This window comes from Danio rerio, chromosome 16 (genome assembly GCF_052040795.2).
Source record: "Danio rerio strain M-AB ecotype USA chromosome 16, GRCz13ab, whole genome shotgun sequence".
Taxonomy (NCBI): domain Eukaryota; kingdom Metazoa; phylum Chordata; class Actinopteri; order Cypriniformes; family Danionidae; genus Danio; species Danio rerio.
In genome coordinates, this window is record NC_141036.1 from 28,395,367 (window position 1) to 28,539,545 (window position 144,179).

The 144,179-nt window shown below is 37.4% G+C and overlaps 7 protein-coding genes across 33 annotated transcripts in view; 3 read left to right on the forward strand and 4 right to left on the reverse strand.

Annotated features, from left to right (window-relative positions):
- Positions 1-818, forward strand: part of nsmce2 (NSE2 SUMO ligase component of SMC5/6 complex) — an 8,564-nt gene extending 7,746 nt beyond the window's left edge. For 2 of the 3 annotated variants that reach the window (XM_087286034.1, XM_087286035.1), the window contains exon 7: positions 510-818. In XM_087286034.1, the coding sequence (XP_087142160.1) occupies positions 510-621 (112 nt within the window). In that variant the 3' untranslated portion in view covers positions 622-818. The remainder of the gene's footprint in view (positions 1-509) is intronic. The other variant, NM_001128718.1, reaches the window with a different exon arrangement.
- Positions 819-1,290: 472 nt separating this feature from the next.
- Positions 1,291-8,889, reverse strand: tomm40 (translocase of outer mitochondrial membrane 40 homolog (yeast)). 3 transcript variants are annotated; one of them, XM_087285198.1, is made up of 10 exons: positions 8,591-8,889; positions 8,108-8,331; positions 7,961-8,028; positions 5,922-6,014; positions 5,667-5,768; positions 5,303-5,408; positions 4,868-4,990; positions 4,687-4,763; positions 4,490-4,592; positions 1,291-2,438 (listed from the first exon to the last, which is right to left on the reverse strand). In XM_087285198.1, the coding sequence occupies exons 1-10, from the start codon at positions 8,635-8,637 to the stop codon at positions 2,299-2,301; spliced, it is 1,083 nt and encodes a 360-aa protein (XP_087141324.1). In that variant the 5' UTR covers positions 8,638-8,889; the 3' UTR covers positions 1,291-2,298.
- Positions 8,890-10,746: 1,857 nt separating this feature from the next.
- Positions 10,747-31,182, reverse strand: ddx61 (DEAD (Asp-Glu-Ala-Asp) box helicase 61). Its single transcript, XM_087287042.1, has 14 exons — positions 31,078-31,182; positions 29,430-30,351; positions 29,247-29,310; positions 29,050-29,154; positions 19,438-19,567; positions 18,884-19,030; positions 18,236-18,330; positions 18,008-18,130; positions 17,751-17,879; positions 17,488-17,604; positions 16,987-17,050; positions 16,797-16,898; positions 16,398-16,606; positions 10,747-12,129 (listed from the first exon to the last, which is right to left on the reverse strand). Exons 2-13 carry the CDS (start codon positions 29,603-29,605, stop codon positions 16,407-16,409), a joined length of 1,452 nt encoding a protein of 483 aa, XP_087143168.1. The 5' UTR covers positions 29,606-30,351; positions 31,078-31,182; the 3' UTR covers positions 10,747-12,129; positions 16,398-16,406.
- A 1,832-nt stretch (positions 31,183-33,014) lies between these two features.
- On the reverse strand, positions 33,015-90,354 carry bcl3 (BCL3 transcription coactivator). Of its 6 annotated transcripts, XM_087287033.1 has the most exons (13): positions 90,283-90,354; positions 90,130-90,184; positions 87,268-87,354; positions 76,113-76,340; positions 75,749-76,031; positions 74,406-74,562; positions 55,547-55,655; positions 41,677-41,884; positions 40,500-40,588; positions 40,328-40,405; positions 38,094-38,261; positions 34,754-34,820; positions 33,015-34,669 (listed from the first exon to the last, which is right to left on the reverse strand). In XM_087287033.1, the coding sequence occupies exons 4-13, from the start codon at positions 76,233-76,235 to the stop codon at positions 34,173-34,175; spliced, it is 1,779 nt and encodes a 592-aa protein (XP_087143159.1). In that variant the 5' UTR covers positions 76,236-76,340; positions 87,268-87,354; positions 90,130-90,184; positions 90,283-90,354; the 3' UTR covers positions 33,015-34,172. The 6 variants fall into 6 exon arrangements, with proteins under 6 accessions (XP_087143159.1, XP_087143157.1, XP_087143156.1 ...); XM_087287031.1 differs by lacking the exon at positions 87,268-87,354; XM_087287030.1 differs by having other exon boundaries at positions 75,749-76,340.
- LOC137487904 (uncharacterized) lies at positions 76,675-85,463 on the forward strand. 5 transcript variants are annotated; one of them, XM_087287027.1, is made up of 6 exons: positions 76,675-76,960; positions 83,586-84,056; positions 84,520-84,689; positions 84,768-85,022; positions 85,103-85,257; positions 85,337-85,463. In XM_087287027.1, the coding sequence occupies exons 2-6, from the start codon at positions 83,696-83,698 to the stop codon at positions 85,437-85,439; spliced, it is 1,044 nt and encodes a 347-aa protein (XP_087143153.1). In that variant the 5' UTR covers positions 76,675-76,960; positions 83,586-83,695; the 3' UTR covers positions 85,440-85,463. The 5 variants fall into 5 exon arrangements, with proteins under 5 accessions (XP_087143153.1, XP_087143152.1, XP_087143151.1 ...); XM_087287026.1 differs by lacking the exon at positions 76,675-76,960 and adding an exon at positions 81,627-83,515; XM_087287025.1 differs by lacking the exon at positions 76,675-76,960 and adding an exon at positions 81,627-83,504.
- Positions 90,355-91,805: 1,451 nt separating the features above from the next.
- LOC147840296 (uncharacterized) lies at positions 91,806-95,494 on the reverse strand. Of its 7 annotated transcripts, none has more exons than XM_087287069.1 (6): positions 95,261-95,494; positions 95,058-95,138; positions 93,829-93,936; positions 93,358-93,497; positions 92,956-93,048; positions 91,806-92,781 (listed from the first exon to the last, which is right to left on the reverse strand). In XM_087287069.1, the coding sequence occupies exons 1-4, from the start codon at positions 95,345-95,347 to the stop codon at positions 93,441-93,443; spliced, it is 333 nt and encodes a 110-aa protein (XP_087143195.1). In that variant the 5' UTR covers positions 95,348-95,494; the 3' UTR covers positions 91,806-92,781; positions 92,956-93,048; positions 93,358-93,440. The 7 variants fall into 7 exon arrangements, with proteins under 7 accessions (XP_087143195.1, XP_087143194.1, XP_087143200.1 ...); XM_087287068.1 differs by having other exon boundaries at positions 93,829-93,981; XM_087287074.1 differs by lacking the exon at positions 95,058-95,138.
- Positions 95,495-101,247: 5,753 nt separating this feature from the next.
- cblc (Cbl proto-oncogene C) lies at positions 101,248-127,977 on the forward strand. 8 transcript variants are annotated; one of them, XM_087286067.1, is made up of 13 exons: positions 101,248-101,426; positions 101,647-102,505; positions 110,857-111,003; positions 113,664-113,820; positions 115,461-115,582; positions 118,513-118,650; positions 118,742-118,829; positions 119,254-119,385; positions 119,911-120,108; positions 122,725-122,856; positions 123,095-123,150; positions 125,650-125,705; positions 127,555-127,977. In XM_087286067.1, the coding sequence occupies exons 2-13, from the start codon at positions 102,117-102,119 to the stop codon at positions 127,713-127,715; spliced, it is 1,776 nt and encodes a 591-aa protein (XP_087142193.1). In that variant the 5' UTR covers positions 101,248-101,426; positions 101,647-102,116; the 3' UTR covers positions 127,716-127,977.
- The last annotated feature ends 16,202 nt before the right edge of the window (positions 127,978-144,179 follow it).

A 144,179-nucleotide genomic window follows, 5' to 3' on the forward strand; every position in this document is an offset into this window, starting at 1 on the left:
TTGTCATATGAAGGTTCAATATAAAATAGCAAAAAATGATTGCCAGCAACACCTTTTTTTGATCTGCCATGTTTAATGCAATCGTAATAATGCAGAGAGGGTCCCCTGAAAGCAGGGCTACTGTAATGCTCACCTGTCTATGGCAAACAAACCTAAAAAAATGTATAGTCAGCATACAGGCAACTGTGACATTTGCAGTGAAGTCGTCTATACAGTGACTATTTTTTAGAGTAAATGGCATAGGGGATAAACAATTGAGACCGTGTTATATGGTTGCCTTTAGAGTGAATAAAGCATGGTTTCATGTTAACGTCACACTGTGTCTATTTTGATTGGCCAAAAAGACTATATTAAGTCAAAAAACTAACTCTCTCCATAATAACTTTTTTTTGTTGAGCTAATATATAAATTAATATTAGGAATTTGGTAAAAATGATGTGTACCACAAACTTTTGAACAGTAACTTGCAGAATAATGTAAAAATGCCACTTTCCCATATTTCTTCACAGTTGTCCAAAGGTTGGCTGTGGAAATGCAGATGTACAGGAGTCAGATCTTGAGCTGGACCTGATTATGAAGAGAATGATCCAGAACCAGAAGAGACAGAGCGGAAAAACCTAAAACTATCATGCAGATGTTATGGCTGTTCTCACTGAATTGGGAGCATGGTTTGTTCTAGAAAAATCCCTGAAAGCTAGAACTGAATGCAAATTTGGTTCATGTTATTGTTTATATACATTTAAAGTTTACATTTGTAATACAAATATTATTGCACTGTCAGTTATGACGTTTTCCAAAAATGTTTTTAATCATTCTCATATCGTCTCATCTTTTATTCTACAACCCATCATCAAACATAGGATGGCAACGATGACAAATATATAGCTTTAAAAATGTTAAATCGTTACTTAAGTTTTCAAACAATTTTTTTCCCAGCTGATGATACATTTTTGACAGAGTAAGAATGGTTTCAGGAGCTTCAGCACTAGGCATCAGACCTCAAACTGCAGCAAGCAATTATAACCAGGGCTGCACAAACTCAGTCCTGGAGGTCCAGCGTCCTGCAAAGTGTAGCTCCGACTTGCTTCAAAACACCTACCAGGATGTTTCTAGTATGCTTTTTAAAGGATGATTAGCTGGCTTAGGTGTGTCAAATTGGTCTTGGAGCTCAACTGCAGTGGACACCGGCCATCCAGGACTGATTCAATATGATGATCAATATGATCTACAATATGATTCTTTATGTGAATGAGCTTTAAGAGCGATGACAATGATTTCCTTCCAAACTCATTTCACAATCGAATGTTTATTCAACATAATTGCACTGTAAAATAATCCATTAGAATCAGGCCAAAAGCCTGTTTTATAGTACTCCACCATGTCACAACGACATGAAATCAGCATGAGACATGAAAATACTCCTCTGGGCATTTAAACCAGTTTAAATTGTACAGGTTTATTACAGTATATCTGCATCCACCCTTTTCGACTGCCCCCTAAGAACCTTTGAACTGTGTAGAACTAATTAAAATACAAACTTTGGAAATTCTTTTATGTGGAAAATTCAGAGTGACGCATTTCATGTCGAGACACATAAAAAGGACAGCCTGATAGGTTAGGCCCGGTCATTATGAAACCAGCACCCAAATCTGCGCCTAAGACCCGAAAAGACAAATACAGGAAAACGAGCCCATAGTCTGAAGTCTCAGACACTTCTGTGTGACAAGTTATAATCATGAGACAAAGGGACTTAAACAACCCAGCACTCAAACCCAGAGCTTCCCATGCATTGGATTTTCAGTTGACGAGCGAATTACTGAAAATTAAATCATTTAAATCCTCAAATGAAAAACATAAAAAAAAACACACGCACAAACTACCCGACCACATTTATATAGACCAAAATAAATGGTTTGTTTACAGATCCAAAAAAATTATTTGCCCTTAAAAAACAAAAGGCATCACCACATTTGCTAACTGTTTTCAAACAAATCAGTGTGATTACAGATACTACTTTCTTCCAAAACACCTTTAATGTTGCACATATCAGACATACGTCTTTCGCATGCTATTTAAAATCAAACCTTATATGACTGTCTGAACGTTTAGATTGAAGAGAGCTCTGTTGGACAGTCCTGTGAGCTCTTTGTCCTGGTCCACCTTTGTGAAGGTTTAACGCGCTAATACTGGGAGTCTCTGAGTCTGTTTCGGTGTTGGTCCATGTCCCCGTGTCTCTGCACCAATTCAAGCATGGCGGAGGGTTGTATCTGTTGAGAATCTGTAATGGCCATGGCCATTTTATCCGATGGTGACGCCGAAGCCACACTGAAACTTGTTCTTGCGGTGATTAAGGAAGGCGCCGAGAGCTAACGATAGAGGAAGGGGTAACAGCTTCTTTTCCAGCGTCGCTCCCACCACCCAGTTGCTGTCCAAAGAACCTGAGAGAACAAGAGGAGAGAGGCTCAACACTAGAACAAGCCTGAACGTACAGCTGCACCATTAAACCATTATGTGATAACCAAATTGCAAACGTCAGACCAGTTCATTCTCAGAATTTACATTAAGATCAAGGATGTTGTAGTGCAGAATCAGATTTAAATTGTTCCTCCATTTACTGTTTGAGGCTGCGTTTGCCCTCTCCATTCATGATTGTTAGTGGTTTCCTTTGTTGGGATCAGGTAAAACTTCATTTTGACTGTTGATCATCGGTTGGAACCATTAGGATAGGCCTTTGCACAAAAGCTTAGTTTCTGGCTTTTATATGGAGTACAACAGCAAATTATAATGTGCGTGCATAAATACACTTACTGGTTTTTTTACTCCATATTTTTTTCAGAGAATTAAAGGCTGATATATACTTTCACCTGACGCTGTCCCGAACCTCCGCGGACTGCACACACACCTCATGAAACATACGAGGCTTTTGTAATTGATGCGTTCGTCGTTAAAACATTCATTAAAACAACGGGGCGCTCAAAAGAAACTGACCGTAATATCAGACGGAGAAACACAGATGCAGGAAGTCTTCAGAACTACGTCATATTAATATTATTGAAGATTTTTAACTAATTATTTTTATAAATTATTTTATTAAAGAACTTTAACCATTTAAGATTTTTTTAATCAGACAGGGATGCATCACTTGCTTTTGTTCTTATCTCAGACCTGTTTTACCAAAGACAGTTTTCTAAAATAATAATGACGAGAACGTGTTGCTCTACAAATATATTTTTATTATGGCAAGAACAAAAGCAAAAAAAGTACACTTACTAAAAAGATTAGTAAGGTTTAGCCCGCTCCACAGTTCACACATTACTATCTGTCCTCTTCTTATGCTAAAAAGGCAATAATGGTCAGACTTTCCTGACCATTATCAACAATAAAGCTCAGAAAAGCGGCATCAATTTATTGTAAACTGATAGGTTCAAATAATCCTTTCCTGTTATCAAAGAAATAATTTGTTGCTTCATTTTAGTTTTGTAACTAATAAATTGTTTTAAATTCAAAATGGTAATATATAGTTACATCAGTGTAAAAACACATTTTTATAATTGTGTACCTGAGTCTCCACTTTTGCCATGGCCTCTTTTGGCTTTAACAAAGTTATCCCTCAGCTTTTTCCAAACTTAACAAAAACTTTCCCCCTTTCCCACTGTTGCAATTCCTAGTCAAGAATTATTGGTCATCTGTTTACCCATATGATCACACATGGACAGATCATAAAGAAGTCTGTACAGTTGTACGTGTTTCAGACAAAATCTCTTCAAAGTAATTCATATTCAAATCAAATCAAATGTGGTGCCGCGTGAACTGTTCGCTCGAGTCTCAAAAAATTGTGCACTCTGACACCCCAAATCATGTAGCGGGCACCCAAATCGAATCTCCGCTAACACAGCAACATCATATTTGCTGCACGCACTGAAGCGAACACATAGAGAATAAACCAGGCTTGTTTTGCTTTTCAAAGTGTGCAAAAAGCCTCTCTCACACACTAAATATAAAAGCCAGAAAATAAACTTTTTTTTGCACTGGAACTGATCAACAACAGTGAAAAAAAACCAACGTTCCAACATTTAAAACCAGCACGATCAAGAATGCATAATTAAATAAAATTCAATTGGGCAAAAACAACAACAAACATAATAAAATTGTAGTAAATTTGCCCAGTTTGTCTAGTTTATTAAATTTTTTAAAGATTTTCCCAAAATATATGTCACAATGAGATTTGTCACCAAAAATCGATCTATTTGCTGAAACAAAAAGTTATGGCCAAATTAAGACTCAAAGGCACTTCATAGTGGAAGACAACATCCCCAACATAACATAAGGGTTAGATTTTCTAGAAATAAAATATTAATAATAGTCAGAAAAGAACTTGTCACACTGTGCAGTACTATATGCAAGCACAACAAACCTGCAATAGCTTTTATAACAAATATTGCTATTCAATTTTTATCCCAAATCGATCAGATCAAAAGGCTTTTATTACCTTTAAAAAGCAGATTGGCTTTGGGTACATCCAACTGATAACCAAACGACACGCTTGTTTCCTGCATCCGTGTGCTGGCCTCAAACTCCACCCCGACCTGGAGCTGTGGAGATGTTCACATTCAAAAAGTGAGTATAACAGATCATGGGCCTTAGAAGTAGTAACAGATCTATCATTGTATTTATTTATAGAAACACCTGGTCATTGGCTTTGTGGTAGTATGATGCATGTGCTCCAGCTCCTCCAACCGTCAATGTGGCGACATAGTTACTACCTGAGAATAATATATAAAAAACAAAAAGCTCAAATCAGTACTTCAAGATTTTTTGACAGACCTTGAATAAAATGCTATTTAAAAAAAGCACTGCAAATGATGACCTGTGTATCTGCCCACTAATGATGTGACGGTGCCCTCCTCTCCTGGCCTTTTGTGGTAAACCAGCTCACCACCCAATACCAAGGAGGGAGACAACGACTGGAGGTAGTGCGCCACTAGGATACCTATTAAAGTGAATTAAAGGCCCTAGGTAAATAATAAGCATCAGTTGCTCAAATGAAAATAAGTAAATCAGTTGACTTCACTACTAATAATTTTTTTTATTATTTTTTTAGATTTGGTTTTATTTTAACTTTACTTTTTATAAAGAAATAATGAAAAACTAATAATAATATTCAAAAATTACTTGAACACAAAATCAGCATATTACAGTTGAAAGACTTCAGTAATGCTATTTTGAAAACGATATAAAAATCAGAATTAATTTTTGGAGTTTGTCAGTCATCATGGTCAATGAGAAATGTAAAGCATGTTACCAGATCCCACGAGAACATCTGGGTTGCCGAGGGTAACAGCAGCTGTGAAGTCATCGCCACGATACTCTCCATCACACTGCCAGTTTACAAACTTGTGTTGCTGTGTCTGTAACACATCATTCACACAGGCCCTTATTAACAGTGCACTAATACCGAAGTGTGCATCATTCATCACTATTCACAGCTGTCTCTAGAAGAATAATCAAACTATCAAAATTGAAGTTCAAAAAAGGATGCAATTCTCACCAAATTTTAGAAATCTAATAAAAATAGGATTGTCGTGCAAAATTGTAACTTCTACTGAATTGTAATTGATTAAATGTGATACTTGAAATAGTAAACATTACTGTAAAGCTGTTCTTACCTGTATGGCAATTTTAGAGCGAACTCGGTTGGTGAGCTGATGTATGACCTGCGCGTTTAGACTGCCTGTGTTGTCCATGTCACCTACCATGACTGGAAAAGACTGAGAGGGACAGAAAATAAATAATTATATACATAAAAAGGAGATTAAATTGGAGAAAATGGCAACACTCAACTCATATTTACATTTCAAAACACTAATAATAGACACAAAGTTGACAAAATTTCAGTCAGTGTGTCAATAAAAACACCTCACCTCGGCAGGTCCTGTTTGCTTGCTTCCCACATATGTGGATCCAAATCTGTAACCCGAGTCCCCCAATGTGCTCAGAGTAATTGTGTGACTAACCTGAGGAAGCAGATCAAGACTTCAGACACTACCAGTCTAATGTGTAGGAGCAATTACACTTTCTTAACCAGACATAATGACACTGCTATGTGATTGAAGAGATCTTTTCATCATGTTAATGAAAGGTTTTTTTATGTTTCTATTTTAGGAACAGTTTCTATTTCTAAAACAAAGTTGAAGAACAACAGCATCCAAAGTGAGACACTTCTTAAAGGTGCAATTGGCGATCGTCTTCAGAAGCTATTTTTGTAATTCTGGTTAAAAGTCTCTTCATTTCCAGATAGCAAATATTCAATGAAGTGGTTCAAATGTACTTATATGAGATTTTATATTCAGTGAAAAATGTAGGACCAAAAAAAATTCATCCTATCAAAACGATCAGTCCAGACATTACAATAGGCTTTCCTACCTGCCTGTCAAAATATATAATTGTGTACCGATGTGCACCCTGTTCTCACAGAAAAACATTATGGCATGTTCACGAATGTGTTCAGAGAAAACCAGGTAAACATTTGTTTTGTAATGACTAACTGTACTATTGAGTTTTCTCAGGTAAACCTTACATGATGTATTGTAGTGATATTGTCTAGAAGGCGTGCCTTTGGATGGTGATTTGAAGGGTTGAACATAGACTTTTAGTGCTATCAGGTTAATGTTAGCATTTTCCAAATTCTCCTATTGCACCTTTAATGTCACGAAATTCTCACTTAAGTCAGAATATATGTTCGCATTAATTTCATAGCAAAATTGAAAGCAACAATGCATAATTCACCTCAGATCTTAGAAAATGAAAAAACATGAACTCAATAATTATAAACTATGTAAACAATGATGAAGCTTGCATCAGTCACTCACTATGTTTTAATTTTATTTTGAAAGTTTAATATTTATGATTTCTATTATAAATATTTTAAAGTTGTTCAAACTAAGGCTGCACATGTGTGCATACACAATAGTCAAATGCAATGTGCAATGTTGACTTGGGATCATTTTTCAAGAGCCACAGTTCAAAACAGAGTTTAACCATAATGGCCAGTTTAACAATGTGTTTAACGGCTGTGACTGTTTAAGCGTTTTAAGAGAGTTTAAAGTATTCAGGCACAAGAAATTGTACCATTTGAGAAAAAATGTGTTTTTACTTAATAAATGAAACACTTTGCAGTGCTATTTTACATTTGATTATTCAATTTATGCACATGAATATGGTTTGAGTCCCCATAAAACCCTAAAGCTCCCTTTATTTTTGGTCTACAGTATTTATCTTTGCTTGTAATTTGCTTAATTTATTTTATGCATGGTTCACTCCGCTTTAAAATTATTCCAATCAATCTAAATCAGGGGTGTCCAAACTTACTTATAAAAGGCTTAAAGACTTTTGATTGACATATATACATATACACACACACATATATGTGTGTGTGTGTGTGTGTGTGTGTGTGTGTGTGTGTGTATATATATATATATATATATATATATATCATTAAATGAATATCATCTAAATGAATAAAATCTTTCGGGAACACTTTACATAAAGGTTGTATTAGTTAATGCATTTACGAACATAAACAATACATTTACTACAGTATTTGTCCCTCTTAGTTAACGTTGGTTAATGAAAATACAGTTGTTCATTGTTAGTTCAGTTTAACTGACGGTGCATTTGCTATTATTAACAACCATGCTTTGTGATGTTAATAATGCATTAGTAAATGCTGAATGATTAATAAATTATGTACATTTTGTTGTTTATACATAGTTCATGTTAGTAATTGCATTAACTAATGAACCTTCATGTAAAGTGTGACCGATCTTTTAAAATAGAGATATTCAAGTCATCTGGTGAAATTGTATTACTGTTGTAATATTTATCATAAAAAAAAACAAAAAAACAAAATCGCAATTCCCGATTTTTCCAATATCCCATTTAAACTTTGATCACAACTAACCTGGAAGTGATTACTCAAGCCCTTGTTGACAACCAAGCGAACCCCCTCCATCTGCACAGGGAAGACCTCTGAGAAGAAGACAGTTAGACTTTAGGTAAACCAAGAATACACAATCAAACCATGTCATGTAAGGTGCATCAGACAAACCTTTGCATTTGCGATGGCATTCTTCAAATGTGCCAGGGTTGGGAAGGGAGGATTCTGAGTCTGTTCCAGGCTGCCCCTGAGTGCCCGAGGAGGGTGGCACACCAGACACCGGGGGCATAGTAAAACCTGGAGGTACTGTCACCAAACCTGCACCAGCCGGGGCAGTGCCACCCCCTGAGGCTGGTGGTGGGTTGGGGGAGCTGGCAGCCAACACACTGCCCATGCTGATGGAAAGAAAAATAAAACAGAACAACAATTGGTTAAATAATCCTTATCTCCAAAATGATGCACTGACATCACTTACAGGGCTAAAGGTCAAGTTCCTACAGTTCCCACAGACACATTTCTGCTACAACTGGCAACTACCAAACCCCAAATGATAAGCTCTTTCCTCCAGGTGTAGAGATCTGACAAGTAGTTAACCTGCGGCTCCCTAGTCACGAACGTTGGTTATGTGTGGACAACTACTAGAATCTTACTCACGTGAGAAAACTAGTGTACCAGCATGAGGAGCTTGATTCACGCCTCATTGGCTAAATAGCAGGTACGCTAAGGTTAATGCAAGCTAACTGGCTAACATACTGTGCTGTGGGAAAAAAAAACAGCACATATCTGAATGAGAAGCGAGATAAATGCCGTTTTATATACTATCTGAACATCCGCTTGTATTAATATATGATGTAGTGGTTAATAGTATGTGTGTGAAATCAATTTATGTAACTATTAGCAGGCCTCGTGCTATACTCACGTTTAGCAATGCAGTCCAGTTATACGGCTGAGGCACCGGTAGGATGCGAGGGGCAACTACGTAACTGACGTCTCGGCCCGCCCATTCCGGGGGTTTTTGTAGATGATTGGGTGAAAGACATCACTACTGTGTTGTGATTGGATGCTGAGTTTGGCGTCCGCGTGAGGTCATCAAGGAAGGAAATACGACGGTTCGTGACGCGTTTTCTCTCCACTCCTTCAAAGTTACTCCTCAAGGGTAAGAGCTCAGATGTGCTTTTGTGCTCTTTATTCATGCGTGTTTTCGACAGGACGATACCTTACAATTACAAAAACCCGACCAGATATTATTGATCAAAAAGTTGTCTTTAATAACCGTCTTTCAGAGTAGGAAAGAAAGCCTTAAAACGTACAAATAAATGTTAAAACATTTTAAGAGGCAATTAAGTTTTTTATTATTTTCTCATATTTTAATTTAATCATCGCCATTTGTTAAATATCTTTGATAAAATTGTCTTAAAAAGCGACTAAAATTGCTTAAACAATAAAAAAAGGTAAATAATTAAATAAATGCAAAAATTCACCATGAATATATCTGTATTTTTGTTATTTTAATTTAAAAAAAAAACGTGGGATTCAAACGATAAATGTAAACCTTTTGATTCAAAAATTTGTTTCTGCATTAAAATATTTTAATCAAGAACTTCATTGACCTTAAGCTTTCCATTCACTGAATATAGTAATAACAATAGTAATTCTTTAGCCAATCCTCATCCCAACCTTAAATACATAGTTAATTAACAATAATCAGTACTTAAGATTATATTAAAAATACAGTGATCAGCATGAGTACACTCCTCACAAATATTTTTAACAAAAGATTTAAAAGTATTAAATATTTAATATTTACTATAAGATGTTTGACAAAAATATATTATTGCATATACAGTAATTAATCGGTACCAGCCAAAACGGTCTCTAAAAAAAAAAAAAAAAAACTTGATCAGTCCAAAAAATGAGTACATTTAAATTAATGTTGAAGTAAAATATGAAACAAATAATACACAGGAAGAATCAGCAGACTTTTTAATAACTCATTTGAATTGAAAAACAACTGAAATAATTATAACATTTCTTGCTGTGTCTGGATTTTAGATTCAAAATTATTTTCTGAAAAGTTCCACATTTTTCATGACCTCAGACAGGGGTTAATGTTGACCTTTCTCAGAAGTGGCTTTCTTTTAGCCTCCTAAAGAGGCTGAAGTGCTTAAAAAATTGATGTCTGCAGTTACATTGCTCTATTTAGCCAATGAGCCCCAGTGAACTGATTTTGTTGCATCTGGAAACTTCAATTCTCTAAAACACTTGCACATCTTTGTCCAGTGGTATTTTGGCTCTCATTTCCATTTCACGCAGTGTTTAAAACCTTGTAAAACGTCCCTAATTTCTACCTTGATTGAAAGTTGTGTAACTATACTTAACAGGAAAACTCTTGTCTGGAAAACTGGCTCAAATCTGGTTTATTTTTCTGTATATAGTATAATCTGCTGGTAAATATTTGAGAAATATTAAAATAAGTGAAAAACTATAGAAATCTATATTATGGCAATGTAAAATGATAGTGTTCCAAACTACTTCAGATTAAGCTTCCAGGGCTGCACTATTGCAAGCAAAATATCCAAATGCAAATGATTTTCTGAAATGCATAATCTCACACAGCTCATTGATAAGGAGGTGAACTTTCCTTCTGCTCTGTGCAATTTTAGGATTAAATGGACAATTTCCTCTTTTATTTCCTTAATAAAAAAAAATAAAATAAGAGAACAAAAGCCTCACTGCTTGAATTGACTCTGTATTGTTTCGCAAATGTCACTCTAGTGCAATAACTACATACACAAAGAACACAGACAGAATTGGAGAATATGCTGGACTTTAATTTGTTTAAAAGAGAAGGGACAGTATAGGCTGGCATTAACATTTGGAGCAAAAAAAGCTTTGGCCATTCTCTCATGAATCCTCGCAGTAAAACATACAGCGTCTATTCAATACAACACATGGCAAAGAGAGCACAATTCAACACATACAACAGGGGACACAGAACTTTACACTTTGAGAGCTACCAACTTTATTACAGCTGCCATTTCATCACAGCATTTGTGCTGATATGTTGTAAAAGACTGTCTTTTTCTGTGCATTAGACACCACCAGGGAAAGACCGAAACTGATCAATAATTTAATTTGTGTTTTTATAAAATAAAAACTGTTTCTTCAACATGGTGGAAAAGTAGTACAATGAACCTGAACGGTCAACCAGTTTTCAAAACTTCCAGGCTAAATTTCAGAAAGAAAAACCTCATCAAATAAAAAGATAAGGTACCGGGTTTGCATAAACAGCACATCTATTGCTCACCCAGCCAATGGGAAGGAAGGTAGAGTTCACTTCCAACAGATGTGTGGGTCGAATAAAGAATCAGTGGCCAATCTAAATTTCTTTTACTGACAATCCAGACCAAAACAGAGTGTTTTTTGCACAACGCACCTACAGTGCTCCCAGAGGAAGTAGTTAATAGATTAAGGCACTTATTGAAACAAAGACAGCCGAAATGAGAATGTAAATGCATGGACTGTTTAAGAATGGGTTGTAGGATTTGGGAAAGATGACATTGTGTCGAGTCAGAAGTTAGTCAAAGAAAAAGCTGAAGTTGAAAGAGGACAGACACACACGGCTGTAAACAACCACAAGAAGACCATTACGAGTGTTGAACCAACTCCCTGGTTTTCCCTGATCAACTGTAAAGCTCTGAGTAAAAATTATATAACGTGCAAAAACCTTTTCACATTAGGTGATGGATGGGGAGCACTAAAAGGTACTCCTAATAAAGCTTGGGCATCTGTGTTTTTTTGGCACCCTCTCCTGCCAGTATTTTCTATTTTCATTGTTCTGGTATATAAAAGAGGGAAAAGAATCTTTGTGAACAGCAGTTATGGACGGTGAATGGTCTTTGCCAGTGCTCTGGGTCCAAAGAACAGTGGCTTATTGTGCTCCAAATGGAAAAAGGGGTAAAGCTGCCTTGGTGAGTCCATAGAGAACAACAAGCCTAATGATTTATACTGGCCCTGAAAAACCTGCGGCAGCTGATCACATTTAACAAATGGCAGTTCCAAACTCCTGAAGCAATGGGTGAAAAATAAAACTACAGCAAAACAAACAAAAAAGAAAAAAAAGGGGGGAAAAAAGATGCATCTGTCTTCAGTAGAAATTGTGCAGAATACCAAGCATTGGTCCCTTTATTCTCCTGAAAGAAAGGGAGATCTGATTTTAGGATGTGCTCACACAATAATTTCAGTTTTCGAGTGCTTGTCTATCAAAAATAAAAATTATGCATTTTGTTTTGGTTCCTTATGTGTTCACACCATTACTTTTAAGTCAAAACCTAAAGAAACACACACACACACACACACACACACACACACACACACACACACACATATATATATATATATATATATATATATATATATATATATATATATATATATATATATATATATATATATATATATATATATATATATATATATACTGGCTAATAAATGCTTCAAGTTGTCATGATCTGACCGATAAAGACAAGGCAAACAATTAGGGATAATTTCTGCCCTTATTTTCAGCAAAAATGATCATTATTGGTTTGCATTTAGTTTTTTGTAAGTAGGTATAAACAAAGAAACATCTCAACGCTGATTTATACTTTCGCCTGGTGCCACATTGCACACCTCATGATATGGACGAGGCTTTTATACTTCCCGTGTTCGCTATTGAGATATTCTTTTGAATGACAGGGGGCGGTCAAAAGAAACAGTAAAATCAGATGAATAAAGAGAGAATTATTAATATCATTGAAGATGTTTTTGGGGGCCTCTTATTTTGTTTTAACAAACTTATCTCAGGTTTTTTCAAACTTTTACAAAAACTTTCCTCCTATCCCATTGCTGTTGCAATTTCTAGCCAAGAATTATTGGTCATCTGGTTCTCCCTTTGATCACGCATCATAAAGATGTCTGTGCAGACGTACCTTTTTCAGACAAAATCACTTCGAAGTGTTTCATATTCAACTCAAATCAAATGCGGTGCCGTGCAAACTGTTCACCTCAAAAAATGTAATTAGCTCCACTATGGCGTTATTTTACTGACAAATGTTGTGAGCACAGTATTACAAGTCAAGAGTGCATTCAAGTAAAACAAGAGAGCGAATCTCTTTGCTTGTGCACCGATTTCCTCTGTTTGACAAAACTGCTAATTTTCCTCACTCACATGCACTGCTCCGCACAAATTTTCATTTATTAAACATCCTAAAAGTGCACCATACTAATAATATTTAAAAAATGTTTTAATATAACTAACGCAAGCAGAAATTTAATTGTGATAGAAAATAGGAAAAACTTGATAAGGTATTATAGACTACTGTACAATTCATTCTTCAAATAAATCTCACCATCAATCCCATTTTATCATGGCAACTAAAATAAAGTGAACTAGTCTCTGCTGTACAGTGTTTTGTAAAGTACAGTAAAGTTCTTCAATTAATCCTTTGTGGTAATACTGTAGTTGCTAAGGTAACAGTGTAATATAAACAAATAACCCAGTGCTGTAGTATTTTTTTTTTTTTTTACAATATTGGGTATATTATTTTACAATTCACCACACTTTACTGTAGTAAAACTACACCATTTAATTTTATCAGTTTGCTAATCTTAATACTACAGGATGCTGAAGCATCTCTGGAGAGCAAAAGCAAGAAAAGAGGAGGAACCACAAGACACAAAAATTGTGAGTTTGCATCGACAGAGCTAGAGCAGACCATTTACATTTGAGCTGCCAGCACGCAAGTTTTGTCCTCGAACAGAGGAAACTGGCATGTGAGCAAAGAGATTCGCTCTCTAGTACTACATGAATGCGTTCCCGATTTGTAATACTGCGCTTACGACATTGTCAGTGAAATATTGCCATACTCTGCCAGCCGAAATCATGTGGCGCACACCCACAGCAAACCTCCGCAAACACATCGATCACGTCACATTCGCCGCGTGCACTGAGATTGGCTATTGCAAGTTGACCTTTTTTGTAGTTGTAATACCGCAAATTACAATTGGACTAGTGAAATAAAGAACAAACGTCATAAACGTTTGTTAAAAAAATAATGTGCTCTCTTTTTTCTGGCTTTTTTTTTTCGCGCACTTCACTCTCGCATTCGTCAGTGTCTGACAGGATTGTGTTTCAAAAGCATGTCAATAATCAAGCGCACATTATTATCATCAGCTCAAGAAGTTTGTTTTTTCAGTTATAGATGCGCGACCAGCACAAGCAAGAAAGCGAAACCGCTCGCGCTTTATACTGGCGGGTAAAAAACTACGAGGCACGGTAGATTCTGCTCTACTCCATGGCTTTATGGCTGTTCATCAATACGACGACAAGTTTTGTTTGAGCCCAGATCGACTATGGCTTGTTATCATATATGTATATATAATTCCGCTGTAATCTTTCAGCTTTGTGTGTGTATTTTAAACATGGCGGGTTTTTTTGTTTTCATTCTGGCTTGTTTGCTTAAGCGAATCACGCATCTCTGTAAACCAATAGATTTCAGCTGCACATCTAGCTCCACCTTTTGGTACCCTTTCTCATGTTTGGTACCCTTTCGAAAGGGTGCCGAAAAAGTGGCACGGTACGCCTTCATACACAAATGAAGATCTGCAGTATTAAACGGTAATAAAACAACGTGGATTATAAAATCCAGTTATGTTTGAACCTTTTGTCCGAGTGGCATGTTGTGTTTGGTTCTGTTAGATGTATTTGGCCTGTGTTGTGTTTAAGTTTTAAAGGAAAAACAAAAACAACAACAGTTAGTTTAGAAGTGGAATGAGACATAATATTAGTCCACACCAAAATTTAGATTGCAGCATTTACTAGGGATGTAACGGTATTGTAAATACCGTCATTCCGCAATATTAATTTTTTTCGATATTACCGTAGTCGCATGACTCGGTAAAACTATAGGTCTTCTGAGAAAATTTGCTCAGGCGAATTAAGCGAACGGGAGGTAGTGAAAACTACAATTCCCATCAGTCCATGCTTGACCATCATCCCTTGCGGTCTGTTGTCACTACAGATCCAGTAATGCGGAAATGGAGTGTGCTGCTAGAAGCGGGGATAAAAAAAAGAGCTGGAAAACTCTAAAGCGGGTGTTGTCGCCGCGCGCGTACTGAATAGCGGTGTTGTCGCGCGAGTTCTTATCAGCTGTGTTGTCGCGAGCGTACTGAATAGCGGTGATGTCAGCACACTGTTCAGATTGATGCAGACATGAGACCTCTATCTCACTCATGGCTTGTCCTCTCAAGTGGGGGAAAGACAATGCACAACGTTACCCACTGCTGTCAACCTGGGCCAAGTCATATCTCTCTTGTCCCAGAAACCTCAGTCCCAAATGAGAGGGTTTTTTCTGTCGCAGGGGACATTGTAAATACCCAGAGATACCAGCTTTTACCAGATTATATTTATATGATAATTTTCATTTAAACCCATCTTTATCTAAGTGAGTGAGTGAGTGATTAAATGTGATGAGTTTTCAACAATACTAAATTGAAACTTAATTTTTTTACATGGTTTAATATTTTTTTGTTATTAAAATTGAAGTTCCTGTTTCAAAGCTAACAGATAGATGGCTAATTTGTATGTCATTGACACTTTTGGCACTTTTTTGGAGTATTTTCATAAGTTTTGTTTTTTCCTGTAAATGATTCAATAAATACCGTACCGTGACATTCATACCGAGGTATTACCGTACCGTGAAATTCTGATACCGTTACATCCCTAGCATTTACACTTATTTAAATAACAACATTCGTCTCAGAGTTCATTTAAGTCAAAGCAAACCTGCTTAGTGTGAACATACCTTACAGTCAATATGACAATATGGTATATGTTGAAATATAAAGAAGGACTTTTAATTTGTCAGTAACCTGGGTTAAGCGCTTCGGGTAAACTTTATGCCATTTCAAATTTGGTGCGTTTAAGGTCAGTTTTCTTTAAAATTGAGCTATCTCCACTGGCTGAGTGATATCTGATATAAAGCGAGTCTCAGATTGTACAAGCACTGCATTAAATTACATCCCTGCCCTGTCTTTAAAATATAAACACACACACACACACACACACACACACACACACACACACACACACACACACACACACACACACACACACATATATATATATATACACACACACACACACCAGTATATTCAATGGAGCTTTTGTGCTAGCCTGCTAATCCTGATGGGCTTGTGCTTGTAAACAGATTTTCATCTCTTTTTACGCTTGAACAACTAAATGAACACTAACGTTCATCGATGCTGTAAATGAATCATATAAAATGGGGAAAGAAAAAAAGTCACATTAACCATTTACCAGAAGTTTATCAGTATGGGAAGAAACGCTAGCTCTGCATATACCCTATGAAAACAAGTTAAAGTGCTTTAGATCAAGTGATTTAGGACATGGCCTTCTTACCGGTAAGGGTTAATTAAGCTCGACTGTTTTGTGCGCAGCCTCCTCCTCATCAGGGTTCATAGAGTGAAACTCTGCCACATACAGGCTCTTGTCAATGCTGCTGGGTATGGGCTTTATGTCAGTCATCAGCTGGTCCTCAATGCCTTTTAGATTGAAACGATCTTCTGAGGTGATCAGGTTAATGGCCAGACCCAGGTGACCATACCTTCCTGAGAACAGAGAGAAAATGCTGACATAAACTTCATGTAGACCCAATCACAATTCAATTAATGAACCCAAAATTGTGTGATTTATATATATATATATATATATATATATATATATATATATATATATATATATATATATAAAGTCTGAAAGTCTGTAAAAGAAAGTCTGCAAGTTTGAGCTGATGGTTACCTGATCGACCAATGCGATGCAAGTACGTCTCTGCATTTTTGGGGAAGTCAAAGTTGATGACAACATTGACAGCCTGGATATCAATTCCTCTTGTAAAAAGGTCTAAGACAGATTCAATACAATGTTTCAGAAACATTTAGAAAAATGCAAGAAAAGAGGAAAAGTTACAAATGTTACAAGTTATTCATACCTGTGCAGACCAGGTTCCTGCACAGTCCATTTCTGAAGTCATGGAACACACGGTTTCTGTATTCCTGTAATATAAAAGTATATTAGAAAAAGTTGCCACAGCTCAAAACAATGCATCTATAAAGATCACAAAAATAAATAAACACTGTGAAATGTCATTTGTTTCTATTTGAAAACTGATCAGTTACTGTAAACTGGAATAAAGGCTGCTATAAATGTGTCACAAGACCCTTTAGAAATCACTCTTGTAAGGCATTTTGGTGCCCAGCATTGATTTCTTAATCTCAATGTAGAAAACATCTGCATAATATTTTTGTGGAAACAGTGACAACATTATAGGATTCCTTGATAAACCTAAATAACATTTATTTTGAAGTTCAAACTTTCTATAACAAAACATTTAATGGGGATTTTTGGTCAATTTAGTGTTTTTTTTTTGTGAATTTATGTATTCATTTAGTTGAAAGAGAAAAACAAAAGTAGAGTAATTCCAGCATCTGACCTGCATCATCTTTGCATGGATGTAAAAGCAGGAATAGCCAAGTTGTGTGATCTTCTTGGCGAGGAGTTCAACCCTTTGGGTGGAGTTACAGAAGATGATTGACTGATTGATTTGGAGCTAGGAATGGAAAAAAGAAAATGAATTTAGCTGATTCTTTTCCTAGAAGGTAAAGTAAATCCCAAAAGAGTTTAAGATTATGGTTAGTCCATCTGTATTATACCAAAGCTTCTTTGGCATCATCTGTAGAAGAACAAATTGCTTACCCTGGAGAACAGTGTATTGAGACAGTGCACTTTCTGTCTTTCCGTCACATAGGCATAGTACTGGGTGATGCCTTTCAGTGTCAGCTCATCCATCAGATTGATTTCATATGGCTTCTGAAGATGTTTGGTCTACACAATTGGAGAGAGCCATTCATATGGTCAAAGGAAGCATTGATACGAGAAATAATCCTGAATGTAAAAAAAAAATTACATATACATAGTGTTCAAAAACCAGAGTGGTTTTGGAGACATTTTACCATAAACTTCTGCACACTGATGGGGAAAGTGGCAGAATAGAGAAGAATCTGGCGTTTTTTGGGAAGGAAGCTGATGATGTCTTCAATGAGCACCACAAAGTCTTGAGAAAGCAACTTGTCAGCCTGTGAGGTATTGGTTAGATTTTAAAACCATAACTTCAATATTAGCAATCCAATAGGAGAAGATTCAGAGTTGGATATCAGCTCTTTTTACTCTATTTTTCTCACCTCATCCATTACAGCCATCTGAACTTTGTCAACCTTGGCCACACCTTTCTTTATCAAGTCCAGGATCCTACCAGGGGTAGCTATTATAACATGAACTAAAGAGAGAGAAAAAGTTTTTGTTGCTGCTTGTGAAGGATGTTTGAGATTTAATCTAAAATATATTCAATTGTATTCTGAAGATGAACCAAGGTCTCAGTATGCAACATAGCACGAGTAATTAATAACAGAACTTTCATTTTTGTGCAAACTATCCTTTAACTTCATTTTCCATAACCTGCTTCATATGTTAAAGCCAATATAATGAAATGCAAATAGAGAAACTTTATCTAAGATCATTGCTCTTTCATGCACAAGGAAGCACAATTTCAGAATTTCTCAAATGACTGTGGTCTGGCAATAGGTCAAGACTTCAAATACAGTCGTTAAATCCAATCAAAAAACATGTTTTACGTGGAACATTGCCTTTGGGCTGAAGAACTTGCAAAACACCTTGATAATATGGTTTCCTTCTGCAAGGTTGTCATTGCAAGTGTTAATGCGAATGCTTCTTTAATGTTACAAAAAAAAACTTTAATTTTAAAGACATTTTCATGCATGAAAAACTATCATGATGGTAGATCACGGATGGTAGAAAAACAAAAGAATTACCTATCTCATCAAGGCGCATGATGTCATCCCTTAGGTTGGTGCCACCTGTTGTAGCCATAACTTTGATGCCACCAAGGTGTTTGCTCATGTTGATGCTTATTTGGCTCACCTGAAGAGCCAACTCACGTGTTGGTACCAACACTATGGCTGAAATAAAGTAGAAAAAGACAGAACACATATTTATAAACTCTAACCTTGAAGTTCCTGCAGGATTCAGCTTCAGCTAAAACAGTTTAGACTAATCAAAAGTGAAAGTGACAGAACTTTGACAAAAAGCTGTGATCCACTTCAAATGTTGACAACTGTATGATGTTCATGTATATAAACAATGTCTACCTACATATTTACCATATTTTATAGAAGACACCCACTAAAAGAAAGTTTTCAATCATTTGAAATACGTTTAAAGTGCAGGTCAGAATACTTTATTTTACATTCACAAGTTTAAATATGGGTGAAACGTTTGTGAAATTTATACATTAGAAAAACACAACACTTAATTGCATTTCACATACTTCTAAGATAATTCAGTTTATTTCTTAAATAATTCAAACCTTGAATATAGTCCTTCTTCAGATCAATCCTTTCCAAGAGGGGGATGAGGTAGGCTCCACTTTTACCTGTGCCATTTTTAGCTCTGGCGAGAATGTCCCTCCCTGACAATGCAATAGGAATACTTTCCTCCTACAGAGAAAGAAAATAAATTGTGGAACATAAATATAAAGACGTGTCCATTTGACACAAATATAAAGTAATATGATCGTAAATGCCCTGTTTCAATACAATCAGACGATGCTAAACAAGTACAAATGGTGTAAAACACTTGGTAGTACACTTTTGATATCTACAAAAGGTAATTGAAAAAGCATTGCTTCATACTTTAAAGGGCCATGAAACCCCCTCGTTTCAGCAGGGTGTTTTCACACCTCTGCTTTGGAAAAAGTCAGAAAAGTGGGCGTGTCCAGCTCTGTTTAGGGGGGAGTGTCAGAGGAACTAAAGTGGGATGGTGTGGGAGTGTCTATTTGTGCACGCGCGAGTTTCAGAGTCAAAATACACACCCACAGCGGACAATGTGACTGTGTTTACATGGACATCTGTAGTCGAATTATTTGCCAAATTATTAAAAGTTGGACTTTAACTGCAGTTTGGCTCTTTCTACAGGGAATTCATTCATGCCTCTCGCGACAAACGAGATATTTGATTCAAGGAACTGCTGCAAGCGTGTATTTTTCATGCAATGTTTGATACCGCACGGCGAATGAGAGAGAAAAAAACTCAGCATTTCCCAGAAACTTAGATGCACACGGCAGGTAGCATCAGAAAGCCGCGTGTGTTATTCCGGTCACAAAATGCGGTGCTAACATTTCTGCACTCAGTGCTATAGTAACTTAATTCGATACGAACAAACTGAATAAACAAAGAGCACGCTCACTTACCAAATCTGTAGAGACAGGACAATCACCAGCAACTAGAGCCGCGTCTTTATGGAGAGAATACTACAAGCGAATTCAGATTTCAGCGTTTGCAGATGAGAACAGCTCTCAGGTAAACAATAATCCTCAGACACGTAAGTTATTGTTGTCGCGCGTCGCATGCACTGTTAATCCACACGTGAGACTGAGCTCTCACAGAGAGAAAATGAAAACGAAACTTAACGGCAGCAAACTATAAAAGCAACACTTCACGCTTGTTTTGCCAACACAACGTGGCGTCTTTGTGGCGTAAACACGGTGACACTAATGAATATTAATGAAGTTCCACAATAGAGCGCGCTGATTGGTTTGAACCAAGCCTTACTCATGCATTAATGTATCACACTGTAAGACGTAATAAGACTCACTCAGGCACAGACGCCCAGTCTGCACGCTGGAATACAACGCTATTATGTCATGACCGTGACGCAGCTTCAAAAATTTGTTTCAAACAGGAAGTACAAATTTGCTTGAAATAACGCAAAAACAACCAATTTACACTTTTTAGTGAAATATAGGTGTCCTAATAGTGTTTTTAGCAGTGTGGGACACATATACGACTGTCAACAGCTCAAAAAATGTGTTTTGGTGTTTCGTGACCCTTTAAACATTAATGATGGAAAAGTGCAGCTACATTCTGATCCTTTGCTTGCTTCTTAGGCCTTATTAAGGTGGGCTCATTCACTAAACACTATTTGTTGCAGTAAGCCCTCCCGTGAAAGGACAATAGAGTCCTGACAAAATCCAGATAAGTGATCATTAGGGCCATGACACAAAAAAATCTGGAAAAAAAAAAAATCAGAGCACGAGTGTTGTGACCTTATGAAGCGGCATAACAAGTAAATAATTTAAGCCAAGAAAAAACAAAGAATATGGCTGAAATTTTACTTTTATTTTAATTTCAATTTTTGACAATATAAATTGTCAAACACATTTGCAGGAGCAAATCCCTCTATGGTGAGTGACAATTACGGCGATAATGGTACTAAATGTTGCTTTGTTTATGCTTAGCACTATAGGGTTGCGCGATATTGGAAAAATCTGACATTGCGATTTTTTTTTTACTGCAATATATTGTGATATAATTACCATTTCAGAGGATAGTTTGAATAGCTCTATTTGAACGTTATCTGGAGAGTCTAACTGTATTCAGATAGAGAAATTAAATAATCACAATGCAAAAAAAAAAAAATGCTTTTTTTACTTTGTCTTATTTCTAGGCCGAATATCATAAAACATTCTCAGACCAAATAAAAATATTGTTTAGTTTTCACTGTCAGAAGAAATTTGAGAAAATTAGTTTTTTTTTCCTTCTTTTAAGGAAGTTATCTGCCTGTGGGGTAAGTGAAAATCTTGTTGAAATGTATTTAGACAAGAATCAAGACAACATTTCTAAGAATTTTTTTTTTGCATAAATCATTTAAATACAGTGATTGAATACAATTCTGTGGCTCATGGTCAGTAATTCAGACTGGACATTGCAAATCTTTGTGATGGGTCCATTGCGAATGCGCACACTGTGATACTGATGCTGAAACGATAGATTGTGCAGCCCTACTTGGCATGTATTAAGTTCTGGTTTTGCCACTGTGAATGAGAAAACACATCAATGAGAAAAACGTGATGCAGCATTAAAAAATGGTTTTAATAAAAGTGCAGCATGGAGCACTAGGGTATCTGAACACAGCTATTGAGTGCCTTTAAATAGAAACACTACCTCCACCTCAGAGTTCTTCTGATTGGTTTACTGTTTTGGACCTGATAGAGCAGTGGAGTTGCATTTAAAAGTTTTTTTTTAACTTAGCATCTAAACGCAGAAGAAATCGTTATACAAAAGACAAGAGGTTAGCAATCATGCACATCCATCTAGCATGTGTTTACACTGAAAAACAATGGAAAAGTATTGAATTTGGATGAAAAAAAAAACAAGTACTGTGTGAATGAGCCCTAACACAAAAAAAAAACAAATACACTGTGTAATGATGTCAAAAATACAGAAATTTCTAGAAGTATTGATACTGAAATATTTAAAACGATACCAGCCAAAAGCAAGATCGCATTGATAACAGCTTTGCTCTCACCAGCAGCAGACAACACGTGCTGCATGTGAGGGCACTACAGTAAACAGCCCCAACTTCTCAGTATCCAGTGGCTAGATGGCTTAATCCCAATTCAATAAATTTAGCAAAGCACTTGAAAGACTGTCATACAGAGTAAATAATTTCAAGATGTTAGTAACTGCTCCATTTCAATATCAATAAACTCATTAAATAAGTGTTAGTTGTTAGCTGATACGTTTTATGAAAACCTCTCAAAGTAATAGGCTAACATGATCTCAGTGTTATTAGAGTTCAACATGTGTGAAAAGCTACAGCCAACAATTACCCCTGCAAAATAAAGTTTAAACTCTGCATAATTCTGGTGTGTTATGGATTGCATATTTTAAATGACAGTGAGAAATGCTACATTTAGTTTTATTGTAATACATAGGAGTTTGCATGTTCTCCCTGCGTTCGCGTGGGTTTCCTCCGTGTGCTCCGGTTTCCAACACAGTCCAAAGACATGCGGTAAAGGTGAATTGGGTAGGCTAAAATGTCTGTAGTGTATAAGTGTATGTGCGTTTGAATGTTTACCAGAGATGGGTTGCGGCTGGGTAAAAACTTGCTGAATAAATTAGCAGTTCATTCCGCTGTAACGACCCCGGATTAATAAAGGGACTAAGCCGACAAGAAAATTAATGAATACACACACACACACACACACACACGACTAGGGCTGGGTATCGTTCCAAAATTTTCGATACCGATAACCTGAATTCAATACCGGTTCTGAACGATACGATGAACTCGTAATCTCTAAGAAACTTTGGTTTTATTTTTTTAGGATGTTTGGGACACTTTTCACAGCAGGCTTATCTCCAAGACCAATAAACAAAGGAACAAAAGCACAAAATGAACAGTGTAGTTAACACAATATATTAGTACAAACAGTTTTAATAAAGTTCAAGCAGTTTTAAGTCAATCAATTTTAAGTATCTGTGAGGCTTACTGCTGCTTGAAGGTTTAGTTCACCCAAAAATTTAAATTCTGTCATTAATTATCTTCAAATGAAGATATTTTGGATTTAATCGAAGAGCTTTCTGATCCTCTCATAGATAAATCAATGAATAAAGTTAATTTTGTTTACTTTGCACACAGGAGTATACTCGCAGCTTCATACAATTATGATTGAACCACTTATATCACATGGACTTATTTTGACTGTTTTTTGGTTCCTTTCTGGGCATTGAAAAATGCACATCCAGTAAATCTAATCTTTCTTTATTGTAGAAAAAGGCAGCAAACCTTTAACAATAAAATTTGTAAAGGCCCTGTGGCATTCACCTTTCAGCAGGAGCAGAGACTATAACATTAAATGTGAAGAAAACATGAAAGCTAAACTGTTAATGCTGCCAAGGATAAGGACATTTAAATAAGATAAGTTTAATGTGATGTAAACTTCATTTATTGTTAACCTTAAGGAATTTTAGTATCAACTCAGCTAGGTATTTTAAGCTATCGAAACAGTACATAACGTTACACAGCCTACATTAGATCCAAAAAAAGAATTAATAAAAATTTACAAAAACCCTGTTTACACTGTCAGGTATTGATGCCCAATTCTGATTTGTTGTAAAGTGTAAACGGACAAGCAAAAAAATCTGATATAGGCAAATCGGAATTGTGCAAAACGCGCCTAACACTGAAACTAAAAAGCGAGACGTGACTTTTAAGGGGCTGTTTCATATGGGTTTATTAATCATTCTTACTGTAAAGTTAACGCAAACTGTCATAGTTTATTAAAGACGCAAATCCCTTACTGCACGACAGCTGCACACCTTCAGCAACCTCATAATTCCTCCAGCACGAGGACTTTCATTGTTTATGAGCGTCAAAAGTGGCGGATCTGTTCGGCGAGTTCTGCCACCTGTGCCGCAGCCACACTAGCCACTGCGAAATATGCGAAGTGTTGTTTAAGCAGAGAATGGTTCAGTCCTGATTTACCCCCATGCAGTTTATGTAATGGTACGGCCCTGAATCCTGATGTGTGTGCGCACTGGTGTTAGAGAGAATAAAGTTGCTCTGTGTAGCCTGCAGTGCGTGTATTATTAGCGACAAAAAACAAAAGTTACAACACGAGGTTCGCCTAACTTTAAGGTGATTTTGAAGCGGAGGAGGTGGTAAAGGGCCGTCAGCTTGCGCTTGTGTCTGTTTACCTTTCGGAGCCCCAGCCATCTCGCTTTAATCTTCATCAGTCACAGAGGACGACGCTTGTGGTGGGCACGTTGTTATGATGACTGCGCCGGCGTGATCTTGCAGTCAAACAATGCAAAAATGCATTAAAGTGTAGTGTACGCATTACAGCCTCACATTTGACAAGCTCTGAGCGAGTGGGCATAACCGCCGTAAACTTTTGATTTTCAAGACTAATGATTTGTTTATAAGTATCATTACGCTGTGTTGCTGTCACTGCAGCTACATGCCAGTAATGTCAGTGACACATGCCAGTAATGTCAGTGACACATGCCAGTAGGTGTCAGTATAAGCACGTTATAAGCACATTAATCTTATAAGTCTCTTTGCTTTAATATTTAAAAATCATTAGGCAAATGACACCTGTTATCTTACATGCATATATATGTTATGAGTTTTCAACATGCATCTTATTATAACTTTTTAAAGGATATTATTTAAAATACCTTAAAATGAAAATAAGTTAAATAATAAAATAAATGAATGAATTAAAAACATAGAGAAGTCCATATTGTAGGGAACAAAGGAACTGCCAGGATGCAATAATATACAGTACAACAGATAAGTGTAACCCCTCCCATACATAAGCATGCCACAATAAATTTGACTGACATGTACTGTCAAATGACTATATTATGTACGGAAGTATGACTACGAATACATAAAATAAATGCGTTTAAATTAAAACATCGTGGAGTAGCTCAGCAAATAAACTAACTTGCGACGCGATAAATTAGGTTAAAAGTCGCGTAATGATTAAATATGGTTTTAATTCGTGTTAATTAATGTCATAAGCTTCGCCGGGTGTCGATGTCACTGCAGTGACATGCAGGGCGACACTCTGAGTGACACAGGTCAATTCACATGCCACTAGCGAGTGACACATGACAGTGGAAAACCGGACGTGCCACCGGAAGTGTCACTACTAGCCGCATTTCCACTATCAGGCCAGTGAGAGCCAGGGCTTATATCGGGCCAGGCCGGGCCAATCGCCTGGGAGGTTGAGCAGTGAGGCCGAAATCATGTCGCGTTTCCACTGTGGGGCTAGTAGCTAGCAGCGCGTCAGCAAACCCCGCCCCCAGAACATCCCCCGAATCGAACGTCACTCAAACCACCCACTTCAGCGAGAATCATGCAGATAAAGCACATCATCACGAAACTATTAAAATAGGACAACCAAAACAAACAAATGACACGTTACTGTACAGTAGTACAACGCATGTCTATACGCACATGCCTGTGTGTTTTCATTCATCATATTCATTTACTCGCCGACCCACTGGCATCGAAATCCAGTGGTCTTGCCACCAACGGAGGGGCCTAGCACAGGGAGCGCACACATTCATAATATAACACCACATATATAAAATTCTCCGTTAATAACTCGATATAAAAAGTATTTTATAACATCCTCTAGACAGACGCTGTCCAACATTCATCTCAAATGCTCCGGAGAGAACTGAAACATAATTATTTTTCCCTATAGGCTTTACGACACGACACTTAATAGGTGATTCCCTTTATTTAAAGATATTGCTTATTATATCTTAAGTAAAGGAAAGTGTTCAGTGTTTCAGCACATAAGAGCAGCACGTAATAAAATATTGCCTATATTTCGTTGCGCTCAGCAGCAATGCACTAATAAAGCTCTTTATGTATTTTAAATTTCCTTTTTTAATTTTACCACGTTATATAAAAACATACACACTTGTTTGAGGACACAGAACACAGTTTGAACTTGCAGTTTTCCCCGTCAAAAAAGTGCTGCGCAGCTGAAGACAGAAAAAAAAGGTCGCCTATTTTCACTCACCCCGAAAATGCTCTGTTAGCATGATTTGATTAATATCATCGTATCCAAATACTTTATAAATAATATTTAAAACATTTTCCGGTGTTTATTTATTTATTTATTTTTTTAGAAAATCCTTTTTTTAAAGAGGCTTTTGAAAAATGAAAGTTTAATATAAATTTGAAACAGTTTGATATAGTAACTAATTGTTATAGCTATAGCTTTTGTTAGTTTTACATTGGTTTATTTATTTAATGTGATTTTATTATAGGCCTATCTGATATTTGTAATTCTATAAATTATTTAAATATAGCTTAGGCTATTTTATCTAGATATGACACTATTGTTTTGAGCCTACAAAAGCAGACATGAAAATTGTAAAGTTTAATGTCTTTCTGTAGTATTCATATAGTGTATTATCTCCAAAATAAATTAAAACAATAAAAAGAAAAGAAAAAAGCCGCTCGCGGCATCAACAGAGCTATGAATGGAGCGCTCTTTTCCTCGGTCTCACACACGCACAGGCATCTAAACGCGCAAAAACACCTATTAAACTTGACAAAACCTCTTGAAATCCTTTACTGTCAGCTGTGTCTTTAATATGGTGTAAAGATTAGTTATTGAAACATCAAAGAGATGCAGCAAAGAAAAGTGACTTATTAAAACTATCATTTTATGCAACAACCTTACATTTAAAAGAGAAACATAAGGGCGATCATGCAAAAAAGACCCCAGCCTATAATTTGTTCCAGATGTTTTCTTTCTCTTATTTATTTGTTTGTTTATGTGTTTGGCGCATGTACTCGTGTGCGATCGGAAAACTGTGCCCGCCTCTCCTTTCACTCCGCCCCGGTTGGCCCTCTTTGGCCCAAGGTATTCGGCGGGCCGAAAAAAGCCGGCCGCTGGCCCCAAGAAAGCCCCGCTTTGGCCCGATTAGGCCCCGGAAGTGACAGTGGAAACGCCACTGGCCTTGGCTCGCTCGCTTTAGGCGCGATAGGGTTATCTGTACGTACGATAGTGTCATCTGTACATGTTAAAGTAGTGTCTCTCCATGTTAAAACTGCTACTGTGAATCCGCGTTTAAGCGCACACAATAAGCTAAAACTCGCCCCAAGCACCGGCAAAAACAAATAACAATGAATGTGTCGAGGAAAGAGTAAGGACATATCTTAATTATTTATTAATAAACTTATTCTGAGTCAGTGTCGCAAAGATCCTGACTGGCAATCTCCTCTTGGACTCGCCTTTAGAAATTCATCTTTACGGATTACATGAAGGAGTTTTTTTGTTTTCGATTTGTTTTATTTCGTTAAGTAATAATTTAAAGCTTTCTATAAATATATTTATTATGTCTGTGAGGCATATACATTTTGCTTCATTTTGTTAAGCGCTCCTGTTCAAAAACCAGACGACAGAAAGCGCATAATTTTGGTTTTCTTCATTTTATAAAAACGCTGTAACGTTTTTTGATGTATTACTCTGTGAGCAAAAATGACGGATAACTTTAAATTGCTCCCACTGAAAAATGCAAGTGATTGCTCTGGCGCCTCGATGTCCTGCAAGCTTTTTATAAGCAAACTATGTGCCTAATAGCACACATTCTTTAACGTTTAAGCTACCATTGTTTTATACTTGAACTGTTTTATATCTTTTATTTTAGGCAAGTCGTGATGATCTGAGAAGGCAAACTGATCAAACAGACAATGATGGTCTTCCGCTGGGCGCTGTTCGTTAAAAAAAAAAAAAAAAACTTATTTTTAACGAATAAAAAATGCTCCAAACGTTTTTTCTAAATAAGCTGAATAAAAAACTAAACTAAATATAAACACTTTGCCATTAGGCTACATACAAAACTGAACTATTTTATAGCTGAAACATTAAGTTGTTTAAGGAGAAGGGGGAAATTTATTTTTGTCCCGTCTATTGCTTCACCGTTATTTCGAGAATAAACCCAGCGTAAATATGCAGATGTCATTCCCAAAACATATCAGCGTATATGTGCCGAAAACGAAAGTTTCATACAAATTCTGAATGGATTATAGCCTAGAAAGTGCAAAGCACGCTCCTCTTATTATCACTAAAAAGCGTTACTAATCTTAGTTCATAGAGATCCCACAAAGATCCGTTATAATTTATAAAGCTCTCTAAATTACACAATTAATCTTTTATTTACATGGCGTCTACACTCAAAAGATGATTCACGAGCACACAAAATGGCACTTAATAAAAACCAATCCGGCACTTTCAGCAGTGAGTGAATTCTGTGAATCTAGAGAAATGACAGATCAATATCCGTGAACCTGATTTTTTTTTCCCCCCGCAGCCACAGTACGCCGGAAATCCGGCGTGGTGCCGGAACGCTATCACCCCTGTAATTGTATTATTAGTGTTTATTTTTTATTATTAAGTACTTTATTCATGTTTTTATAAAACAGAATTTGTGCTGTTAAATACAGCTCTAGGGATGTATGTCTCCATCAATGTCATGAGCAAATATACACCCTTGAAAAATGGTATCTAATATTGATATTTTTCAAGGTATAGCAACAAAGTTAGAAGTTCCAGTACCACTACTACTGTGGTCAATTTCTAACAGCGGACACAATAGATTACCTGTATAGGGGAAGGCTTTTCCCAGCCCATCTCGAATATGCCCATCAGCAGTTCCCTCTTAAGGCAGTAATCTTCAAACTCGTTCCCCTTGGTTGCGGTCACATCCTGTCAAAAAGTGAAAGGTCAAAAACTGCAAAAAACAAACACACACACAAACAAATGAAAATGATTCTAACAAGAAAATCTTCAGAACTTACTGTAGTTCTCACTCTTGTGTCTTTTGGTGGAAGCTGCAGGCACTTCTTCCAGTCATCTCCAAACCTACAAAATGTAGATCATGGAAGTAATTTTATACATTATGTGTTACAAACAGCTCAACCAAGATGATCAATCAATGTTAAAAGAAACAAAGTTCAGTCCATATTTTACATGAAGATTACCTGATACCGCCACTGCTTTGGGGTATGCTGCTTCCTTTCTGGGGCATCACAGGTGTCTTTCCTGATGGTGTTGAGGAAGAAAAAGATCCCGTCTGAAGGCTCATGGGCTTGGCCTGTCCATTTTGTTTGGTCACTGGCATGACTGAAGCAGGGATCTCAGTTCTCGCTGTAGCCATTGTCAGATGTTTTCTTCAACAATTTCAATCAAATTATTTTTTGCTACTTTTTCAGCTCTTTGCTTAACTGTTTACGATTACGCTCAATGCGCTTTTGTGTAAACAGTTATATACGTACAGACCTCTTAAAAAGAAGAGCGCCTGGCGTATAACAATTGTTTATAATAAGCTCTCCCAAAAAAGGAGAAAATTATATTTATATGAATAAATATATCACAAGTCTAGAGTCGGCGTAGAAAATAACTAGGAAACAAGTACTTGTAAAATTCAAGTCTTGCACAAGGATTTCAAATATGCAATCTATTAATGCTTCTCAAAAAGTCACTTTTATGTTATCCCTGAAAAATTCCAAAGTGTTCATTTTTTTCTCTCTCTTTTTTTTTTAAACAGCTGGATTGCAAAAATCCTTTCGTACCCTCTGTAGTCCTTTTGGTATCCAAAAAAAAATTGTAAGTATTTACATTCAAAAGCACAAGGCTCAGCAAAAGGTTCTTAATGTGCTCTTAAAAATTCTTGTATTCTCTTCGTTGTGAGGAATTTGCTCGGTGTCAATTGCTCCTATTTAACCTGCTGAAAAACTCTGCTGACACCGAGGGATTTCAAGCAGAAAGTCAATGCAGGATTATGAGTCCAAAATTAAGTTAACAGTCCATAAATGTATCCACTCTTTACTTGGCGAGGTCTCGTTTTTCCTCACTTTACTGTCACAGTTCCTAAACACTTCAGTGGAGAAATTTCTGGAACACCTGCCAAATGTGAAAGTTATACAAAGAGAAATCAGTACCATATCAAGGACGAACAATTTTTGTGGCCAAACAAAGGTTTTATTTCAGTTTATCATTAAAAACATCAGAGAACATTAAAATAAACTAAGAATACACAGTACAGTTCTGCGTTAATAATAACTTAGTTCATAGTATCAATGTTGAGACTAATTTAAAAAGACACCCACGTTTAGCTAACAGTTTCAAACTCGTCAAAAGTGAGGAAACACCTGGGATTTAACTAATAAATCTGATTAATATCACGTCTGCCTTAATTCAAATTTGATTTAAAGCCCTTCGCTAATTTTCGAAAGGTTTAACGAACAGATCGGGATCTAAAAGTGTCCGCGAGTTGTTTGAGGAGCTAAGCGAGTTAGCCGACAAGAGCCACAATGGTGGTTTATCGACAAACTTTTCTAGTTTTAGATTTAAATAAACAGTTCGCCTTAACAGTTACAAACATTATGGAAGTGAAACTATAATGAAAGTAATTTTCACGGAGAGTGAGGAAACTTAGTTAACGGAGTTGAAAGATCGACGAACAAAATTAAAACACGCTATTTAACACATGCTAGTTCAACCTGCTAGCGGTACATTGTTAGGACAGGTTAGCTTAGCGTTATGCTAATAAGCGAGCAAGACAGACTCGCTGTGCACATTGGGAATGATGAATGCTAATTCAACTAAATTTACGTCAGACAACGTTACCTCCTAATTTTGAAGGATTTGAGTCTTCGTGGATTTGATAATTCTTCGAACGTTTCTTGAGATATTCTTTGTTGCTGTGGCTTTGTCTCTTCCGTCTAGAGATTTAACATGGCCGTGCGCTGAATCGATCTCGCAGGACGTAAACGCACGAAACGAAACCGACCAATCAGATGGCAGAGTTTGAATTCGGTGGGCGGTACTGTTATAAAAGCCACCATCGTAGTTCTGCATGGGCACTTTGGCCCTAAGGCTTTTTAAAAACACATTTTAAATATAACTTATAGTGTGACTGAAAGTCCACATTTGGTCAAATATTAAACAATTACATATAAAAAAAACTTTCGAAACGTTTTGTAAATTATAACATGTGTGAAAGTTGCTAAAGATTTTTAAAATGTGATCCGATAGGGGAGAGCGGGGACAAAAGTATCATTTTCCATAAGTACCTATTTTTAAAAGATAATGTTCTAAACAGAATTAATAATTCAAAATAATTTCACATAATTTGCACATTGTTACTTTTGACCCTGTCAGTATAGAGACAAAAGTAACATATGGGTAAAAAAGTCAAAAGTAGCAAAATATTTGCTAAGTTTACTAGCTTAATCCTTTTTTTAAATATATCTGACTATGACCTTGTTAATGCTAACTGCAAACAAATTTTGTCCTTTATTTTTGAAAAAAATATTAAACTGCATTTTCATTTTAGATTTCAGCTCCATCAAATGTTTTTTGTGTTTTAAAAGCCATCCAGCAATGCATAATGTTACAATTATCTACAATTTATGAATATTTTATTATTATTATTAGTAATATGCATTAACTTTATAAAACATATGAATCAAAACACTGCAAATTCTAATGTAGATGTGAAAAATAAGCTATGGCTTTTTGCAGTGGGACATTAAGAACTTTTTTCCTCACAGAACTCCACAGAACTTGCCATTTGAACCTGATTTACTTTTAAACCAAAAAACGCAGAGATTGCAAACTTAAGGATCTGTTACTGCACTAAGCTGTAGATTGATCATTAGTGTGATGCTTGAAAAGAGAATCACAACTTGCAATAGGAAAAAAAAAAACATTTGCTACAATAATTTACTTTCTGCACATAAAAACTGAAATTCAGACCTATCCGCAGGACACGGTCCCAAAATCACATGATAATTGATGCCAAGGTATCTATAATCCTGGACCAGGCCATATCCTGAGCTGATGCTGTGGCAGTAATGAATGAGTGGAGAGCATGAGACTAATTCCTGAAAGACCACAGTGACAGACAAGTCTTTGCATTGATTCCGTGGGCCAGCCTGAACACCCACCGGTGAGCTACTCACACCTGCAGTTTTCCACGATGGATGTCCAGTGTTCTCCAGCCTCCTAAGCCTAGACTGCAGTTCTGCACAAGAAGTTTAGCCAGAGGAGAAATGGTCGTGCCCAACTGAGCCTAGTTTCCTTCATGATTTTTATTCCTTTCACTTTCGTCAATTGGTGAAGTTTGTTCTTCGCTTGTTTGCCTGGTTTGAGACTTGTGGAGCTGCACATCGATAGATTTGCTCTTCTGTATTTGGACTTTCACCAGTGAAATTAAAACCACACTGAGCTAAACTAAACATCAACTCTGAAAGCTAGACTGACACAGTTTCAGTTCACTACAACTTAAGTTAAGCTGCTTTGACACAATCTAAATTATAAAAGTGCTATAGAAATAAACATGAACTGAATTGAAGATTTGGCAGCTCTATCCAGGGTTGCATGCTGAATGTGCTGTTATAGCCTGGAAAGCAAATGTTGTCAGGGATTCTGGAAAATTCCTTCGTTACTTTCGTCCAACGTTACTTGCGTCCTGCTTTCTCCTAGGCATAACATCCAACAATGACAATTTGGTTTCAAAAGTGCTTATACACAGAAGAAATAATCACACAAATAATGTCACGTATGTATAAAAATATGTATTTTTATTCCTATAGGCAACTGTACACCTTTGCAATTATAATCACATAATTATTTGAAAATCAAAATTCATACATTCGCATAACTGTCAGAAACACCACCAGTGAGTACCTCAAATTCATATGAAAGCCCTTTTTTGGATTTGATCAGTTTCTCAAGATTCTGGTAATGGCTTTATATTCTGCATTACTCCTTTTCCACACTACTCCTTTTCTACATCCATTTTAAACCATGCATTGGTCTGTCACCAAACTTCATCAGACAAGGATTCCAAGCTGCCATTCAAAGGCTTGCATTAAAACAAAAGTGCCACGTAGTCTCAATGTTGGGATTTTGTGTACATTATCACAAGTGATTAAACAACAGAACTAAAAACAAGCATTGCATGTTTGACTGTAATTCACAACGACACCCCGTTTGTTGAAGATAAACCCATACATGCTGATATTTATTACTTTGTACATGTTTGATACCGGCTGTTTTGTCTACCCTAAATAATACAATGCAGAACACAATATTTGAGAATAAAGTATTTACAAAACATGAATGCAATAGGAAAATCTCTGTTGTATCAATTTGAGTAACTATAATCTGGAAAATATGAATAAAACGATGTCAATACACACAAATATAACAAGGAAAACAAGAAAACCTCAACTGAAACAATGCAGAATTAAATGCTAAGTTTGCTTTTTGCTGTGGAAGTATAAATATAGGTCTTTACATTCAGTATAACATTACATCAATCTTTTTAATTATTAGCAAAACACTCAGTAACACAAATATATAGCAACATGGTATAGATTTGGCATGACTTAAAAAGAACTCAAAAAAGAAAAATGTTGAGATCCACAAAAAATGCTATAAATCAGTCAATATATCCTCCAACCACAAATAAAATTCTATCAACATTAATTCAAATGGCAATTCACCCTAAATCAATCATTATTTACACACTCTCATGTTGTGCGTTTTTATTTGTAATTTTTATAACAAACAATTTTGGTGGCTGCTTTTAATTTTAGCTGTGTGTTCCACTTCAGTCAAGTTTAAAGAGACACAATGCTGAACGAATGTGTTGACAGGTCATTCCTATTTTTGGATGAATATACAATACATCTCTTCTAAGATGCCCGCAGCTATCAACTCACACCTCTTTCTTCACTGTTGACACTCACAGTAGATATGTCTGATTGGTCACTGCTGTGACTTGAGGGCCGTGATTGGTTGATGGTCCCCTGTGGAGAGATAAATGCGGCCTGCAAAGGCAAACTGGGGACTAAAATGAATGGTGCGTCTGAATAATACGGAGGTCTTGGAAATCCAGGACCATAGTAATAAGGGGAAGCGATAAGTGTCCTTCTATGGACAGCTGGCTTGATGTGGTCATACCTGGATGGGGAAAGATATGCAAGGTTATGGAATCCGTAGCCTGCCCTGTTGTCCACTGGTGAACTGTGGAGTGTCTGCATTTGGAAAAGTGCTTTATCATTGCTGTTCAATGGCGAGTGGCGTTCTGAAATGCTCTCCACTGACTGACTGCGGGGTAAAACTGGAGTCACAGGAGAGTGTGAAGCGCTGCCCTGAAACGTGGGAGTCATCCGGGGAGAGTGGCTGGAGCTGCTAGGGGACAGAGAGCCTAAACAAGAGAGCCAAGAATGAATAAAAATGTAAACCTTGTTTAGAAATAAATGTACTCTTGCACTTTCAGAGAAGAACTCACCATTGCTGCTAGATATTGTTTTCCCAGTAAAGCTGCGAGTGCCTTTTCCACGCAGCACATCAGACACCTTCAGACAAAACCGAACACTAGCTTAGCAGGGTTCAAAATTAATGATCTCTTTCTCTGTATTTCAAACAAAATTTTTGCACCCTTGAAGGGCTCTATGGTAATGGTATGGCATTTGGACATTTCAAATTAGAGCAAATATTATGAAGGGCACTTCTAGAAGTCAGTTAAAGTGCCTGAAATGTAAAATTATGTCATAATTTACTCACCCTTTACTTGTTCTAAACCTGTTTGAGTTTCTTTCTGTTGGTGATCACAAAAGAGGATATTTTGAATAAAGCTGGAAACCTGTAACCATTGACTTCCATATTTGTTTTTCCCATTGTGGATGTCAATGGTGGCAGGTTTTCAGCTTTCTTCAAAGTTTCTTCTTTGCTATTCAACAGAATAAAGGAACACATAAAGGTTTGAAACCAGTTGAGGGTTAATAAATAGTGAATGAGTTTCATACAATGGGGTATACGCACACAGACTTTTAATTATCAGCCAGCCAGCCCGATGGCTTCCGGTAAACTGTCTTTCCATTACAAAATCACCACGCTTAAGATCTGTTTTCTTTAAAAATCAGTGATCTTCACTGCCTGATAGATATACAAAATAAAGTGCACTGCTTTAACTCCTACGCCACACCCCCCACCCCACTGATGGTTCTAGAGTTCACACGTTCATCTCGTTTTATGCTTGAAGAACTAAATGAATGCTTAAGTTTATTTAACTGAATTTTTTTTTCCTTTTTACCTTGTCAATTGAATTATTTTCTCGCCACCATCACCACCGGCTTGCTTGGATTGGGACTTGTGGAGCTGAGCTTCGGTGGAATTGCCCACATGTTTGACTTTCAGCAGTGAAACTTAAACCACACTGAAATAACCCTAACTGAACTTCAACTCTGAAGTCTGGACTTTACTAGAACTGTGTTAAGTTGCTTTGACACAATCTACATTGTGAAAAGTGCTATATAAATAAACATGAATTGAATTGATTGTATTTTAGTCACATAATGATGTCGATGCTGTAAAAGGAACCTTATTAACTTTAAAATAGTCACATTAACCTTTTACCGGAAGTTTACTGTGCATATAGCCCATTGCATGTATAATGATGTGAAGTCATGTATGATATCTGATATTAAATAAAAGACTCTAAGGTCAGCAAAGTGCAAAAATACTAATTCATTCATTCATTTTCTTGGGCTTAGTCCCTTTATTAATCCGGGGTCGCCACAGCGGAATGAACTGCCAACTTATCCAGCAAGTTTTTACACAGCGGATGCCCTTCAAGCTGCAACCCATCTCTGGGAAACATCCACACACACATTCACACACACACTCATACACGACGGACAATTTAGCCTACCCAATTCACCTGTACCACATGTCTTTGGACTGTGGGGGAAACCAGAGCACCCAGAGGAAACCCACGCGAAGGCAGGGAGAACATGCCTCAGTTAGCGTTTCTGTGTGGAGTTTGCGAGGTTCGAACCAGCGACCCAGCGACTTTCTTGCTGTGAGGCGACAGCACTACCTACTGCGCCACTGCCTCGTCCAAATACTAATTAGATGTCATTTAAAATCTTTATACTTTGCCACTATTGTTAAAACCACTAGGTTTTACTCATTTGTTAAACTCATTTGTTTACTCAATTATTTTTACTTTACTTAAAAAAGGAGTGAACCTTTTGTAATCTGGAATGGTTAAGTTGACTTCATTTTTATAATTATGTGCATAGACAATTTAGTTAATAATATTGAAAGCAATTGGTTTACTCACATTTTTTAAAGTATGGTCAACTTATTGCTTTAAAAGCAGCAGGTTTACAAAAAAGGAAACATCACTTTTTACAGTGTAATAGTAGTTATAGTTTTTTACAAATTAACATTTTGTAGATCACATTTTCTTTCAGATATTTTAATGAGTAAAAGTTAAAATAAATGTGTTTCATTCTTACACAAATATATTTGTATGCCAATGACTTATTTTCACCAATATTTTAATTATTCAAAACAACAAAGTATTCTTGCATATCATCTTATTTCTAAATAAATAAAATCAATTCAGACACTCAATGGCACATCTCATCCTGGATCTACAGTTGAAGTCAGAATTATAAGCGCCCCTTTGAATTTTTTTTCTTTTTAAATATTGCCCAAACGATGTTTAACAGAGCAGGGAAATTTGGACAATATTTTTTTCTTCTAGAGAAAGTCTTATTTGCTTTACTTCGGCTAGAATAAAAGCAGTTATTAATTTTGAAAAAGATTTAAGGTCAAAATTATTAGCCCCTTTAAGCTATATTTTTCCATAGTCTACAGAACAATTGTTATACAACTTGTTATGCCATTGTTGTACAATAACTTGCCTAATTACCATAACCTGCCTAGTTAACCTAATTAAGCCTTTAAATGTCACTTTAAGCTGTATAGAAATGTAAAATATTGTATTATAGTAAAATATTATTTACAGTCATCATGGCAAAGATAAAATAAATCAGTTATTAGAAATAAGTTATTAAAACTATTATGTTTAGAAATGTATCGAAAAAATCTGCTCTCCGTTAAACAGAAATTTGGCTAATAAATGGGCTAATAATTCAGGGGGCTAATAATTCTGACTTCAACTGTATACACAGAGTTATATTGTGAGATTGTGGGTAATGTGAGGTTGCAGTATATAATTTTATAGTAACACAGGTTAGTTTACTAACATGAACAAACAATGAAGAGCACATTCATTACAGTAATCCTTCATCTTTGTTAATGTTAGCTAACGAAAATAAAGTTGGTAAATATTAGATCATGTTAACTCACAGTGCATTAACTAACGCTAACAAACATGAATTTGGATCATAATAATGTGTTAATAAATGTTGAACTGTGATTAATAAATGCTGTACAAGTATTGCTCATTATTAGTTCATTTTAGTAAATACATTAATGAAAACTTTTTGTAAAGAGTGATTTATTTATTTATCACTTTATTAAACTTCTTTTTCTCTCATTGGAGCATCAAACCACAATTATTGTAAGAGTTTAAGCTTGTTTTTGATATGAAGCAACACTGAGGACTGAAAGTTTTGTGAATCACCACTTGCTGACAGTGTTTGCATAATGCATTTACACTACTGAAGGCAACTTTCCTTAATTTGTTTCAAACTGCAATGCAGATAAAACACTTTACAGTATACATTATTTTAAAGCATCCATAGGTAAGACTAGTAATAATAAATACACAGCACATTTCCAAAAGCCACTGATGCCATGTTTTTAGATAGTACCTTTTTGTTTTTTGCTACCATGATGGCAGTGTCGTTGTGGTTATTTTTCAGACTGCTGTCAGCTCCGTTCTTCAGCAGGACCCTAACCATCTCGATGTGACCCCTGCCACAGGCGCTGTGTAACGCTGTGTTCCCACTGTAGGACTGCGCGTTCACATCACACCCACGCTGAAACACACACAACGACATATTGTGAACATCCATAACTGCTTCTGTTGTAAACATGAATGAGTAACAGTTCAACATTAAAGGGTCACGAAACCCCCAAACACACTTTTTGAGATGTTAGGTTACACATTGCTGATAACAGTAATATGAATGATACATTTATTGAGAATAGTTTAGCCTTTCTATGAGAAAAGCAGTGACATCACAAGATATGAGATAAATGTTTTAATTTGGAAAGGTGATTGGTTACTAGGATTGGAAAGACTATGCAGGGTCAGAGTGTTTATTCACATTTATTCATGAAAAAAATCTGGTTCAATCTAATCACAAGACAATATTTTGAATGATATATAAATATATTTCTATATTTCTATACATGAGATACAAATATTCACCTATGAATATTCCATCCACCTATTTTTATGCACATAATGGAATATCACTTTAAAATGCTTAATGGAAATGCCAAGATCTGCATACATTTGTTTACATAAACTACAATGGAAACACATTTACTGAATAAATTCCAGCTTGTGCATAAAAAAAAAAGTTTTATAGATCATGTGATGATAAAAATGGCCATTATTTGATGTATTAATGGACAAACAAGCAAAATCACCACATTTTAAAATACCTCAAATGTTGTTTTGACTATTCTAAAGTCTCTTAACCAAAGTCTATCACCAAAATGTCTCAGTATTATTACCTGCCAGAACTGTCTTGAGCAGCTGCACTCACACACGGCAAAATGTGTTTCTTACTTCATGTTTTTGTCTACTTTCAAGTCTAAATGTCTAAAAATTCATAAATCAAGAAGCAAGTATAAATGTTGATTTCTTTTAAGAAATAATAAGTCAAAATTAAGAACTTTTTCCTTTAAAAGGCACCTATTTTACTCCTTTTTAAAGGTTTGAGATAAGACATTGGTGTCTCAAGAAAGTGTCTGTAAAGTTTCAGCTTAAAACACCCATCAGATTACTTATTATACCTTTCAGAATACTGAATTTCTGCTCTGGACACACTGTAGCTGTTATTGTTGCCTGTGCCTTTAATGCTAGTTCTCCCCACCCACCGTTCCCATGTGCCTGTCAAAGTGTACTTTAATCTCCGCCTCGGCTGCGTCCGATAAACACCACAGTGACAGACATGAAGGAACCAGATCTCATGTAATGTTTGTGAAAAATACTACAGTAAGAACTTTTTCAATGATCATTCTATGTATTTGTTGTGGAGCAGCTACGATGAGTCACTCACAATGTCGTTATGAAGTTCACGTACGCGTACCTACACAGTTCTGTCCAAACAGCTTACAAAAAGATGATTTTCATCATAGGTTCCCTTTGATAGAAATTAAATGATCTGCCATTGGGATATGTAAAATATTCTTATTTTACTCTGAGAGCAAGATTATTTTACTTTAAACCTACTGGTAGATTATTTAGATTGTTTCAAGAATCAAATCACTCAATGTTGACTTGTTATTTCTCAAAACAAGAAAAGATATCTTTCACATGTATAGGAATGGCTTCTTAATAAAGGAATGTTTAGATATTTGGACTAGAAACAAGGCTAAAGCATAAGAAAAGCATTTTTTGTCTCAGGCCTCCAAAAGCCGCCACGCATTCTTCGGAGATGCAATATTTGATCATAAAAGCCCCACAGCCATTTCTCCTAATGCAGGAAGTTCCATTTTTCTTTTTAGTATTTGGCACTATATTGTTCTCTTTGACTCATTGGAATAAAACAGTGCTTTTATGCAATTTAAATATTTTATTTGACATTCCAGTTTTCAACAGAAGTCTAATTCATATTTGGATATGTGAACATCCAGAGAAGGGAGTCATATGTGTTAGTTTGGCACCTCTTAAGATTGTACCATCTCCACAAATGTAACAAGTGTGTTCTTTTTAAAATTGGAGGTGTAAAAAACAACAGGGGGTGTCTTCACAACAGAAATGAACAAAACAAAACTGAAACAGATTATGACAAAAGTGATGATCAACTGAACAGCTGACTCATCTGCTTTGATGTGTGAAGTTTAAAAAAACAAATATGTGCACACGTACCTCGATCAGTAATAGGACCATGTCTAAAGACTTGTTTTCCACAGCATGAACCAGTGGACTGCGACCACTTTTATTATCCTGTGATGAAAGAATAAAAGAGAGACAGTGAACAAATAAAGCTTGCAGTAAACGCATTCAGCATATCTGATGATATGGTGATGAATTGACTGACCCCAGCATTGATTTCAGCTCCGCTGTCCAGTAAGATTCCTGTCAGCGTCTGATCTCCATTCTGCACAGCCAGGTGGAGGGGCGTCAGACCTGCAATTGGTCAAGCAAATCTTCAGATTGTAATTTGAATGACTGACTGAGACATGTTTTGACATGTCACAAATACACAAAACACTATTACACCTCCTCCCTTTGTTTTAGGGACTTTTTGAATCATAAAAGCAGCAGGAAGTGTCTCATGTTACATTTCATACACATGAATAATGTATAGGCCAACTGTTTACTTAACTAAATTAGACTAAATTAAACCTTTTTAGAGGTTATCTGATTACTATTACAAAAGAGAATTATTTTGCCACAAGATATAAACATTGTGCTGGGCAAAGACTAATCGCATCTAATAAAAGTTTCCTTTTACTGTAATATAGGTGTGTGTATTATATATTTACATAGATATGTACATTTATATATAATTGGCATCACACACACAGAGCTTAGCATATATAAGTACACCCCTCACAAATCTATCTTTTAGTGACTTAAATATTTTAATAAATATATCTGTTTAATACATTTGTTTTGTTTAAACACAGCAAAGTATATTGTCTTTATTCACTGAGAAATGGATAAAAATATAAATTTTCAAAATGGGGTGTTATGCTGAGCACTGTATATAGATATAGTGTGTATTATATATAATAAATATACACAGCACACACAAATATATTATGTATATACAAACTGTTATTTTGTGAGCTTAATAGTAATTAATCTTTGCCCAGCACTAAACACAAATAAATCATAAAATAAATAAATTCTTAATTAATAATAATTCAAATATTACAGACTAGAAGCCATTATACCTTTTACTTCTTGATAAGAAACAAAAAATCCTAAACATATTCACACATTGATGCTTGAACATGCCTAAAGTGTCTTTACTGCCCCCCAGTGGAACACAGAATTTAGAAAACCAGTTCAAAAAGCCACAGAATTAGATTTTTTTTCTATTATGGAAGTCAATGGTTACTAGTTTGTTTTACTTCTTTTATGTTCAACAGAAAAAAGAAACTCATAAAGACTTGGAACCACTTAATGGTGAATAAACAGTGTAAATTTTCATTTTTGGGTGAACTATCCCTTTCATTATCAGTGTGCAACACATGACCTGCACTTACCCTCATAATTCCTGATCTCCACGTGGGACGGGTTGTTGTGTGAGTAGTGTCTGAGGATAATGGAGAGACATTCAGCCTCTCCGTGCTCACAGCACAAATGCTGTGCAGTCTGTCCGTTACGATCCAGAGCTCCAGGGTCTGATCCTGCATCCAGGAGAGCCTTCACCACAGCAGGCTGATGCGTGATTACAGCCAAATGTAAAGGAGTCTGAAAGAGAGAAATAAAGTTTAATGAATAAACATATCAATATATTAACCTCTAAAGACCCAAGGTGTTTTTTACATGCATATTAATTTCTTCGCTATTTGGGCTTTTTGGAACCTAATTAGAATAAATACCAAAGTATCATCTTTTTATATGATGTACTTTTAGGGAAAAATTATCTCCATATATGTGGACTCGTGGTCCGAATTTACATAAACTCTTTTTCCTGACTGTTTTTAATGCATATATAACATATTAATATTTTTTTAACATGTTTTGACTATCAGAGGGTAAAAACAAAAAAATTCCCCATTTTGGACAGTTAAAATAGTGTTTGGGACATTTCATATGTTGCAAAACAGTTGTAGGATGACACTGTATGTCTGTAACAAAATATAAAATATTCAAAGTTTTTAAGTAGCCACTTAAGAGATGTCCTTAAAGTGCTGTCCACGTATGTGGCCACTAAGCCCTAACAGGATAAACAGACCCTTTTTTCAGGTATAACGATAAAAATGTGACAGGGCTTTTACTGCAGGTCAATATTTAAGCGATGTACCACAGGAATCTACCACTCTGATGTCTGATAAGGTGTTCAGGTTTATTTGGGCAGATAGGTTGAGTCACATCCTGGTGTGGATTCCTGTAACCATAGCTGTTAACCTAGAACCCGTTTAGCAGGTTAAAGGTCAGTTTCACAGATATGATCATAGTGAGATAAAGCTGGGCTAACGCCCCATAGTAAACAGCCCCCGGGTGATTTATTCAACACACACAAACAAACATGTACAACCAAAGCCAAATATGCTCAAAACAGATTTCTTGTCTTGTCACATTCAATCACGGAATATCTTTGATCAATAATGCTACTAATGGTTATTACTATTAATATATTATAACTATTGGTTGATATTGGTTAAACTATAAAAAATCTGTAAAATAAAAAATTCATGTACTGGTAGCTTATTACCTGGTTTTGTACCACAATTTACATGTCAAACCTAAACAATATATATGATTTTAAAATGGCAATATTCTGTAAATAAAAGTAACTTTTTAAACTGCACTGAACAAAATGATTCATTGGATTTACAATTGGTTAAGGTAAATGTTTAAAAACAATTTATATGTGCAGAGATTGCAATGCAATGCAGAGATTATATCTCATTAGGAGTTTACAACAATTTGGCGTGAGTCAAACATACTGGAGATGGTATTCAAGAACTTGGTTGAAAGTGTTGTGAGTTTTAACATGATTGCATGGTATGGGAAATGGTATGCCAATTAAGAAAAAGCAAAAACTCAATTGAGTAATAAAAATTGTCAGTGCAATTGAAGGTAAAGTAAGTAAACTCAACGCGAAGAGGAGGATCTCCTATTGCTTGTGTAGTACACATTAATAAGTCACAAGTCGACAGAAAGTGAGCGTGTGCAAGAAAGAGAATGTGTGTGCATGTAAATGACACAGGGATATCTAATAGCTCATTGTAACACGTGTGAAGCTTGGTTTGTGCTTCTGTGTCAAGTGATCGGCGTGACTCACGGCGCATGCAACGCGTGTAGCTGTGCATTCATACTTCTGCACGCTTTTTCTGTTGCTCTGCAATAACCCTTCCACACGCTAGTTGGCAGTTTATTTGCTGGTGTTTTGTTTTTTCTGAACACTTCCTTAAATGTAAAAGTGGTTCAAACTTGCTCATTTGGAGGCAGAAACCGGCGGAAATGCAACAACTTTCACTGAGATGCTATGGTTACTACTAATGTTTAAGTGAAACACATTTATTGCAAACAGTGATCAAAACTTGGAACTTACTGTGCATTAAACGAACGCATTGAAAACTTTCCAGCCAATCAGAGTCAAGAATTTAAAGAGCATGTTATAACTATCAATTGTTGTTGTGATGAGTCGGAAGGCATTGAATCCATTTGCAAGCTTTATTAAGAGCACACATACAAACAAACACAAAGGGGCAATCCAGGAGACAGAACGTGGGACAGGCAAAAGTTCAAAGGCAGGCAGATATCTTACTGGTCAGAATAACAGGCTGGAGATCAGGGGCAGGCAGATGTCTTTCGTAATCGTAGAACAAGCACGGGGTCAGAAACACAGATCAGTCCGAAGCAGGGAGTATGGAACGCTCAGAAATGACAGCCAGGCAAATCAAGACTTCGCAAAGAACCGGAGCGTGAGTGTGGTATATATACACGAGAGCTGATGAGTTGCACCTGGACCGTAATCAGTGCCAGGTAGCAGGGCTTATGGGATTTTGAGTCCGTGAGTCGAATCAGAATTCTGGCGATGGTTCCCTCTGGTGGTGCACAAGAGGGTTGGCATCGCCCTCATTTACAACAGAACCCCCCTCCTGCGAGCGGCTCCTGAAGCGAGAAGGCACCTGACGCCGGGGTCTACCGCGCTGTCGGGGGGCTGGTTTCTCTGGGAACCTTTGATGAAACTCTTCCGTGAGAGTTGGGTCTAGAATATCTCTAGCATTCACCCAGGACCGTTCCTCTGGACCGTACCCTTCCCAGTCCACCAGATATTGGAGGGCGCCACCCCGACGTCGAGAGTCCAGCACTTCTCGAACGAGGTAAGCTTCCTCGCCCTCGATCATGACAGGTGGAGGGGTCCTGGTTTCCGATTCCTCCTCAACCGCCTCCTCTCGTGGACCACCAGCGGGTTTGAGTAATGACATGTGGAAAGTAGGAGAAATACGATAATGATTAGGCAAGGCTAAGCGAAAAGACACTGGAGTAATCTGGCGTACAATTTTGAATGGCCCTACATACCTGGGACTGAGTTTGCGGCAGGGCAATCTCAGACGAAGGTCTCGTGTCGACAACCACACCCACTGCCCCGGTTGATACGTGGGTCCCTGGCGTCGGTGACGGTTCGCCTGAATCTCTCTCCTCCTGACTGCCCTCATGAGATGTCTGTGAGCCTGGTTCCAGACATCCTCACTCCGCTGCAGCCAATCCGTGACAGCAGGTAACTCAGTGGGTTCTCCGGACCATGGAAACAGGGGTGGTTGGTAGCCAAGAATACATTTGAATGGCGTAATACCCGTGGCTGGCTTTATTAATGAGTTTTGTGCATATTCTGCCCACATCAGATAGCGACTCCAGTCGTGCTGTTGCTGATGACAGTAGGAACGTAGAAATCGAATGACTTCTTGATTCATACGTTCAGTTTGGCCGTTGGATTGAGGATGGTACCCTGATGTGAGACTAACATTAATATTTAGATTTTTACAGAGAGCGGACCATACCCGGGAAGTGAATTGGGATCCCCTGTCTGAGACGATATCATCAGGTAAGCCAAACATTCGAAATACATGATTGCACAGGGCTTCTGCGGTTTCAAAGGCAGAGGGCAATTTGGGCAACGGTATTAGGCGACAAGCCTTGGAGAAACGATCAACCACCGTGAGAATGACTGTGTTGTTCTGGGAAACAGGGAGATCCGTAATGAAGTCCACCGCTATATGGGACCAGGGCCGTTGCGGAACCGGTAGCGGTTGTAACAGGCCAGCAGGGGTTTGGTGAGATGCCTTCGTGCTTTGGCAAATTTTACATTTCTGAACATAATTAATTACATCCTTCGTGAGGGACGGCCACCAGAAACGGGCTTTGACTAACTCCAAAGTTGCCGTGATGCCTGGATGCCCCGAACTGGGAGTGTCATGAATATGGGTCAGTAATCTGGTACGTATGTTATTGGGTACAAAAATCAGGTGATTCGGACAGTCTACTGGAGGGTTGTTTTCTCGGTTGGCCTCTTGGATTTCGGTAAGTATGTCCCACTGTACTGGAGCCACTAGTAAGTTCGTAGGAATAATGGTTTCATCACTAATTGGGGTTTTATCCTCTGATAGCCTGGAAAGTGCATCTGCCTTACTATTTTTACTCCCGGGTCTATAGGTGACAATGAAGTCGAATCTGGTGAAGAACAAAGCCCAACGAGCTTGTCTGGGATTTAGACGTTTGGCTGAGCGAAGATATTCCAGATTCTTGTGGTCAGTTAATATGGTAAATTGCTGGCTAGCCCCCTCCAGCCAGTGTCTCCATTCTTCCAGGGCTAATTTCATTGCCAGTAATTCGCGATTTCCCACATCATAGTTTCGTTCTGCGCTGGTCAATTTACGGGAGAAGAAGGCACATGGATACATTTTGGATGGTTGACCCTGACGTTGAGATAACACAGCACCGACTCCTGTGTTGGATGCATCCACTTCCACAATGAAAGGTAGGTCTGGGTTGGGATGACGGAGAATAGGAGCTGTGGTGAATTGAGTCTTCAGATCGCTAAATGCTTGGCGTGCTTCAGAGGACCAGGATAGTTTGTGGGAATTTCGTTTGGTCATGGCTGTTAATGGTGCGGCTATTGAACTAAAGCCTCTGATAAACCGTCTATAGAAGTTGGCAAAACCTAGAAATCGCTGCAACTCCTTGAGATTCTGGGGTAACGGCCATCGTTGAACTGCCTGTACCTTCGTATCATCCATGGTAATCCCTTCTGCACTGATGACGTATCCCAAAAAGGCGACCTGTGTCTGGTGGAATTCACACTTCTCTAATTTGGCGTACAGACGATGTTGAATCATGCGTTGCGACACCATACGTACATGTTCAACATGTTCCTTCATCGTGTTTGAATATATGAGGATGTCGTCGATGTAAATGATGACCCAGCGATCCAGCATATCCCGAAAGACATCGTTCATAAAAGATTGGAACACGGATGGACAGTTTGACAGGCCGAAGGGCATTACCGTGTACTCATAGTGCCCCCTAGTGGTGGAAAACGCGGTCTTCCACTCGTCACCAGCACGGATTCTGACAAGGTTATATGCACTGCGAAGATCAAGCTTGGTATAATATCTAGCCTTTCTTAATTGTTCCAGGGCAGGAGGTACGAGGGGTAATGGATAGCGGAATTTTACGGTGATTTCATTGAGCCCTCGGTAATCAATACAGGGACGTAAACTGCCATCTTTCTTCTTTACAAAGAAGAATCCAGCTGAAGCAGGAGATGTAGAAGGGCGGATGAAACCCTTGGCCAATTCCTCGTCGATATATTCAGAAATTGCCTTGTGCTCAGGTTGTGACAGAGGGAATATTCGACCCGTGGGAGGACTTGAACCTGGAATTAACTCAATAGCACAATCACTTGGTCGATGTGGGGGAAGTTGAGTAGCTTTTTGTTTGCTAAAAGCTTCATGTAAGTCATGGTACTCAATGGGGATTAGTTCATCGACGAGTTCAGGTAACACATTGGTGGTTCGTAATGGAATTTTGTGAATGGGCTGGATGCACTGTTTCATGCATGACTCACTCCACTGCAATATCTGTCCATCCCTCCAGGAGATATGAGGATCATGTCGCCTTAACCAGGGCAGTCCCAACACCAGTGGAGGATTAACTGAATCAATAATGTAGAATTGCATTTCTTCAATGTGTAGAACACCAACTTGTAACTGTAGCTTATTCGTAATCATACGGATGCGTCCTTCACCCACAGGACGACCGTCTAGTGCTTCCACTGCAAGACAGGAATCATATGAGCTGAGAGATAGTTCGTGACATAAAGCAAATTTCTTAGATATAAAGTTTCCGGCAGATCCAGAGTCGACAAGAGCCGTAGTATTAATCATTCTTTTATCAAATTTAATAATTACAGGAATCAGTACACTGAAAAGTGCAGGAACATGGGAAGGACTCACCGATTGAACTGGTGTCTGAGGTCGTACGCTGCAGGTGAATTTCCTGTGCCCTGATTGACCGCAGTACAGGCATAGATGATTTTGCAATCGATGCATTCTTTCTTCATGGGTGAGACGGGTGAAACCCAGTTGCATGGGTTCATCAGGGGGCGTGTCACTTGAAACATGGAGCTGTGTGCGAGGATTTCTACGGCTGCGAATCAGATGATCAAGACGGATGGTAAGTTCAATGAGTTCGTTCAATTTCTTTCCTTCGTCACGGCAAGCCAATTCAGATTGTAGATTGGTATTCAGACCCCGTCTGAATAGTGTCTTCAGTGTATCCTCAACCCAGTTAGTTTGAGCGGCGAGAGTGCGAAATGACAGGGCGTATTCTGCAGCTGTGTTACGCCCCTGTGTAAGAGAAAGTAACTGCTCACCGGGGCTTCTCCCATCTGCTGGGTGTTCGAACACTTCCCGAAATTGCTTGAGAAAAGTTTCAAATGTGGGATAGTTACATTCCTCCTCCTTCCATATCGCTGTAGCCCATTCCAGCGCTTTCCCCGTTAACAGATTGCATACAAAAGCCACCCGACTAGAATCAGTGGGATATAATGCAGGTTGTTGGTTAACAAATAGTTTGCATTGCAATAAGAAGCCTTTGCAGCGAGAAGGTGACCCATCAAACTTTTCAGGAAAAGCTAATCGGGGACTTACGGTAGCCGGAGCATTGGAGACATGCGTTGGTTGAGAAGCTGTCATGGTAGCAGGCGGGGTAACTGCAGGATTCGGATGACGGAGTTGCTGCATAGCTCTCACCAGTTCCTCCGTGAGAGAAGTTAGATGGGTGAGTTGTTGATGATGGATGGCTAACTGAGTGGCTTGAGCGGAAAGTTCAGTCGAGACTTGTGCTAAAGCTGCTGGATTCTGTAGTGGCGAAGTCTTCTGTTGTGATGAGTCGGAAGGCATTGAATCCATTTGCAAGCTTTATTAAGAGCACACATACAAACAAACACAAAGGGGCAATCCAGGAGACAGAACGTGGGACAGGCAAAAGTTCAAAGGCAGGCAGATATCTTACTGGTCAGAATAACAGGCTGGAGATCAGGGGCAGGCAGATGTCTTTCGTAATCGTAGAACAAGCACGGGGTCAGAAACACAGATCAGTCCGAAGCAGGGAGTATGGAACGCTCAGAAATGACAGCCAGGCAAATCAAGACTTCGCAAAGAACCGGAGCGTGAGTGTGGTATATATACACGAGAGCTGATGAGTTGCACCTGGACCGTAATCAGTGCCAGGTAGCAGGGCTTATGGGATTTTGAGTCCGTGAGTCGAATCAGAATTCTGGCGATGGTTCCCTCTGGTGGTGCACAAGAGGGTTGGCATCGCCCTCATTTACAACAATTGTACAGGATCACTGATTTTTGTTTATGTTTATTTCTTTGTGTTATTTCATAGTGTGATTAATGAATTACACTAATCGCAGTATGTCCATGCATGTGTGAATTGTTGCCTAATCTTGGTCTAACTAGACTTTTTTTTCATTCACCCGAGGTAGATTTTTACGCTGAAAAACTTACATTGTTGACAGGAAACCACCAAGCCTCACAGACAAAAACTGAGAGTCAAAATGACAAAACACACTAGTTTCTTTAATAAAAGCATTCACCTCAGTCAAAGAAAACAAGTACGCAAGTCACTTGACTGTTCCTAAAAGCAAAATGCTCCACAGTGCATTCAGACAAAAAATATACATTACATACACGCTGGAAGTGAGCTGTTTTTGCTAATATAACCATCTAAATCCTACATGTGAGCCCAGTAATCTACTGCCTGTGTTTTTTATTGAAGAAATGAAATTTGAGAGATAAGAATAGATTTGTGGTTTTTAATGATGCCTGCTAAAGATTAGCATCAGTTAAGGCCTGGTAGCAGGTGAAGCTGAAGGTAGGCTAAACAAACAGAGGAGGTTAGTTTGACACAGGAGGGAGGATGTTCCAGTAAGGCACAGTAAAGCGAAAAAAAAAAAGTACAGCGAGATGAAGACAGGAATTCCTCTGGTGTCACAATGCCTTTGGCCCTCCCTTCCTATGAAAACAACGCTCAAATTTCCCTGAATCCTGTCTGAGTCACCAAACCATCACTCATCTGATTTTTGTGTGTATGTGCTGAAAGACATGTTACCACACATTTAACATTTGATGGGTTTTTCTTTGTGCTTTAATCAGTCTAATTTTGTGCGCAGTTACAAATTTAACTTAGGTATGGTGATGGATAAAACACACTCACATCCTCTTTAGGCAAGCCCTGAAAGAGGAAATTATATAAGAAAAACGTCACATAATAGAGAGAAAATGTAGTGTTGTTGTTCTTTTCCAGTGAATTGGCTAATAAACAACTATTAAAAGTTTCAAGAGTAATTGTTTGGAAGAGGATGAGGGAGAGAAATAGAGAAAGGAAAAGAGGAGTCGGAAATGAATGAGCAGAGGGAGCGATGAAGGGAAGAGATGGATCAGAGAGGGAAAATCCCTTTCCTCTCCCTTGCAGTGGGTCCTTATATTTCACATTGCTATGTGTAAACAGAAAAAAAAGAGGGGAATGTTGGATGAATGAGGAAAGTGATTGAGGGGAAAGATCATGACACACGCATGAGCCAAAAACACTCTCAAGTGAACTGAAACTATGTGCTGCATGATTTAGCACTGATGACTGAGCTGAAACAAAAACTTAAGGGCAAGAAAATAAAATAAAATAAACTGTGCACTCAATGCATGCAGCAGAGAGTTAGAACTAATAGTTATTTTTTGCAGTTTAGTTTTACTTCTGTAATTCAATTATCTTGAATTATCAAAATCCTCAAGAGAAATTCTACAGTTATTATCTGGTTTAGGTTGGTCATCCAGTCTTAAAAAGTAACTGACTAGGCTGGAAAATACTAGTGGTTGATGTCTGATAACATCAACTAACAGCAATTTTTAAAACATGAGTGAATACCTTAAAGGGCACCTATGATAAAAATCTTTTATAAGCTGCTTGTACAGAACTGTGTGTAGGTATAGTGTGTCCACAGTCATATTATATATTATATAAATATTTATATAATTATATATATATATATATATATATATATATATATATATATATATATATATATATATATATATATATATATATATATATATATATATATATATATATATATATATATATAATAGAAATTTCCTGACATTAAAATAGGATGCAAATCCCTCCCATTTTGAGGTCCACCACAACGTGACGTAGAAGTGCAGTTTCGCCACAGACCAAATTGATTGACAGCCACGCATTAACATGTCTCCGTAGTAACGCGTATAATCATATCAACAAGGCAGGACGTGCACAAAGCAACTGGGACTAACAGATCTGTTGAGCTCTCTGTGATCATCAATCTTCATCAAATGTGATCAAGAATGAGTTTTACAAGTTTAAAACTTTTTAAAAAAAAGTACATGTTTGTAATCAATTATAGCAATTTTAACGTCTTTAATTTATCAGCCCAGCCGTATGTCAGTACAATTATAAAAGGAGACACTTTAATTCCGATTTGTGGACGTTAAATCAGTTATTTAATTATTTTGTACATTAACATAACAGATATCATACAGAAGTGTATATTAATGTCTCATGTCACATTTGCATGCTAAAAGAGTGCAAAGTTAAACATGTGCACTGTGTGTGTGTGTCCGCATTATGTGATCTTGTGAACTTTGTAATGACATTGTGTGTGACTCATTGTTCTCATCGCCTCATTAACTCCACAACAAATACATCAAATAATCATTGGGAAAGTTCTTACTGTAGTATTTCTCACAAATGTTACGTGTCAGACGTTACATGTCCATCACTGTGCTGTTTATCTGATGCAGCGAGGGTGGAGATTGAGGCACACTCTGACAGGCACGTGAGAACGGTGGCGTGTAGAACTAGTATTAAAGGCACAGGCAACACAAACAGCTACATTGTGATGAGAGCAGAAAATCCAATGTTCTGAAAGATATAATAAATAATCTGATGGGTGTTTTGAGCTGAAACTCTAAAGACACATTCTGGAGACACAGAAGACTTATCTTAAATCTTGAAAAAGGGGTAAAATAGTTGCCCTGAAAACATTTTTTTCCAGCATCCATTCTAGTGGTCTAGCAGTTGCGTAATGATCATATAAGAGTCCAGAAGACTCGTCAGAGAGTGATTGTGGATAGCTACACTTCTTTTTGCGTCTACACTAAACACCAGCATTTCCAAACTTACATTTTTAAAAATGCTCTGATTTTGTGGCTCAAAGACGCCATAGTAGTTTGGATGCCATGTTTAACCTTAACAAAACTTATAATATGGACTAGTTTAACTAAGCTTAAAGAAACTCCAGACCATATTAGGCTGGTTTTGATTTATCACCCCAGCAAGATAGATATTTGGCTATTTGTTAACATTAGCCAGACTTAAAGTGAGTGTGAGTAAAACTAAAGTATTGCAAAAACCTTTAAAAAAACAACAACATTTTAAACCAGGGGTCACCAATCTCGGTCCTGGAGGGCCGGTGTCCCTGCAGGGTTTATCTCCAACTTGCCTCAACACACCTGCCTGGATGTTTCAAGTATACCTAGTAAGACCTTGATTAGCTTGTTCGAGTGTGTTTGATTAAGGTTGGAGCCAAAATCTGCAGGACACCGGCCCTCCAGGAACAAGTTTGGTGACCACTGTCTAAAACAATCTGGTCTTATCTGGTTTAAGATGGTCTCCCAGACTGGTTTAGGCTGGTTGGCCATCTTGTCTGCTAGCCCAGACCACCTTAAAAGTGTCTACATCTCAATTTAACACGGATCAATGGACCAGTCTGTCCACACTAACAAACCAGAAGACTACTTTAGGCAGGTTTATTTTATTGGTCAGGTAGCTCTCTGCAACTCTCACATGATCGCCCACTGAAGCTACCAGGTCAGTACCTGGATGGGAGACCACATGGGAAAGCTAGATTGTTGCCGGAAGTGATGTTAGTGAGGCCAGCAGGGGGCGGTCAACCTGCGGTCTGTGTGGGTCCTAACGCCCCAGTATATTGATGGTGACTCTTTACTGCTCAGCGAGCACCGTCTTTCAGATGAGACGTTAAACCGAGGTCCTGACTCTCTGTGGTCATTAAAAATCCCAGGATGTCCTTCGAGAAAGAGTAGGGGTTAACCCCAGCATCCTGGCTAAAATTTACCCTAAGGCCTCTGTCCATCATGGCCTCATAACCATCCCCATATCATAATTGGCTTCATCACTCTATGTCTCCTCTCCATTAATCAGCTGGTGTGTGGTGTGCGGTTTGCCGCAATATGGCCGCTGTTGCGTCATCTAGGTGGATAATGCACACTGGTGGTGGATGAGGAGATTCTCCCCAAAAAATGTGTAAAAATGTGTAAAGTGTTTTGAATGTCTAAAAAAGCACTATATAAATGTAAGGATTTATTTATTTATTTATCAGCAAGGGAGCTGCTTGCTTAATATTAACAAAAAAACACAAATTTTAAAATATACTTAAGATTATAAATCACTGTTTATTTTGTCAAGATTAACATGCACAGCTGTTCACAATAAGACCAGGAACATGCATTAAGGAAGTAAAAAGTCACTATTTGAATTGTTCGTTTACTTGAAATGAGTCTTAAAATAGCTATGCTATGTTACAATTTGTGTTCTAAGTCATACAATGAGTATATCTACATGTCTGTGACACACAGTAAGAGCATTTTCATCATTTAGAATAAAATGATAAGCATGTTAACAAAGTGCAGAAGAGAGAAAGAGAGAGAGAGAGAGAGAGAGAGAGAGAGAGAGAGAGAGAGAGAGAGAGAGAGAAAGAGCGAAAGGGAAAGTCCCTTTTAATACCCTGCAAACTTCAACACAAGGTATGTTGAGAAACAACCCATGGTGTGAGGAGGTCATGTGACTTCTCGGAATGTGGATATTTGAGTTCAAACACATGCACCAGCTGCTTTTACAGTGTTTGCACATACGCTTATTCAAGTACATAAAAAAAATACACACGCCTATACACTATATATTCACAGAGAAGCCATGCAAACAAGCCATCGGCTGCAGTCTTGCTTGGCTGACAATACGCAACGCCTATCATGAAAACACAGTAGATATGCACACACACACACTCAAACGTCATTGTCAGTGTGTCATGAAAAGATGTGGGAGGACAAGACTAACAAAAGATAGTCGCCGAGACAGAGAAGTCATTCTGGCACATACAATGTTCTAGTTGTAGTAATAGTGACAGCTGTAGTAACACTTTGCTTGGTACCGCACCAGTCAGTCGTGCCTGTCTATTTTATTTCACATCAATCACTAGATTTAATCTCAGATTTGGAATTGGCAAAACAATAATTTTCAACCATGGCTGCGACAAAAAGTTACTCAGAACTCCAAGTAAAGCCTTTGAAGGCATGTTTATGTGCAGTTTACATTTCTGGGGAAATAAGAATTGAGTACAGGATATAACACAAGAGTTAACCTCAACAATCTGACAGAAACAAGTTTCAGCCGGCGGAGAAGACATGCGCGCAGCTTCTGGTAACTGCCGGCTGCCTGTGAATCTACGAGCGTTCGTGTTTGTGTGTGTGAAAAAAGTGCGTCTGCACGTCAAGTGAAACCTTAACACGAATTTGAGGTGATTTCTGAGGTCTGCCTAGACATGCAATGGCGGTAATTGATAATGCGGCTGGTGGCAGTATGGGTTATTGCTACCAGAAGAGGAAGTGAAAGCCTGGGAACAGTCCGACAGGTTTGCTGACACATGGGAGTGAGATGAAGCAGAGGATATAGGTTTAAGTGTGTTGTGGTGGCCAGGAGAACAACTTTATAACAACCATGAGCATTACCATGGCTCCTACTTATAAAACAGAGCACTAGGAGTAATTTCCTGCTGCTTTTCAAAAGTATCATGTGACAGGTAATAAGACATTTGTGGAAAGTACAGTAAACTAACATGTGCCCCACAGGGACAAGAATTCTTTGGTGTTCTTTGTGCAGTACATTCTTTAATCCAGCAATCACCAGCATTACTTCATTTAATTTCTACTAGATAAATACCAATGTAGGATGCATTGAGTAACACAAACTTAATATTTATGATTAATATATAATAATAACAATAAAATTATAAATTTTATTATATATGATGACATTATGACAATGTATTTAGTATCTAAAATCATTGTATAATACCATATATATTTTAGAATTTTAGATTCAATTTTAGAAGTAATATAATATTATATTAATTAATATTAATATTATATTAAGTAATATTCGTCATTATACATAATATATTGTATAATTATATACATTATATCCTGATATATTACATTTATTATTTAGAAATATTATTAATAATAAAAGTAATAATTGTATTAGTATTGTTATTAATTGGTTAAATATGTAAAAAATTATTAAAGAAAACATGCATGTCAATAATAGTAATAACAATAATAATAATAAAATGATTACTATTATTATTATTATTCATAAATAATAACTATAATATATCAGTTATTTGTTTGTTCACAACACATCATGTCATTAAAATTTAAAATGTATATTTATAATGTAATATTTATTAGTCAGTGTTGAGTTATTGTGAAAAACGCCAATATTTTAATGCTTTAAGTATTTTTAGAATTATTATAAATTAAGCATTTGAGTTAATTCACATTTATAAATAATATGATTCATTTTATTTAATGAATTGTAAATAATAATTAATAATGCATCATTTAATTTACTAATCTGAATGATTTCAGTTACCCTGAGGCCCACATACAAGTTCACTGATCGATCCAAATGAATAAATACTGTAAAAGTGGTGTTTCTGATACCTACTACATTACTTAATTAATGCCAACCTCCCGAAGTTTGCTTGTATTGTTTATACTTTACCTGTCGTAGGTTATTGTAAATGTCAAGGTCTTTATGGGCACATCGAAATATTTCAATCAGCCAAACAACCAATGCCCTGTTCTCCTGGACCACGGCGATGTGAAGAGGCCTGCAAATGCAAACATATGCATTATTTACTAAGACACACACAGCAAAACATGCATGATGATAAAAGGCATGAACATTCAACATGCACGGTCAGACATCCAGTTCAAAAAGTAATTGAATGACCGTTCACCTGAGGTTTGCAAACAGTGGTGTGTATGACTCATCTTTACACTGTCGGTGAGTACAGGGAAATGCTTATCTCCCTATCGTTTCACAGAAAGTCTCTCTGAGATGAGAGCGTTCAAGTTAAAGTTTGGGAACAGGAAGAAAACACTGTGTGAGAAAGAGACAGGGACTCTTCATCAAATGTTTTATACGATGTGTTTTTTTTCTTTCTAAATCTGCTTCCAGTAACAGCTACTTTAGTTTGAAGTCACTTCCTGCCCTCAGGGACAATGGCACCGTTCTTTCTGTTTTGAATACTAATTATCATTATATTTACAGTTGCATTAGGGGCTTTCTGTGCTTTGCAGACTCCTCTAGCAGAACTTCCCATGAAACCCAAAGAAAATTACAAAGAACATTTTTGCTGACATCAAATACAAGCATGGTAGGTTCACAACCTATTTGAAGAAAGCAACATTTGCTTAGAAGTTGATCCTTGTAATATGCAAAACTATGTTAAAAAGCTGCCAAGTGCTAAAAGGTCAACGAATGATAAAAGTTACATAAAAATCTTTGATTTGTGAGCATGCAGAAGCTATCAAGACAATATTTTTAGCATCAGAGTGCAAATTATACACAGACCATTTTATAAAATAACTTAAAATATATATTATTTATATGAAATGTTTCAGACACACACACAGATATACACTCACCGGCTACTTTATTAGGTACACCCATCCAACAAAAAATTCTAATCAGCCAATCACATGGCTGCAACTCAGTGCATTTAGGCATGTAGACATGGTCAAGACAATCTGCTGTAGTTCAAACTGAGCATCAGAATGGGGAAGAAAGAGGATTTAAGTGACTTTGAACGTAGCATGGTTGTTGGTGCCAGACAGGCTGGTTTGAGTATTTCAGAAACTGCTGATCTACTGGGATTTTCATGCACAACCATCTCTAGGGTTTACAGAGAATGGTCCAAAAATAAGAAAATATCCAGTGAGCAGCAGTTCTGTGGGCGCAAATGTCTTGTTGATTTCAGATGTCAGAGGAGAATGGCCAGTCTGGGTTGAGCTGATAGAAAGACAACAGTAACTCAAATAACCACTTGTTACAACTGAGGTATGCAGAAGAGCATCTCTGAACGCACAACATGTCCAACCTTGAGGCTGATGGGCTACAGCAGCAGAAGACCACACTGGGTGCCATTCTTTTCAGCTAAGAACAGGAAACTGAGGCTATAATTCAAAAAGGCTCAGCAAAATTGGGCAATAGAAGATTAGAAAAATGTTGTCTGGTCAGATGAGTCTTAATTTTGGTTGCGGCATTCGAAAGGGAGGGTCAGAAAATAGCATCAACATGAAAGCATGGATCCATCCTGCCTTGTATCAATGGTTCTTGCCACACTTTGGGCCATTACTACCAATTGAGCATCGTGTCAATGCCACAGCCTACCTGAGTATTGTTGCTGACCATCTCCATCCCTTTATGACCACAGTGTACCCATCTTCTGATGGCTACTTCCAGCAAGATAACATGCCATGTCATAAAGCATAAATCATCTCAGACTGGTTTCTTGAACATGACAATGAGTTCTTAAATGGCCTCCACAGTCACCAGATCTCATCATGTGGTGGAACGGGAGATTCGCATCATGGATGTGCAGCCGACAAATCTGCAGCAACTGAGTGATGCTGTCATGTCAAAATGGACCAAAATCTCTGGGGAATATTTCCAGTGCCTTGTTGAATTTATTCCACAAAGGATTAATGCAGTTCTGAAGGGAAAAGAGGTCTAATCCGGTACTAGTAAGGTGCACCTAATAAAGTGGCCAGAGAGTGTATTTACTGTATGTGTGTACATATGCGTAATTCACTTACATCTCATTTAGTATTTTGTAAGCTTATTTAAATTTTCATTGTTTATCGAGAATTATTACATTCTAACTGTAATGGGCTATTTCAACGGACAACTTATTTTTTTTATATAAAATGGTGAATTTCGCTGAACTGTGACAAGTTTGCATCCCTATCGGTCAGCTAGATCTTCCAAAGACTGAATAAAGCCTGTTGGACATGATTATGGATTGATAACGTTAGAAACCATTATAGGGGCATTCTTAAATGTATATTTTTTACAAACTTTTTATTTCCATTATTATTATTAAGATACAGATCAACGCAAACTATTTTCCACCATTTAAAGGCAGACCCCCACACATCTTGTTTTGACATGGCTTAGCGGGGATCAAGTGTTATTTGCACCATAAACAGGACTAACACTTAAGGTTGCTATTAATGCAGGCATCAATGCTGCTTGTTCATATGTCCACAAATGCTGACTTGTTTCATCCCACACTCTCAGAAATAAAGGTACAAAAGCTGTCACTTGGTGCACATTTGTACCTGAAAAGCCCATATCGGTACATATTAGTACCAGAGTTTACATATTAGTACCGAAAGAGTTGTATACTTTAAAAATGTACCATCCCAGTTACACATTTTATACATTTATTTCTTACACAAATTTTGTTTCATTCCATTGGCTTTGTCAATTTTTTGTTACCCAAATTTGGTTTAAAAACAACCAGGTTTTTTTTTAGAACACAGGAATGTGGCAAGAATGTCAACAGGGCCTGATGGGAAGTCACACTGTAACAGCGGGACAAATGAAAGAGGGATAGAGAAAAAAGGGAACAGAGAAGAACATTGTTTATATCCTCTTTTGACTCGTATATTGAGTCATTGTGGGAAGAAAGAAGCCGGAACAGACAGAGGGAGAGCAAATAATGTTGAATGATGGTGCTGAATCATATTCCAAGTGAAATAAATGTAAATATTGGCCTACTATGGGCCATTGCAATTGCCTCATGTTGGTTATTCCATTGTGACAAGATTAATAAATAAAGCAGAGGAAAAAATTAAATAGTGCATTCAGCTCAGGGATATTTTTGGGCAAAATTATTATAAGTTTTCTGGATTTGCCATTAATACGTATGTGTTTTGTATGTTTGTTTTTGTAGTGATTCTGATAATGTGTGTTTAAAATCCTAATTAAAATATTAATTAAATTATAGATTAAAATATTAATCATTTAGTTTATTTATATACAGAAAAAAGATGACATGTCAATTTAACATAATACATTCGTTTATATACATGGAGCCAATTGAAAATTCTCATTTTTTTCCCTGTAAGCTAATTATGAAATTTTTTACTTATTTTTTTTATTTGAAATAAGCTACTGTGACTTAGCAGATTTTTTTGTGTGAAAAAATTATCAATGAAGATGCCATATTTTAGGACCTAATATTTGTTTTTTAACCAACACAAAGTCAGATTTAAATGAACACTCCAATGCTAATGGTTTAATCTAATTCCATGATTTATGCTAAGCTAAGCTAAAAGTACTCCTGCCAGACCTGTGGTGCGTTTACGAAAACCATTTTTAACCAACTAAGGTCACAAGTTTCGTTGATACAATTATAGTTTAGCGATTTGGTGTTTCCCAAATCTGTTGTTCCAACGAACATTCGCAAACTGCATATCAAATGTGTGTGGTTACATCTACTTCTAGAGCTGTGACACACTGCTGGTTGTGTTTTATTCCAAGTTATCCACCTATGTCCGATTCATTTTGAAGGAGTCAACATCCACTTAATTAATAATTCACATCACACTTGATTAATAATAATGCTTAAAGATATATCTCTCACATGTAATTTTCTTTTAGAGTTATTTTTTTTACAGAACTTCAGATTGACAATAGCGCTCTTTTTGTGGTGCACACTGAAATTATTTATGCCATTGTGAATGTAGCCCTATTTCTGCCATTTACATTGAAAACAAATGCATGTTTTTTCCAAAACTAATACTGGGTTTTAAAAAAAATATGCACATGTAAAACAATAGAATTTGTACAAAACAAAACCCCAGAAAATTTCATACGAATTTTCTGTAAAAAAGTTGCTACACCGTCCTGTTTAAAGCGTCATTACGGACATTTTACATTATAACTAACGTGGTTTAACCAACGAATCTGCGACAAAACAATTACGGTTTTGGGGAAACACTTGGAAAACATTTCCTAAATTATGTATTGTACTATCGTAGTTCAACTGTGAGCTAAGTATGAAGCCAGATCAGTCTCAAAAATGACACATTTACGAAATAAAATTCATACAAGCACAAAAATTCTAAATTCCTAAATTCTAAACACAATTCATAAATACAACACAATTTGTGAATTTGCAAGTAAAAATGATAAATATTTTTGCCAAATGAACTGGATTTGTGTATATTATGAATTGTTGAATTTACAATTTGGATTTGAGTATTACTGAATCGTGTTTTCTTTTTATGAATTAGATTTGTGCAATTTTGAATTGTGTTTTGAATTTACGAATTGAATGTGTTTATTTTTGAATCGAGTTTTAAATTTAGTAATTGAATTTGTGCATTTTTGAATTGTGTTTTGATTTTCCGAATTGGATTTGTTTATTATTAAATCGTGTTTTGAATTTACCAATCGGAGTGGTGTATTTATGAATTGTGTTTCGATATGACAAATTGGATTTTGGAAATGTGACTTGTGTTGTGAATGTATGAATTATTATTTTGTAAATGTGTTGTTTTCAGTCACAACAAATAAAAACACTTGGAATTTTCACTGTCATGTTCCACAACAAGGCCTTTAAGATTTTGTTGCTCAATTTCTTCCAGCGGCATATTTAAAAACATATTTTAATTAAATCACATTAATATACACCACACCACCTAACTTTTTAAAATTTGACTTTCTGTTTGTATTTGGAGTCACCATAAATACAAAGTTCTCCAAGAAGCTTCAGACCAAAAGAGGAAGAGAAAAGCCATTTACTCAAAACGAACATGGCCTGACTACAGCTATGACCTGCCTCAATGAACTGCCAAATCAGTTTCTCTCTAGTTCTGATAAAAAAAAAAAAAGCAGAAGAGTTTTTCAGTAGCTTAATTCTTTCATTTTTTGCTTCTTTTCCTGTAAGTGAAGTCAGCATCAGTGTACTTCAGGAAATCTCATGCGTTTTTCAGTTCTGTCGTCAGGGCCATGTGTTCAGCCCTACTGAGAAAGACTCAGTTTTGTTAATCAAGGAGTCTTTATCAGGTCTGAAGATTGCAAGATTACACAGAACAAGTCAGTGCAAAGACCACACTAAAGGATAACAGGCAACTAAATTTTCTTACTTTGCATTTCAGCATCAAAACTAAAAATAGCTATGCAATATGAACAGATCTTTACTTGCGTTTACATTATTATAGTACAAGGATCTTTAAAGTCAATAGAGCATAAATTACAGTCAACCTAGTTATAAAGTGTTGCAGCTGTGACGTCAAAACTTTGAGAAATTTGCCAGAAGCTTTGAGGTTTCTAAGTGTTATTATTATTATGGGTGCTTACAGTAAATAACATCAGCTGCACAGACTTGTACGCAGACAGTCTTATAGTTTATTAGAAACATAAGCCTTATAAAATAAAGCTAATTTTTCATTCAATTTTCAGAATCAGGTCCATCGTGAATTGGCTGAACAAGCTGGTCTCATTCACTGAGCATGCATATGATCATGTCAATCTGTCAATGTTTCATAAAAATTATGACTACAAAAAATGTATACAAAATATATTAGAAATTTACACTCATTTACAATTCTTCAAAGTCAATAACATCAGAACAATATTGAAAAACAAACACATCTGAGTATGTGCATGCTGTCAGTTAAACGATGTTTTTCTTGTGCATATGAATATATCATCATTTACGCAATTACTAGACAATGATACCCATTTTTCTGTACTATTTCTTGTAAGTGCATATGATTAACAAGCTGTTTTCATTCATTTATTTTGCTTTGGCTTAGTCCATTTATTAATTAGCGGTCGCCACAGCAGAATTAACCATCAACTTATCCAGCATATGTTTTATGCAGTGAATGCCCTTCCAGTTAAAATCCAGTTTTGGGAAACACCCATACACTCTTTCATTCACACACCCACTGCGGCCAATTTAGCGTATTCAATTTACATATACTCCAATGTTTTTCAATTTTAATACATTCTAGATTAGAACATTTAAATAAAGAACATTATTTAGAAACTCTTTGATAAAAATACCATGCAATAGCAATATTTTTTAAACATTAACTTATTTCTATTTTAAAAATTTTAAAACGTTAATTAAATGTTTATGACACTTTTAATGTTAAAAAGCTGCATCAGTTTCACAAAAATATGAAGCAGCACAACTTCACGATTCGGCTGCTTGAAGTGACGAAAGTTAAAATGAACAACATTTCTTTAATAATGTAATATTTTGTTTTTCAATTTATAAATATATCAAGTCAATAAAACTCAATATTACAATCAAAGACACTTATTTGAACCCTTTTTCGAGATTTAAGAGTGGTCTTTCGTGTCTCGAAAATGTGTCTGTCTAATGTTTTAGCTCAAAATACCCATCAGCTTATTTTTTATACCTTTTTAAATCTGGGAAATTTTAGCTGTTATGGCACTGTAGCTGTTTTTGTTTCCTGTGCCTTCAAAGCTGGTTCTTCGTGTCCACCGTTTCCACGTGCATGTCAGAGCCATAGGCTTCACATAGATAAACAGCACAGTGACAGACAAGAATGAAGCAGATCTACCTTACTACAGTAAGAAGTTTCCCATTGATTATTTGATGCATTGTTGTGGAGTTAATTCAAGCCTTTATAATGACATTGTGTGTAACTCATCATCGCATAAAGTTCACACGCACTGTTTTTGCGTGGCAAGTGTGACAGGACACACGTTAATATACACTGCTGTATGGATATGTGTTATGTTAATGTACAAAATAAACCTGATTTAAGTCCACGATGCGAGATTGAATCGTCTTCTTTTATAATTGTACTGACACTATGTGGCTGTGGTGATGATTTACGTAGCGATTTTATTGTCTTTATTACAAACATGCACTGTTTTAAAAATGTTTTAAACTAGTAACTTATTCTTGAGTTGCGAATGATCACAGAGAGCTAAACAGATCTTTTAATCTCGGTTGCTTTGAGCACATCCTATCTTGTTGATATGATTATACGAATACCTATGGAATCATGTCAATCAATTTGGTGGGCGGGGAATCCGCACTCCTACGTCACAATGAGGTGACCCTCAAATTGGGAGGGATTTGGATCCTGTTTTAACGTCAAGAAAATTTAAAAAAGACTTATTGTGTTTCTATCATCCAGATTTGACTGTGGACACACCATACCTACACACAGTTCTGTCCAAATATTTTTATCACAGGTTACCTTTAATGCTCATACAATATAAACATCATTATAAAAGTGCGATAAATCATTTTGTTCTCATATTGTTGATACTGTATACCAGGCTTAAATGCATTTTTATTTAAAAACTATTTGGTCACACTTTATTTTGATGGTCCATTTGTTGAATTTAAATTACATTGCATCTACTGTACATGCCAACTATTCTCATTAGATTAAAAGTAGATAAGGGTTGGGGTTGGGGTTAGGGTTAGTGTAAGTTGACATGAACTTGCAAACTTTCTTATAGTCAGTTAGATGTCTGTTGAAGGAGCATTATCAACAGATATTAAGCAGACAGTCTACTAATACTCAAATGGATCATAAAAATAAAGTGTTACCAACTATTTAATAAGATATGTAAAAGACAGTCCCTTCATATTGAAAAAAAACTGATTTAGTACATCAATTAAGAATAGTTCAAAAGGTGAAAATTTTTATTTAATCTGCAAAGGCATATATAAATAAATAATAAAAAAGCTTTGAATAAACATTCCAATCATTAAAAAATTATAAATAATACTGATTACATTTTTTTCCCCCCGGCATTTTTCTTATAATCTCATCATCACACATCTGATCACTGAATTTGCTGTCACTTACACTGCCGGTCAGAATAGTTTCTCTCTCTGTTTTCAACACTTGAAACTCTCTTGGTTCCTGGAAGTGACTGAGAGTTAGTTAGACCACAGCCCCAGATAAGGCCTAAGCTGAGACTGACGTAAGAACCTGAACATCATCACAATGAGATGAAGGGCTCATGGCGGTGCAGTGGCGCATGTGTGGCATCCTGTACAGCCCAGAAACACAAACCTCTAACATCCCCTGTCACACACAGGCCTGCTTCTGTAGCAAACAAACTCAAAGACGTAAACAGCCTGAGCCCACATGACATGCAACCACTTTTATAAAAACTCTCACAGGTATAGAGAAGATAAAACCCCTGCATCCAAGGTCAGTAACCCTGTGTCAAGGCACAATGTTTCTCGGTAATAGTTATGAGAACTGAAAACAGCCTTCAGATCACACTATTAACCTTAAATTCTACCTTTGCCAGACTTGTTTATCCAATGTGACTTACACTGCACTGAATATGATCACTAACATTATGCGCTGCGTGAGTAAGAGAATGAATACAGGTATGCGTCATTACAAGCCTATGTGACTTTCGTTTTTTATGCAAAGCACAAAAGAAGAAATTTTGAAGAGCTGTTCTTGTGCATAGGATGAAACTCAGTGGTCCAAAATACAGCTTATGCTCAAAGTGTCTATTTTGTTTTCTATGTGCACCTTAGCGTAAACAGAGTCTATAGAAAATACAAGAAATGTCACTAAATATCATTATGAACGGGAGAAAAGGCAATGGACACTAGGTAAGAAGCCCCACTTTCTAGTAAAGGACCAATCATCGACCAAATATAGACTAACAATTCTGCAGGGAAGGAGCTTGGTCCAGACGCATGTTCTTTGCGACAATTTCTGCAGCTTCATTGTTTTGAACTGTCAGGGGTCACCAAATGCATTTCAATCTCAGCGAATACATACCTCAAAGACATGAAAAATACAGCATTTCTACATAAAACTTGAAACTCTACATTTAAAAATAAATGTTCTCTGGTGTTGCAAGTGCACACAAGATACAGTCTTTGCCATCTGACTTTATTTCTATATTATTTCTAACAAATTCAAACCTCTTCCATTCAAACGCAAACCACATGACAGGCCACAAACTTGTAATCAATGGTGTTGCTGTAATTTTTTTGGGGTAGATTTTCTTTTTGGAGAAAAATACAATAAATGACCAGCACAAACTGACTTTTTGAGAGATTGATTAGTGTTAATTATTTTGGTAGTTTGATTGACATAATAACATACTGGGCCCTACCATAGACTGGTCATAATAAGGCACGAGACGTGTTTGGCACGATTTGTTGCTATTTTCACACCAGTGCAACCCTAATTTTCAGGTTTTGCATAACGTTCTTTAAATAGCAAATCCATTTGCTCCACTTTGTGGACTCATGGGTGTGCCGGTCTATATAGGAGGTGTGTTAATGTACATTGTTGGTGCGTTGATATTTTGAGGAACTGAAATAAACTGCACCATTGACCAATTAAAAACTGGTCTAAAGTCCAGCGCAGAGCCCGTTAGTTATGCACCCATGCAGGTTCAAACACAATACACACAGTCTATACAGCAAGACACAAATATCTTTACATATGAAAAAACTTAAAGGATTAAAATGTTACAAATATTATTATTTACTACATGGATATAAAAAACACTACCTCCATGTCTTCTTCATGTCCGGGGCTTTCAATAGTAGCTAGATTCAGCCTTTATCACTTAGCGATGCAATGTCAGACACAATGCACTCAATGGAGCAAGTGACGTCACTGTGAGGGGTGGGGTTAGGTAAGCCTATTAAAAAGCATTGGATGCACAAAGATTGCACTGCACCAGGTCTGCATCCAGACCCCTCTCTGGTACTCTGGTAGTAAAGAGTTAAAGTAAAGTAAAGGAGGAGGCTTGTTCTTTATCTTACCACTGCAGATTGTTTGTTTAACTGTTTTCTCGCTAATGAAGCGTTCAGTTTTTCCACTTACAAAGACCGCCATGTAAATGAGGGTGACTCTGAGATGAGACTCTGATTGGTTTAATGCACGTTATGCTTAAAACACATTCATAACTCCTGTTAGACCATGCGCAGCGGCGCAAGCCATATTTTTCTGTCCTTAAAATAGCAAAAGTGGATTCGGACACGCCTTTAATGCTTTTGCACCATGCGCTTTAGTCTTTGTGCCTAGATCGTTAATATATAGCCCATTATCTGTATTTCAGAAACAGCCACAAAGGAGGTCAGTGTCGTGAATTCGTCATAATTCGAAAGTTTATAAATCAAATTTGAGTCAGTTGTTAAATTTAATTGCTAATTCGAAATAGGAAATTTTTTCATAAGATTGGAAAAAAAAGAATTAGATGTTCTCGCATTCAAATAGATTGCAGCTGCATTTGGGTGCCAAGAGGCATATCAAAGATGGCGCCAAAATTTTTTGCCTTAAATGGACTTTCACATAAATGCAGCAGTATGTATAAACTCTATTTGATAGCATGCACACCAGAAAGTCCACACCACAAAGACCACTCCAAAGTCCACACCACAAAGCCCACTCCATTTGATAGCATGCACACCAGAAGGAAACTTTCTTATCCAACATCTGCACCTTTTCTCTCCACACTTTATGAGCAATAAAATATTGTTGCAATATTTTAAACTTGAGTTGCTGGCATATTTTAATCCCCTCACACATATACTCTTTTAAAATAGGCTTTCTACTGTTTTGCCACTTTCAGTAGTTTGTTGTTGTTGTCACTTTTTTGTCCACAAGGTGTCGGCAAATTGAGTGTTGACACCGTGTGGACAAAATAGTACTGCAAAATAGTTTAATGCGCACATGCAAGTTGCATATGTATTATAAACACATACAAAAAAAAAATTGGGCTTTTTAATCGTATTTTTTAAGTGCAAAATTTATAGTCCCGCTCAGTAGATGTTTAAGTTAGGGCTAAGATTACGTTTGGAAGCACAAGTTTGTATGAATTTCCAAAGTTAATAACAGGCTATGATAGAGTATTACTAACTCTGTTATTTCATTTGTTTTTGCAAGTGTTCATGTTAAAGAAATCACTAAATCCAGAGTTTTGAAACCTGTCAGTGGGAAAAGTATGGCACATATAGGCAGCACTTTGATTGTAGGACTTCTACTTCTGCTGGACAAGACAAGAACATTTTAATTTTTAGAAAATTTTTGCTCAAGAAAGAGTTTGATTTCACTAACAGCTAAACATTTGCTCTTTCTGGATGTGCACTTCAATAGACTTACAGAAAACATGTTAACATGTTTACATTCTGGGTCAAAAAAAGTACAAGTGACAAAAGTCAAACTATCACCATTGTCTCGTCTTAAGCCATTCATACATTACTCTCACATAGTCGCCCACTGAAGCTAAGCAGGGTTGCTCGCGGTCAGTACCTGGATGGGAGACCACATGGGAGGTTGCTAGGTTGCTACTGGAAGTGGTGTTAGTGACACCAGCAGGGGGCGCTCAACCCGAAGTCTGTGTTGGTCCAAGTGCCCCAGTATATTGATGAGGAATCTATACTGCTCAGTAAGCGCTGCCTTTAAGATGTTAAACCCAGGTCCTGACCTGTGGTCATTAAAAACCCCAAGATGTCTTTCGAAAAAGAGTAGGGGTTTAACTCAGGCATTCTGAACGAATTTGTCCACTGGCCTCTGTAAGTCATAGCATCCTAACCATCCCCAAATGATAATTGGCTTCATCACTCATTGTCTCCTCAATCAGCTGGTGTTTGGTGTGTGGTCTGGAGAAATATGGCTGCTGTCTCATCATCCAGGTGATGGTTAGGTTGACACATTAACATGATTCTTTAGTTTGCCGGCTTATTAAACATGATTGGGTTGAGAATTTGCATAAAAACAACACTAAGTACATCTGAAGGTACACATAAATTGGACTCCATTGACTGACAGCAATAAAAAAATACAGACATATTTTAAACATTCTTCTTTTTTTCGTTTCACAAAGTAAAGTGAGGCAAGTTTGCAATGACAGAGTTGAATAAATGATTAACTATTCTATTAAAGCTTGAACTTGACATGTCATGCAACTTTATGATGCTTCATACAAATGTGCAGATTATAAAACAAGAGGAAGCAGGATGAAAAAAGTTTATGCACAGAGAAGAAATGGCATAGGGATATAAGCTCACAGAACAAGAAAGAGAGAGAGAGTGACTGATAAGCGACAGAGAAAAGCGGTAAAGGAGGAAGTGAGGAGCGGATGTTTGGGTTTTTGAGCCCATTCATTTTCAAACACACGAAAAAAGATAAAAGAGAGAGAGAGAGAGAGAGAGAGAGAAAGAGACAAAGAGAGAGAGAGAGAGAAAGACACCTGAAAAAACCGCAGTCGCACAACAGACTCGCTCTAACATCAGGCTTTCCCGAAAATGAGGGTCTGTGAAGTGCTGAGAAGAAAACAAGGTGAGAGCACGAGACGCCCATTGACGTAAGAGCCAAGACAGAAAACAGAAAAGAGACCGAGAAGACTGTGTGAGAGAGAAATAAAGTAAGAGAATGTTGTCTTTCTATTTGTGTTTTTGCAAATGCAGTTTACTGCACAGCATGACTGACAGATATACATACAAACAATAGACAGAAACCAGGAAATGGGGATCTACTGGAAACCAAAACATAGCGAACAAACATATCAGTTCAGGGAAGAAATGTGGTTAAAATGTGGTCGAAAAATCTCACCAAACATAAAGCCACCAAAAAAAGTTTACAAAACTAAACATTGTATTATATTAGGGGGAAAAAACACAAACAAGCTCACCTCATCCTTTGCATGTTATTTTGAGCTTACATGTGAATTTCTTATTTCTCTGGAAAATAAATAGAGTTCTGCAGAACTGCACCGGCTACTTTTTTTCTGCAAGCAAATGTAGTACCTGTAACTATGTTCCACTCCTTCTGATTTATGCATTTTACTTTTGTCCAAAGTGCATTATAATGCAATCAGTGTGGCATAAAAATGCCATTTAATTGACTTCACACAGATTTAAATTTTAATGCAGCGCAGAGATGGCATGAATGTACTGTCAATCAATTACAAATTATGAAGTGCTAATAATGCACAGAAAAGCTGTAAAGTTATGTTTGAGCCATGGGTAAAGTTAAAACCCATGAATTAATGAATGAGACATACATTTTCCACTAAGAAGTTGCTGTTCTTTGTTTTTAATGATTTAACATAACAACCGGCACAAAATATTCAGAACTATATATGAAAATGATTACATTTTGGTGTCATTCATTCACTTTCCTTTGACTTAGTTTCTTATTTATCAGGGCTCGCCACAGCAGAATGAACCACCAACTACTCCAGCATATGTTTTACACAGCAGATCCCCTTCCAGCCACAACCCAGTACTGGGAAACACCAATTTACTCTTGCATTCACACTCATTCACTATGACCAATTTAGTTAATCCAATTCACCTATAATGCATGTCTTTGGGAAACCAGAGCACCCGGAGGAAACCCATGCAAACACGAGGAGAACATGCACACTCCACCAACTGACTCGAGCCAATGACCTTTTTTCTGTAAGGCGACAATATTAACCATTGAGCCTCTATGCCTCCCTAGCATTTTAGTGTCACTACCAGGAAATAAATTACATTTTATTACAAGGCCATTTGGAATACTTGATTCAGATTAGTTAGTTGCAACATTCCAGGGTTGCTGAAATTAATAACACAGGATCCTCTGGGTACTTCAAATCATCTTGACTGTCAGTAAATATGTTCATGTTGATATTATCTGTCTTGCTGCTTCTTTTGACTGTTTGGCGCCTATGACTCTCTATGACTCAATAATACATAGGTTAGTGTATGCTCCATTCAGCTTTTTTTGTTTTTGTCAGTTTTTCTTTAATTAAAGAATTAATAAACTATTATGGCTCAGAACAATGTTTTGGTCTATTTTTTGCATCCTGTGGCAAGTAATGTGTAATAAGCAAGATAAAATACATTTAGGTGATTGTTTTCACATAAAAAAATCCCTGTTGGGCTTTCTTCTACGATAACAACCACCTGGATGTACTTTATTCCCTAATTATTAATGACATGCTGTAAATGCTGTTTACTTGCAATGCTGGGCGATTAGTTTGCATGAAAATGTGTTATCACAATAAGCATACAATGGGATTTATGGAATTGTGTTTAATGAGAGCTATTGGTGAATAAGCAATTTACAAACAAACATAATTTTAGTCAGTTTCTCATAATAAGTCAATAATGGTTATATCAAACAAATTATGCGAAACATTTTTACTATTTATTTAGGGAATTGTGAAATCATGTTGATGCTTGAGTGCCTATTTGTTCATTTTAATAGAAAAAAGCATGAGCATTTGAAGAAATTTTTTTTTTTACTTTTCATCCATCCATTAAAAGGATTTTCATAATTCAGAAACCATTGTTATTTGCGACACTGGTGGTCATTAAGTGAACTACAGTTGGCAACTAACTACTATTCTTTCTTTCATTCATTTTCTTGACTTAGTCCCTTTATTCATCAGGGGTCACCACAGCAGAATGAACCACCAACTTATACAGCATATGTTTTACGCCGCGGATGCCTTTCCAGCTGCAATCCATCACTGGCAAACACAGATACACTCTCATTCATACTCAGTTCAGCTTACTTATAGCACATATTTATATTCACCTATAGCACATATCTTTGGACTGTGGGGGAAACCGGAGAACCCAGCCAAGGCTCGAACCAGAGACCTTCTTGCTGTGAGGCGACAACCCTACCCACTGCGCCACTGTTGTTTAGCATTTTAACACTCGTCCAGATGCCGTACACACTGCCGAGAGCAACTTTCAGACCAATATGTTAATGTGCTGCACGCTCTATTCAATAAACACACAACAAAAACAATGATAAGGAGAAAACAGTGACTAAGGAGAAATCTGATCTTAATGATCTTAGTCGGTTGTGGTTGCACAAGCTCTGCAATTCACTGGTATCATGTTAATAGATGATGTCATTGAAATTAAACTGTAAAGTTAGTCTGTTTATGCTAAGCCTATATTTGAAACTACAAGCTAAACAGATCTGGCAAAGTGGGAACATAATTTAAATGAATCCCTTTTTTGAATGACATTAACATTAGTGTAAAACAGATCTTTTAGAATTATGTAATGAAATGTAATGTGTATTTAATTAGCACATTTATTGTGTATGGCCATACACCCAAAGCGCTTCACAGTCATGAGGGGAGTGTCTTTACACCACCACCAGTGTGCAGCATTTACTTGGATGATGCGACGGCAGCCACAGGACAACGGCGCCACAACTAATCAATTTTACAATGGTGTGCTCACCAGCTATTGGTGGAGTGAAGAGACAGTGACAAAGCCAATTCAGATGGGGATGATTCAGAGGCCATGATGGGTAAGGGCCTATTGAGGGACTTTGTCCAGGACACCGGGGTTACACTCCTACTCTTTACGAGAAGTCCCATGGGATTTTTAATGACCACAGAGAGTCAGGACCTCGGTTTAACATCTCATCAGAAAGACAGCGCCCACTGACAGTGTAGTGTCCCCTTCACTTTTACTGGGGCATTAGGACTCACACAAACCTCAGGTTGAGCGCCCCCTGCTGGCCTCTCTAACACCACTTCCAACAGCAAGGTAGCTTTCCCATGTGGTCTCCCATCCAGGTACTGACCAGGCTCAGCCCTGCTTAGCTTCAGTGAGTAACCAGTCTTGGGCTGCAGGGTGATATGGCTATGGCTGTATTATGAACATCATAGCAACTCATTTCAGGTGATATTGAATGGAAGTGAGAATATCAGGAGCAAAACATAAGTCACATCTATTTAAAATGTCTTAACAAAATGCTGCAACATTAAAAACAACCTATAGGAAATTAGGGAAGGTCTTCTTTTTTGTAGATTATATTACAGATTGTTCACACTAAATTCCTATTGTAAACATTTCAAATCTCAATTTTTAATTAGCGATATGGAATCTTAATGTTCGAATTTTTAACACCCAGATTCTGTATTTTCCATTAGATTTATCTCTGAAAAATATTGCTCTAACTTCAATGGAGAGATAATTCATTCAGCGTTCTGGTGATGCATAAATCTCAATTTCAAACAATCGACACTTATGACATGGCCATTACATACTCAGCATAATTGAGTACACCCCATTTTGTAAATGCAAAATGTTAAATTTTTATACATTTCTCAGTAAATATAGGGAATGTATTTTGGTGCATTTAAACAAAACAGATTTGTTAAACAGATATTTTTATTAAAATACAATTTTAGTCACCAAACATATTTGGAAATTAAGAGATATTACAATTAAATTCAAGCAAAATATTGCAAAAAAAAAATACAAACTACATAATTTCAACAAAATTTTTCAAATTTTTTTCTTATTTTTTTAATTTGTATTTAATATTTTTCTATAACATATAAATTTGGGTGTACTAGTTTTTGGATCATTATCGTAATTATCGTATTTTGTTAGATCAGCTCCATATTTGGTTTTAGTACTATCAAATGTAATGTATATGTGTAACCCTGCCGGTACTACACCACCCAACACACTCCAAGCTGGTGTCCAACCGGCATCCTTCCGCATGGAAGTCGGTTGCTCTAACAAGGAGGCTAAAGACCATGGCCTCTAGCATCTGTCGCTAGAGCACCTTTAGAGGTCAGAGGAGTGGGGTTTACCTGCACAGCATCTACTAGCTGACCTCCGTTACATATGCACAAATATAATATTGTTTAGCTTCCTATTAAAAATATGAATTTAAAAGATCGATATGTGAGGGGTGTACTTATATATGCTGAGCACTGTATATTAATAAAAGGCTAGACTAAATTTGTTTATCATCATCAACATCATTATGTCTCTTCAGAAGGCCTGATTTATATGGACTGCTTTTATGCTATAAATATTTTATCTTAATTGAAAATTTAAATGACTTGATTGACTTTATTGACCCTTTTTCTCTCCTGATTAGAAACTAACAAAGTTTTAAAATTACAAAATACAGAATTTAACAAAAGTCTAAAATTTCCTATTTCTCAGTGAAATGTCAAGGTTCTTACATTATTAAACTACACAATCAGGAATATTGTGAAGGTAAAAGATTTCCCCATGAAGGTTTTGCAATGGGAAAAAGTTAGTCACCAGGAACCACATTAACCAACAAAAACCTGTTTGGTTTCCAGTGACCTCTTAGTGAAATGTGCCTAATACATTGCTACTCCATTAACAATAGACAACCAATCTTTTTTTACCAGAGACCTTTGCTAAAACTTCACTACTATGACCTTGAAGAACACGAGGCTGAGTGAAAAATGACTGAGCATTTCTTTTTTTGGGTGTGCTATCTTTTCAAGTAAACAAATGAGACAGACAGTTGCTATAAAGCTGGGCAGGATGAGTCAAATAAATATCTAATCAGTAAAAAAAATACACATCCATATCATCGCATCTCTCAAACACAGAATCAGCTTCGTTTGCTTACTAAGCACTACAGGCTTTCAGCAATGTTTTTGACTGCTGCTGACTAAATTGGGATATCAATATTGCGTGACACCAGGTGTCACATTTGGAGAAGTTTCACTCACATGAGAAATGATATTTTCACACTGAGTGACGCTTCAGATATTACAGTAACCCAGTACATATACCTGTGTTAGTGCCAAAGCCTTAGAGAGCCAAATATGCGCATTTCTAGCATCCCCATGACCAGCAACACTCATACACCAACCCCTGAAACAGCAGCACGTGAAATAGTGAAAAACCAGTGTCTCTCAATTTGTCTTACTCATATCCATACCCTCCTCCAGAAGCAATCTCCCCTTTCTCTCTTGCTCTCTCTCTCTCAGAGAACAGAGGATCTCTTTCTTTGGTGTGGATCCTCAGATAAGATTTTGGTGGGCTCAGTGATCTTGCTGAACAGGAAGTCTAACAGCACTGATGAAATGTAAGGGTTGCCGAGGTCACAATGACTCCTTACGAACATCTTGACTCTTGTGATTCAACCACAGACAGAAGGCACGTCCACATTTTTTAAAACATAGATCTATGACTTAGGAATATTTTTAGACTTCTTTTTGTTCTGGGTGACTAAGCAAGAGCCAAGGTTACATATCTAGGAACATTTTTGGAATTTCCGAAAAGCAAACAAAAAGTACATGTCAGCTGTACTAATACTTAACCGTAAATCAGACCAAGTTTTACATATTAATACTAAAAATACTACAGTACATTACTGCTATGACAATTTTGAGGGAAGATGTTTTATCATGATCAGTTATTAGTTTAGTTTTTTTTGCTTGATAGGTTTTTTCCTATGATATTTTTTTTTTCCTTCACATTGGTCAATTGGTGAAGTTTGTTCCTTGCCGCTGTCGTCGCTGGCTTGCATGGTTTGAGACTTGTGGAGCTGCACAATGATGGATTTGCTCTTCAGTGTTTGGACTTTCAGCATTGAAAATTACCCCACACTGTACTGAACTAAACTGAACTTAAACTCTGAAAACTGGACTGACACAGTTTCAATTTACTAGAACTTCTATGTTAAGCTGCTTTGACACAATCTACATTGTAAACGAGCTATAGAAATAAACATGAATTGAAATTATATAAGCCTCGAAAAGAAGGACTCACGTGTCACCGTCTTCATCTTGTCTCGTCGCTGCAGCAATATCTGCCAGCAGCCGTTCTTTGCTCTCCAGCAGTGAAGGAGGTGAAAAAGTGGGAACTGGCATGTGCATGGGTTTCTGTGGACTGCCGTAGTGCTGAGGCCAAGAGATACACGGATAACCTGGTTTTAGTCCAGAGGAAGAGAAATATTAGTATTCACAAACTCAACAACACCATGCACCTCAATCCAATTATAAATCAATAGAGTTCATTGGCCTGCAAACCCAAATTAAAAAAGACCTTTGCCTTCAGTGGAAAGTATAGTTTCTTGTAATACTACTTCCTTATGTCTTACCAACTAAGGACAGTTATGAATAGATATGTTTGCTAATTGGCTTCCATCTTTGGACAGATGACAAAATAAGACTGTTCCACATAGCATGTTTTAATAAAGACCAAGAAATCAGATTGCATTAATGCCAATGTATGATGGCTTTTAGCACGGAGATTATTAGTAAGTTATTAGACTAGAGATGAGTAAATGAGCAGAAGTCTATTTAATTTTTTGGGGGCCCTAGGCAAATGGTGTACCAGGAGATCCCTTTAAATAAATGCTTATCAAATGGCCACAGCCCTCCACCATCTAGCTTTTAAATGTATTAATCTATTAATAAAGGTTTGGTTTGATATTAGTGGCTGGTTGCATATACATAACCATTATGTTAACTAGTTTCACATGCTGATAGTTACACAAGGGGTCATCAGTCTTATTTTTTAAATTAAAGTTAGCCCAATCTACCCATTGCTAACTATTTAGTCTAAACTCTTTATGTGCCCGGCTCCTGGTATTAATTAAATGAGCAGATTTTTTTGTTCAGTATTATAACACCCACATAAGCTTTTAGACAACTTGGAAAGAAAAATGTGACTAACAACATATGGATGGATGGGTGTGAGTGAGATATTTGATTAGTTTTTATGCAGTTTATAATGTGCATGTGTGAAATACAGTACTTTTTTCCCCTAATTCAATTCATAAGGCTATATGTGGTGGATATTATATTACAATAACTAACTATACCTAGTTTCACCTACGTCTGTTAACCCACTGACACGTTTTGTACGCTGTTGAATCAAACATCCTGCTGATCAGATCAGTGGTTTCGCGTTGACTGTAATGTGCGCTGACTGGACTGACCATGACTGCGCAATCCTATTGCAGACGCACGAGCGCCACATGAATGGACACACAGGCTACTTTCAAAATGACATGAACAAGCCGAATTACATTTGTGTTTAAATAGCCTATTAGTTGGTGGTTATTAAAAATAAACACAAATAAACACATTATTAAACAAATAACTTACGATATGGTGGACAAGATGTGTTCAAAATGAGCCGCGCATCTGCGTCTCTATGAGTCTCCTCGGGGATCAGCACTTTTGGACTCTGGTTATGTGAAACACTTGTATCATGATCAACGTCCACAGGGAAAGGACGTTTCCTGATTGGAAGCTTGGAGAATGAGGAATCCTTGCCCGCAGCGTCCGTCTGACTGTTGCACTTCGAGCTTGGGGTCACAGGTCTGGTTTGCGTGGGACCCCCGCGCGTCCTGTTTCCCCTGTCACCCACATCGTCAGTTTGAGTAGTCTTTGAAACAGAGCCATCACAAGTGTCCCGTGATTCCTTAGGATGAACTCCGTGCCCCTTAAACTTGTGCGCCGACCTCACCTGTGTTTCTTGGGTTTGTCTTGGGCGACGCTGGTCTCCAGTCTGCGCGCAGATCCCACGCTTGTTGGTAAGATCCAGTGGTGAGCCAGATCGCGCAATGTGATTACTGTCACTCATGGTCATTGTCCTCAGGTAGGCGATATGTGGGTCCTAGACGAATCCTTCTAGCAGCATTATGGCAGATGATTCCGTTGACTTGATCCCAAGTTGAAAGTCACCTCATGTTGCCTAAAGTACCAAAGTAGATCGTTCAGAACAGCTAATTGAAAGACTTAAATTCATAGATTAGTTGTAGCGTTTAAAATAAGAAAATGAGCCGAATTAACATTTTAAATAATAACTCATGCAATCTGTATAATAGGACAATGACAGTTGGTTATGTCATGTGCATTAATAGTTGCCTATTATTATTAGTGATCACGCGCTGCATTCACGCTGATAACCTCTGTGCTGTGCTGCTGTCTCTATGATCTGAACCAAATTCAGAGTCTCCTTCTCTCATTCACTCTAATTAGGAAGTAGGTGGGTAAGTGAACTGCGGGGTTTTCCCTTTTCTGCGCTCACAAGCCACCATTTGCGACGCGACTACAACGCGCTGCTGAGGTCTGTGCAGATGAGATCAAACGTATAGCATTTTAAGCCACTTTGCATTTGGCAATTAGCCTATACCCGTCTTATAAGACTAAATGTTTCGTTTTGGAGAATTATTGTCGGACGGTAACATGACATTGGTTTCGATTTGATTTTAGTTGTCCTATTTTGTTGGCCTTTGAGTCTATCTATCTTATGTCAGCGTTTGCAATCATCTGTCGGTGCAACTAAATGTGTTGCGAGCTGTTGAATAACAGGTGTGTAGTTTTGCTTTCCTTTCTTTTTTCTTCTTGAACCTGGTGCCTGGTAGGAAGCGGGCTGGATCTCCGGCGGGGATCTCCCTCAGCTGTTGTCGGGAAACCTGCCAGGCCCAGCCTCCTGACTTCCTGTATTTGACCACATTTACATCAGGTCAGCGGATCATTAATGGCTTATGGAACTGATAAAATAGTGTCCTTTTTTGCATTGAAGATTAGATTTATGACTCACTCTGGTGGTGATGACAACAACAACAACATTACTGACTTTTCACTATCTCAGCATCTTATCTGGAAAGCACCACCATTTTGATTAGATCCTTACAGATAAACAACCCAGCTAGTTTCTGGTTCCTAAAACCAAACCAAGAACAAAATAAAGCCTGAGAGCTTTCAGAGAATGGAAATTAACATTCTAAAAAAAGAGAACTGTTTTCAAATGTTGGGATGTTTACATGCTAATGTTTGAAATTGAACTGTATAGTACACTGAATATAAACTTAATTCACAGTGCTAAATACGCCTATATTATGAATATGGGAAGAATAAATAGAGTTTGGACTATATATGGCATATCACCATATGACCTGATGGGACTGCCTTATGGAACAGTAAAGTGTCCACTGGATATAGACTTCAAAATCTTAGAATCATTCTGGATGCACAGAGTACGTTCAGCATCATTTGTGCCAGCCAAAATATATATACATCTGAAAAGTGAGCATGTAAAATAATTGTTATAAGATTATTATGTGCATAATAATACCATAAGAACACCAGCAGCATTTTTTGTTTTTGTATTTTTTTTTTTACAAACTGTGTGCAGTACTGTATAAAGCAAACATCATTTGCACAGTGCAAAGTTTATTAATGTGCTTTGAATTGTTTATGTGCTACTAAGTTTGTCCACTAGATGTCAAGACCTAAAAGTGAGGTAGAGGTCTTCTCTAGTACTTGGATCCGAAAACCTAACCTGAGATCAGTCTAAAACTTTTGCATATGGTCTCAGGTAATTTAAAATAAATGTGGTTTCCCAAATGGACCCAATCTGACTTGATCCCTTTCTAGAGAATGTATCACAACTTCAGTGATCATCACTTCTGACTGCTCAGTGAGTACATTTACAGTACATGGACACCAATAATCCGATTTTAATCCGATTAAGACACTCTGATTAAGAGTCTACCATGTAAACAGCAATTTTTAATTACTTTAATCCAACTAAAGTCATAATTAAACTAAAAAGAAATCAGATTAAGACATGTGGAGTATGCCGATTTTAGTCGCATTATTGAAGTGCATTACAGACATGTAAACACGACAATCAAACTATTACAGTCATGTAGGTTTTTTGCCGTATTTTGCGACAAGATAGTCTACACATACAGTTTGGGGGCATCAGGGCTTGACATAAACTTTTTTGAACTCAAAATTAGGGATTTACCAAATTTATTTCTGTCCACACCGAACAATAATTATTTCTTAGCCACAAATTTTGAATGTGTCAAAACAAGCTAAATGTAGCTGTATACTATACTTTTTATTTAACAAAACATTTCTTTAAAAAAAAAAACCCAAAGAAAAACAATTGACTTTTAAAAATAATTATTTTCATGTACCAAAAATATGCACAGTAATCTGTCCTCACTCAATGTCTCTCAGATCACCAGTTAACTACACATAAATGGAGAGTTAATCTCATATTAAAGCAATGTTGTTGTAAAGAATTATAATTAAACCATAAACAAAAATAACGGTAAGCAAAAGAAAGCAGGTGAAAAACATACTAATGTAAGGATGATCACATGGTTAATGCCTATTAATAATCTGTTCAAAGCGAAAGCAACCGATGCTGCTTACAAAAAGACACATTTGGAGCTCTTGGAAGCAGCAAGACTGTTGGTGCATTAGCTTCACTTTTTGTCTGTTCTATATGAAAGAAAAACCCATCCAAGTTGTGTTCCTGGCACGGTTGCTTCAAGCAAAGAAACAGAAGCGTGCACGAGTTATTACAACCTAACAGACTTTTCCTCCTCCTCACCATTTCTGTTTTTTGTCAAAACTGACAGTTGGAGCAGCGTGGTTAAATATGTTAGCCACACCCATTACCTCAAAATCACGTAATCTGAGAATTTAACTGAAAACGAACAGGAAGTCCATTTTCAGATTTCAATTAAAGATCAAAAGGGCAACCTTTTTTTACTGACATGAACAGATGAAGTGTTAACAACAAAACTAGCAATGTGAGCTAACAAAATCATATGGTTAGTTTTGATTACCTGAGAAAGTAAAAAAAAAAATTCATTTCATTTTTTTGCTGTTTGAAACAACTAACACTCATTTGGGGGATCGTGGCACTCTAGCGGGGGGGGTCTTTGGAACGACCGCTGGGAAACGCAAACACTCAATTGGGGGATGGTGGGTCTCTAGCAGGGGTGGTCTTTGGAACGACCGCTGGAAAACGCTATGGATGCGATCACCGGGGGTGTTGGTTAGACCAGGGGAGAGCCCACCAAGCCATGCCCGGATAGAGACCACTCTCCCCGGCTTGACCCGCGCCTGGAGGTGGTAGCGCCACCCTGATATTCGCTGACCTGCCGTCGGGTTTACGACAACAGACAGAAAAAGAGGACTTAGTGCAATTTCTGATTTTGCGGTTGAACGAACCAGGGGTCTAAAGAGGGGCCCGTTGCCCCAAAACAAGCGTTCAAACCCGGGCAAACCAAGTGGGCGCTGCTGCCCTGGTCCTACCAAGGACCCAGGCCTCAATGGCCAGCAAAGCTGCCCCAAAACAAGCGTTCAAATCCGGGCAAACCAAGTGCGCGCTGCTGCCCTGGTCCTACCAAGGACCCAGGCCTCAATGGCCAACAAAGCTGCCCCAAAACAAGCGTTCAAATCCGGGCAAACCAAGTGGGCGCTGCTGCCCTGGTCCTACCAAGGACCCAGGCCTCAATGGCCAGCAAAGCTGCCCCAAAACAAGCGTTCAAATCCGGGCAAACCAAGTGCGCGCTGCTGCCCTGGTCCTACCAAGGACCCAGGCCTCAATGGCCAACAAAGCTGCCCCAAAACAAGCGTTCAAATCTGGGCAAACCAAGTGCGCGCTGTTGCCCTGGTCCTACCAAGGACCCAGGCCTCAATGGCCAGCAAAGCTGCCCCAAAACAAGCGTTCAAATCCGGGCAAACCAAGTGCGCGCTGCTGCCCTGGTCCTACCAAGGACCCAGGCCTCAATGGCCAACAAAGCTGCCCCAAAACAAGCGTTCAAATCCGGGCAAACCAAGTGCGCGCTGTTGCCCTGGTCCTACCAAGGACCCAGGCCTCATTGGCCAGCAAAGCTGCCCCAAAACAAGCGTTCAAATCCGGGCAAGGCCAGTGGGCTGATAACCATGGGAGTCAGGGGGTCCACGGGAGTCAAGGGTCCATGGCTGAGCAGCTAACCCGTCTCCCAGCGTCCGTAACCCCGCAGCAAACACGAGACCTCATCGCTGACGGAGGCTAGAACGACGTGCGGCTGGTGCCTCATACACGAGCCCAAGGCCGGTGGTGACCCATTCACAAACCCAAAGACCGATTGGGCCACCAGCGGTACGTCTTGGCCAGTTGGGTCACCAGCAGCACGTCTGTCTTATCCGTGCGGTTTGGAGGAGTTAGTGTCCCCGGGCTTAATAGTGGGGTGCCCGGGCACTGCTGGTGATTAGGTGCAAATCTGGAGGGTCTTTTGGAACCAGCGCTTGCCCCCGGAAAGTGTGTGTACCTCGGGCATTGCGCACAGGGCACAGGCCCCCCCCACCGCTGGATGCCAGAGTCTCCGGGCCAGGGGGGGGAGCTGGGCTGGGAGTGCCATCCCCGAAAGGGTGTGTGTACCTCGGGCATTGCGCACCGGGCACGGGGGCCCCCCACCGCTGGATGCCAGAGTCTCCGGGCCAGGGGGGGGGGGAGCTGGGCTGGGAGTGCCATCCCCGAAAGGGTGTGTGTACCTCGGGCATTGCGCGCCGGGCACGGGGGCCCCCCACTGCTGGATACCAGAGTCTCCGGGCCAGGGGGGGGAGCTGGGCTGGGAGTGCCATCCCCGAAAGGGTGTGTGTACCTCGGGCATTGCGCGCCGGGCACGGGGGCCCCCCACTGCTGGATGCCAGAGTCTCCGGGCCAGGGGGGGGAGCTGGGCTGGGAGTGACATCCCCGAAAGGGTGTGTGTACCTCGGGCATTGCGCACAGGGCACAGGCCCCCCCACTGCTGGATGCCAGAGTCTCCGGGCCAGGGGGGGGAGCTGGGCTGGGAGTGCCATCCCCGAAAGGGTGTGTGTACCTCGGGCATTGCGCACAGGGCACATGCCCCCCCCACCGCTGGATGCCAGAGGCCCCATCAATGGTTCACCAGCGGCTCCATCAATGGTTCACCAGCGGCACATCTTTACGCATCTAGCGCCAAAGGTCCAACAGGAAAACGTTATGCCTGGCGCTCACCGGGGCGTTGGTTAGACCCAGGCCCGAGCCCACCAAACCATGCCCGACGGGAGACCACCTTTCCCGGCCTACTTGTCGGGACGTCCCTCGCCTGGAGGTTTTTGCCCGACACCCACAATCTCTGACCTGCCATCAGGGTTTCGGGGAAGGCGAAGATTAATGGACTTAGTCTCTGACAGTCCAGTCGCCAGACCCCACGGTGACTGATCGATAGGAGCTAGTGTGGCGCCCCAGGGGCTAGGCCCCCACCCAGGCCCCCTAAAGCACCAATGGGGTCGGCCTCTATGGGTGTGGCAGATCCTCCCCGTCCTGGGCGCTCTATCAGGGAGGCGTGGGGGTGTCCCTCCGCACACAGCGCCCCCCCTTCCCGCCCCGATCTGTGGGTAAAGGACCCAGATGGCCCGTCTGGCTAAATGACCCAGAGCTTGTCTGCTGCTCAGCCCACCCGCCAGCCCGCCCCCCTGGACTCCGTTTCCCCCGCGCGGATACTCGGCCCGTGCCCCCGCCCCACGCCCCTCGCCCTGCGAGGGCTGGGGGATGTTCGGTGGGTTCGGTCGAGTCACCCGGCGTGGTGAATCGAGGCCCCAGGGACAGCGTAGGGAACGAGCTGGTGTAGGCTTCGATTCTACCCCCGCCCGAGTGTGTGCGTCTGCATCCCGTCCGTCCGCCCGCAACGCCGCCCACCCCCTGAGTTTATCCTTGCTGGCTCCCGGCTGACCCCCACCCCGCCTACCCTGCTCCCGGGGGGAGTGAGGGTGGTTGGTTGGGAGGGAAAGCTAGTGGACTCCGGCGAGGTGAAACGTGCCAGGGTCAGTGGTGCCGGGGTTACGGGCTGTCTGGACCCCCCTTTCGATGGTTGGTGCGTATCCCATGTTGGTTGTAGCAGGTCACAAAAGCTCCCGCGGCTGGCGCGTGTGGAGCTGTCCCCCCCCCAAAAAACGGCGCATGTTCGATGGGGCTCAAACAATCCTCATTTTGGGGTGGAAAAAGTGAATGAGAAAGGCTGTGGAAAAGCTCCCGCTGGCCAGAACAGCAAAATGAAGGGGGGATAGGGAGTGAGGTGGGACACCCCTTCCCCAACTCGAGTCGTAACAAGAGAGAGAGGTGTCGAACTGCTGACTGGGGCAACGATGAAGGAACCCTCTGGTTCCTTTGAAAAGGGGGGAAGGGAGTGAGGTGGATACCCCTCTCCCCCCTACTTGAGAGTTGTAACAAAAGAAGGCTTGAACCGTAGGATCCCCGTAGGGCATCGGCTTACACCCCCTGGTGCGGGGGGGTGTCCTTCCCCTTTAAGAAACACGGGTCCACCAACGTCATGACGCAGAAGTGGACGCCACTTCCGCCCGCTTATCAACCGCCGCACGTGGCGTGTGGGCCCCTTTCCCCCTTTGCATTGGCTCCAGCACGGTCATGGCTGAATGTATCCTATGCTTCAACGTCTACAGCCGGCTCGCGCCTCACCTGACGGCCGTTCACAAGGTGACCAACGCGGACGAGAAGCGGCTGCTGCTCGCGCTGGCCGCCGGCCGCGTGGACACTCGGAAGTCGCCGTGTCCGGTCCCGGGCTGTCGCAGGACGCCAGCCCGCCTGGACAGGCACTTAAGGCAGCACGTGAAGCTCTCGACCTCGGGGCGGAAAGAGGCTATGGGGAGGGCGAAACGCCGGAAAGTAGCCCGGGAGTTGCAGTGGCTGCGGTCCACCCAGCCTGCAATCCCCGTCGTGTCCCAGCTAGCATCGTCCTCCGAGGGGGAGCGGGACTCGGAGGGCCCAGAGGCCGGCCGCCCGTGCGCCGACCGCGGCTGCAGGCGCGCCACCGAGCGCATAAAGGCTCAGCTCACAGACCTGGGGAAACAGGTTACCAAGATGCGGTCCACCCTGCTCCAGATCACACGCCTCTACCGGGAGCTGAGGAAGGGAGAAGGGGGGAGAAGGAGGAGGAAGAGGGCGAGGAGAACCAGGTCGCCTCCTGCACCACCGGCTCCCGGGCGAGGGGCGGCCGGAGGTCCGACGCCCCCCGAGCCTCCGGAGGCTTTGGAACCCACTGCCTACCCGTTCCCGGACCACGTCCCCGCGCTGAGTTGAGTATATTTCAGGCACGTCACTGTCGCTCTGCTGGGTGTGTGCCTTCGGGGAAGTTGACTCTTGGTTGTGCTCGTTCCACAGACCTTCTCTTGGGGGAGTTCGAAGGGTACCAACTGGGCAGCGAGCCCACCGCGCGCCTGCGGAACAACGTCACTTCGAAGCTGGGGAGAATCAAAGCCTTCCTTGGTTACATGGCCAGGGGCACCGCGGAGCCAGGGAACTTCCTTTTCCTCAACCAACCAGCCCGAATCCGAGCGTGGGCCGCCCTGCTAGGTCAAACGCGCATGGCCGAGCCCACCAGGCAGCACTATCTGAAGAACGTGGCTCAGTTCCTGGACTACCTCTCGGAGACGCCGCCGGCCGCCTGTCAGCTCTCCAGCACGGCTCTGGTTCTGATTCGAAGGGAGGTTAGAGCCCTCATTCGCGGCATACGCCGGCGTGTCGTCGTGCACGAGGTAAGGACCAAGCAGGCGAAGGAAAGCCGACTGATCCCCAAGGCCAGCCTGGTGCGCTGTCACCGGACCGCTGGGAGGAAAATTCCCGCCCTGCTAGGTAAGCAAGCCCTTCCGCCGTTCCAGCGATTCCCCCTGTTCGTTCTTCCGGGGCACCAACAGCCCTTGGTTCATCCAGCCACGTCTGTCTGCCCCTCTCCCCCGCGAATGGGACTCATTCGGGGGGGAAGGGGGGCAGACAGACGTGGCTGGATGAACCAAGGGCTGCTGGTGGCCTGGAAAGGAAATGTTTGTTTCTTCTTCAGGGTCACCAGCAGCCCTTGGTTCATCCAGTCACGTCTGTCTGCCCCCGGGGCAGCGGGGGCAGACAGACGTGGCTGGGTGAACCAAGAACTGCTGGTGCCCCTGAAGAAGAAACAAACATTTCCTCTCCGGGCCACCAGCAGCTCTTGGTTGAGCTGCTGGCGCCCCGGAGAACAGGTCACCAGCAGCCAAGAGCTGTTGGTGACCCAGAAAGGAAATAAAACCGTCGGTGGTCTAATCTGTCTAATGTCCTTCACCAGATAGCCTCGAATCCAACCCAAGCACTAGGCAACAGTGGCGCTTCTATGGCTTTCTGACTGGCTACCTAACCTCCATCTCTGGGCACCGCTGTGGAGTCTTCCAGAATCTCACAATCCAGGAGGTTGAAGAGGCCTCCAGAAGCCCCGACGAGTCTGCTTATGTCATTAACGTGAGTATGGCGCAAGTAAGGTGGGGGTCACCAGTAGCATGCTCTCTCACTCACTCACTGCTTGTTCTCTGATGGCAGATTACCACTCACAAAACAAACAGAGCCTTTGGGGCGGCTCAGCTGTCCCTAAACAGGGAGGAATACAGCTGGTTCCGCAGGTTTTTGGCGCTGCGGGCTGGTCTCCCCGGAGGGAGCCAGGCTACCTATTTCTTTTTCACTTCCAGAGCCAGTCCTTGTCGGACCCTGAACAAGTACTTTCAGTCTGCTTGGCTCAGTATGGGCCTTCCAGGCAAACCCACCTTTACTGACGTACGCACTGCGATCGCGACCCATGTGAGTAGGCATTGTGACGCCCCTGTAACTACCAGCGGCGGCTTCGATCCTAATCAAGCTTCTGTCTCTCTCCGACGCAGGCAAAGAATGCACACTCTTCAGAGGATCGCCGCAAGGTGGCGCAATTCATGTGCCATGACACTTCAACCTCAGATGGGAGGATGGGGAGGCAGCGGGCACTGAAAGCCCCCCGCGGAAAGGGCGCAAGAGGACAGAGACTTCCGTCTCTCCCCTGGTAAAAATCACATTCTCTTTGGCGTGGATAGCAGAACGTGTGGCATTGGCTAACTGCCCTTTATGTGTCTCTTTTCCAGGAGGGAACCAGCAGGAGGATGCTGCCATGGCGCCCTGCCAGGGGGAAAAGCCAGGGCGCTCGCCCGCTCGAACAAACAGAAGACTCTGAATCGTCCTGAATAAATATTGTACAACTTAACGGTCAAATGGTATTCAGTGTCTTCATTATTCCTTTAATTTATTATCTGTGTGGTAAAAGTAGATTCAGTGGGGACAAAAATGAGCCCTGTCTTCTTAGTTCAACGCTGTATGCCTGCTGCGTCCAGGTTCTGCCTTGGCTACGTTCCGATTGGGACAGATTAGCCCTAACTTGTGTGTTAAAAGTGTCACGTGGGATGCCCTCGTCCAGGTTCTGCCTTGGCTATGTTCCAATTGGGACAAACTATCCCTGCCTTGTGTGTTAAAAGTGACTCGCGGGACGCCCCCGTCCAGGTTCAGCCTTGGTTGATAGCTCATAGGGAGAATGAATCCCTTTTGCAGCACAAGGAGGTGATGGGCTGGACAAATCTGTCCAGGTCTGCAAATGCTTTGAATGCCCAGAAGGCCTTGAGTCCAATTCTGTATATTAGCAAGCTTCTCCCGGGACAGCTCGGTCCTTAGAGATGCATGAATAGGTCAGGACAGGGCAGCTGTGGAGTGGAGGTTAACTTTATGGAGGAATTTAAACGTAGCTTTTGTTAGTTGAAATTGTATGTTGTAAAACTGGCCACATATGTTTGAAACGAGGAAACAAACACATGTAGATTTCTGAGTCTTCAATGCACTTTTATATGATAAACAAGTGAAAAATATATTTTAAAAGTGTAAAATATATTTAAAATAAATAAATGTATAAATAAATAAATATAGTGTTTTGTTTCTTTTTTTCCCCTTTTTGCAAATGTTGACATGCATCCTAACTAGGGCTGTACAATATTTCATTTTAGCATTGATATCGCAATGTGTGGATCCACAATAGTCACATAGCAAGATATGCAATATTTAGTCTGAAATATAGTTGAACAGGAGCTACAGATTTGTGTTTAATTACTGTATTTATTCAGTATTTTTATAATTTGTGCAAAAATATATATAATTTTTGTCTTATTTTTAGTCCAAATGTCTTGATTTCAAAGCAAAAACAAGATTATTTTACTTACCCCACTGGCAGATAACTAATAGCTTGTTTTAAGTAAAAACTTAATTTTCTAAATGTGAAAGAAAAAAAATTCTAATTGCTCTAAGATTTTTTTTTATATATTTATATTAGAAACAAAACAAAGCAAAAAGCTTTTCTTTTTTGCCTTGTGATAATTAAATTTCTGCACCTGAATACAGTTAGACTTCTCCCAAAAAATCAAATAGTTATTCAAACCATCTTGTAAAACTGTTTCATATTCCTATTTATTTTGTGAAATATGTTGTTCCAATGTGTATGAACATGTATTTTGTCATTTAAATGGCTTAATAATCATCATATCATTTGATTTCCGATGGCTAATGGGCGCACCATGTTAGTCTACACTGCAGGAGATATTAGAGCTGCAGGATTTAAACATGATAATTAATCATTTTCTTGATAAAGATAAACAGTGCGTATCCTACATGAATAAAGCACAATGTCCAATTATATATATATTTTAAATTATTATCTTCTCTCTAGACTTCAGCGTGTATTTATGTTAGTGTGTATGTGTATTTGAATGTCTGAAACATTACATAAATGTTATTTCTTTGAAAACAATGATAAACTGTGATTTATAAAACACTGCACGCCTCTTTCCATTTTGAGTTTAGCAGCTGAGGATTAAGAAAGGATACAAGGAAGAATCTATCTTGTGTAGTTGTGTTAAATGCCTATGTTTGTGCAAGCCATAAAATATAGTATACCTTGAAAGGCTGTACTATTTACAGTACTTTGGGCTTGAGGATCCCTGCAGAAGATATTGTGAAACTTAAAAATCTGTCATACCCCTTTCTCTTTCCGCTGACACCCTACTAGCTGTAGTTCCTCCTCACATCAGGGGTTTGGAGTTACCTGGGTCAGTTTGGGACTTTCCTTCATCGTTGGGTTGAGTGGGTATGGAACAACAAACAGAAAAAAATCATAGGCGTTTAAAGTCCCTAAAACACCAAGAGTCCTTGGTGGGCCTCAACTTGTCAGTTGGTGATAGATGATACCATCCAAATACTGAATCATGGCCAATTTAGTTCCCTTTGTCCTGAAGATCTAAAATCAATAATCTGCCAGTTAACTTTGACCACATAATTCAGCATTTCAGTTCATTGGGGTGTTGCAATATACATTTTTCTACAAATTTATGGATATATTTACCATGGGGACTACAAAATGTTTTAAAGAGAGAAAAGGACAACAGTGTAAATATCTTGTGCAAAATGACTGCCGTGTTTGTAAAGGAAGGTCTACCTGAAATGTTGATCTCAGACATTTTGTTTGGCTACACATCTCATATCTCAATTTTTGTTACATTTTTTAAAACTTTATAAAAATGATATATTATTTTGTTACCTACATGATTAACTTAATATATTTCAAAGTGACGAAATGTTATCCGACTTTTTATTTTGTGAATCAACATTATCACAATGTAGGCCTTTATTGAAAGCTATAAAGCGCGCAGAAATAAAGGCGACATGATTAAAAAAATCTATTTCAACTACATAGGCTACCCCATTCGCGATTAATGAAGATGATAAACTAGAAAATAAAACTGCAAGATGGACGTGGTTTCTTGAGGCCATGGTTGCCAAAGCTACACATAAGTTCCAGCAGAACTATCATCTTCAACATTTTCAAAAAGCCGTCGGCCTGCACTCTCGCTGCCAAATCTGTAGTTGATGATGGTGAAACGCTGTTAAGCTGCGCCCACTGCTGGCCACTCTTGTCATTGCAAAATAAAGGAACTACTTTTAAAAGGTTACATTACATAGAAAATATTAATATAGATTATGCACTATAACATAAAAATTGTGAAAAAAATGCACCATAAAAAACATAAATGTGCGCACTTCTAAAAAATCTCGAAGGCAGGTGCTCGATCAAAAATAAACATTGTAGCAAAAGATTAAAAGAAATCAACACAATGCCACTTTAGCACTCAAAAATCTTTAATATCACTCACAATGTTTCAACCGACATGGTCTTCATCAGATGAAGTGCTAAAGTGGCAGTGTGCTTATTTTCGCTTAATCTCTTGATAGAAAATGCACCATAACATAAAGTTGTGAAAAAAGGTTAGTACTCTATTTTTTAGTCATCATTTACAAAAATCCAGACAGAATATCTTTTTTGCGATTCTTTTTATCAAATTGTAAAAGGGTTTTTCAGTTATTGAGTAAACTAAGTCTGTGGTAAACATAACTCGATTGTCAAATTTTATGTTGTCAAATATAGTCTCAAAAATGATACATTTACAAAATATAATCTATACATAAACAACAAGTCACATTTATAAAATATTATTTATACACAAGTCACATTAACCAAATCCACTCTGTAAATTCAAAACAATCCAAAAATACACAAATTCATATTATACACAAATCCAGTTCATTTGGCGAAAATATTTATGATTTTTACTTGCAAATTTACAAATTTTGGGTTGTGTTTTTAAATTTTGTTTTGAATTTACAAATAGAGTTTTGTAAATGTGAATTGTGCTGTGCATGTATGAAATTTATTTCATAAATGTGTTATTTTTGAGACTGATCTGGCTCCATAGATAATTTACTTAAACACCTTGTTCTAAGCTTGTAGACATATGCACCTCAAACATTGATATCTTCATATCTCTATATAATATATTGTTGGGCAAGTACAATTTACTACCATAAAGTAGCTATAACATAGAAACTGTCATAATGATGTACAGTATATTACAAAAAAACTGCAAAACTGCAACATGTTTTGCATTTCAAGCAAAATGTAATAAAATAAACAACCAGTAGCTTTTTCTCAAAAAGAAGAAAGTGACCGTTAACTGCATTTTGGAAAGAAATTAAGTTATAAGCCCTTGCACAATGTTCTTCTTGTTATTTGGGTCTGTTGAATCTTTGACTCTGATTAGCTGATGAACATTCCAAAGTGTGCATGTATTTTCACATAAATTCACAATATTTCCAGGCAGGTCTTGACCACATTATGTCCAATGAGATCCAAAAGCGCTCCATACTAATAGGGTGTTGAGACACCAAACCTGTTTTGCACATTAACTGATGTTGAAAACCATTTATTCATTTTCCTTTGGCTTAACCCTTATTTATTAGGGGTCGCCACAGCGGAATGAACTGCCAACTATTCCAGCATATGTTTTACACAGTGGATGCCCTTCCAGCCTCAACCCAGTACTGGGAAAAACCCATACACTCTCACAAGGCCAATTTAGTATATCAAATTCACCCAGCACATGTCTTTGGACAATGGGGAGAACCGGAGGATCCGGAGGCAAACCACTCGAACACGGGGAGAAAATGCAAACTCCACACAGAAATGCCAACTGACCCAGTCAGGACATGAACCAGCGATTCTTGCTGTGTGACAACATTGTTAATTAACTGCAACTTTGACGCCTGCCTGAAAGCGGTTTGCTGACAACCAAAAGCAGTTCACTGATATCCGAAAGTGGTCCCTACTAATCAGACATTAAGACACTGAACTGGTTTTGCACGTCCACTGATGTACAAAATAGGTCCTGCTAATCAGATGTTGAGGCACTGACTGAACCTGTTTTGGCATGTCCACTGACATCCAAAAGCAGTCTGTTCTTTTCAGACATCAAGGTAGGTATCTAAATCAGATTTTTATTATAGTTACCTGCTGTTCCCAAATACTGATGTCCATTCATTTAGTTGATTGAACACTGTGAAAACTAAAGAATAAATAAACAAACCAACCAAATGTTTTACACAAACACAATCAAAAGGGCATTGAAATAAACAAATAATATACAAACAATGTTTCATTTACCTTGCTGGCCTGATAACCAGCAGTAGATTAAGCAGGAGCATTTAACAGGTGCCTGCATTGAGATCTTACTATGCTGTCCATACAAACTTTCGCAGGTTAAATCAATCAGTGGGGATCATGTGACTTCTGACTCAGGCTAACCGGAAACAATTCAATTTATAACATAAACTAATACGCTTTCAAATAATGAAATACAAAACAATAAACAAAAATACAAGCTCAGCGATCAGCAGTTACATTTACAGTGGCTGTGAGAGCGAAATACACTGCAATTCAAGAAAACACATGCAGTTACAAAAAAATACAGCAAATGAGGAGAAGATCTTCATTGGTTTGATGCAAATCCTCAGAAAACAATTACATTAAGAAAACCCGTAGCAATTTCTCACAACACATGCAAATAGCATGGAACCTAATAGAAATGTTTCAAGGGAAGTTGTAGTGGGTGATCATTGAAAGTTGAGTTTTTTTTTTTTTGTTTGTTTATTTTAATATCATGATTAGTCAATTTTTTAAAATCTTTTTACATTATTAGCCTAAATCAGTGTTTCCCAACCTTAAAGGCAGTACACATTTTCAACTTCTTCCTAATCAACACACCTGACCTGAATCAACTCAACATTAGAAGAGACTCACAAACCGGAAATGAATAGATCAGATAAGGGAGACTACAAAATATGTACAATTGGTGTGCCTCCAGGAACAGGGTTAAGAAATAACCATAACCTAAATAGCCAGGTCTATTGCGTTTTGAGTCCCCTTGAAACATATCCGTTGTGTTCCACGCTACTTGCATGTATTTTTTTAAGAAAATGCATCTTAATTTGTTTGCGCTGTGAGAATTTTCAGCACGTTTCTTAAAGCTGCAGTTTGTTTTTGACTCTTTGAAAGCTTAAAAATAGCATAATATGTTTGCAGATATTTAGGAAACATGCTATATGAACATTCTTGTTTATCTGAAAAATAATGCTGAAGTTAGATATTCTACTTTGAAAATGTGGATTACATGCCGGAACGTCTGTCTCTGTTTTGTTTGCTTTAATCTGCCTGATGCCAGTTTAACCAATTATATTTCAGCCCCCTAAGTTGACTTTGTAGAAAACATTGTATTTCATTCATTCAGTCAGAAAGTGCTCTCAAAGATTGCATCCATGACCGAAATACAACATCCGGTGGACAGTAGCATCCTCCGAAATGAGTAGCAGTGTTAGAGTTCTACATGAAGTACACTGTAAAAACTAATCTATAGAATTTACCCAATAAATCTGAGGTAACAATTTGCATCGACTTTGGTTGGGTAGATTTAATCCCATATATTGAGTATAAACTATCTGAAGTAAAAAGTTATTAAATACTTACATAAATTGGGTAAAATATACCTCACATTTATGTATATATACAACAGCTACTTATTGGGTAAAAATTATCTATATAATCAAAGTTTATTAATATCAGTTACTTAATAACAATTACTTATTCAGAAAAGGTAAAATGTACCTCTACAATAAAGACATTCAAATGGGTTATCAACTTAATGTTTTATTCAAAAAAATCCTAAAACACACTCAAAATATAGTGCAGCACAACAGCTTTACACAACATTTCAAGTATATACCTGTTTTATAACTCACTGATCTATCAAATTTGTCAATGTTGAATAATAAAACATATACCCGTTTTAGGACACCAAATTATTAAAACACAGAAAAGAGTGCTAAATAAAGTACAACAGCTTCACACAACAATGAACAAATAAACCTGTTTTATAACTCACTATACTCATTTTCAAAAGTTTTTTCTGGTAATTGGCTACTTGCATACAAAACTTCAAAGGTCACTTATTCTATTTTAAAAGCCAAAAGCACACACACAGACTTGGTTGTTTTTGTGCATGTACAGTATCAAATATCCGGATAAAAGTAAAACAAATTTCTTTATTTTTTGTCCTTACTCTCACTCTCGCAGATAGGATGAGAATAAAATAAATAAACCAATGGGGAAGAAAAGACGGTAGGTGAGATCAAAATTCTTTAGGCCACTTTCTATTAGTATTCCTTTTCTGTATAGGAAATATGGGGGAAAACAGAGCAATGGAGAGGACTGAGAGACAGTGGATGGGTCTTTGTCTGTGTGTGAAGCAAATGATGGAAGAGAAAAAAATATATAAAACACTCCATTACAACTCCATCAAGGCATGTCCAAACAAAAGATCCTCTTCAAATAAGAGGAGAAATGTCTACTGCATGAGCTTATTTTTGAGGCTGTGGACCTTCTTCAGTAGTTTTGCCCCATCATTTTCTAAAACAAAGTTTTTGAAAAGCTTCAAACGTGTTCTTCAGCTCCTTTGGATATTCAATGTTAATTGCATATGAGTCCCAGCAGTATGCATGCCTCTGTTTGGCTTCCCCATTCTTCCATCACTTGTTTTCCCCCGATCACAATAGACAAATTGTGCTCCACAATCTCCTTCATCGTTTTGTCTGTGTACTCCTCACATTCCTACATTAAAATGAAACAAACAAAAAGCAAACACAATTTTATTTTAAGATTCTGTTTCAATATATTTCAGTTTATCTAAAGGAGAGCAGAGGAGAGAAGAAGACAAAAGGAGAAGGGGGATATAAGAGGAGGATCACTTGAGTTGATTAAGAATCTGTTATCAATATGACATACCTGCCAGTCATGGAACACATCTTCTTGTCTTTCCCCAAGGTAGTTACTGAGGCAGCAGACAACAGCATCTCTTTTTTCCTCAATGTTCTGTGTCTGTAGGGAGACACAATTTAGTGTGGGAGTGATTTACATATATTAAGACCAAATTCTGGCCCAGGAATAGACTGGCGACCTGTACAGAGTGAACCCTGCCCCTTTGCCTGATAAATGCTTGGTTGTCTCAAGCTACTCATGACCCAAATGGATAAAGCAGTAAAGAAAATCAATTTACACATTGATGTTAATAGGTAGTTTAAGTTGGTATGGAGCTCAACTTAACAAAGCAATTTTTTACAAATTATTTCACTTTTAATTCCCTCATATCAATAATTATATATTTGTAAAAAAAATAAAATAACATACATTTAAACTGTCCAGCAGAGGATGCATCTCGCAACTAGCTGCTCCTCCTTTGGCATGCATTAGCTGCAAAACCTGGTGTGTACTCAAGCTTCCACTAGAATGTCTACTTCAACAAAACTGTTGTGATGCTCCTCCTTGATCTAGGAAGTAAAAGGACCAAAAATGTTATTTTAAATCACAAACCAGATCTCATATATATCACATGAAAGTATCTTAGTTGGAAGAAAAAATATTATTATTTAAAATATATTTTAAACATTTTCACCTGAGCCTCAGTGAATAATACCTTTTTTTAAACCCACCAAAAGAGGGGCTGAGACTGACCACTTCAATTCTTTGGCTAGAGAAGGTTTTATTCATTTTTAATTTATTTTATAAATTGCATTTCCATTTCATTTTTCCATAACTGAAGACTTTCGTTAAGGACCTTTAAGGACAATGTGATTTATTTTATTTGGAAAACTTGCATACCTTTACAGGATACACTTGTGATGTGGCTGTGTGCGGATGTGTCAGCCCTAGAACTGGTAACAGCCGTCTATCAGTGGGTCTCTGGTTGTGGGGGACAGACAAGAGAAACTGTAGAGAGGGCAAATAGTGAGTGTCCACATATACAGACTCTGCCTGCAACAGAAATAAAAATGAAAATTACACAAAAGTAATTATCAGACATGTACCTCGCTTAAATTTTGAACAGTTGATTTTGTGTTTACCCCAATTTAATCACCACTGGGGGTTATTCGGGTGGGTGTTTAATACGCAAAAATGAATTATAACCCCAGGCATTTAAAAGAACTATTTTCAGAATGGCGATTAATTGGGGAAATACGGTAGTTTATCTCTGCTTCTCTGATCAAGGCTGTTTGACAAGGGTCAGTTATGCAGAAATAACAGACTGTGTACTTAATTTACAAAAATAAAGGCATTAAAATTACATATATTAATATCTATGCTTCATTTAATAAGCATATAGATGTAATATGCCTCATAAAACATATGACCAGATTATGAAAACATTTATTAAGCACTGATGTTCTAAAATACAAAATATAATATAAAATCATTTCTAAGATGTTTTGCGTGATCCCACAATTCGTTAAAAACATAGGTGCAGCAGTGGGTGTTTTCCCACATACTCGTGGGATACACTATGTTTTCATTTTTAATCCTCTTGCCATTCAATATTACTTATTAGTAAATGCTGGAGTTGAGTTTCTAACCTTAAAACCAGCGGTCAGACACAGTCTTGCATGCTGACTAATCTTGTAAAAAGCACACCACGACCACATACCGGCAGAGAGGGGTTAAGTTGGTTTTGTTTTCGATATTCCTGACAGGTTCAGTGATGGACGGCAATAACTCAAAAACCTCTTACCCTAAAATATCTAAACTGTGTTTCCTACAAAAATACAAAGCTGGTTATAATTCACAGCTGTCTTTTTCTTTTTTTTCGCTCGAAATTACGAGCACTGCTCCGTTCAAGCCCTCGCAATCTGCGTTTAACAGTTGCCGGGAGAGCTCGCGCTGCGTGGCGCCTCATGCTCGGTAAGGGACCGTCTGAATGTGTCAGGAGTATCGGAAAACAAAACCAACCTATCCCCGCTTACCGGCAGTTGTGCAGACAGCTAAAGCCCCGGACACACCAAACCGATGGCACTTGGCACATCTAACCGACGCGTGAACACAAAATACCAACTCGCCTGACCGAGTGGCCGACGTTGCTCCACCTGCTGTCGGCTTAGTGTGTCCCGGGCCACGGTGACGCCAGCGACAGTTTCAAACTTTAATTTTAAGAAATGGCATTTTAAACAAACGAACGCCTAATACAAGTGAAGTGTAATATCTCATAACTTCAAAAAATACAATTGCATTTGCGCAATATACAGCATGTAAAATTGCTTACCTTAATTTCTGCTGTTTGTTCGATCATGGCAGCCGGTGAGAAGATCCAGCGTTGTCCACACTCACCCAAAAACGCGGGCTGACGCATGCGCAATTTCAAGCAATAAACTCACGGTTTGGGGGTATACTTTACTGAATTTTTCTATGTGATGGTTGTTACTGTTGACGAATGGGTAGCATATGTAGAATTTACCCATTACTTTTGAATTCCTTGGCTGGCTGCAATAATAAAGTAAATTTTATATGGTTTCCACAGATTATATTTACCGCTCTCCAAAATCACTTTTTTCAGTGTAGTTATTAAGTAACAAATAACAAAGATTACAAAGCTAAACATTAGGTGAGCAGGTTGTAACACCATGTCCTAACAACATGTGATACGCAGTTTTTAGCAATTGGGCTTTTTGCACAAGATGAAACACAACAACAATTCATAAGCACAGAAGAGTGCACTTAGGCACAATCTCAATTCTATTTTTTTACCTCTATCCCTTCCCCCTCCACTTGGCCCTTGAAACATAGTGTAAAGGGGAGGGGCTTCAAAATTTACCCCTAAGAATTGCACTGCAAAAATTCTCTCCTTACTTAGATTTTTTGTCTTGTTTCTAGTCCAAATATGTCACGGTCGGTGAGGGGAAAAGGAGGACTCAGGTGCAGCAATAATGGGTTTTTATTAATAATAAAATGAAAACAAAAAGGCAAAACAAACAACCCCGAGGGGGAAAAACTCTAATAAAACAAATAACAGTTAAATGAACAAACAAACTTGACTGGCTGGACAAGACAGGGCTAGACACAACAGGACAGGAAACTATCGACGACGAACTGGCAAAGGACTGAAAACATGAGGGGGATTATAAAGCAAAAAGTAAATTGACACACAGGTGAACACGACAAACTAATAATGAGTAAACAAGGAGGGTGGGACTAGACAATAGACGGGAGAGCGCATGACACAGAGAGACAATACAAGCCATGCGCTCACATAACACAAATCTGAAGCACACGACAAAAGCACGTGACCACAATGTAAACACCGAGCCACGTGCTTTGACAAAAGACGCAAGACACGAGCACACGATGAATGAAAACACTCACCGTGCGCTCACACACGCAGCGTGCATGCTTCATCCCAGCGCCGACCAAAACCGAAACCAACAAGACTGAGACGCTGGGAATGAAACACCACGCTGCTGACAGACGAAAACACAAACACGAGTACAAGAGCACACGCGTCTGAGGGACGCAGAGCGCGCGCGTGGCCGCGTCAAGCAGGAGCGCACACACTCTGCGTACACCCACGACGGCGCGCGCGCACACAGAGACAGAAACAGGACCAGACCTGGGTAGTGTCCGAGCTCTGCCACCAAAACAAGAATTTAAAAGACCAGCGTGGCAGAACCCTGACAAAATAGGCCCGGATTGGCCAATCAGGAGGACCGGGAGAATTCCCGGTGGGCCGGTCCGTTTTTTTGGGTGCGAGGACCGGTGTCCCTAGCTCCAGAATCTGTTGCTCTCAGCAGTCACACTTTTTGAATTTATTTATTTATTTACTTGACCACCGTCTTCTTACTCATTATTTTACCGTAGCTCTGCTAGCTCTGCAGGTTAATGATGATATAACTCAGATTTGTCACCTCTCAATGAACAGTTGTTGTGGTCCAGTGGTTAGTGCATTAGGTTTCGACGTCTCTGATCTGGGTTTGATCCTTCTCTGAGTATTTTTTAATTTTTTTTTTTTATTGTTAAGACATATAATACTGTTAGGGTTGTTAAACATTTGAAGTTCTAAAGCAGCTGTTTTCTCAAAAAAAGACGTGATAGTATAAATAGAAACTGAATTGGAAATGACCTTATTTTAATATAGTCAGTTGGGAACTTAGGTGGGCCGGTTTGAGGCTTGAAACTCCAGAGCTGAAAAGGAGTCCCACTCTGGCCCTGAGTCCAAATATCTAAAAGTTCTCAAATCAAGAAGCATTTTTACACAAGCAAAACATATAGTCTTGTTTTAAGAAATAATATGCCAAAAATGAAGTGAGTTTTTCCTTAAATCAAGCAAAATAATCTGCCAATGGGGTAGGCAAAATAATCTTATCACAAATCGAAAAACAAGATTATTTTGCTTACCACATTGGCAGATTATTTTGCTTGATTTAAGGAAAAACTCACTTCATTTTGGCATATTATTTCTTAAAACAAGACAATATGTTTTGCTTGTGTAGAAATGCTTCTTGATTTAAGAATTTGTAGATATTTGGACTAGAAATAAGACAAAAAAATCTAAGTAAGAAAAGCCTTTTTTTTGTAGTGTGGGACACCACTACCGCACCTGCACACAGCATCATATATCATTGCGATCTCTTGCTTCATATGAGATCACATGATGGCGACTGCTGTATTATGTTATTCCAGTTGTGTTATTTTTTGGTATTTATCTTCAGGAAATCACTGAAGGCATTTATTATGTTATCATAGGGTATTCGAGTGTCATCGAGTGTCTGAATGTTGAGGGACTGCTATACAGGAGTTATTATTATGGGTTACAGATTTACAAATTTATTGTTTTTTTATTTTAGCATTTTTTTTTAAAGCATGATGGTAAAACACGTACGCGATTATGAATATATTAAAACATGTGCTTGTTTGTTTGTAAAAAAAGTTTGTTGTACCCCTGATGATAAGGGGTAGAATTGGGATAAGCATTCAAACTCACATTGTTAGCATTTAACACTGAATAAAGTACATCAGATATACCTAAGGTGATCATTGTCAGTTTATATTGTTGTTCAGTTGCAGTAAATAGAAGCTGTTTCTAAAATACTCATTTCAGGTGTTGATTAGAACAAAACAACCTTTCAATATGGAGAATATTGGCTGCCATTGCTTTTATTTAGAACACGATTTAAATCAGCCTTAAGCCTTTATAGTCAGACTCGCGGCTGTTGATGTCATCAATCTGTCAACCTGTGCTTGTATGTTTTGAACCAGGAGTGCAATATTTAGTTCAACTACTGGGTGTCAAACTTACATACTGCATCTTTAATTTGTTTGTGTTGTGAAAATTTGCATCGCGTTTTCTTTAAATTATTGCATTGTGACGATTTGCAACACGTTTGCGGTCAAACCGATCAAGATCTTTTCTTAATTTGCTGGTGCTTAATTTGCTGGTGCAGTGCGGTGACTCTCTCAGCTACGGTAGGATGTTTAGACATTGAACCTGTTTTGAACCTACACTAGAGACTTTAAAAAATGGACAGGAACTGCTGGATGCTACAGATATGATCTAAATGACTCCATCACGTCACGGTTAAACTGTCAGTATGGTATTTTTATCAGTGTTCCTAAATAGGGCTGGGTGATTAATCGAAAAGGAATCGAAATCAACATTCAGAACGTGTAATCGATCAAATTTTTCTAAGTCATTTTTTTCCAATGATTTTCCCTAACATTTATGGAGTCATCAGACCCTGCTCTGTTAAGGCTAATTTATACCTATTATATTATTATTTATACTTATTATATTATTATGATAATACCAGTGGTGGAAAGAGTACCATTACTTGCCTAAAAATATAGTGTAAGTAGAGTAAAAGTATCTGTTGTAAATATTACTCAAAGTATAAGTAAAAAGTAGCCCTTTCAAAAAGTACTCAAGAGTAGTGAGTAGTGAGTATTACGCTGTGAAAAGCTGATGGATTTACATGTAATTTGTGCAAATGTGTGTAAACGTAACATTATGAAGTGCATTTAATTATTGCCCTGCAGGCACACAACATCATAAGATGCTAATATTAGGTTAGATTTAAATTTGATGTCTGGTGATCAAAATTCAATGTCTAACCGGTGTCTAAGGACAACATTATTTTGATGTCCAATAATGACATCAAATGACATTAATATTTGGTTGATTTTAGGTTGTTAGAATGTGACCAAAATCCAACATTGAGCCAACATCTTAAACCAACATCATATTGACGTCAAATTCTGACATTTATTCAATAGGTTGGCAACCTTGATCCAACAACTGATAGACATTGTGGTAAAGTCAACACAACGTCAAGCTGTAACATCATTAGATGTTGATATTTGGTTGGTTTTAGGTTGGATATGGCCTGACATTAAGTTCTGACATCAACATGATTTTCATGTTTAAACAAAATGCAATGTTACCATGACGTTAGGGTACAATGTCAAATTGATATTATGTTGACGTCTTGTGCTTGCTGGCTGTCATCAAACTGTAAACATCCATCATCTTTTTACAAAAATTTGAGTATTTGTAATGAGTTACTTTGCACCACTGGATATTACACTTCTGCTAAGTGCATGCATATGGTCTGGTGCAGCCTTTGTATTACACATTACACATAGCGCAAGCTTTGTGACTGGTTGATTTGATAGTGGTGATGAGGGTGAGCTGCGCAGGGAACAGCTTTTTAGGCAATGTGTGTTTTTATTTCAGTTGTCCAGCGTTGATGTTCAATAAATAATCCTAGATAATAGATAGTGTGTTTCCTATTATTATCTTAAAACCAAGAAATGCACACTTCATTCAAAAATCCCTCGCTTGTAATATATGAGAATATTTGCTGTACAAATCCTGTCAGTCAGCTATGAGGACAAAAACATAAAATAATTAAAATAGTTTATTAAAATGTTAAAATGTTCAATTAATCAAGTATTTTATTTTAGGCCAAATTGCCCAGCACTGTTCCTTAATAAGTTTGTCAAGATTTGATTTTATTAATTTGTTATTTATATTAAATTTTATAAATTAAATAAAGTTTTTTTTTGTTAAATAGGATTCATATTAATTTTAAATAAGTAGTAGTTTTTAAACTGATAAATATTTCCTAAATATATTGTAAATATATATATATACAAATATTTAAAATAAATATTCTTAAATATGTTGATTGATAATAAATACATAATTAAGTATATTTAAAATATATTTCATTTATTAGTTAAATACTATTTATTTTTGTGAAGAAAAATAATGAATAAATAAATACAGTTATAGCGTAATGTTTATTTAATATCAAATTTAGTTTTGGGATAATAAATTAAGTTTTGGGAATTTAAGCAATCGTGATATGCTGAGGTTTTATGAAAGTTGCATTTACAAAGCCAAATATTCTTTAGAGCAGAGACTCACGTCATCCACTAGAGGGCATCTTGAAGTATCAGCATTATTTCCAAATATTAAAAAACAAGACAAAACGCGTATAATCTTATTATTTGTTGTGCATGAATTTATGTATTGATTTATTCATTGATACATGTATATTACATGTAAAAAATATTATTATAAATGTACTTGGAAAAATATACTAAAAACCTTTGAAAATGTTCCACTGTTTTGAAAATCCTGGATGAAAATTAATTTTGAGATATAAAAAATAATATAATGTCATATGTAAAATAATATAATTCTAAAAATACAAGAGCATTTTTATAATGAGCATACAGTTACGTTTTAGTCAATTATTTTACACTTATTTTATTTTGATTTTTTCAATTACAATAAAAAATGTAATTTATTTTTAATGTATTTTAATGTATTTTTAATGAAGGAAATGTGTTATTAAATTTAAAATATTTTTAACATCATACCATGAAAATTACATCAATCAAGATATTATCCATTTTATTGTTAACATAATTTAAAGGCCATCCTAAACTAAAGAAACTAAAGAAGAAATCTCCTCTCTTTTACAGTCTTTTGTTTTGTATTCAGGAAGTTATTCACACATGGTCTGTCCTATACACCAACAGGGTCTAAACTGCGCACAACCCCCCATCCCCCACCCCCCCCACCCTTTCTCTCTCTCTCTCACACACACACACACACACACACAGACACACACATACGCACACACACAAAAAAGAAAACAAACCTGTTTGTCTGGTTTTAGCTACCCGGAAATCATAGAGAGAGAGAGAGAGAGAGAGAGAGAGAGAGAGAGAGAGAGAGAGAGAGAGAGAGAGAGAGAGAGAGAGAGAAAGAGAGAAAGAGGTGAATGTCTTCAGTTCCTGTCCTCAATGTAAGAATGTCTCAAATTTAGGACCACAGTACAATCATACCACATGGATGGGAGCGATAATGGCTGAGCGAGAGCACTGGATATCTTCATGGCTGGAGTGACTGGAGTGGCTGGAGGATGGTGAATCTCATAGCACAACAGCAATATCTCAAGAATTTGAAATATTTTCTTTGTCTAGTTTTAAGGTTTGCAACTTAGTAATGAGACATGGCAAAAGGACATATAAATTTAAAACCTAATGGAGTAATACCACATTCTAGGACATCTGAAACCAAAGTGTCTGTAAGGTTTACACCTGTAGTTTGGAAAAGTGAGATTTTTTTTTATTGTGTTTGTGAAGAAAATATTTGAGGATCTTCTGAACCATGGAACTTAACGTGATCAGCACGAGATGTTATACTGGATTATGGCTGTGGTAAGATGACTATTCACTTTGAAATCATCACCTTTACAGCAGCTTTTGAGCTGTTTTTATATCATAATACCATCATCAGTGATAAAAAGTCAAAGAGTTACCGGGAAAGTCGTTTTCAGATCCATCATGTTACCTAAAAATATAATTTCTCAGAATAATGGAGACTAACTTTGACCACTTGTTCTCGTTTCCTTTTTGTTGTTGCTAAAATGACATTAATCGCAGACTTGACACTGATTATCAGTTGTTGCATGTATATAAGCCCACTTCTACATTGACTTCACCTTAATTTTGTGAAGGAAGTGAGTTATTTCAACACTATCTCAAAGGACTGTTGATGCCGACACACATAGGATCTTTAATATAAGTTGACAATTGCTCCACGTGTTGCTCATATGATGGCAATGGCTAGACGTCCAGGAACTGCGGGCCGAAGTCAAATTTCGGACACTTCTGAAACCCCATCCCAGCCCCCAACCAGCGCTGACCGTAAACTTCTGGAGAAAGTGCTCAAGAGACTGGACAAACTGCACAAACTGAGCGTTGATCCCAGGCTGGCCCTCAAAAACAGTCCTCCGTACCTCCCTGAGCTTCTGTCGGAGACGGCTATCCACCTGACAGAGGTCTGGGCGCCTTACAGGGGGTCCGCCATGGCTGTGCCCCGATGGGATGAAGGAGATTACATGAGGATCCATATTAGACACTTACTGGACAAGACAGACAGAGCTGTGCTGCTGTTCAAGGAAGGCAAGGAGAAGATGTTTGAAGAGACATCAAACTACAGGTAAGATACTATGGAGCATTTAAGTAAACAAAGAATTCTTCACAGTGAACAAGGTTTGTTAGATTTTTCAAGCCTATAAAATAAATGGTTCAGTCAATATGAACTGCTGATACTTTGAGGAACCAGAAGTGGTTCTTCTGTGGTGTTGCTGTGAAAGCCCACTTTTAAAAGCTTTATTTTAAAGAGTGAATTGGTCACATTATTTTATGTTCTTCAGGTGTTCACATTTGAACAAAATTTAGGACAGCAGTTTCCGTATTTTGACAATTTTTATATTTTGTGATTCTCGAGTTTTTTCCTTTTATTTACGGCTGTGATTTGCATTATGGGACCTCGATCTCTGCACTGTCGAATTTTGTTGTTGACAATGAAACTCTACAAGTAACCGAAGTGACTTTCATTGACATTTTAGTAGTATGAAATAGTAAAATGTATGAGAAATAATATATAGAGGAATAAGTGTGTTAAATAACAGAAAACATACTGTGATGTTAAAATGCAAGGTTTTTGTAGCGCAATATACTCTACAACACCAACCAGACAATATATCACTTTAAACTATTAAAATGTTAATAAAAACACATTTTCAAATGGGGGGGGGGGGGGGGGGGGATTAAACACAAAATACCAAAAACTGCTTTTACAGATGCTTTAAAAAGCTAGGTATGTAGATATGTAGATGATCAAATCATCAACACATTTTTGTTAAGCAAAAAAACAGAAATATTTTTTACCATAATTATGTAATTATATAAAAAATGTAATTTAGCGTATAAGAAATATTGTCAAAAGTAAACCCTATTTTGAGATCAGTGTCATTTTAAATTTTAATTTGAGATTCATTTTAATTTTTTTTTATTTTTATGCTTTGCCCATCAAGAAAGGTATTTTGATCATAAAATATTACAAAATGTTGTATGACGACTTATTCTGTTATGTTATTTAATCTTTCACAAAAAGTTAAGCCAAGCTTTCATATTTAAGCATCATTTATAAAGACGATAAGTTACTGGTGTGCATCTTGACACCAATCAATGCCACTGAAGTATTTTAAGATTGCAAGCTATTTTCAGTTAAGAAATATCAAATAAAATAAGTACGGGTCAGAAAATGTATGTGGCATTGTTGCCTATATATATCTGTTACGCTAAATAACGATGACACATTATTCCACCAATATTGTGGCATTTTGTTTTCACAGAAGTTATTTGAATATTAAATGAAGGACTTTACCAGCATACATTTTTAAGTCACAACATTTATTGAAACATTCTACTAATTTTTTACAATCTGGAATAAACACAAATGTTAATTTGATGCTGAGTTTATAGTCACACAATGCAAGAAGACATAAAACAAACAAAATCTAAACTCGCTGAACCTAACCAGTGTGTTTTAATCAGTTAAAATGACCCCATCAGTAATGTTTACATTCTTTGATTTGCATGCTATCTCGTACCCATACACAAAATCACAATGTTTTGCTAGAATATCCCTGAAAAGAATGTAAATATGAGTGTCTACATGTTCACACGCATTCAAAGAGAGCATCATGATAATCAGTTTATCAAGGGAAGAAACCAAGTTCCTAGTATACCTCACTAACTGAAACTGACTGCAATAAAATGGATTATTTTCAATCTTCAGAGAGTTGTTCCTGTTTAGACTTTGTTGAGAGGCTTGATCAAGTTTCTGGTCTGCTGTGACTACTAATGACCAGTGTGTTTAATGTTGCTTTATCATGGAAATGGAGGAAAGTTCCCTCCAGCAGTGAAGGCCAGCAGTTTAATGTTGTGTTTCAGCAGAGCGGTGTTCAATCTATTTACTTCATTATCACAAAAAAAAGCACAAAATTATTTATTTGTTATTAGTATATACTCCTCATATACTCTTCAAATACATACAGTTGAAGTCAGAATTATTAGACTTCCTGAAATAATAGCCCCCTGTGTATTTTTCCCCAATTTCTGTTTAACAGAGCAGATGTTTTCAACACATTTCTAAACTTTATAGTTTTAATAACTTATTTCTAATAACTGATTTATTTTATCTTTGCCATTATGACAGTAAATAATATTGTACTAGTTATTTTTCAAGACACTTCTATACAGCTTAAAGTGACATTAAAAGGCTTAACTAGGTTAATAAGGTAACCTAGGCAGGTTAGGGTAGTAAGGCAAGTCTCTGTATAATGAATAAATAAATAAATATATACAGTATCATACTAAATAAAGGTTATGGCCCTGTCCATACGAACACGGTATTTTCAAAAACACACTTTTTTTTCTATGCGGTTGCACTGTTTGTACACACGAAAACGATGTTAGGTGACTGAAACCAAAACTTTCTAAAAAAAAAACTTCGGCCAGGATAAAGATTTTCCAAAACCTTTGGATACTATAACTGGAGTTTTCATCTCATGATGTCAGGTGCCTGCTGTCTACTTCTTTCTGATTGGCCAAGACAGCTGGGTTAACATCAAAAGCGTAAGAAGTTACTAAGGCAAAATTCCACACATTTAATAATAATATTGATAAAAATAACTCCTTATTTAGTGCTTTTCTGGACACTCAATTTGCTTTACACATTTTGGGGGCGTGGGGGTGCAGCATCCACCTAGATGACGCGACGGCAGCCATATTGCGCCAGACTGCACACCAGCTGATTGGTGGAGAGGAGACAGAGTGATAAAGCCAAGTATAATATGGGGATTATAATGGAGGCCATGATGGACAGAGGCCAGTGGGCAAGTTTATTCAGGGTGCCAGGGTTAAACCCCTACTCTTTTTCAAAGGACATCCTGGGATTTTTAATGACCACAGAGAGTCAGGACTTTGGTTTAATGTCTCAACTGAAAGACGGTCCCCATCACTATACTGAAGCGACCATGTGATAGTTGCAGAGAGCTAGCTTTTAGCATTTGCGCCAAATGCATTGTATAATTTGTGTCCTTAAACCCGCGGGCCAGTAATCCGCCTCTGTTCTCACGTTTCCATTGATTTGTATGAAATCTACTTTTGCAAATACTTATTAATTTCCCATTTGGTGTGACCCCAGCATAAAAGTGTCACTATTGTCACCTATAGGTTCGACATGTCCTTAACATCCATCATAGTGCATTTTAGTATTTTCATGTGGATGGAAATGTTATTAAAAATGAAAGGGTGGAGAAAATTGTTTATAAAAATAACCGTGAATGTGTAAACATGGCCTGAGTTGACTGAGTGCGAAATCATGAGAGTTGTCTTCATTATATCCTGACACAGAAATCGTGTTCATAAATGAGCTACAGTATTGAAAACTTATGATCGTACTGTAGTTGTAAGAAGCACTAAGGCAGTACACACCAAGCTGATTGGTCAGTGTTACTTTTGCTGCATTTCTCGAATATTTGCAAAATATATGCAAACAATATGGCTTATTAGATAATCAGAAAATCCCACCGTGGCGAGTAATAAGTACTGTGAAAATGGTACTAAATGCTGCTTTGTTTATGGTTTGTATGTGTGCATCAAATGTTCTGGTTTGCCTTTGTGGAATGAGAAAATAGATTACTGGCTCATGCGTGTGAGGACAGAAACATCTTCTCACCTAGACACAGAACATATGCTCTCATTTAGTTGGTTTTTGTCTGTTTGTTGTGTTCACTGTAGCATTTTGGTACAGATGGAACCAAATGCGGTCGATGCGATCTGATAACACAGTTGGCTTTTGTCGCCACTAGCTCTTTGCCATTAACTTGGTGTGTCCCGGCGAAAGCCGTCAAGCGATTTTAGACCACTAAAGCAGTTGCTGATGAAAGGCAAGCGTGACATGGGACAAAAGTAGCATAAGGCAATAAGCATGGCTTTTATACTGTATCATGCAAAGTATATTTTAGGTTTTTTTTCATAATGCTGCTCTGTGCAGTCTAATAAAACACACAACATATTAAAGCACCTTTGTTGTGTGGTAACATTAGGATGGTGGCAAGGTCCCTGTCACTAGTTAAAATAGCCTATTTCTGTGGATTTGAACATTCCTCAAAACATTCAGGATAATGTAAATACATAAGTCAGCAAAATATGTTCAAGTGGTTTTTGGATATTTAGTTTTTTTATACCTTACATATTGTATCTTTAAGAATATTAGACAGTTGTATTCATAGATGTGTTCATCACAGCAACAAATGACTGAAGACTTAATAAACTGCTTATTGTCAAACATAAATGTGTTCAGAAGATAATCTGATGATAATCCACTTCATGTCTGAAATATTGATTCTTATTTCTTCATAGGCCTGTTTGTTAAAACTTTACAATCAGAGTCACTATTTGTTAACAATAAAAATAACTAGCATTTATTGATCTTAGGTAATGTTAATTTCTTAGTCAATAAATATATATAAAATCAAAAGTCGTATCTGTTCAATTGTATTTTAAACTTACATAAGCACCATAACTTCAGTAATAGATGTTGCAATTTATTATCAATATTTTTTTAATTTACTTTTGCTGTTTTTGCATTTATTGTGATAGGAAGATTGACAGGAAGGGAAGTTGTAGAGAAAGAGTGGGTTGGGATTGGTATAAGTCCACGAGATCAATCTAGTACTTGAGACCTCGTAGCACAGTTGCACTATATTGTATGTTGGCACACTGACTACTCATAGTTCTGACAAATGTAGATATTTCTTACAGTTTATGTTAGCTAATGCATTAATAACATTTTCTAATGAGACATTTTACTAAAGTGTTACCTATTATAACTTGATAATCCTTATGCAAATTAATTAGTGTTAAAACTATTGTTCACTCTGATCATCAACATATCTCATGATAAAACCATACATTGTGGTAAACTCATAATTATCGCAACGAAAATGTGATACATACACTCTATGCCTAGAGCCAGGTGATTACATTCATCATTCTCTACATTTATCTTCAAGTAACATAATGAGCCATAACAAGTGGCTTGTTCACATTGTTAGCAAATTGGCTTCTCTTTTGTGTGAACTTGAATAGCATGAGCGACAAGTCACAACAGAACCGTTACTTTCTGCTTGACCTGCATTTTGTTCAGTGTATCCCACAGCATGTCCCAACTAGACATGTGGTGTAGAAATAAAAGATCTGAAGAAAAACCAGCAATACCTGTGTGTACCATTCTTGAAATGAACACACTCACACGAACACACTCACATGCATGCCCATACACACAAATATATGCACAAATATACGAACAAACACATGCGCACACAAATCTGTTTAATATATCCCCTAAATAAATACAATAGTTCACATCCTAGTTCTCAATTTTATGAAAAACATGATATTCTGCAATCATGAAAAGCTTTTTTATTCTTTAACAAATGGTCATAAAACTAAAAGTTTTCTTTAATAAATAGATTTTTTTCCAAAGCTGCTGTAAAAACAGTCTAATCTTATTAAAAACAAAAGAGTATAAAAAACTAAATAAATATGAGTTTTTTTTCAACCACTAATAAGCATTGTACAGCACTTTTCAAAACACATCACATTGCAGCCAAACAAAAGTCTATGCAGAGTAGACATAGGACATAATCGGTTTTAGGGTTTAAGGTTTTGTTAAGTCAAGGTTTTAAAAGCATTAAAACCTTCTTTTATACCGTTCCTAAGGTATTTGTAAGTTTTGTTTTTTTACAACTATTTTCTCGAGTTATTTTAGGGCAACCATAAAAAAAGGACCCTCCACATCACTTACTAGTCAGTCCATGATTTAGGAAACATCTGAAAAATCTCTTATAAACCAACATCCTGCACACTTTAGAGCTGAACAGTGCAGCGGTTTACTTTATATCGAAGGAAAAGAAAGATATCCAAAGATGTATTTTCAAGTTGAAAAGAAATCTGTGTTTTTGAAACGAATTAAGACTGCAGAAGTCAATGACTTATTTAAATTATTTAGCCTGACATTTATTGTTTTAAAACATTTGAATTGTTAAAATATCTACCATGTTCAATGGAGAAAGAGCTGTTGTTTTTTTTACCCAGACATTTACAAAAAACTTATTTTAGAGCAGTATTTACAATACTGTGATATTGTGAAACAGTGATATTTTTACCCAAGGTTATTATACCATCAGAATTTTATACCAGCCTATGCCTAATGCAGAGCAAACTGCAGCAAAAAACCCCTCTGTTTTCAGCATTTTCTTTACATGCTAACAAACTAATTTCAAATCTGTTAACTATAGTTTAAAGACAGACTAAATTCCATGCATTTTGTTCCATATTTATCTATAACAGAAAAAATCTTAACAGAAAACGATAGAAGCATTCCAAGCCAATTGCAATTTCAGCTAAAACCTCCTATTTAGACATTTTTTTATGACCTTGTTTTGAACCATGAGAAGTGATTAGGAGGCGATTGTGCACCATTTCTCAGTTACATTAATTCCAGCAGGCACAAGACGTCAACATCACATCAGACTGACGTTGCACGTTTGTTTAGAAATGAAAATCGGCTTGATGTCAGAACCCAATGTCAGACCGATGTTAATGTTCAGCATCTGACAGATGTTGCATTTTGGTTACATTCCAATGCAACCTAAAAACAACAAAATATTAATGTCTGATGATGTTAGAGCTTAATGTTGGGTGGACGTTACCACTATGATGTCTATCAGGCATTGGATTTGATTGCCATTTGGTTGCCATACCTGATGAATAAAAGTCAATATTTGACATCAACATGACGTTGGTTTAAGATATTTGCTCGGTGTTAGATTTTGGTCACTTTCAAACACAACCTAAAATCAACAAAAATCAACGTCATTACACGTCAGTATTAGATGTCAAAAAAACATTGTCCTTAGATGCTGACAACCTAAATCTAACCTAATGTTAATGTCTTTTGAGGTTGTGTGTCTGCTAGGATAGCACAAATTATATGACAACACAGGTGAAATTTGGAAGCTTTGATGATAACGGAACTACAAACGCACAGAATTGTGTATGTAAGGAACAGAATTACCGCACAAACCTGTTACAGTACATGTGAGCAAATGTAGTTCAGTTCTGCATGTTGGTGATCTAGTTTGGGCAACCAAGGCTGTCTTGGTTGACGGACAGTGTAAATGTGTGGTGGAAAATTTCAGAATAGGCCAAAGGAAAATTTAGGTCTCAGAAGCGCTGTGCTTTTTCTGCAAGATGCTCAGAGAAAAGGTAGAAGATGAAAGGAGGCTTTTGTGGCTGAGCTACTGGAGATAAAAGTAGAAACACGGCGGTCATAATGTGTGAATGGAAAAACATGTTGTGCATGAGCCACAGTTGGTCAATTTAACATTCAGAGTTCATTCATATGCAGCTTTTTGCAGTAGGCCACGTTATGCAGAAATGAATATTAATTACTAATCGATTGTATAATCTGTTATTGAATTTTTGGCTGCGGTGCTTTCTTCAAATATAAATTACGATGGCATTTTTAAAAATAGAGTGCATATTATGTGACACCTGTTGTGCCCTTTTAAATAAAAAAATAAAATAAAAATATTTTTTAAAATTTAAATAAATTTAATTTAATTTAATAATATAGAATTTTCATATAATACAATATATATATAATTATAACTGTATTTAATGTGTAATTTATTTTCTTGTAATTATTTCAAAAATAATTATATTACAAACAGCGTACAAAATTCATCACTATATGAACTTTAACATTGTGTATAATTTTACAAATAAACAACAAATCCTGATGGAGATTAACCAAATGAAGGAAAACATCCTGAATGAATGAACAAATAAATTAGGAAATGAATAGAAGCAATATAAAGGAATGAATAAGTATTACTACTAGATATACAGTATAATACACATATATGTGGTATAATGTATATCAAAGCAAAAACCATGTGCTGGTGTGCTAGAAACAGCAGTTTAAACAGAGATTTACATCCAAGCTAAAATAATTAGCGTATTTAAAGTCTATAGTGTGCAGTTTTCTATGTGAATAGCTGTAACAGATGAGACTGTTGATCTGTAACTTGCAAAGGATGCTGATGTTAAAGACCTCTTTGATCAATTAGTAATGGAAAATGCTGTCAGTCAACCACAAACACTCAGGACAGGATGTTTGAGTGTGTACAACTTCCTGTTCATGTACTTAGAGTGCATTGTGCCAGTTTTTTTGTTTCTTTCTTGGGCGCAAGTTTGTACATATAGGAATATATTGTGTATAGGTTGTTGACATATTTTTCAAGTGCACACAGCTCTCTTGTGTAGCTGCTTGTATCTTTTGTGTTCATTATATGAATACAAATGTATTATAAAACTAATATTTGGTTGTTTAATGTTTTTTTGTTATTGTGCTTATGTCTTTTTCAGGAGAAACCTCACTAAGTTGTCGCTCCTCTTCAGCCACATGTTGAATGAACTACGAACAATATTTCCTGGAGGACGATTTCAGGGAGATACTTACCGAGTTACAAAGACAGAGGCCAAAGAATTCTGGAGGAAAACTTTTGGACACAAGTATGAAAGATTATTTACTTGGGTATTATTTACTTTAATGGGGCCATGAACAGAATTTTTTGTTTCTTTAATGTTTATATACAAGTTATAAAAACTTACCATTCATCTATTATACATTTACTCAATGTGCATTAACATTTGAATGAGCTTAAAAACAATTCTGCACATGCACAAATGTACACTGCATACAGGTCATCTATGCAGTTATTAGTGAATGAGACCCAGTTTTACACACATTTGTGTGTTAAATCATCCAGTATAGACATCACTACACCATCTTTCACTTGAGGTCTCTGTAAAAAACCTGAATCAAACTTTCTTGTTTAAAAATAAATAAAATGAAAGTAAAATGAAGTGAACAAGGAAATCATATTTTACTGTGTTATAAAAAAACTGTTAATTGGTAGTTGTCTATAGCTTGTGATTTATAGGTGTTTACCAAGACATTCAAACTGCATCATGTGACCTTGATCTCTGCATTGATAGCTTTTAATGTTGAAAATTTAACTCTTAAACAAATTAGTGACTTTAGTATTTTGAATGATTTTCTGTTAGATTAGATAATAGATTTCCCCTTGTTATGCTTTAAACGGCATCTATGATGAAAATCATCTTTTGTAAGCTGTTTGGACAGAACTGTGTGTATGTATAATTTGTCCACAGTCATGTTGGAGTGATAGAAACACAATAAGTCTCTTTTTTAAATTTCCTGATGTTATAATAGGATCCAAATCCCTCTCATTTTGAGGCCCACTGCAACGTGACGTAGAAGTGCTGTTTTCCCTGCCCACCAAATTGATTGACGGCTGCGTATTAACACGTCCCTGTAGTAACATGTATTATCATATCAGCAAGACAGGATGAGCGCAAATCAACTGGGATTAACAGATCTGTTCAGCTCACTATGATCATCAATCTTCACCAAATGTGATTAAGAATGAGTTTTACAAGTTTAAAACATAAAACAGTACACGTTTGTAATGAATTACAGCGATTTACCTCAGCTTTACTACTGAAGTATCAGCACAGCCGCGTGTCAGTACAATTATAAAAGAAGATGCTTCAATCCCCGTTTGTGGACGTTAAATCAGGTTTATTTTGTACATCAGCACAACTGTACAGCAGTGTCGATTAACGTGTATACTGTCACAAAAACAGTGCAAAGTTTAACACGTGTGCTTGGTGTGTGTCTGTGTGTTTGTGCTTGAACTTTGTAACAACATTTTGTGTGAGTCATCGTCACAGAAAGGCTTGAATTAACTCCACAACAAATACATCAAGCAATCATTGGGAAAGGTCTAAGATACAACTAATGAAAATCTGGAATTCAAACTAATCAAAACATTGAGAAAATTGCCTTTAAAGGTGTCTAAATTAAGCTTTTAGCAACACACTACTAATCAGTAAGTTCTGATACATTTACAGTTAGTAATTTACATTTTATTTTTCACAAAAGGGCGTCTTTATTTAATTTTCTTGGCATGCAGACATTTTTAAAATTTTGACCTACATATTTTGGCAATTCCTGAAAATATACTCATGCAACATAATACTGGTTTTGTGGTCCAGGGTGACATTTACCCAGAACCTGAACTGTAAAAAGTGAAAACAAAAAAAACCTTGTACACCTAAATGTCACGATCACCAGTGATCGACTTCAGGCAGATCACTAGTTAACTATACATCAAAAATAACAAACTACAAATCCCATCATGCCATTTCACACACACCAGTTGCCGATCACCTGGTGAATTGCTGAGAGGGGTCTGGCTGCAGACCTGGTGCAGTGAGATCTGGGCTGCATCCAATGCTTTTTAATAGGCTCACCTAACCCCACCCCTAACCCTATCCATCACAGTGACGTCACAAGCTCCATTTGAGTGCATTGTGTCTGACATTGCATCGCTGTGTGATGCAGTCTCAGCTTGCATCAAAAAGGCTGCATCCAGATACTATTGTAATCGCTGGTGATCAAGACACTAAACCAGTGATATAGGGCCCGAGGGCCAAATTGCCCCGTGATAACTTTTGATTTGGCCGGCCATCCCATCTGAGAAGAAAGGAAGAATGATGGAGATGTTTCGATGATTTATTTTTAACTGAAAATAAATGTTTCAATTAAATGGCGTAAATTAATCAGGCTTTGTTTAAATGTACACACTGTCACCTGAAAATGGATGATAAATGAAGTTGATGAAGAACGATGTTTAATGTATTCAGCATTGAACTCCACTGTGTTATAAATGTGATTGTTTATGTTTTTATCGCAGTTATAATTTTTAAAAGTTATACTGCATTAGTTAATATGATTTAAAGTAATGTTTTCTATTTATTTAAAAATATTATTAAATAAATTAGGAAAGTACCCATGGCAACTTTGATTTAATATAGTTTGGTATGTTTACCTTTGAACCAAGGCTTTCAATGATATTTGGTTTTGGCCCTTCATGGTTTTGGCCCTCTGTACTAAACCTACACCTTGTTACAACTACACCTATAATTTCTTAGGAAGCAGTGTCCAGGAAGTTTTGAAATACACAGAAACTATAATGACGTCAATATGTCAGTAGATCAAGGGAAATTTGAAGTCACTTAAATGTATGTTGTAGACAAACCTTTTAGATGTATTTCTGGCCAATGATTATCTCTGTCTCTTTTAGGTGTATAGTGCAGTGGAATGTTTTTAAACAGCAGCTGAAGAGGGTACATTACTTTGAAGAGGGAATGGAGGCCATGGCTTTGAAGTCCACAGTTGATCTAACCTGTAACGATCACATATCCATCTTTGAGTTTGATATTTTCACCAGACTTTTTCAGGTATTATAAGTTTGAGAGATTCCATGAATACAGTTTTTTTTGTTACTTATTAGATCTGATTTTAATCGTAGAAAATAAAATTTGCATGATGACAAATAATTTTAACCCCATCAAAAAGGCATTTTAAACTGTTTGAATTTTTGACTGTATTTAACAATTAAATTATACAATACTGTTGTCTAATAGGCCATTGTGCAAAATATAAACAAGCCTAAAATGATAATTTTAAAAGCTTTTTTATATTTTTAAAAATTTTACTATTTAGGTAAAAACTGTTCAAAGAGCACCTATTATGGATGAAATAGGGTCATATTTTGGGTGTATGGGTCTCCAACAACAGTCTAATATGCATGCAAGGTCAAAAACACTTTTGTTGTCTTTTAATATGCATTTATTTTTACCTAAATATTCCAGCGTCTCATTCAGAAATTCATTAGTTCCCAAACCCCTCCTTAGCGCGAAGCTAATCTGCGCTAATTGGACCGATGACAGCCTGTTGCTATTGGTCGACAGCGTTCAGCTGTAGTCTGTAGCAGTAGTCTTTTCTGATCCTTCCTTCAACAAACGGCCGATGAGTTATCCGTTGTAAGCATGTAGATTTCAGAAGCACTCAAACAGCACAAGGCTGGGCTATAATGCTGAGGTAATGTTGGAAAAATAAACCTCAACCACTGACTCTTCACAGTTTCATCTTTGTTAGAGAAAATTGCACTAACTTTCCCTCACACTTCCAGTAATATTTAGCTGAGCACAGCATTAATTCAACCGGCGTCTGCCACAGTGTAGGCGGGACTGCAGATTTCAATTTTCCCAGGTTTGGGCATGCAACAACCGGGCGGGGCTTAAGTCTTGTATCCACAACATGCCGAAACGGCTCAAGACTCATTATCAAGACGATTCATTTAAAGTGCTAGGAGTCGACACTATTATAAATGAATCAATAGTTTTAAACACTATCATTGTCATTCTCAAAAACCCAAAATAGGGGCTCTTTAATAAACATGTGAGGCATTACTTCATCATTCGCAACCTGACTTTTCATTTTTTTAAATGGCTTTTGTTTTAAATCAATAATCATTTAATCAAATTAAAATTCAAGGATTAAACTGAATCCCTCTGCCCTAATGCTGTAATGTACATCTCCTATTCATATTTATTACAGTAAAAACTTAAAATATTATTACATATTTAATCATTTTAACCTCCTTATTTACACTATAACAAATTTATTGACGTTTTGCCTAAAACATTGTAATTTCAGTCTATTGATGAATAATTTCTCTCTGTATTATGTAATATTAATATTCAATTTAATGTTGACAATGTTGGAAGCTTTGACCAGTGATGTGTTGCAGCTGGAAGGGCATGCACTGCGTAAAACATATGCTAGAGTAATTGGTGGATCATTCTGCTGTGGCGAACCCTTAACAAATTAGGGACTAAACTGAAGAAAATGAATGAATGAATATTAGCCTAATGGAACGTGAATAGAATATAAAACAAATAAAATACATTCAGAATATATTTCTTATATGTATATTCTTGTGCTCATGGAAAGTGCCAGTAATGCATCGATTCCTCTTTTTTCATTTTCTGTGAACGACTTATTCATGCATGTAATGTTTGATTTTCCCTTATAGCCTTGGTCAACATTAATAAGGAACTGGAACCATTTGGCAGTAACTCATCCTGGATATATGGCTTTTCTCACCTATGACCAGGTCAAGGCTCGACTGGAGCACTACAGACATCGTCCCGGCAGGTGAGACATATATGGGTTGTTGTAATTTAGATTTTTGCAAAAAGACCGAGAAGCAATAGTTATGTTTATGTAGTTTAAAGTCTGATGTTTGAGAAATTATAAGGGTCACTAAATGTATAAATTCTTTCACTGTTTTTTTGTACTCTTTACTGAACTGTCTGTATTGTAATAACATGGTGTAACATTTCGGGCCCTATCATACACCCGACTCAATGTGGCGCAAGGCGCGGCGCAGTAATCTTTTGGTAGTTACAACTTGGCGCAAGAGTCGTTTTGAGGCGTTGCGCTACGCTGTTTAACTAGCAAATGCATTAGCGCTCATATATGCGCCCATAGGCGTTCTGGTCTAAAAAGGAAGGCGTTCTGAGGCGCACTGCTTGCGTTTTAGTTTTTGAAACTAAAATAGATTTTTCATTAGACCAAAACTATCTAAAATCCGGTGCAGAGTTGCGCCTCTCTTACACACTGCTTAATACGCACAAGAGAGCAATGGGCAAATATCTTTACTTATGAAAAAATTTAAATATTAAGGGAATATATATATAGGATATAATAAGAATAGATATAGGATATAAATATAAAGGATTGAAATATTATAAAACATATTATTTTCTAGCTTACATAAATATGAAAAATCACTGCTTTTATGTCTTCTTCATCTCGGGAGGCTTTTTCAGTTCATTCATAACAATTTGCTTTTGTATGTTATTAATATTAGCAGTATTATTTATTATATCCATATTTATGTTTGTTTTATTAAAAACAAGCTTAGATTTGCCCACCTGTCAGGTTTTAGACCATATGGGGCACAGCATGTGTTTTAGGATATAACTCAGGTTTTTGAGCACACTTCGTTAATATTGTTCATTTATTCGTTTGCTGGAAATTAGAACTGAATTTAGAAATAGCTTTTAAACGAATATTTGCGCTTAACAAACGCAATTAATTATTTATAGACTAATTGATGTCTGTGCATAAAGGTTTCCCTATCCAAGAGCGAAATTGAAAGTAGATCCATCTCTCATTCTCACGCAGTAGATGCTCTGTTTAACAGTTTTCTGTTAAAAAAAAAAACTGTTAACTGTTAACTGTTTGCTAGTGAAATGCTCAGTTTTTCCACTTAGACTTACTTTGCGTCCTGTAAATAGCGAATGCGCTTATGGCACGACGCAGCTGGCTCTTAAAGGGAATTGGAGATGAGACTCTAATTGATTTATTCTCAAAACACACCTATAACTCATTAAGAAAATAAACTCAACCCTTTTAGACCATGCGCCACGGCGTAAAGCAGATTTTCCCATCCTTAAATTAGCAAAAATGCATTTCGACACGCCCTGAAAGCGTTTGCGCCCTGCGTTTTGCGTTCTGCACATGGACTGTCAAAATAGAGCCATTCAAAAATTAAGAAAGATTTTAGTCCTAATAATACACAAAAAGTTTGAGAGTTATCTATTTTCATTGTTGCACCCTTTTTGTTTTAGGTCACACTTTATTTTGATGGTTCGTTTGTTGAATATAAGTTACATTTCAACTATTTCTCAGTAGATTATAAGTAGACTGTTAGGTTGGGGTTAGGGTTAGTGTAGGGGCAGTATCAACAGATATTAAGCAGACAGTCTACTAATACTCAAATGGACCATCAAAATAAAGTGTTACCTTGTTTTATATGAAATTATGAATAATATTTCCATGAATTGTCAGACATGTTGGAAATATTTAATAAACAGCGGTGTCACACAAAAAACAAAACGTAACAATTTTAAAGTTGATCCAAATAAAGTTAACTGGTGCACGTCATGGACTTAACAGTGGGCTTCAGTCACATGATCTTGAATGGGGTCCTTCAACTAATTAAAGTTTTCATATAAAATTAGCATATAGTGCCACACCAGAGGACATTTTAGTGATAAAATTTATCAAGTTTATATGTTTTCACATATTATGGCATTTTACATGGCATTTACTAAAATAGCCACTTGTAAAATTAGACCTAAGGTAGCATTAATAATTTTTGCTATTTTGATTTTAAATTATAAGAGCTGTAATTTACTGAACTATGCTTCAGGCGGTCTCAACAAAGGACAGTTTTGAGATTTTGCTCAAAATGTAGCAAGACATGCAATTTTATAACATGCCATGGCCATATCACTCTGCAGCCCACTGAAGCTAAGCAGGGCTAAGCCTGGTCAGTACCTGGATGGGAGACCACATGAGAAAACTAGTTTGCTGTTGGAAGTGGTGTTAGTGAGGGCAACAGGGCACGCTCAACCTGTGGTCTGTGTGAGTCCTAATGCCCCAGTAAAGTAAAGTGGACACTATACGGTCAGCAAGTGCCCTCTTTTAGATGAGACGTTCTGATACTCTGTGTATACTGTAAGGGTATAACCCTGTTGTCCTGGCCAAATTCACTCCATCGACACTTACCCATCATGGCCTCCCAATGATCCCTATCCTCTGAATTGGCTCTACCCCTGTTTTTCTACTACAACCAAAGCTGGTGTGTGGGGAGCGCACTGGTGCTGTTGTCCTGTGTCTGCCGCCTCATTATGCTGCACACTGGTGGTGGTGTGGAGAGAACCCCCTTATGATTGTAAAGAACTTTGTGTATATGGCCATACACAATAACTGCGCTATATAAATACACATAACAGTACATTAAATTACAACAAGAGGTACATGGAAGATAAATAAATGTAATTATATAAATTAATTATATTCATTTTTGTCATGTACTATCATGTTTATGCATGTCATGTTTACTGTCCTGTGACAGTAAAACAGCAAATCTGGTAAATGAGCATGCGTATTTAATAGCATGATGTCTTATTACATATTTTAGTTGTCAAATGGTTGGTTTTAATTTGCCTTAGTTTTAATCCATTTATGTATTGTGGTTTAGACTCAATCTGGCATTCTCTGTACGTCCACAGCTACATCTTTCGTCTCAGTTGCACACAGATGGGTCAGTGGGCCATTGGTCATGTGACCAGTGATGGAAGTATTGTGCAGACCATTCCCCAGAATACACCTCTCTACCAGGCACTCATACAAGGTTTCAGGGAAGGCTGGTGAGTTTGTAGTCTAATATTATTTCAGGAAAAAACTAACGGTAATTGTATCTGAATTGTCAGTTACAATCTGAAATATTTGTCTTTGCAGCTACTTATACCCTGATGGTCGTGATGTGAATCCTGACCTCAGCAGCCTGTGCAGTCTAGTTCACAAGGGACGAGTCAAAGTCACAGAGGTAATAGAAAACTATTAAATCAGCGTTGACAATGACTTCTGATTGGCTTAGGTCTTTTATCTTTTAATATTAATGTTTTAAACTCTTTCTTCTCATTTAAACTCATTCTTCAGAGGAAATCGATTAAACCACTCCAGTTCATGAAGATATGTTTTAGCATATTTTTATGACTGGTTTAAAGCCTCTGAGTTTTGGATAAATAGAGAGTTCTGAAATCAGATTTTCATGTATTTTTATATGAATATAAGTTTTTTATTTTAACTCATTGTGATGAATTTGAAATTAAATGAATTTGAAAACACAGTTAACTGTCTGACCTCTCCCCTCTTTAATCAACAGATTGCCACAAACACTTTTGGCCCACTTTTCAAATGCATCTTTTTACTTCTATGTAAAAAATCCTTTGTTTCCATTCTTTTTTCAGGAGCAGTATGAATTATATTGTGAGATTGGTAGCACGTTTCAGCTCTGCAAAATCTGCACCGAACGAGACAAAGACACTCGCATTCAGCCCTGTGGGCATCTACTGTGTCAGCCCTGCTTGACTGGCTGGCAGGTATATCATGTGCAAACCTTTACATTGCTCCTATTCACACTCACACAGCAATTATAGTGAGGTTACACCCAAAACCCACATTCAGAACAGCTATTTTTTGTTTTACTTCGTTGGTGCAAAACATTATAAACAGAACCCTTTCAAATACAATAAACCATTAACATTAACTAAAAATTGAGCACTTGCCTAAAGCCAGGTATTTCAGAAAACAGCAATGCATGAAATATAAAGTTTACCACACTGTCATGCAACATGACCTGACAGTTTGGCTTAGGCTTCCTGCCTTTGTTTGATGTGTGACTGATTTTCCACTTCTCTCAGGTATAAGTCACACTTTCATTGCATGCTGAGATAACATTTACCTTAGAGAAAAGAGGACGTGATGAGTTTCTGTAGTCCTACATCTTTAAATATAACACATTGCGTAACTCATTCTAGCTAGAGCATCGTGTCTTTTCATGTATTGTGCATTACCTTGCTGAAGTAGTATGTTCAATTTTGTCTGTCATTTTTTCTAACCTTCAGAAGTCAGATGGACACACATGCCCTTACTGCCGCTGTGACATTAGAGGCACAGAATCCATCCTCATTGAGCCCTATTTGCCTATTCGAGACAAAAGGGCAGAAGAGGTGGAGGAAGATGATGAAGATGATGATGATGATGAGGAGGAGGATCATGAGGATATTGAGCTAGTGATGAAAAAGCTGGCATGTATGAAGAAGGTATGAATATGTTATTGTGAATTTAGGAGATCTTTGCTAGGCCTGTTCACATTTTAAAGTCTGCCTGAACCGAACAGTGCTGCCACTTTTATTTCAGTATGTTGATTTATTTTTAACTGATAGTGAATATTGAGGCTGTTTTTTATTTTTTATTGGGGCTTTCTTTTTGCTTATCATTCCCTTGTAGCAAACTAACGGTAAGAGGGGCGTGGTTAAGAATATAAGAGAGGCGTGTGAAAGAATGGAACAGTGTGTGAAAAAAACAAAAACAAACAAAAGCGTTGTGAATTTTGGTTCATTCTAAACTCCAAGCAAAGTTTGTAGGTAATTGAGTAAACATTTCTAGTGCTAATACTTCCTAAACGCTTCTTTAACACATTTTTTCATATTTACATTTATCTTTCATATTTACTTACTGGTCTTCGTCTGATTGTATAAAAATAACAAGCAAATTCTTTATAAGTGTTCAGTTTTGTATACTTGTATACAGGACTTGACATTAACTTTTTTTGATCACCAGCTACTGTGGCTAGTAGTTTTCCAACACTACTAACCACTCCCCATTTTCACTAACCCCAATAAATATATTTTATATGCAGATATTTGACTTTGGCATGCTAAAATTACTTGATTTAAATTTTGTGTTATGTTTATATGCCTTTTTTTATTTCCCATGATTTTTTGGTGCTCAACACTAAGGATTTACCTTTTTTTTCCTCTGACCACACCAAATTAATTATTTCCTTGTCATTTAATATTTTTTAAATGTGTCAAAACAGGCTAAATATAGCTGTGTACATACACTTTTATTCTACGAAAAATTTCTTAAAAAACAATTGACATTTAAAAAATATATTTAAATTTATTTAAAACTATGCACAGTAGTTTGTACAGGCTAATTGTCCCAAATCATCAGCTAACTACAGATAAATGGGGAGTTATTTTGCTGTTAATGCAATGTTATTTTAAAGGATAATAACTAAATCATCATAACAAAAATAACTGTAAGCAAAAGAAAGCAGGTTAAAAACATTCTGTGCGTGACAGTGAATGGGTGATCCCTCGTTCCATTAATACCATTAATAATCTATTCAAAGAATTGATTTCTTGAAAGCAGCCGAATTGTGGGTGCCCGAGCACCATTTGCATTTCCAAGCATGGTTGTCTTGCACAAGGAAAGGGGAGCTTTTAAGCACTCGTGTGCTTCATATCAGCTGTGTCCCACCTGTGTCTCACTGTGCACCTGATCATCCTCTCATTTGGTATTCACCTGCTTTCTTTTGCTCACGTGAACAGTTATCAATCGTGCTGCTTCTCGATTCCAAGATCACATTTGCGCGCATATTGACAAACACTCTTAAACTAAAGTGCTAGTCTTCAGGGACAACGCAGCTCTGGCAAAGTAAAACATTTTTTCAACTAGTCGAAGTGGCTAGTAGGTGTGTCTGCTTAAACTGCCACAGCTGAAATCTACCCACATTTGGCAGGCTGGCAGGTGTTGCTGCTTGTATATTATATATTGCCAAACTGTGCTATGAAGTTGTTACTAAATGGGCTTTTTCAGACTGTAAACATAAGAATAAAAGTCTACTTTATTTGTCAAAATATCTGTCACAAATTTACTTTTTATTTGCTCTTGAACAGTGAAACAACTGTTTAAATGCAACAATATGCTTCAGTCACTGTTGTCAGTTTAAAGTATAAAATCTGATGTGAGTAAAGTAGTCTTACCATTGTAAACAATTAACACTGTATACAGTATATATGGCTCCACAAAGTGGGGTTAACATCGCTAAAACCAGATAAAAACCTATATGCTAACTCTTCTTCTGTATTGTGAAATGCAAATACAGATACAAATACAGATTACCCAGCAATCTTTTTTTGTGTTTAAAAGAAATCAAATTGACATCCAAAAACCATGGCTAAAACAAGGTTGGTCTCCCATTAAATATGTCTAACAATAGTCTATTCCCATGCTAACTGTCTCTGTTTTACTGATGCAGTGTTGTTGCTTATTTTTAAAAAATATATGGTCATATTTGCCATAACTTTGCATGATCAACTCAGAGTTCAACCGTTAAATCAACTCAGAGTTCAAGTTAAAACTCCGAGTTTGTTTCGGATTTACTGAAACAGGCCCCTTGTCTATTGTTTGTATTTTTTTTGGTTTGTTTCATCAACCACATTCACACAAATTGTCTAGATTTGACCTAGTCTTTTGAAACAAAAAATATTCAGACAAACAGGTACACACTTACATAATTGTGCTACAGTGCAATGGAGAGATTATGGGTGATTAAAGACATTATAAATAGGTAGTAAATTGGTTAGAGATTTATAAACGTATTTCTACGATAATTAGTTGTGAATCCTACTTCCATTCATAACATTTTCCTCATTATTCACTGCCTTCAAGCTTCAACCATATTTTCACATATAGCAAGATCTGCGCTGAATGCTCCTTCTAGGCAGTATTTGCTACATAGAAGTTATAACCATAATTAAAATATGAAACTGTAAAATGCTAACTGTTGGGACATTAATTGTGGTGTGCATGCTAATGATGCTTTACCTCAAAGGGTGGTTAATTATGTTTCTCTCTCATTATTACAGATATCGCAGGAGGAGTATCAAATTCCCCGTTCCAGTCTGTCACCTCCTCCCCTTCCTCCTAAAAGAAATTCATCCTCTCCATGCCCTTCTCCTAAACCACAAACACACCGATCCTTTAGCTTGGGTGCACAGGTCAGTCAGTCCATCTTGATGGTTCTATCCATAAATATGCATGCCTTATTAGTGGAATTTCAATTTTTGAGTTTTTACAACTCAGTGATGTCTGTCCGTTCATCCATGTTATGTAATTATTGATATCATTTTGTAGTTGGTAACCTGATAATAGAATAATATTGTTTCTTTTGTTAAGTGATAACCTTAAGTGGTCCATAAATGAATTCAAACTAAATCAGATGCCTTATTCTCTCAGAAAGTCAAAAACAATTCCTGGTCAGAAAACATGCGAAGGAAACCTTCCTCAAAAAGGTAAACTATTTTCAAAATAAGGAATATTTTTTTAGCTCATATCCTATCCATAAATTAGATTCTTTTCAACCATATCAAGCTTTCCAACAACTATCTGGCAATAATCTATAAATGTATTAGCATCATATCCTCTGCTAAGACATCTGTGTGAACTTGATGGGAAATGAGGTCATGCATCCACTAAAAATAACTGATATTATAAAAGGATAATAGCCTGTGGCATTGTGAGTGAAAACTATTTTCAAATGTTTCAATTAATGTCTTATTCTTATCTGCCTGAGCAAAAATTAAAGAGTAGACTATTTTAAACTATTTTCACTGTTAAACTAAGCTTATTTATAAATTAATTACGAGAGGATCACATTCTTATGATTGACCACGGTTGGTCCTGCATTAGCTAACACATGATTTACCAATCAGATGAGACCTAACACACTATAAATAACAAAAGTTTCTTACCTCAGTTATCTTCGTCTTGAAGAATCCTCTCTTCCACCCCTACTACTACTACTACTACTACTACTACTACTACTACTACTACTACTACTACTACTACTACTACTACTACTACTACTGCTGCTGCTGCTACTACTCCTCCTCCTCCTCCTCTCTTTTCCTAGATAGGGAGGCATGGCAGCTCAGTGGTAATCACAAGATCTATGCTGTGTGTAGTTTTTCTGTAATTTGTAATATATCAGAGACTGTAAGGGTCTGTATGTGTTCATAGATGTTGCAATTATTTATTTTATGTAATCGCAGACATAACAGTAGGCTATTTTGCATCATCGATCTGCAGTTACAATCAAATCATGTTCATAAAAAGGGTAGTAAAGAAAATTTATACACAAGTATTTATGTGTATAAAGCATCTGTTGTGTGAAGTGCTTGTCATATGATCATACCTGTCAACATTGGGATGTAAAAATAAGGGATATGCCCACCATCATAAGGGATGACTTTTTATGCTCATTTAGGACGAAATTAGTTGTTAGAAGAAAAAACACCAAGATCGACGTATTTAGATATTATTATTATTATTATTAATTATGTGTGCTTATCCAAGCTGTATATAATTTTGATAGTACAACCATCTGTAAATATCACCATAGTTTTTCTATAACTGCACTTTATAACTTATTCCTGTATCCTGCACTTGCTGCTATTGCACTGCTGGTTAGACCTAAACTGCATTTCGTTGCATTGTACTTGTACATGTGTAATGACAATAAAGTTGAATCTAATCTAATCTAAATTTCTGTTTAAACATGCTCACAAAACATAGACTTTTGCTCTGCTTCAAATCGTGTGTACAGAATCCGTTTGGGAAACAGCGTCTCTTTATCATTATGGAGCATATCAGCTGACAGTCATGCATCATTATATGACTGTTTTAAGGATTGCATAGGAGGGGTGACAGCACCTGTAATGAAAAAGAAGAGAAATTGCACATTTTTATATATTTTTTCCAAGGTGTTTCGTGCCTAAACAAAGCTAAAGCACAAAACAGAGTCACATTTAATAGCAAGGGGCGGCCCCTGGTGGTCCGGTGGTATGGGTTGCGTATAGTGAAGCTAGCCACCCTTCAGAGAAACACTCAAAATATGGCAGAAATACTGGAAAATACCTTTACGGGCTGATAGCGGGATAGAATTGTAAAATACATGAGAATCCCGGGAAAAACGGGAGGGTTGACAGGTATGCATATTATATGTGAACGACCCGTACAGCTTTACTTTGACATTTTCTAAAACGAGAATGACGTTGATAGAAACTTTCTGTCTACACCACGCCCACCAAATAGAACCATTGGTACACTTTTAGCAGTGGAAATGCAAGCCTGATAAAGGTTACCATATTGTACCACTCCGTGGAAACAGGCCTTAAGTGCTCTGAGGCAGGGGAGAGGCAAACAACATCATTAGCTCATTGAGAAGAGTGGGAGTGGTACAGCATGGACACAAGAGAGTCTATAAAAATCTCTAGTAACACTAAAGATATATTTGTTTGCTAGTCACTTATTAAAAAAATTTACGCTAGGGTGGTCTGAAAAGTCCCTAAATATAGTGACAAAGTCTCTTAAGTTAGCAACACTGGTGGTATGACTATACAGGTTCCGGCTTTTTGACTCAAAGCCGTTAACCTGAATTAACCGGCTGAGAGATAAAATGCCTATAGTGACCTCTTGTGGCCATTCACAAATGGAGTCAAAGCTGCAAAGTGTGAACACACCCTTGATCTCTTTCAGAATCAGTGTCTTAATACTTGTCTGGCTGAGGATTGGGTGCACATGCAAACTGAGACTGCATGCATGCTTTCAATGCCCTCGCAGTGACGTCGCCTATTGAGTGCATGTGTCTGAGACTGCATGTTGTCTGCAGCCGGATACTATTAGAGAACTTTGTCAAATGTTCGGTGCATTGCCAATATGTATGCAAATTAATGACACTTTCTGTTTTGCTTTTTCTATTTATTTACTGTCCCCATTCCAACTGGATCCAGAAGTGAGGAACATTGTGAAGACTTTCAGCCCCCTTTCCTGCCATGCGTTAGAAACAGTGGGTATCATAACCACATTCATTTATTTCTCTATGCTTATCATAAACTGTATTTTTCAGTCTTATTAGCATGACTATACTTGTGCCAGGTTCTGCTTGAGACAAACAAATATATCTTTTGCTGCTGTTGTACTGACATCTGCTGGAAGTGATTATATCTACAGTATATATACACTGTAAAAAAAAAAAAAAAACTTAATTTTACAGAAAATATCCCTAAATTTTTTACAGTAATTTTTTGTCATTTAAAATTATATGTAGAACTTAGTAAAATGACAAACAATCTCTCTAAATTCACAGTTTAACTTTAATTTTAGGTACTTTATCATTAAATACAAATTACTGACATTTTTGTTTTTTATATAGGGAAATTACAGTATTATTTATACAGTATTTTTTTTCTGTTATTTTAAAATATATTAAAAAATCCGTAAAAATTACAAACAATATCTGTAATTTAACAGCTTGACTGTTATTTTATGTACTATAAGTAATGACAAATTACAGCAATTGGTCTGTTTTATACAATAAAATTGACGTGTTATTTACACACTGCTTTTTCCTGTTTTAATGAAGTACATTTAAAATTACGTAAATTAAAGTAATAAATTGTAATTATCTGCTCTGTAAAAAAAATTAAAAAATCGTAAAAAAAGGTCAAATGACTGGCAGCTATACGGCTGCCAAACAAAAAACATAAAATTACGGTAAAATTTCTTTGTTGAAATAAAGTGCAAAGAATAATAAATCTACAGATATTTTCATTAAAATGTTTACAGAAAAACACTGTTATTTTACAGACTTTTCCTAGATTATTACGATCAAATCCGTTCAATAAAGTTACACACTAAGTGCGCTCACATGCAGCTGTTCCGGATTCTGCTGATTGCACACACACAGTCGGAGGATCATTATGAACTGATTTGATGCACTTTAAAAGCAGCATAGACCTATTGCTTAGTCTTGTTATACTGTTACTGTGAACACTGACGCGTTTCTCTTCTTTTGCCTTGCTTTGTTTGTTAATTGTTTGCGTTGTTTGCTGCCGGGACTGACCATTTGCCTGTTATTTGACCATGACTCTGGATTCCCAGCATAATGTTGCATCTGTTCGCCCCTGTGTTGACTGTTGTTTGCCTGACCATCTCTGTGTAATAAACCTGCATTTGGATCCTTTGTCAACGTCCCCTTCACGTTACAGTTCCATTTCATTTAGGATCTGTAACTGAATCATTCCATATAACTTAAACCTCTACATGTTTTACATAAACACTATTCAATAAAATGTAACAACTGTAATTTTAAAGTTCCATAGTAAATTCCTATCCGTTGTATCTCGTTTGGTGTTTTTTCCAAGTTTTTTTGATCCAAAATAAAACTGTTCAATTACGATCATGAGCATGTCTTGGCATTTTATTAAAGCTGTTTAATCGTAATGATTTAGGGAAAATTCTTTTAAATAACATTGTTTTCTCTTGAACTTTTAGTGCAGTCACTTTATTGATGGTGTTTGATCATAATAATCTAGGAAAAGTCTGTATAATTACAGTGTTTCTTTAATTGTAAAACTCTTAGTGTGTAACTTTATTGAACAGATTTGATCGTAATAATCTAGGAAAAGTCTGTAAAATAACAGTGTTTTTCTGTAAACATTTTAATGAAAATATCTGTAGATTTATTTATTTTTTTTGCACTTTATTTTAACAAAGACATTTTACCGTAATTTTATGGTTTTTGTTTGGCAGCCGTAGCTGCCAGTCTTTGATCTTTTTTTTTTACGATTTTTTTTTTTATGGTGTAGACAAAAAGCTCTGTGTATGTAATGAAACATAATTGTCAACCTCTTTAGGTGGGGTGCCCTGGGAAGGGCCTTCAGAATCTGTAAAAAGGAAGAAGAGAGATAAAAGAAGGGACAGGAAAGAGGAAGTGAGTGTGAGAATTGTGGAGGATACAACATCTCTCTCAGGAAGACACTGTCATGGGGAGATGGAAGAAAACACTTCATCCTGACAACAAAATTTAGACTTTGGACTGTAAAATGATTAAATCTGCTCAACCAAAATGGATCATATGTATCATTTTTCTGCAGATTCAGAACAGTCATGTAAATAGGAATGTTAGTTACGTTAATTTTTGCATTGACAACACTTTTTAACATGTTTAAGTTCTACCTCATGTCTACTAAATGTTTAGAGAAAAGCATTGTTTGATAGAGGCCGCACAGAATAATTGAGTCAAAAAAATAAATGCCTTGTTTTAGATCTTTTTAAAATTTTTTTAAAGAAATGTGTCATTTAAATTGATCAAAACAAAGGTGACATTTTGGAGGTGTTACAGGTTTTCTCACAGCAGACATGAATAAGTTGTTAATAGTTTAGACAAGGTTTATAAATCATGTCTGGTTTTTCTTTATGTAAACACCATTTATAAATTATATAAATGGTTGTTTATACACACACACACACACACACACACACACACACACACACACACACACACACACACACACACACACACACACACACACACACACACACACAATCCAGTATACTTGCACCAGTAAGTGACGCCAGCTGTTTAAAATGATGCTACTTAATTTTGTCAACTTAATTTAAAGGGCTGGTAGTCAGATATTTCAAGTTTAATACAATAAGTCCATTATTTGCTCACCACTAAATGTTCCTAAGTCAACTGTTTGCAGTTTTATAACAAAGTGAACAAAGTGATTGGTCGCTCGTTTTGGAAGGGCACTTTCTATCCAAGACTTAAAATGGCATGTGCACTGCACAGGTTAAGCCCTATGTTTGCACGTGCCTGATTGGTGCTGACTATTTACAATGTATATAATTGATTATTATGGTCCAGGATAAACATTAGAGATTTTACACAGTATTTTTTTAAGTTTACCTGTTTTGGGGGTTTTCAACTTTAAATGAAATGACAGAGAGTACAAACAGCAAAGTGTGGGGATCAGAGAGCAGGAAAGGATCAGCACTGCAAGGTGGGATTTGAACTCAAATGCCCATGAACGCTAGAGTCCCAACTATCAACATACTAACCACTACACCATTGACACTGACAATCTGAACTGTACTGAAATAATTTAAACGATGATGGTCCAGGATAAATATTAGTGAATTGACACTGTATTTAAATGTAAATTATGGTCCAGGATCAACATTATTGAATTTACACTGTATTTAATTGATGATGATCCAAGATCAACATTGGTAAACTGACACTGTATTTAAATGTTTATGATGGTCCAGGATAAACAATAGTGAATTAACACTGTATTTAAATGTTTATGATGGTCCAGGATCAGCAATAGTGAATTAACACTGTATTTAAATGTTTATGATGGTCCAGAGTCAACAATAGTGAATTTACACTGTATTTAAATGTTGATGGTCCAGGATCAACATTAGTGAATTTATACTGTATTCAAATGTTGATGGTCCAGGATCAACAATAGTGAATTTACACTGTATTTAAATGTTGATGGTCCAGGATCAACATTAGTGAATTTACACTGTATTTAAATGTTGATGGTCCAGGATCAACATTGGTGAAATTACCCTGTATTTAATTGATGATGATCCAAGATCAACATTGGTAAACTGACACTGTATTTAAATGTTTATGATGGTCCAGGATAAACAATAGTGAATTAACACTGTATTTAAATGTTTATGATGGTCCAGGATCAGCAATAGTGAATTAACACTGTATTCAAATGTTGATGGTCCAGGATCAGCAATAGTGAATTAACACTGTATTCAAATGTTGACGGTCCAGGATCAACATTAGTGAATTTACACTGTATTTAAATGTTGATGGTCCAGGATCAACATTAGTGAATTTACACTGTATTTAAATGTTGATGGTCTAGGATCAACAATAGTGAATTTACACTGTATTCAAATGTTGATGGTCCAGGATCAACATTAGTGAATTTACACTGTATTTAAATGTTGATGGTCCAGGATCAACAATAGTGAATTTACACTGTATTTAAATGTTTATGATGGTCCAGGATCAACATTGGTGAACTTACACTGTAGTTTAATGATGATGGTCCAGGATCAACAATAGTGAATTTACACTGTATTTAAATGTTGATGGTCCAGGATCAACATTAGTGAATTTACACTGTATTCAAATGTTGATGGTCCAGGATCAACATTAGTGAATTTACACTGTATTTAAATGTTGATGGTCCAGGATCAACATTGGTGAAATTACCCTGTATTTAATTGATGATGATCCAAGATCAACATTGGTAAACTGACACTGTATTTAAATGTTTATGATGATCAAAGATCAACATTGGTAAACTGACACTGTATTTAAATGTTTATGATGGTCCAGGATAAACAATAGTGAATTAACACTGTATTTAAATGTTTATGATGGTCCAGGATCAGCAATAGTGAATTAACACTGTATTCAAATGTTGATGGTCCAGGATCAGCAATAGTGAATTAACACTGTATTCAAATGTTGATGGTCCAGGATCAACATTAGTGAATTTACACTGTATTTAAATGTTGATGGTCCAGGATCAACAATAGTGAATTTACATTGTATTTAAATGTTGATGGTCCAGGATCAACATTGGTGAATTTACACTGTATTTAAATGTTTATGATGGTCCAGGATCAACATTGGTGAACTTACACTGTAGTTTAATGATGATGGTCCAGGATCAACATTAGTAACTTTACAATGTATTTAAATGTTTATAATGGTCCAGGATCAGCAATAGTGAATTTACACTGTATTTAAATGTTGATGGTCCAGGATCAACATTAGTGAATTTACACTGTATTCAAATGTTGATGGTCCAGGATCAACATTAGTGAATTTACACTGTATTTAAATGTTGATGGTCCAGGATCAACAATAGTGAATTTACACTGTATTTAAATGTTGATGGTCCAGGATCAACATTGGTGAAATTACCCTGTATTTAATTGATGATGATCCAAGATCAACATTCGTAAACTGACACTGTATTTAAATGTTTATGATGGTCCAGGATCAGCAATAGTGAATTAACACTGTATTCAAATGTTGATGGTCCAGGATCAGCAATAGTGAACTAGATATTAAAGTTTGAGGACAAACTTTATGGTGGCTTGAAAAGCCGAATCTGAAAGTTTGAAGTGGTTGAATTAGCATGTTACTAGCATGATTCTAGCATGAATTAGCATGCTACTAGGATAATTCTAGCATGAATTAGCATGTTAGTAGCATGATTCTTACATGAATTAGCATGTTGTTAGCATGATTCTAGCATGAATTAGCATGTTACTAGCATGATTCTAGCATGAATTAGCATGTTGTTAGCATAAATCTAGCATAAATTAGCATGTTACTAGCATGATTCTAGCATGAATTAGCATGTTGTTAGCATGATTCTAGCATGAATTAGCATTTTACTAGGCGGTTGCTAGGGTGTTTTAAGTGGTTGCTAGGTGGTTGCTAAGGTGGTGCAAGGCAGTTGCTAAGGTGGTCTGACTAGTTGCTAGGTGGTTGCTAGGGTGTTGCTAGACGGTTGCTAGGGTGTTTTGAGTGGTTGCTAGGTGGTTGCTAAGGTGGTGCTAGGCAGTTGCTAAGGTGTTCTGACTAGTTGCTAAGTGGTTACTAAGGTGTTGCAAGGTGGTCACTAGGGTATTCTGAGTGGTTGCTAGGTGGTTGCTAAGGTGTTGCTAGGCGGTTGCTAGGGTGTTCTGAGTGGTTGCTAAGGTGTTGCTAGGTGGTTGCTAAGGTGTCCTAAGTGGTTGCTAGGTGGTTGCTAGGGTATTCTGAGTGGTTGCTAAGGTGTTGCTAGGTGGTTGCTAGGGTGTCCTGAGTGGTTGCTAGGTGGTTGCTAAGGTGTTTCTAGGCGGTTGCTAGGGTGTTCTGAGTGGTTGCTAGGTGGTTGCTAAGGTGTTGCTAGGTGGTTGCTAAGGTGTCCTGAGTGGTTGCTAGGTGGTTGCTAAGGTGTTGCTAGGTGGTTGCTAAGGTGTTGCTAGGCGGTTGCTAGGGTGTCCTAAGTGGTTGCTAGGTGGTTGCTAAGGTGTTGCTAGGGGGTTGCTAGGGTGTCCTAAGTGGTTGCTAGGTAGTTGCTAAGGTGTTGCTAGGCGGTTGCTAGGGTGTTCTGAGTGGTTGCTAGGTGGTTGCTAAGGTGTTGCTAGGTGGTTGCTAAGGTGTCCTAAGTAGTTGCTAGATGGTTGCTAGGGTGTTCTGAGTGGTTACTAAGGCGTTGCTAGGTGGTTGCTAGGGTGTCTTGAGTGGTTGCTAGGTGGTTGCTAAGGTGTTGCTAGGTGGTTGCTAGGGTGTCCTGAGTGGTTGCTAGGTGGTTGCTAAGGCGTTGCTAGGCAGTTGCTAGGGTGTTCTGAGTGGTTGCTAGGTGGTTGCTAAGGTGTTGCTAGGCGGTTGCTAAGGTGTCCCAAGTGGTTGCTAGGTGGTTGCTAAGGTGTTGCTAGGTGGTTGCTAAGGTATTCTGAGTGGTTGCTAAGGCGTTGCTAGGCGGTTGCTAGGGTGTCCTGAGTGGTCGCTAGGCCCTTACTAAGGCATTACTAGGCCGTTGCTAGGTGGTTGCTAGGCGGTTGCTAGGGTAATTTGGGTGGTTGCTAGGCAGTTGCTAGGGTACCCTGGTTGGTTACTAGGCAAGCCTCACATACATGATTGATAAAACATTTATACTTAGTAAGCATTTCTAGCAAGTTACAGTACTGGGCTAGTCAATATTAGCATGTAGCTAGTCACTGCTAGCATGTGTAGCATATAGGAAGTTCCGTTTGCTAGCATGAGTCAAACGAGCCAATCTCCAAGTCTCTACGATGTTCTGATGCTGAGATATAGCTGTTGATGAATGGTTGCTAGGGTACTCTGTTTTGTTGCTATGGGCGAGGTTACAGAGTGAACTTGAATGTGGTTGGTTGTCTTAGTCGAATGAACCAACCCCCATGTCTCTATGACACTGCTATGCAAAGATATGCATCTTGGCCTATTTTAATGGAAGTCTATGGAATCAATTTGGGGGCGTGGCTTGTGAGCTTCATTATCATATTGAGATGCTCATTGGTTGTCTGAGTCAGATGAGCCATCCCCCAAGTCAATAGGACACTGCTATGCAAAGATATGCATGTAGGCCAGTTATTAACATGAGTCTAGTTTGAATTAGCATGTTACTAGCATGATTCTAGTACAAATTAGCATGTCATTAGCATGTTTCCAGTATGAGTTAACATGTCATTAGCATGATTAGCATATGAGTAGCATGTTGCTAGCATGATTGGCATGTCATTAGCATGTTAGAATTATAAGCATTTGATAGCACAGCTAATTACATTCTATAGGACAGTTGCTAGGGTGCAGTATGTGGTAGTTAGGGGTGTGGCTAGAAAGTTAAAAGGCCATCAGTGATTGGCTGCTGGCTAGACTGAGTTAAATGAGCTCAGCCATTAGTCTCTATGACAGTCTGATGCAGAGTTATGAGCTTACAAAGTTTGATCCCATGTTAAGTCAATGAGAGTCTTTTGTAATGGAAGTCTACGGGACAGTTGCTAGGGTGCAGTATGTGGTAGTTAGGGGTGTGGCTAGAAAGTTAAAAGCTCATCAGTTATTGGCAGTTTGGTAGACTGAGTTAAATGAGCTCAGCCATTAGTCTGTATGACAGTCTGATGCAGAGTTATGAGCTCACAAAGTTTGATCCCATGTTAAGTCAATGAGAGTCTTTTGAATGGAAGTCTACGGGACAGTTGCTAGGGTGCCATAAGTGGTTGCTAGGGAGTCTGTAGGACAGTCTGATGCAGTCTGTAGGACAGTCTGTAGGACAGTCTGATGCAGAGTTATGAGCTCACAAAGGTTGACTCAATGTTAAGTCAATGGCAGTCTTTTACAATGGAAGTCTATGGGACAGTTGCTAGGGTGCCAAAAGTGGTTGCTAGGGAGTGGCTAGTAAGTTTAAAGGTCATCAGTTATTGGCTGCTGGCTAGACTGAGTTAAATGAGCCCAGTTAGAAGTCTGTAGGACAGTCTAATGCAGAGTTATGAGGTCACAAAGTTTGACCCAATGTTAAGTCAATGGGAATTTTGGGAATTTTCCGGGTCGTTTTTCGGAAAACCGAAAGTCGGATCAGTCGGAAAAGATATAGCAACCCGAGTCAGACCAGTTTGAAGGTTTGACGAAAGTTTGAGGTATGAAGCTTGAAAGGGTTAGGAGGAGATAGACTTTAAAATTAGTCTCAGAAGAAAGAAGCAGAATAATAACTAGATTCTTAAAGTTTGAGAACAAACTTTGAGGCTGGCTTGTGAAAGCCTGACGGTAATAGTTTATTTAGTTTAAACAGTTTTAAAAAGTATGAAAAGATAGATAGATAGATAGATAGATAGATAGATAGATAGATAGATAGATAGATAGATAGATAGATAGATAGATAGATAGATAGATTAGCATGTTATTAGCATGATTCTAGCGTGAAATAGCATGTTGTTAGCATGATTCTAGCATGAATTAGCATGTTGTTAGCATGCTTCTAGCATGAATTAGCATGTTACTAGCATGATTCTAGCATGATTTAGCAAGTTGTTAGCATGATTCTAGCATGAATTAGCATGTTGTTAGCATGCTTCTAGCATGAATTAGCATGTTACTAGCATGATTCTAGCATGAATTAGCATGTTGTTAGCATGATTCTAACAAGAATTAGCATGTTACTAGCATGATTCTAGCATGAATTAGCATGTTGTTAGCATGATTCTAGCATGAATTAGCATGTTGTTAGCATGATTCTAGCATGAATTAGCATGTTGTTAGCATGAGTCTAGCATGAATTAGCATGCTACTAGCATGATTCTAGCAAGAATTAGCATGTTGTTAGCATGATTCTAACATGAATTAGCATGTTACTAGCATGAATCTAGCATGAATTAGCATGTTGTTAGCATCATTCTAGCATGAATTAGCATGTGACTAGCATGATTCTAGCATAAATTAGCATGTTGTTAGCATGATTCTAGTATGAATTAGCATGTGACTAGCATGATTCTAGCATGAATTAGCATGTTGTTAGCATGATTCTAGTATGAATTAGCATGTGACTAGCATGATTCTAGCATAAATTAACATGTGACTAGCATGATTCTAGCATGAATTAGCATGTAACTAGCATGATTCTAGCATGAATTAGCATGTTCTTAGCATGATGGATAGATAGATAGATAGATAGATAGATAGATAGATAGATAGATAGATAGATAGATAGATAGATAGATAGATAGATAGATAGATAGATAGTTAGAGATAGATAGATAGGTAGAGATAGATAGATAGATAGATAGATAGATAGATAGATAGATAGATAGATAGATAGATAGATAGATAGATAGATAGATAGATAGATAGATAGATGGATAGATAGTTAGAGATAGATAGATAGATAGATAGAGGTAGATAGATAGATAGATAGATAGATAGATAGATAGATAGATAGATAGATAGATAGATAGATAGATAGATAGAGATAGATAGATAGATAGATAGATAGATAGAAGATAGATAGATAGATAGATAGATAGATAGATAGATAGATAGATAGATAGATAGATAGAGTGCGAGCATGAGTCAAACAAGCCAACCCCCGCCTCTCTACGATGTTCTGATGCTGAGATATAGCTGCTGTTATATCGTTGCTAGGTTAGTCTGTTTTGTTGCTATGGAGTTGATTGACAGCTTAGACTGATGATGTATCAAAGCTTCTTGCCAGTATGAACAGTTAAAAACAACCCCCATGTCTCTATCACACTGCAGCATGACAATATCAGTCTGAACCTCTTTAATGGCAGTCTATGGGACAGTTGCTACGGTGCAGTATCTGGTTGTTAGGGTGTGGCTGGAAGGTTAAAAGGCCATCAGTGATTGGCTGCTGGCTAGACTGAGTTAAATGAGCTCAATCATTAGTCTGTAGGACAGTCTGATGCAGAGTTATGAGCTCACAAAGTTTGATCCCATGTAAAGTCAATGAGAGTCTTTTGCAATGGAAGTCTATGGGACTGTTTCTAGGGTCCAAAAGTGGTTGCTAGGGCGTGGCCAGAAAGTTTAAAGGTGATCAGTCATTGGCAGTTTGATAGTCTGAGTTAAATGAGCCCAGTTAGAAGTCTGTGTGACATTCTGATGCGGAGTTATGAGGTCACAAAGTTTGATCCAATGTTACGTCTATGGGATTTTTCCGACGGTCCCGGGACGTTTTTCGGGAAACCGAAAGTCGGATCAGTCGGAATGGATATAGCAACTCGAGTCAGAATAGTTCGGAGGTCTGACCCGAGTTTGATGGTCATAGCTTGAAAGGTCTAGGTGGAGATAGAGTTTAATTTTTAGTCTCAGAAGAAGAATAATAATATTAACTAGACAGTAAAGTTCGTCGAGACAAACTTTGAGGCTGGCTTGACAAAGCCTGTTGGTAATAGTTTATTTAGTTTAAAAACAGTTTGAAAAAGTATAAGTAGCATGTTATTAGCATGATTCTAGCATAGATTAGCATGTTATTAGCATGCATTAGCATCTTATTAGTACGTTTCTAGCATGGATTAGCATGTTATTAGCATGAATTAGCATGATTCTATCACGATTTAGCATGTTACTAGCATAATTCTAGCATGAATTAGTGTGTTATTAGCATGATTGTAGTAAAATTAGCATGTTACTACCATGATTCTAGCATGAATTAGCATGTTATTAGCATGATTCTAGCATGAATTAGCATGTTATTAGCAAGATTTTAGTATGAACTAGCATGTCACTAGCATGATTCTAGTATGAATTAGCATGTCACTAGCATGAGTCTAGTATGAATTAACATGTTACTAGCATGATTCTAGTATAAATTAGCATGTTATTAGCATGATCCTAGCTAGAATTAGCATGTTATTAGCATGATTCCAGTATAAATTAGCATGTTACTAGCATGAGTCTAGTATGAATTAGCATGTCATTAGCATGAGTCTAGTATGAATTAGCATGTTACTAGCATGATTCTAGTATAAATTAGCATGTTATTAGCATGATTCTAGCATGAATAAGCATGTTACTAGCATGATTCTAGCATGAATTAGCATGTTATTAGCATGATTCTAGTATGAGTTAGCATGTTATTAGCATGATTCTAGCATGAGTTAGCATGTTACTAGCATGATTCTAGCATAAATAAGCATGTTACTAGCATGATTCTAGGATGAACTAGCATGATTCCAGTATGAATTAGCATGTTATTAGCATGATTCCAGTATGAATTAGCATGTTACTAGCATGAGTCTAGTATGAATTAGCATGTCATTAGCATGATTCTAGTATGAATTAGCATGTTATTAGCATGATTCTAGCATGAATTAGCATGTTACTAGCAAGATTCCAGTATGAATTAGCATGTTAATAGCATGATTCTAGCATGAATTAGCATGTTACTACCATGATTCCAGTATGAATTAGCATGTTACTAGCATGATTCTAGCATGAATTAGCATGTTACTAGCACGATTTTAGCATGAATTAGCATGATTCTAACATGAAGTTAGCATGTTGTTAGCATGATTCTAGCATGAATTAGCATGTGCTAAGGTGTTGCTAGGTGGTTGCTAAGGTGTTGCTAGATGGTTGCTAGGGTGTCCTAAGTGGTTGCTAGGTGGTTGCTAAGGTGTTGCTAGGCGGTTGCTAGGGTGTTTTGAGTGGTTGCTAGGTGGTTGCTAAGGTGTTGCTAGGTGGTTGCTAAGGTGTCCTAAGTGGTTGCTAGATGGTTGCTAGGGTATTCTGAGTGGTTGCTAAGGCGTTGCTAGGTGGTTGCTAGGGTGTTCTGAGTGGTTGCTAGGTGGTTGCTAAGGTGTTGCTAGGTGGTTGCTAGGGTGTCCTGAGTGGTTGCTAGGTGGTTGCTAAGGCGTTGCTAGGCAGTTGCTAGGGTGTTATAAGTGGTTGCTAGGTGGTTGCTAAGGTGTTGCTAGGCGGTTGTTAAGGTGTCCCAAGTGGTTGCTAAGTGGTTTCTAAGGTGTTGCTAGGAGGTTGCTAAGGTATTCTGAGTGGTTGCTAAGGCGTTGCTAGGCGGTTGCTAGGTTGTCCTGAGTGGTCGCTATGCCCTTACTAAGGCATTACTAGGCCGTTGCTAGGTGGTTGCTAGGCGGTTGCTAGGGTAATTTGGGTGGTTGCTAGGCAGTTGCTAGGGTACCCTGGTTGGTTACTAGGCAAGCCTCACATACATGCTTGATAAAACATTTATACTTAGTAAGCATTTCTAGCAAGTTACAGTACTTGGCTAGTCAATATTAGCATGTAGCTAATCACTGCTAGCATGTGTAGCATTTAGGAAGTTCCGTTTGCTAGCATGAGTCAAACGAGCCAATCTCCAAGTCTCTACGATGTTCTGATGCTGAGATATAGCTGTTGATGAATGGTTGCTAGGGTACTCTGTTTTGTTGCTATGGGCGAGGTTACAGAGTGCACTTGAATGTGGTTGGCTGTCTAAGTCAAATGAACCAACCCCCATGTCTGTATGACACTGCTATGCAAAGATATGCATCTTGGCCTATTTTAATGGAAGTCTATGGAATCAATTTGGGGGCGTGGCTTGTGAGCTTCATTATCATATTGAGATGCTCATTGGTTGTCTGAGTCAGATGAGCCATCCCCCAAGTCAATAGGACACTGCTAAGCAAAGATATGCATGTAGGCCAGTTATTACAATGAGTCTAGTATGAATTAGCATGTTACTAGCATGATTCTTGTACAAATTAGCATGTCATTAGCATGTTTCCAGTATGAGTTAGCATGTCATTAGCATGATTAGCATATGAGTAGCATGTTGCTAGCATGATTGGCATGTCATTAGCATGTTAGAATTATAAGCATTCGATAGCACACCTAATTACATTCTATAGGACAGTTGCTAGGGTGCAGTATGTGGTAGTTAGGGGTGTGGCTAGAAAGTTAAAAGGCCATCAGTGATTGGCTGCTGGCTAGACTGAGTTAAATGAGCTCAGCCATTAGTCTCTATGACAGTCTGATGCAGAGTTATGAGCTCACAAAGTTTGATCCCATGTAAAGTCAATGAGAGTCTTTTGTAATGGAAGTCTACGGGACAGTTGCTAGGGTGCAGTATGTGGTAGTTAGGGGAGTGGCTAGAAAGATAAAAGCTCATCAGTTATTGGTAGTTTGGTAGTCTGAGTTAAATGAGCTCAGCCATTAGTCTGTAAGACAGTCTGATGCAGAGTTATGAGCTCACAAAGTTTGATCCCATGTTAAGTCAATGAGAGTCTTTTGAATGGAAGTCTATGGGACAGTTTCTAGGGTCCAAAAGTGGTTGCTAGGGCGTGGCTAGAAAGTTTAAAAGTGATCAGTTATTGGCAGTTTGATATTATGAGTTAAATGAGCCCAGTTAGAGTTCTGTGCGACAGTCTGACGCAAAGTTACGAGGTCACAAAGTTTGGTCCAATGTTAAGTCTATGGGATTTTTCCGACAGTCCCGGGACGTTTTTCGGAAAACCGAAAGTCGGATCAGTCTGAGTAGATATAGCAACCCGAGTCAGAATAGTTCGGAGGTCTGGTGTGAGTTTGGTGGTAATAGCTTGAAAGCTCTAGGAGAAGATGCGTTTTGTTTTTTAGTCTCAGAAGAAGAAGAATAACTAGATTCTTAAAGTTTGAGAACAAACTTTGAGGCTGGCTTGTGAAAGCCTGACGGTAATAGTTTATTTAGTTTAAACAGTTTTTAAAACTATGAAAAGATAGATAGATAGATAGATAGATAGATAGATAGATAGATAGATAGATAGATAGATAGATAGATAGATAGATTAGCATGTTATTAGCATGATTCTAGCATGAATTAGCATGTTTTTAACATGATTTTAGCATGAATTAGCATGTTACTAGCATGATTTTAGCGTAAATTAGCATGTTACTAGCATGATTTTAGCATGAATTAGCATGATTCTAGCATGAATTAGCATGTTGTTAGCATGATTCTAGCATGAATTAGCATGTTGTTAGCACGATTCTAGCATTAATTAGCATGTTACTAGCATGATTCTAGCATGAATTAGCATGTTGTTAGCATGATTCTAGCATGAATTAGCATGCTACTAGCATGATTCTAGCATGAATTAGCATCTTGTTAGCATGATTCTAGCATGAATTAGCAAGTTGTTAGAATGATTCTAGCATGAATTAGCATGTTACTAGCATGATTTTAGCATGAATTAGCATGTTACTAGCATGATTCTAGCATAAATTAGCATGTTACTAGCATTATTCTAGCATGAATTAGCATGTTACTAGCATGATTCTAGCATGAATTAGCATGTTGTTAGCATGATTCTAGCATGAATTAGCATGTTACTAGCATGATTCTAGCATGAATTAGCATGTTGTTAGCATGATTCTAGCATGAATTAGCATGTTACTAGCATGATTTTAGCATGAATTAGCATGTTACTAGCATGATTCTAGCATAAATTAGCATGTTGTTAGCATGATTCTAGCATGAATTAGCATGTTACTAGCATGATTCTAGCATGAATTAGCATGTTACTAGCATTATTCTAGCATGAATTAGCATGTTACTAGCATGATTTTAGCATGAATTAGCATGTTACTAGCATGATTCAAGCATAAATTAGCATGTTGTTAGCATGATTCTAGCATGATTCTAGCATGAAATAGCATGTTGCTAGCATGATTCTAGCATGAATTAGCATGTTACTAGCATGATTTTAGCATGAATTAGCATGTTACTAGCATGATTCTAGCATAAATTAGCATGTTGTTAGCATGATTCTAGCATGAATTAGCATGCTACTAGCATGATTCTAGCATGAATTAGCATGTTGTTAGCATGATTCTAGCATGAATTAGCATGTTACTAGCATGATTTTAGCATGAATTAGCATGTTACTAGCATGATTCTAGCATAAATTAGCATGTTACTAGCATTATTCTAGCATGAATTAGCATGTTACTAGCATGATTCTAGCATGAATTAGCATGTTGTTAGCATGATTCTAGCATGAATTAGCATGTTACTAGCATGATTCTAGCATGAATTAGCATGTTGTTAGCATGATTCTAGCATGAATTAGCATGCTACTAGCATGATTCTAGCATGAATTAGCATGTTGCTAGCATGATTCTAGCATGAATTAGCATGTTACTAGCATGATTTTAGCATGAATTAGCATGTTACTAGCATGATTCTAGCATAAATTAGCATGTTGTTAGCATGATTCTAGCATGAATTAGCATGCTACTAGCATGATTCTAGCATGAATTAGCATGTTGTTAGCATGATTCTAGCATGAATTAGCATGTTACTAGCATGATTCTAGCATGAATTAGCATGTTGTTAGCATGATTCTAGCATGAATTAGCATGTTACTAGCATGATTCTAGTATAAATTAGCATGTAACTAGCATGTTTCTAGCATGAATTAGCATATTGTTAGCATGATAGATAGATAGATAGATAGATAGATAGATAGATAGATAGAAAGAGGTAGATAGATAGATAGATAGATAGATAGATAGATAGATAGATAGATAGATAGATAGATAGATAGATAGATAGATAGATAGATGGATACAGACAGACAGACAGACAGACAGACAGATAGATAGATAGATAGATAGATAGATAGATAGATAGATAGATGTAGATAGATAGATAGATAGATAGATAGATAGATAGATAGATAGATAGATAGATAGATAGATAGATGGTGTATGAGCATGAGTCAAACAAGCCAACCCCCGCCTCTCTACGATGTTCTGATGCTGAGATATAGCTGGTGTCATATCGTTGCTAGGTTAGTCTGTTTTGTTGCTATGGAGTTGATTGACAGCTTAGACTGATGATGTATCAAAGCTTCTTGCCAGTATGAACAGTTAAAAACAACCCCCATGTCTCTATCACACTGCAGCATGACAATATCAGTCTGAACCTCTTTAATGGCAGTCTATGGGACAGTTGCTAGGGTGCAGTATCTGGTTGTTAGGGTGTGGCTAGAAAGTTAAAAGGCCATCGGTGATTGGCTGCTGGCTAGACTGAGTTAAATGAGCTCAGCCATTAGTCTGTAGGACAGTTTGATGCAGAGTTATGAGCTCACAAAGTTTGATCCAATGTAAAGTCAATGAGAGTCTTTTGCAATGGAAGTCTATGGGACGGTTTCTAGGGTCCAAAAGTGGTTGCTAGGGCGTGGCCAGAAAGTTTAAAGGTGATCAGTCATTGGCAGATTGATGGTCTGAGTTAAATGAGCCTAGTTAGAAGTCTGTGTGACATTCTGACGCGGAGTTATGAGGTCGCAAAGTTTGATCCAATGTTACGTCTATGGGATTTTTCCGACGGTCCCGGGACGTTTTTCGGAAAACCGAAAGTCGGATCAGTCGGAAAAGATATAGCAACTCGAGTCAGAATAGTTCGGAGGTCTGACCCAAGTTTGATGGTCATAGCTTGAAAGGCCTAGGACGAGATAGAGTTTAATTTTTAGTCTCAGAAGAAGAATAATAATATAGAATAATAATAATAAGTTTAATAGGATAACAGTAGTCTGGCTTGCTACACAAGCCAGCCTAATAAGTTTATATAGAATATCAGTAGTCTGGCTTTGACAAGCCAGCCTAATAATAAAAATAATAATAAGTTTAATAGGATAACAGTAGTCTGGCTTGCTACACAAGCCAGCCTAACTAGAACCTAAAGTTCGTTGACGAACTTTGATGTTGGCTTGAGAAAGCCAACGTGACTGCGCCGGGGACTCAAAGGCAGTTGGCAGGAAGCACAGCGGTTGAGAAGTGGTTGCTAGGTGGTTGCTAAGATGTTGCTAAGGCATTCCTAGGTAGTTGTTAGGGTGTTCTGAGTGGTTTCTAGGCTGTTGCTAGGGTCCACTGAACTGTTAATCGGAAGGCCTCATTTACATTTTTGATCAAATCGAGAGAGAGAGAGGACTGATTTGTTCAGGTTGTTTAATGCAGACCACTATAGTATAGTTAGTATTTATAGTATATATTATAATCTGAACAAAATTACATTATAATAAATATCATATGAAGACAAATATTAAATTAAAATACTAATGAAACAATAGCACATACATTTAGTTAATTTGTCTTTTATTTAATCAATCTTATCAGTTTTGCAGTTAATATAGAGTACAGTCAATTTACAGTAATTTGCAGCATTATACATATAGTTATTGTTATATAGTTATATATACAGTTTACAGGAAGAAAATCGCATTAAATACAATATTAGGCCGTCTTCATCACGTGGTTAATTCTGACCAATGACGTTGTTCCACCCCACTGGCCACTAACACAATGTTATAATCGTAATATTTAATTGTCATCACCTGGGTGATTTTTTTTTTTTTTTTTGGTACAGCATAGGCCAAAAGCTTGGCTTTCATTGTCATTATCACAAGTGAGGAGAAGGCTCTTTTGCGGTACAGAATATTCTGTTTTGAAAGAAATATCTGAAGTAAACTTATGTTTTTGCCAACATAAAAGGGGGATAAAAAATAATCCTTATAACCCTAACCATAAATGTGTGTGTGTGTATGTGTGTGTATATATATATATATATATATATATATATATATATATATATATATATATATATATATATATATATATATATATATATATATATATATACATACACACACACATCTATATATATATATATATATATATATATATATATATATATATATATATATATATATATATATATATATATATATATAATATATATATAATATATATATATATATATATATATATATATATATATACACAGTTGAAGTCAGAATTATTAACCCCCAGTTGATTTTTTTTCCCCTTTTTTAAATATTTCCCAAATGGTGTTTAACAGAGCAAGGAAATTTTCACTGTATGTCTGATAATATTTTTTCTTCTTGAGAAAGTCTTATTTGTTTTATTTCGGCTAGAATAAAAGCAGTTATTAATTATTTAAAAACCATTTTTGGGACACAATTATTATCCCCTTTAAGCAATTTTTTTTGATAATCTACAGAACAAACCATCGTTATACAATAACTTGCCTAATTACCCTAACCTGCCTAGTTCACCTTATTAACCTAGTTAAGCCTTTAAATGTGACTTTAAGCTGTATAGAAGTGTCTTGAAAAATATCAAGTCAAACATTATTTAATGTCATCATGGCAAAGATAAAATAAATCAGTAATTAGATATAGGTTTTTAAAACTATTATGCTTAGAAATGTGCTGAAACAATCTTCCCTCCATTAAACAGAAATTGGGGAAAAAAATAAACAGGGGAGCTAATAATTCTGACATCAACTGTATGAATATATATATATATATATATATATATATATATATATATATATATATATATATATATATATATATATATATATATATATATATATATATACAGGGCTCGAAATTAACTTTTTTACTTGGTAGC

Coding starts and splice junctions, on each gene's coding strand:
- tomm40 (XM_087285198.1), bottom strand. CDS start 8,637: ATGAGGCGTGAATCAAGCTCCTCATGCTGGTACACTAGTTTTCTCAC. Junction 4,764..4,867: donor ATTAGTGGGCAGATACACAG/GTCATCATTTGC, acceptor TATTATTCTCAG/GTAGTAACTATGTCGCCACA. Junction 2,439..4,489: donor AGCCAATCTGCTTTTTAAAG/GTAATAAAAGCC, acceptor TTGTTCTCTCAG/GTTCTTTGGACAGCAACTGG.
- ddx61 (XM_087287042.1), bottom strand. CDS start 29,605: ATGGCTACAGCGAGAACTGAGATCCCTGCTTCAGTCATGCCAGTGACC. Junction 17,051..17,487: donor TCCATGCAAAGATGATGCAG/GTCAGATGCTGG, acceptor TTTATATTACAG/GAATACAGAAACCGTGTGTT. Junction 16,899..16,986: donor CAGGAACCTGGTCTGCACAG/GTATGAATAACT, acceptor AATCTGTCTTAG/ACCTTTTTACAAGAGGAATT.
- bcl3 (XM_087287029.1), bottom strand. CDS start 76,235: ATGACCATGAGTGACAGTAATCACATTGCGCGATCTGGCTCACCACTG. Junction 41,885..55,546: donor TTTACAATAACCTACGACAG/GTAAAGTATAAA, acceptor TCTCTCTTTCAG/ACTCCTTTACATTTGGCTGT. Junction 40,406..40,499: donor GAGCTGAAATCAATGCTGGG/GTCAGTCAATTC, acceptor CTTTCATCACAG/GATAATAAAAGTGGTCGCAG.
- LOC137487904 (XM_087287023.1), top strand. CDS start 82,841: ATGTATCCTATGCTTCAACGTCTACAGCCGGCTCGCGCCTCACCTGAC. Junction 84,690..84,767: donor AGTCTGCTTATGTCATTAAC/GTGAGTATGGCG, acceptor CTCTGATGGCAG/ATTACCACTCACAAAACAAA. Junction 85,258..85,336: donor AGACTTCCGTCTCTCCCCTG/GTAAAAATCACA, acceptor TCTCTTTTCCAG/GAGGGAACCAGCAGGAGGAT.
- LOC147840296 (XM_087287068.1), bottom strand. CDS start 95,347: ATGCGTCAGCCCGCGTTTTTGGGTGAGTGTGGACAACGCTGGATCTTC. Junction 95,139..95,260: donor AACAAACAGCAGAAATTAAG/GTAAGCAATTTT, acceptor TTAAAATTAAAG/TTTGAAACTGTCGCTGGCGT. Junction 93,982..95,057: donor AACGTCGGCCACTCGGTCAG/GCGAGTTGGTAT, acceptor TTTCTGTTGCAG/GCAGAGTCTGTATATGTGGA.
- cblc (XM_087286066.1), top strand. CDS start 102,117: ATGATGGCAATGGCTAGACGTCCAGGAACTGCGGGCCGAAGTCAAATT. Junction 119,386..119,910: donor CCTGCTTGACTGGCTGGCAG/GTATATCATGTG, acceptor TCTAACCTTCAG/AAGTCAGATGGACACACATG. Junction 123,151..125,649: donor AGGAAACCTTCCTCAAAAAG/GTAAACTATTTT, acceptor AACTGGATCCAG/AAGTGAGGAACATTGTGAAG.